Source organism: Protomyctophum parallelum (assembly GCF_964188405.1).
Source record: "Protomyctophum parallelum genome assembly, chromosome: 3".
NCBI lineage: Eukaryota > Metazoa > Chordata > Actinopteri > Myctophiformes > Myctophidae > Protomyctophum > Protomyctophum parallelum.
The window spans coordinates 15,906,555-16,050,733 of record NC_139698.1 but is presented as its reverse complement, the minus strand read 5'-3'; the positions used below and the strand labels follow the sequence as shown (position 1 = coordinate 16,050,733).

At 43.0% G+C, this 144,179-nt stretch overlaps 4 protein-coding genes and 1 long non-coding RNA gene across 5 annotated transcripts; 1 reads left to right on the top strand and 4 right to left on the bottom strand.

Annotated features, from left to right (window-relative positions):
* Positions 1–13,095: 13,095 nt before the first annotated feature.
* On the bottom strand, positions 13,096–13,826 carry LOC310855592. Its single transcript, XR_014569005.1, has 3 exons — positions 13,764–13,826; positions 13,543–13,636; positions 13,096–13,152 (listed from the first exon to the last, which is right to left on the bottom strand). It is a non-coding gene; the product is annotated as an uncharacterized lncRNA (long non-coding RNA).
* A 1,215-nt stretch (positions 13,827–15,041) lies between these two features.
* LOC310855456 (annexin A2-like) lies at positions 15,042–24,074 on the bottom strand. The gene is made up of 12 exons (XM_083760474.1): positions 24,023–24,074; positions 23,812–23,905; positions 23,546–23,640; positions 22,401–22,514; positions 21,456–21,546; positions 20,669–20,748; positions 20,514–20,573; positions 20,293–20,386; positions 16,248–16,343; positions 15,845–15,903; positions 15,482–15,604; positions 15,042–15,382 (listed from the first exon to the last, which is right to left on the bottom strand). Exons 1-12 carry the CDS (start codon positions 24,065–24,067, stop codon positions 15,323–15,325), a joined length of 1,011 nt encoding a protein of 336 aa, XP_083616600.1. The 5' UTR covers positions 24,068–24,074; the 3' UTR covers positions 15,042–15,322.
* A 3,321-nt stretch (positions 24,075–27,395) lies between these two features.
* Positions 27,396–47,758, bottom strand: gba1 (glucosylceramidase beta 1). The gene is made up of 12 exons (XM_083761583.1): positions 47,559–47,758; positions 46,447–46,509; positions 45,851–46,042; positions 44,015–44,161; positions 42,370–42,503; positions 38,524–38,696; positions 36,666–36,755; positions 36,074–36,221; positions 33,552–33,776; positions 30,473–30,636; positions 28,798–28,914; positions 27,396–28,377 (listed from the first exon to the last, which is right to left on the bottom strand). The coding sequence occupies exons 2-12, from the start codon at positions 46,499–46,501 to the stop codon at positions 28,272–28,274; spliced, it is 1,551 nt and encodes a 516-aa protein (XP_083617709.1). The 5' UTR covers positions 46,502–46,509; positions 47,559–47,758; the 3' UTR covers positions 27,396–28,271.
* Positions 47,759–77,356: 29,598 nt separating this feature from the next.
* Positions 77,357–99,710, bottom strand: rnf115a (ring finger protein 115a). The gene is made up of 9 exons (XM_083761584.1): positions 99,621–99,710; positions 94,854–94,912; positions 92,619–92,673; positions 90,713–91,068; positions 90,220–90,288; positions 87,880–87,952; positions 85,349–85,442; positions 84,160–84,275; positions 77,357–80,606 (listed from the first exon to the last, which is right to left on the bottom strand). Exons 1-9 carry the CDS (start codon positions 99,696–99,698, stop codon positions 80,490–80,492), a joined length of 1,017 nt encoding a protein of 338 aa, XP_083617710.1. The 5' UTR covers positions 99,699–99,710; the 3' UTR covers positions 77,357–80,489.
* Positions 99,711–102,913: 3,203 nt separating this feature from the next.
* On the top strand, positions 102,914–138,227 carry polr3c (polymerase (RNA) III (DNA directed) polypeptide C). The gene is made up of 13 exons (XM_083762304.1): positions 102,914–102,999; positions 105,982–106,136; positions 106,372–106,642; positions 109,965–110,299; positions 110,649–110,753; positions 111,473–111,646; positions 113,957–114,008; positions 119,492–119,552; positions 120,872–121,022; positions 124,818–124,919; positions 126,762–126,811; positions 136,648–136,797; positions 137,508–138,227. Exons 2-13 carry the CDS (start codon positions 105,990–105,992, stop codon positions 137,590–137,592), a joined length of 1,683 nt encoding a protein of 560 aa, XP_083618430.1. The 5' UTR covers positions 102,914–102,999; positions 105,982–105,989; the 3' UTR covers positions 137,593–138,227.
* Positions 138,228–144,179: the final 5,952 nt, after the last annotated feature.

Here is a 144,179-nt window from a genome sequence, read left to right as displayed (position 1 = left end):
AATGATGAAAAACGAGGTAATGTTTTTTTTTCAAAATTTAAAAAAACGATGGGCTATAACCCATGGTTTTTGAAATTTAGATTTTTTTTTAAATCCTCAAAAATGATAAAAAACGGCGTGCTATAGTATGCCATACGGTAGGGGCTATAGCCCATGTTCAAAAATGATGAAAAACGAGGTTAAAAAAAAAAATCAAAATTTCAAAAAACGATGGGCTATAACCCATGTTTTTTGAAATTTTGAATTTTTTTCAAATCCTCAAAAATGATGAAAAACGGCGTGCTATAGTATGCCGTACGGTATGGGCTATTAGACTAGCGTCTAAAAATGGGATAAAAAACGTCTAAAAATAGACGTCTAAAACACGTCTAAAAATAGACGTGTTTTAGACGTCTATTTGTAGACGTTTTTTATCCCATTTTTAGAAGCACGTCTAATAGCCGGCTATTTCTCAGTGGGATGGTCAAAAATGATGAAAAACGAGGATTAAAAAAAAATCTAAAAAAAATGGGCTATAACCCATGTTTTGTTTTGTTTTTTTCATTTTTTTCAAATCCTCAAAAATGATGAAAAACGGCGTGCTATAGTATGCCGTACGGTATGGGCTATAGCCCATGTTCAAAAATGATGAAAAACGAGGTTAAAAAAAAAATTCAAAAATTCAAAAAACGATGGGTTATAACCCATGTTTTTTTTTTTGTTTTTTTTTTTTTTTAAATCCTCAAAAATGATGAAAAACGGCGTGCTATAGTATGCCGTACGGTATGGGCTATAACCCATGTTCAAAAATGATGAAAAACTAGGTAATTTCTTTTTTTAATTCAAAAAACGATGGGCTATAACCCATGTTTTTTTTAATTTTGAAATGTTTTCAAATCCTCAAAAATGATGAAAAACGGCGTGCTATAGTATGCCGAACGGTAGGGGCTATAGCCCATGTTCAAAAATGATGAAAAACGAGGTAATGTTTTTTTTTCAAAATTTAAAAAAACGATGGGCTATAACCCATGGTTTTTGAAATTTCGATTTTTTTTTTAAATCCTCAAAAATGATAAAAAACGGCGTGCTATAGTATGCCATACGGTAGGGGCTATAGCCCATGTTCAAAAATGATGAAAAACGAGGTTAAAAAAAAAAATCAAAATTTCAAAAAACGATGGGCTATAACCCATGTTTTTTGAAATTTTGAATTTTTTTCAAATCCTCAAAAATGATGAAAAACGGCGTGCTATAGTATGCCGAACGGTAGGGGCTATAGCCCATGTTCAAAAATGATGAAAAATGAGGTTAAAAAAAATTCAAAACTTCAAAAAACGATGGGCTATAACCCATGTTTTTTGAAATTTTGAATTTTTTTCTAATCCTCAAAAATGATGAAAAACGGTGTGCTATAGTATGCCGAACGGTAGGGGCTATAGCCCATGTTCAAAAATGATGAAAAACGAGGTTAATTTTTTTTTCAAAATTTCAAAAAACGATGGGCTATAACCCATGTTTTTTGAAATTTTGAAATTTTTTCAAATCCTCAAAAATGATGAAAAACGGCGTGCTATAGTATGCCGAACGGTAGGGGCTATAGCCCATGTTCAAAAATGATGAAAAACGAGGTAAAAAAAAAATCAAAATTTCAAAAAACGATGGGCTATAACCCATGTTTTTTGAAATTTTGAATTTTTTTCAAATCCTCAAAAATGATGAAAAACGGCGTGCTATAGTATGCCGTAGGGTAGGGACTATAGCCCATGTTCAAAAATAATGAAAAACGAGGTTAAATTTTTTTTCCAAAATTTCAAAAAACGATGGGCTATAACCCATGTTTTTTGAAATTTTGATTTTTTTTCAAATCCTCAAAAATGATGAAAAACGGCGTGCTATAGTATGCCGTAGGGTAGGGACTATAGCCCATGTTCAAAAATGATGAAAAACGAGGTTAATTTTTTTTTCCAAAATTTCAAAAAACGATGGGCTATAACCCATGTTTTTTAAAATTTTGAATTTTTTTCAAATCCTCAAAAATGATGAAAAACGGCGTGCTATAGTATGCCGAACGGTAGGGGCTATAGCCCATGTTCAAAAATGATGAAAAACGAGGTTAAAAAAAAAATTCAAATTTTCAAAAAACGATGGGCTATAACCCATGTTTTTTGAAATTTTGATTTTTTTTTAAATCCTCAAAAATGATGAAAAACGGCGTGCTATAGTATGCCGAACGGTAGGGGCTATAGCCCATGTTCAAAAATGATGAAAAATTTGGTAAAAAAAAAATTCAAAATTTCAAAAAACGATGGGCTATAACCCATGTTTTTTGAAATTTTGAAATGTTTTCAAATCCTCAAAAATTATGAAAAACGGCGTGCTATAGTATGCCGAACGGTAGGGGCTATAGCCCATGTTCAAAAATGATGAAAAACGAGGATTTTTTTTTTTCAAAATAAAAAAAAACGATGGGCTATAACCCATGGTTTTTGAAATTTAGAATTTTTTTCAAATCGTCAAAAATGTTGAAAAATGGCATGCTATAGTATGCCGTACGGTAGGGGCTATAGCCCATGTTCAAAAATGATGAAAAACGAAGTTAATTTTTTTTTTCAAATTTTCAAAAAACGATGGGCTATAACCCATGTTTTTTGAAATTTTAAATGTTTTTCAAATCCTCAAAAATGATGAAAAACGGCGTGCTATAGTATGCTGAACGGTAGGGGCTATAGCCCATGTTCAAAAATGATGAAAAATGAGGTTAAAAAAAAATTCAAATTTTCAAAAAACGATGGGCTATAACCCATGTTTTTTGAAATTTTGAAATGTTTTCAAATCCTCAAAAATGATGAAAAACGGCATGCTATAGTATGCCGAACGGTAGGGGCTATAGCCCATGTTCAAAAATGATGAAAAACGAGGTAATTCTTTTTTTTCAAAATTTAAAAAAACGATGGGCTATAACCCATGGTTTTTGAATTTTTGAATCTTTTTTCAAATCGTCAAAAATGTTGAAAAATGGCGTGCTATAGTATGCCGTACGGTAGGGGCTATAGCCCATGTTCAAAAATGATGAAAAACGAGGTTACTTTTTTTTTTCAAAATTTCAAAAAACGATGGGCTATAACCCATGTTTTTTTAAATTTAGATTTTTTTTCAAATCCTCAAAAATGATGAAAAACGGCGTGCTATAGTATGCCGTACGGTAGGGGCTATAGCCCATGTTCAAAAATGATGAAAAACGAGGTTAAAAAAAAATCAAAATTTCAAAAAACGATGGGCTATAACCCATGTTTTTTGAAATTTTGAAATTTTTTCAAATCCTCAAAAATGATGAAAAACGGCGTGCTATAGTATGCCGAACGGTAGGGGCTATAGCCCATGTTCAAAAATGATGAAAAACGAGGTTAATTTTTTTTTTCAAAATTTCAAAAAACGATGGGCTATAACCCATGTTTTTTGAAATTTAGATTTTTTTTCAAATCCTCAAAAATGATGAAAAACGGCGTGCTATAGTATGCCGTACGGTAGGGGCTATAGCCCATGTTAAAAAATGATGAAAAACGAGGTTAAAAAAAAAATCAAAATTTCAAAAAACGATGGGCTATAACCCATGTTTTTTGAAATTTTGAAATTTTTTCAAATCCTCAAAAATGATGAAAAACGGCGTGCTATAGTATGCCGAACGGTAGGGGCTGTAGCCCATGTTCAAAAATGATGAAAAATGAGGTTAATTTTTTTTTCAAAATTTCAAAAAACGATGGGCTATAACCCATGTTTTTTGAAATTTTGAAATGTTTTCAAATCCTCAAAAATGATGAAAAACGGCGTGCTATAGTATGCCGAACGGTAGGGGCTATAGCCCATGTTCAAAAATGATGAAAAACGAGGTTAAAAAAAAATTTCTAATTTTCAAAAAACGATGGGCTATAACCCATGTTTTTTGAAATTTTAAATGTTTTTCAAATCCTCAAAAATGATGAAAAACGGCGTGCTATAGTATGCCGAACGGTAGGAGCTATAGCCCATGTTCAAAAATGATGAAAAATGAGGTTAAAAAAAAATCAAAATTTCAAAAAACGATGGGCTATAACCCATGTTTTTTGAAATTTTGAAATGTTTTCAAATCCTCAAAAATGATGAAAAACGGCATGCTATAGTATGCCGAACGGTAGGGGCTATAGCCCATGTTCAAAAATGATGAAAAACGAAGTAATTTTTTTTTTCAAAATTAAAAAAAACGATGGGCTATAACCCATGTTTTTTGAAATTTGGAATTTTTTTCAAATCGTCAAAAATGTTGAAAAATGGCGTGCTATAGTATGCCGTACGGTAGGGGCTATAGCCCATGTTCAAAAATGATGAAAAACGAGGTAAATTTCTTTTTCAAAATTTCAAAAAACGATGGGCTATAACCCATGTTTTTTTAAATTTTGAATTATTTTCAAATCCTCAAAAATGATGAAAAACGGCGTGCTATAGTATGCCGAACGGTAGGGGCTATAGCCCATGTTCAAAAATGATGAAAAATGAGGTTAAAAAAAATATCAAATTTTCAAAAAACGATGGGCTATAACCCATGTTTTTTGAAATTTTGAATTTTTTTCAAATCCTCAAAAATGATGAAAAACGGCGTGCTATAGTATGCCGAACGGTAGGGGCTATAGCCCATGTTCAAAAATGATGAAAAACGAGGTTAATTCTTTTTTCAAAATTTAAAAAAACGATGGGCTATAACCCATGGTTTTTGAAATTTAGATTTTTTTTCAAATCCTCAAAAATGATGAAAAACGGCGTGCTATAGTATGCCGTACGGTAGGGGCTATAGCCCATGTTCAAAAATGATGAAAAACAAGGTTCAATTTTTTTTTCAAAATTTAAAAAAATGATGGGCTATAACCGATGTTTTTTGAAATTTTGATTTTTTTTTTCAAATCCTCAAAAATGATGAAAAATGGCGTGCTATAGTATGCCGTACGGTAGGGGCTATAGCCCATGTTCAAAAATGATGAAAAACAAGGTTAAATCTTTTTTTCAAAATTTTAAAAAACGATGGGCTATAACCCATGTTTTTTGAAATTTAGATTTTTTTTCAAATCCTCAAAAATGATGAAAAACGGCGTGCTATAGTATGCCGTACGGTATGGGCTATTAGACTAGCGTCTAAAAATGGGATAAAAAACGTCTAAAAATAGACGTCTAAAACACGTCTAAAAATAGACGTGTTTTAGACGTCTATTTGTAGACGTTTTTTATCCCATTTTTAGAAGCACGTCTAATAGCCGGCTATTTCTCAGTGGGATGGTCAAAAATGATGAAAAACGAGGATTAAAAAAAAATCTAAAAATCTAAAAAAATGGGCTATAACCCATGTTTTGTTTTGTTTTTTTCATTTTTTTCAAATCCTCAAAAATGATGAAAAACGGCGTGCTATAGTATGCCGTACGGTATGGGCTATAGCCCATGTTCAAAAATGATGAAAAACGAGGTTAAAAAAAAAATTCAAAAATTCAAAAAACGATGGGTTATAACCCATGTTTTTTTTTTTTTTTTTCATTTTTTTTAAATCCTCAAAAATGATGAAAAACGGCGTGCTATAGTATGCCGTACGGTATGGGCTATAACCCATGTTCAAAAATGATGAAAAACTAGGTAATTTTTTTTTTTAATTCAAAAAACGATGGGCTATAACCCATGTTTTTTTAAATTTTGAAATGTTTTCAAATCCTCAAAAATGATGAAAAACGGCGTGCTATAGTATGCCGAACGGTAGGGGCTATAGCCCATGTTCAAAAATGATGAAAAACGAGGTAATGTTTTTTTTTCAAAATTTAAAAAAACGATGGGCTATAACCCATGGTTTTTGAAATTTTGATTTTTTTTCAATTCCTCAAAAATGATGAAAAACGGCGTGCTATAGTATGCCGTACGGTAGGGGCTATAGCCCATGTTCAAAAATGATGAAAAACGAGGTTAATTTTTTTTTTCAAAATTTAAAAAAATGATGGGCTATAACCGATGTTTTTTGAAATTTTGATTATTTTTTTCAAATCCTCAAAAATGATGAAAAATGGCGTGCTATAGTATGCCGTACGGTAGGGGCTATAGCCCATGTTCAAAAATGATGAAAAACAAGGTTAAATCTTTTTTTCAAAATTTCAAAAAACGATGGGCTATAACCCATGTTTTTTTGAATTTTGAATTTTTTTCAAATCCTCAAAAATGATGAAAAACGGCGTGCTATAGTATGCCGTACGGTAGGGGCTATAGCCCATGTTCCAAAATGATGAAAAACGAGGTTAAAAAAATTAAAAATTTCAAAAAACGATGGGCTATAACCCATGTTTTTTGAAATTTTGATTTTTTTTCAAATCCTCAAAAATGATGAAAAACGGCGTGCTATAGTATGCCGTACGGTATGGGCTATTAGACTAGCGTCTAAAAATGGGATAAAAAACGTCTAAAAATAGACGTCTAAAACACGTCTAAAAATAGAAGTGTTTTAGACGTCTATTTGTAGACGTTTTTTATCCCATTTTTAGAAGCACGTCTAATAGCCGGCTATTTCTCAGTGGGATGGTCAAAAATGATGAAAAACGAGGATAAAAAAAAAATCTAAAAATCTTTAAAAAAATGGGCTATAACCCATGTTTTGTTTTGTTTTTTTAATTTTTTTCAAATCCTCAAAAATGATGAAAAACGGCGTGCTATAGTATGCCGTACGGTATGGGCTATAGCCCATGTTCAAAAATGATGAAAAACGAGGTTAATTTTTTTTTTCAAAAATTAAAAAAACGATGGGTTATAACCCATGTTTTTTTTTTTTTTTTTTTTTTTTTATCCTCAAAAATGATGAAAAACGGCGTGCTATAGTATGCCGTACGGTATGGGCTATAGCCCATGTTCAAAAATGATGAAAAACTAGGTAATTTTTTTTTTTAATTCAAAAAACGATGGGCTATAACCCATGTTTTTTTTTTGTTTTTTTTGTGTCAAATTCTCAAAAATGATTAAAAACGGCGTGCTATAGTATGCCGTACGGTATGGGCTATTAGACGTCTAATAGCCGGCTATTTCTCAGTGGGATGGTCAAAAATGATGAAAAACGAGGATTAAAAAAAAATCTAAAAATCTAAAAAAGATGGGCTATAACCCATGTTTTGTTTTGTTTTTTTCATTTTTTTCAAATCCTCAAAAATGATGGAAAATGGCGTGCTATAGTATGCCGTACTGTATGGGCTATAGCCCATTATCCAAAATGATGAAAAACGAGGTAAATTTTTTTTCCAAAATTTCAAAAAACGATGGGTTATAACCCATGTTTTTTTTGTTTGTTTTTTTGTTTTTTTTAAATCCTCAAAAATGATGAAAAACGGCGTGCTATAGTATGCCGTACGGTATGGGCTAGAGCCCATGTTCAAAAATGATGAAAAACGAGGTTATTCTTTTTTCCAAAATAAAAAAAAACGATTGGTTATAACCCATGTTTTTTTTTTTTTTCAATCCTCAAAAATGATGAAAAACGGCGTGCTATAGTATGCCGTACGGTATGGGCTATTAGACGAGCGTCTAAAAATGGGATAAAAAAACGTCTAAAAATAGACGTCTAAAACACGTCTAAAAATAGACGTGTTTTAGACGTCTATTTTTAGACGTTTTTTATCCCATTTTTAGAAGCACGTCTAATAGCCGGCTATTTCTCAGTGGGATGGTCAAAAATGATGAAAAACGAGGATGATTTTTTTTTTTCAAAAATGCAAAAAACGATGGGCTATAACCCATGTTTTTTTTTTTTTTTTTTAATCCTCAAAAATGATGAAAAACGGCGTGCTATAGTATGCCTTACGGTATGGGCTATAGCCCATTATCCAAAATGATGAAAAACGAGGTTAATTTTTTTTCCAAAATTTCAAAAAACTATGGGTTATAACCCATGTTATTTTTTTGTTTTTGTTTTTTTTTTTCATTTTTGTCAAATCCTCAAAATGTTCATGTTCAAAAATGATGAAAAACGAGGTTAATTTTTGTTTTGAAAATTCAAAAAACGATGGGCTATAACCCATGTTTTTTTTTTTTTTTTCATTTTTTTCAAATCCTCAAAAATGATGAAAAACGGCGTGCTATAGTATGCCGTACGGTATGGGCTATTAGACGAGCGTCTAAAAATGGGATAAAAAACGTCTAAAAATAGACGTCTAAAACACGTCTAAAAGTAGACGTGTTTTAGACGTCTATTTTTAGACGTTTTTTATCCCATTTTTAGAAGCACGTCTAATAGCCGGCTATTTCTCAGTGGGATGGTCAAAAATGATGAAAAACGAGGATGATTTTTTTTTTTCAAAAATGCAAAAAACGATGGGCTATAACCCATGTTTTTTTTTTTTTTTTTTTATCCTCAAAAATGATGAAAAACGGCGTGCTATAGTATGCCTTACGGTATGGGCTATAGCCCATTATCCAAAATGATGAAAAACGAGGTTAATTTTTTTTCCAAAATTTCAAAAAACGATGTTATTTTTTTTTTTTTTTTTTTTTTTTTCATTTTTGTCAAATCCTCAAAATGTTCATGTTCAAAAATGATGAAAAACGAGGTTAATTTTTGTTTTGAAAATTCAAAAAACGATGGGCTATAACCCATGTTTTTTTTTTTTTTTTCATTTTTTTCAAATCCTCAAAAATGATGAAAAACGGCGTGCTATAGTATGCCGTACGGTATGGGCTATTAGACGAGCGTCTAAAAATGGGATAAAAAACGTCTAAAAATAGACGTCTAAAACACGTCTAAAAGTAGACGTGTTTTAGACATCTATTTTTAGACGTTTTTTATCCCATTTTTAGAAGCACGTCTAATAGCCGGCTATTTCTCAGTGCGATGGTCAAAAATGATGAAAAACGAGGATTAAAAAAATTTCTAAAATTCTAAAAACGATGGGCTATAACCCATGTTTTTTTTTTTTCAAAAATGATTAAAAACGGTGTGCTATAGTATGCCTTACGGTATTATCAAAAATGATGAAAAACGAGGTTAATTTATTTTCCAAATTTTCAAAAAACGATGGGCTATAACCCATGTTTTTTTTTTTTTTTCATTTTTGTCAAATCCTCAAAATGTTCATGTTCAAAAATGATGAAAAACGAGGTTAATTTTTTTTTTGAAAATTCAAAAAACGATGGGCTATAACCCATGTTTTTGTTTTTTTTTCATTTTTTTCAAATCCTCAAAAATGATGAAAAACGGCGTGCTATAGTATGCCGTACGGTATGGGCTATTAGACGAGCGTCTAAAAATGGGATAAAAAACGTCTAAAAATAGACGTCTAAAACACGTCTAAAAGTAGACGTGTTTTAGACGTCTATTTTTAGACGTTTTTTATCCCATTTTTAGAAGCACGTCTAATAGCCGGCTATTTCTCAGTGGGATGGTCAAAAATGATGAAAAACGAGGATTAAAAAAAATTCTAAAATTCTAAAAACGATGGGCTATAACCCATGTTTTTTTTTTTTCAAATCCTCAAAAATGATTAAAAACGGTGTGCTATAGTATGCCTTACGGTATTATCCAAAATGATGAAAAACGAGGTTAATTTATTTTCCAAATTTTCAAAAAACGATGGGCTATAACCCATGTTTTTTTTTTTTTTTCATTTTTTTCAAATCCTCAAAAATGATGAAAAACGGCGTGCTATAGTATGCCGTACGGTATGGGCTATAGCCCATGTTCAAAAATGATGAAAAACTAGGTTAATTTTTTTTTCAAAAATTCAAAAAACGATGGGTTATAACCCATGTTTTTTTTTGTTTTGTTTTTTTCAAATCCTCAAAAATGATGAAAAACGGCGTGCTATAGTATGCCGTACGGTATGGGCTATAGCCCATGTTCAAAAATGATGAAAAACGAGGTTAAAATAAAAAATAAAAAATTCAAAAAACGATGGGCTATAACCCATGTTTTTTTTCTTTTTTTCATTTTTGTCAAATCCTCAAAAATGATGAAAAACAGCGTGCTATAGTATGCCGTACGGTATGGGCCATAGCCCATGTTCAAAAATGATGAAAAACGAGGTTATTTTTCTTTTTTGAAAATTCAAAAAACGATGGGCTATAACCCATGTTTTTTTTTCTTAATTTTTTTCAAATCCTCAAAAATTATGAAAAACGGCGTGCTATAGTATGCCGTACGGTATGGGCTATTAGACGAGCGTCTAAAAATGGGATAAAAAACGTCTAAAAATAGACGTCTCAGTGGGATGGTCAAAAATGATGAAAAACGAGGATTAAAAAAAATTCTAAAATTCTAAAAACGATGGGATATAACCCATGTTTTTTCTTTTTTTTTTTTATCCTCAAAAATGATGAAAAACGGCGTGCTATAGTATGCCGTACGGTATGGGCCATAGCCCATGGTCAAAAATGATAAAAAAAACGAGGATAAAAAAAAATTCATTCAAAAATAATTCATTCAAAAACGAGGATGATTTTTTTTCTTCAAAAATTCAAAAAACGATGGGCTATAATCCATGTTTTCTTTTTCTTTTTTTTTTAATCCTCAAAAATGATGTGTCTAAAACACGTCTAAAAATAGACGTGTTTTAGACCTTTTTCGACGTCTATCCCATTTTTAGACGCACGTCTAATAGCCGGCTTTTGCTCAGTGGGATGGTCAAAAATGATGGTCAAAAATGATGAAAAACGAGGATTAAAAAATAAATAAAAAAACGATGGGCTATAACCCATCGTTTTTTTTTCTTTTCAAATCCTCAAAAAATATGAAAAACGGCGTGCTATAGTATGCCGTACGGTATGGGCTATAGCCCATGGTAAAAAATGATGAAAAACCAGGATAAAAAAAAAATCTAAATTTCAAAAAACGCCCTCATCAAGTCACCTTTCGCGCAATGTGGCCCTTGCCACAAAATGAGTTTGACACCCCTGCTATAGACCCTCTACAACAGTGGTTCCCAAACCTTTTCTTGTCAAGGACCCCCGAATTTACACTTCATTAGCCTGTGGAACCTAACCCTAAACCGGCTATAATCCATGGTCAAAAAACGATGAAAAACGAGGATTTGAAAAAAGAAAAAGAATCACTTCCAGACCATGGGCTACAGTCCATGGTGTCGGAGTGATTTTCGTCCTCAAAAATTATGAAAAACAGCATGCTACAGTGCCCTAACCCTAACCCTTGATCGTAGGAGATAGTAATGTAGGACTCTACAGATCGAGTGCTATCCAGTCATAAAGTTTGAACACTTGAAGAAACTACTACAAAAAACTGGAAACACACAACGCACTGCATCCTATCCGTAGGAATGAACAATCGACAGCAGGTGACAACAGAAACAGGACGGAAGACAATGAGGGCGGACACAAGTGTGGCCTACATGGCTCACATATAATTCGCCCAGCTGGTACCCACTTAAGGCCCAATCAGATCCCAGTTCAAACCCATATAGGCAAACACAGGTGGTGCACACACATGGTTCTGAAATAAAATGGCCCATTTGGATACCACCTAAGATCCAGTTAGAAACCCACGTAAGCCAATATGGGCTAACACGGGTGGGCCCTTTGTGAAAACTGGGTGCACGGCCCACTTGGAACCCATGCCCATAGCCCATGTCAAAACCCAATTGGGCCCAGATGGACATGTTAGCTGGGTAAATGGAGAATAATGTGGGGACAGTAGGCCTATGTGTCCTTGTTTCACCCCAAATTGTTGCGGGAACCATCCAGTTCTATATTTGTTAATCTGAACACAGGCAACTGGTGCTTGATAAAGGGACTTATAAAATGTCCCATTGACTCCAGATTTTAACAATCGATACTGTAGGTGTAGGAGGTCTCTGTTAATCCAATCAAATGCCTTCTTGAAGTCAATAAAACAGGCAAAGGTAGAGTTATTCTGCTTAATTCTTGAATGTATAATAGTAGAGACGACATAAATGTGGTCAATACATGCTCTCCCTTTTCTAAAACCGTTTTGCTCATCCACAAGCAGACCTGTTTAAAATGGAGGAATACAGTTTATATACACAACTAATAAGACTTATACCTCTATAGCTAAGTGGTAACTTTGGATCATTCTTTGAAGACTTTGGGATAGGTTTAATGATGCTCTTATTCCACTGTGTAGGAGTGATGCCACTGTCAAAACAAAACTGAGATAATTCAAACAAAACATTAAACAACCTCAGTGACTTCAGCACCTCATTAGAGATTTAATCGAGTCCAGTCGCTTTTTTCATTTTACATCTGTCTATAGCATTTTGTATTTCTTCTCTAGAAAAGTTTGCATTCAAAAACATGTTGCTACTGGTTGTATCGGAATTCATTTGGGTTTCCATTACATTTTTTAAACAAATAGTTTCTTTCAAAAACATTTCATCAAATAAATGATTACAACCAGAGAACAAATTAGAAAAGTCATTTCCCCATTTTTGCAAAACAACCCCTAATTCTGAACTACATTCACCATTCTCTAGTCTTACCTCCATATAGGTATTTCTCTAGATTTTCTTGGTCCCAACTTATTTATTTCACTCCAGAACTGTTGGGAATTATGAGTGTGTAAATAATCAATCTGTAGTGAAAGACCTCTATTAAAGTTGCATTTTGCAGTTTTGCAGTTTGCAGTTTTGCAGTTTTGCAGTTTTCCTCTTGTCAAATTCAGTTTGTCTTTTCTTAAATTCTATCTTTAGTCCTTCTCTCAGATTTAAAATTTTACACCTTATCTCTCAGCTGATCTTAAATTATCCCATAGAGTTTGAAGGTCTCGATTCCAGTAGGGTTTGTAGGATTTTCTGAACTCTTTATTTGATCATTATACAGGTTGTTAATAGTATGGTCAGTGGTCACATATTATGCTAATTACTCAAATTGATCAACTTTTAGCAACCAAGCTAAATTTCATCCATTAGGCCTATCGATAACTTACACACACACACACACACACACACACACACACACACACACAGACACACACACAACACACACACACACACACACACACACACACACACACACACACACACACACACACACACACACACACACACACACACACACACACACAGTACGTACCCAGTGTGAGGAATGACTTTTCTAGGTCTCCTTTAACTTCTTTGCGGATGCTCTCCTGCATGTCATAGGGGCTATAGTTCTTATATCTGCCAAATACTAGCAAGGGAGAGAGAACAATTAGTCGGTGGTTACAGTATTTACTCTGCATTAGAACGCAAAGCGCATACAAGTCTGCTTATCTTTATAGCACTTTTATTAGAATTCTGCACAGGACAGTGAAGAGAGACTTGGAAGTGAGGGTGAGGTGAGGAGGCTTACAAATGTGCACCAAAGGTCCCTAATTGATAATCAAATTGGGGACATTAAGGTTACGGGATCAGTGATTCTTACTGACCTAGTAACCAAGTCACATCAACCTGCAGCCGACCCCTGTTCAAATCTGACCAGAGACACTTTGTTTGAATGTCATCAGCCTTCACTCTTATGTGCACTTCATTAGACATTTGTTAAGAAGACTTAATGCTGTAACTTGACTGGATTTTGTACCTTTCTGGAGGTGGGGTACACTTCTCTCTGACATAATGGAGATCCATGTAGCCACATCTGTTCCTTTCGTCCCAACTCCAGCATTGTATAGAGCCTGGGTTACAATAATGAACCACCTGTCAAGAGGGGCGCCTTTGCAAGCTCATGGCACAGGTGTCATGCGTTTACATAGACATTCACATATAGTATGCTGACTGAAATTTGATGAATATGGTACTTACCCTGGCATCTTCATCAATCTTTTCATAGTCAATAACACAGGATGGGTCTGTCCTCTTAGTCTGCATAGAAATAATGGTATGACTCAGGGAACTGGTTGAGGGCATATCACCTTTTATAGTTGCATGCAGCCGTGCACGCATCCACCTGTGTGATGGCAGACGGCAGACTGCTGGGCGAGCGCTGAAAACATCCTATCTGAAAACCTATGAAGCCATCAAAAGAGGTATCCCGACCTCGTACAGTTTAATTAGCGTTAACGTAAACAAACCTAGCATCACAATCACATACCTTGTCTTGGGGAGATGGCCCAGCCAGGGAAGACGGTGTCCTCACCATCCTAGTTTCCTGCGATAGCGCTGTGGGACGTCCAGAGCCCGACAGCCCATGCACGTGAAGCATTAGTGGCGGTGGTCGTTCGGGGCGTTGGGCGTCTGTGTCCACCACCCCATCGCTACAGCATCTTGTCATGCAGGTCTTCCGTAGGACTCGGAGCTTGGAGACCTTCTAGTTAGCCATGCTAAATGCGACGTGGTCTCGGAGGCAGAACAAGGCCCTGCAAGGCCCAAATATATTTAGTCTTACTTTTAGTCATGATACTGTAGCTTAGTTTTAATTTAGTTTATATTTAGTTTATATATCAGTGAAAAACGAGCGTTTTTTTTTGTCATAGTAGGCTATTAGTCGACGAAATCAACACCCTCAAGATCTACTAATATCAGCTATGACATGTGTAGTATCTAGCTATGTCCGTCTTTGTGTAAACCCAAACGATAAAAAGCGGCACATTCGACTTATTATATTCTCCCCCGTTTGGGACTTAAAACTTAAATATTTAAAAAACTACAAATGGTTATTGACAGTAGGTCTATAAGACTGCACCACAGGCTGAGCAGATGGTCTGTTGTTGGCCTGTGGCTGGACAGTGCTCAAATAGGCCATGTATAGTTTCGTACTGCAGACAAAATAATGTACATCATTCTTCTTTCGATACAGTCATAGGCTGTGGTCCCCATAAACATTTAATCATAGCTTGTAATGTCTCTGACATGTGGGTATAATAAGCAAGACTGCAGTAAGTGTCAAAGTTTAATAAATGAAAGCAGATTCACATTTTATATTTTGACTCGTTAAGACGTGCCCAAATAGCTACAGTTACAGTGTTCTATAGTTAATTAATGCAATGCATAACAGTCGATGCCTTCTCTCCAAACAGTTATGTCATTTTCATGAAAATGTCACACTAGTGCCCTCTGCTGGAAAAGCACATGCATTGTTCACTGAAACAAACAAAATGTCAAAGCATTAATTTATCAAAGCATTTTTATTGTCTGTACATGTTAAAAACCGTAAACTGCGCTTTGGCACCTTAATACTTTGATAATGTAAAACTGTCTCTGGAAAATAATTTCCATGTAGCACTGTCCAATTTCGATATGAAAAGAAAAGTAAGCACTGCATTGCACTGTTGGTTTATATTTGTAATCCAGTATTTGTAATCCACCAGCCTATCCAAGAGTGGAAACCGGTCATTATGAGAAAGCTAGATGTAATTCGTGCTTCAGTCATCTCCACCACACAGGCTAAGCAGAGCCCTCCGGTAGTCGCCTTTGGTGTGTTCCTGAATGTGGAACAAATACACAGCATGAGATCAATTCCTTTTCTAAATTGTTTAAATAAATGTTCAATATTGTATAATCTGTATTATGTTGACACCTACAGTGATGGTCTTGTACAGGGACTGGCCATTGTGTGCCTTGAACTCTGTTCGGATCTTCATGAGATCCACTTCACAGCGTGACACCATTATTCTGGTCACCACTTTCTCCTTGAGTCCCTTGCCCTAAGCAGACAAGAGGCACTGAGATACATACAGTAGCAAACACTAAGCACTCTATAAGCTCAGAGTGATGCAATGCTGGTGTAAGCCACTGGCAGCTGCAGCATTCCTGTAGGAATATTATACTTTCACAAGAACATGTACAGTACATCTCACATGCATTGCATCTGTTCCCAAAAATATCCCCAAAACTGAAAATAACCAAATTTCAGCAAGAAAAATAAAGTGGGTGTTATAAATTACCTTCATGGCTTCACTGAGTCTGTTGGCAAAGTACAGCTGTTTGTTCTCAAAGCACTGAACTGGAACATAAATGCAAAATAAATATACATTTGATAAGACATGTTCCATCCTGATTCAGGAAGTTGAACTAATGTACAGTACATACATTTGTTATGACTGATTTTAGAACTTGATACACATTACATAAATATAGTCAAGTGCAGACCTGTCTCCCGAGGAGGCGAGACTGAAGCCTGAGTTTCCGGACATAAAAACAGACAGACAGACACACAGACACACAGACACACACACACACACACACACACAGACACACACACAACACACACACACACACACACACACACACACACACACACACACACACACACACACACACACACACACACACACACACAGTACGTACCCAGTGTGAGGAATGACTTTTCTAGGTCTCCTTTAACTTCTTTGCGGATGCTCTCCTGCATGTCATAGGGGCTATAGTTCTTATATCTGCCAAATACTAGCAAGGGAGAGAGAACAATTAGTCGGTGGTTACAGTATTTACTCTGCATTAGAACGCAAAGCGCATACAAGTCTGCTTATCTTTATAGCACTTTTATTAGAATTCTGCACAGGACAGTGAAGAGAGACTTGGAAGTGAGGGTGAGGTGAGGAGGCTTACAATGTGCACCAAAGGTCCCTAATTGATAATCAAATTGGGGACATTAAGGTTACGGGATCAGTGATTCTTACTGACCTAGTAACCAAGTCACATCAACCTGCAGCCGACCCCTGTTCAAATCTGACCAGAGACACTTTGTTTGAATGTCATCAGCCTTCACTCTTATGTGCACTTCATTAGACATTTGTTAAGAAGATGTCGTGTAATTCCTAACTATACACTCACTAAAACTGGACTAAAAATAGACAAATAAGGCTGAAGAGTTGGCGTCAAAGCCTCAGGCGATCAGATGAAGGAGCACGCAGAGAGATGTGAATTGAAGATGCATTCAGAGTTGTATTTATTGAGAGATTACACAGAACAGCAGAGCTTCCCCGTGGACCAGGCGAGCTGGCCCACGGGAGCAGGACACAGCCTAACCACCTCTCGATGGCTAGGCCCCTATAAGACTCCTTTAACATTGCAAACACAGACATTATATGTGGTCTACTTCAAAGAGAGGTGTTCCAGGGAGGGGTCTAAAACCTTTACATACAAAATGACATTGAGATGCATAGAAATGCTGTCTTGAGGCTTAATCAAGTGACCTGTTGGTTTAAACAATTGAATGCTGATTCCTATCATACCTATGGCCGAGCCAGCTACTTACTATGCAGGATGGCTAGACCCTGCTTTTGAATGACAAAGGCAGGCCTTGCATAGACCAGAGTGACTGCAGACTTAGCACAGAGTGTAGTAGAATAATTATGTGCCATTTGGTTATAGCATGACGAATTATTGAGGCCATATACGACATAATTCCCCCCTTGACCATCACTAGATGGTCACATAAGAATATGGAACAATAATTCCATTATACCCCCCTTGACCCAATCACATGTACTATACTAAACATTAGGAAAGAAACAACAGAACGTTACACTTTAAAGGTTCCCAAAATAATTCCAGGCATATTCATGCATATATGAAATTTGACATTTGCATTTACATTTTTTAGGATATACAGCTTGTCATAAATGATTTCTCTTTAGCCTTATTTATCCCTGATAGTTGAATATTACCGCTTTCTTGATATTTAGGACGTCATACATATACGTTTATATTGCTTTAAATTCTACTCTACTAAGGCATGGTTGCTTACCTTAACAGGCCAGAGTCTAAATTATAATAACGAAAACTCTCTTCACGTCTTGAGGAAAACCTCTTTGATTCATAATAGGCTATTTTTATGACTCAATTTATCGAATTATTTACTCCAATTTAAACCACTTTTCTGACAACTAGGTACTCTTTCAAACAATGCAAAAATGGAACATGATTTAGCACAATTAACTGACATTTAAACACACCACCCCTTTGTCTTACCCTGTGTTTCCATTTTTTAACTCTCATGAATTAGCACTTACTCTGTACGCCGCGAAACCAGACAAAATCCCACAGCACACAGTGCACACATGTGCCAAAAAACCCACATTATAACTTCACCACCCCAAACAGGACGGCCCGTCTAAAAGCTACAATTAACAGGCTCCTTGCAATTCACAGAAACACACAAGTTTTTTTACAGACGCGCTTACTAATCCCGTATATATTTTGAAACTATTCCTTCGAACGCTTGATCTTGATGACAGCACGCTGCAATTACATTACCCCGAATCGACCTACGCTGCTACCGTTTCCTCACTCACTCCCAAAGTTCCAAGTTATCTCGATATTAACAGCAAAACCTTGCACGTCGCGGCACCTAACTGCCTTTTCAGTTGACTTATTATTCGCACACTAAATTTCATACGAGAAAACAATAATTAGCTCTATTAATACCAAGACGAATTACGTACTGACGCGTATTGATAGGGGCGCTATCCTCCGACTGACTACAGCCACATACAATTGTTTCAATCGAGCTAAACATTATTTAATCATTTCCAAGACCCATAGGCTCTTTAATCAACTTTTTTAACTAATTTAAACTTCGACAAAACACATATCAACACATGCCTACATATATGTTGAATAAACTTACATTACACAAACGTTTTGAATACAGATAGATTGTTGAAACTCTTCCATCTGTTATAAATGAACTCTTTTAGTGTCGCAAAACATTGTCTCTTAACTTGTTTAATATCTATTATTCGTTTGAGAAAAAGTCAATCTACCGTAAAAACACAGTCACTGCTCCAAGATGAAGCGATAACCCAATATCATGCTACTTTTTCACCAGAGTTACTTTTAGCCCCATACTAGGCCTACAGACCGAGTAAGGTTAATAGATTTAACTATTCTGACCACCATTTTCGCTCTGGTTACTTTAGCCCACAATTCGACACAGTACTTATTCATACTGTATTTTAAATCTTTCTCAAATATAATTCCCCTTTCTAAACATGTGACTTGTGACGTACCTTTTGTGGTCAAACTGAGAACTGCATCATGAAGACAATTGCAATGTTTTGTCCGCGCACTGCCACTCACGTGTCCATTGTCCTTTCGTGTCCGTCCAACACACATATTCACTCCCCCCTTCCAGACACTATGAATATAAAATATCACATAATGACTGGAAAGAAAAATATGTACGCTCGTGCAGCTACGGATCGATCAAAACGCAACACGTGAGCTTGCTCTGCTCTTTGAAGAATGAAGAATAAATGAAAAACGTGGTCGCCGCTCTCGACCGCTGATGAGATGAATCGCGCCGTGCCGTCCTGTCGCCGCACGCCGTGATGAAAGCTCTCGGTCGCCGCTTGGTCGGAGACCCCCCTCGGTGGAAGACTCTCTCGGTGAAGGCCTGTAGAACGCCTCCCTCCTGGCCGCTGCATGCTTGCCGTGAAGAGACGCATCCTCTCGCCGCTTGTAGTGTCGCTTTCCCCGGTCGGATCGCCGCCGCTTCCCGCCGATATGTGTAGATCCGCAGGTCGCCATCCGATGCGCTGTAGAGGCGCTTCCTCCCGCTGCGTCGCCGTCCACGTCAGAGAGCACCGCACGTGCTGTTGGTCCAACTCCCTTTGTTCCGCCGACCGCCGTTCGCCGAAAAAATAAAATTCAACTCAACGCCAATTTGCCAAAAATCGTCCACCGAAGGTCCACTGGTTCTTTGTACCATGGCATGGAATTAACCACCCCAAAAGTAAATCTGTTCAGGCTCCATTATGTCGTGTAATTCCTAACTATACACTCACTAAAACTGGACTAAAAATAGACAAATAAGGCTGAAGAGTTGGCGTCAAAGCCTCAGGCGATCAGATGAAGGAGCACGCAGAGAGATGTGAATTGAAGATGCATTCAGAGTTGTATTTATTGAGAGATTACACAGAACAGCAGAGCTTCCCCGTGGACCAGGCGAGCTGGCCCACGGGAGCAGGACACAGCCTAACCACCTCTCGATGGCTAGGCCCCTATAAGACTCCTTTAACATTGCAAACACAGACATTATATGTGGTCTACTTCAAAGAGAGGTGTTCCAGGGAGGGGTCTAAAACCTTTACATACAAAATGACATTGAGATGCATAGAAATGCTGTCTTGAGGCTTAATCAAGTGACCTGTTGGTTTAAACAATTGAATGCTGATTCCTATCATACCTATGGCCGAGCCAGCTACTTACTATGCAGGATGGCTAGACCCTGCTTTTGAATGACAAAGGCAGGCCTTGCATAGACCAGAGTGACTGCAGACTTAGCACAGAGTGTAGTAGAATAATTATGTGCCATTTGGTTATAGCATGACGAATTATTGAGGCCATATACGACAAAGACTTAATGCTGTAACTTGACTGGATTTTGTACCTTTCTGGAGGTGGGGTACACTTCTCTCTGACATAATGGAGATCCATGTAGCCACATCTGTTCCTTTCGTCCCAACTCCAGCATTGTATAGAGCCTGGGTTACAATAATGAACCACCTGTCAAGAGGGGCGCCTTTGCAAGCTCATGGCACAGGTGTCATGCGTTTACATAGACATTCACATATAGTATGCTGACTGAAATTTGATGAATATGGTACTTACCCTGGCATCTTCATCAATCTTTTCATAGTCAATAACACAGGATGGGTCTGTCCTCTTAGTCTGCATAGAAATAATGGTATGACTCAGGGAACTGGTTGAGGGCATATGGTGTTAAAGACAAATTATGCATTAAGACAGGAACCACTAGAAGTCACCTGAACCAGGGCAAGGAGTAGCTTGGCAAAGTTCCCGGAGGTGTCCCCAGCCACATCCTTATCCAGGTCCTTTTTGAACACTGCAGTAAAAACATTTACAAATGAGATATTCAGCTGATTAAAAAAAAAAGTAAATCAAAGAACAAGATTCTTGGGCAAAATTTCCTCTTTTGTCAACAAAAGTGCTCTCAAAACTCTAGCAGGAGCTCTGATTCAGCCCTCCTTTGACTATGCTTCCACCTCTTGATTCTCCAGCATCACAATGTCACTTAAGAGTTAAGACTAAGCTTCAGACCTCCCAAACCAAACTAATTCGACTACTTCTCGGCCTGGGGCCCATGACCCACCTCTTTCCATCCCATTTTGCTAGTCTGGCTCCGGGTAGAAGACAGAGTTAAGCAATTGAAAATGGGTTTGACATTGTAAATGCAGCCTTGCCCTCAACAGTCACTCACTATTTTGAGGTAATTGGTCAGGTATGCAGGCATACATTTATATTTATTTATATTTATACATATTATTATTATTATTATTGATGATATAGAATTGTGTTGTTATTCTTCATGTCATGTGTATGAATGAATTGCATAGGGCCTAAATGGAAAGAAGACCGCAAGACCTTTTATTTGGTGCGATCCCTTTTGATATCACAGGTTCTGATGAAAGGTTTTGTACAAAAAGCTCTACAATTAAATGTATGGTGATTGCATATGGTGCTTTGGGATGCCAGCTTCCACATCTCATATTAATGGCTGAGAATCTTATTAAATGCACGTTTTAGACTTACATTCTTTGTAAACTTTCTTGATCTCTACCAGCTCACTGTTGCTGCGCGAGCACAGAAACTGAATTAGGACCTCCTCATCTGTTCCAAGACCCTGAGAATGAAAATAAAACATCTTTCCATTCATATTTCCATCTTTACGGAGACCTTGTGATAACATTCAGAACATACAAATGAAAAAGTTTGACACTATCATTTAACTACTATGATTATTGATTAGTATGATGCAGCCATGTTGATTTTCAATTTTTGTTGTTGAAAAAGGCGATACAGCAGGGGAGGACCAAATCCCAGGCCTGGATAGACCATCTACTAAAGCAGTGGTTCCCAAACTGATCTACAAGCTCACAACATTGTGAGCTTGTGAGTTGTTGGTGGTGCTATAACAGGCCAATGTGAAAAGGGTGGGATATATTCCTCAGTCTAGTAGGAAAGTCTGTGAAAGATTTAACGTAAATTGCATGTTGCGTTCATGATTTGAGGCTTTTTGTTCAAAATGGGCCAATCCTGCAATCTTTGAAGCCAATGTTAGCCAATTAGGATGGAATATGAAATATTGGACAGGTCCGTCTTGAACACATGACTATAGAGATAGTGTGTAACAATTTGCGGGATTTTTGGACAGAATCTGGAGGAGTAATATAATGTGTTTTTCAAAAGTCGGCCTCCTGGTGGTGCTATAACAGGCCGTTCTGGAAAATTCAGAGGTGGGGCAGAGGTTCATCGTTGGCATCCAGGGAGTGTGTGTGCAAAATTTGGCATCGACCGGGTTAACGGTGCCGGAGATTAGCTGTTAACAGACGGACGGACACACACACGAACTCATTTGGAGTGCAAGGTGGAGACAATTACTGTCATTTTACCAGGAGGGGGCAGTGCAGCCTTACAACCTGCTCCAGTGTTTTCTGGAAAGTGGTAACAGGTAATACAGTATAATGTGTCCTTTACCTTAATAGATCCTCTGATCTCTGAGGCGTCGTACTGGGCCGTGCTCTTCATCAGTCCCAGAATCACGGGTTCCAGTGAACCAGACAGCGCTCCCTTCAGGGCTGTGATCATGTCCTGTTAAGAAAAGCATCGAACCTCATCAGAGAGTGGCCTATATTATAATAATAATAATAATAATAATAATAATAATAATAATAATAATAATAATACATTTTATTTATAAGGCGCCTTTCAGGGCACTTAAGGTCGCCGTACAGATTAAAAGCAGTACAAGAACACAGTTTAAAAGCAGGAAAAAATAAAACTAGGGCACAGCTTGCAGCAGAAGACACAGAGGTCACACAGAGTCATAGCCCTGCCTAAACAGGTGGGTTTTGAGGTGAGTTTGAAATATGGTGATAGAGTCCATGTTTCTGATGTCAGGGGGGAGGGAGTTCCAGAGGTGAGGGGCAGAGCGGCTGAAGGCTCTTGACCCCATGGTGGAGAGACGGACTGGGAGGACTTTCAGGGTGAAGGAGGAGGCAGACCTGAGAGACCGGGTGGGGATGTTGACGTGGACAAGGTCAGACAGGTATGGGGGGGGGGGGGGGGGGGCGAGGTTATGGATGGCCTTGAATGTGTGGAGAAGGATTTTGAAGTCGATACGGTATTTGATGGGGAGCCAGTGGAGTTGGTGTAAAACAGGGGTGATGTGACTGATGACAGGGTTTCTGGTGACGATACGGGCAGCAGCATTCTGGACTAGTTGGAGTTTATGGAGGAGTTTGTGGGGGAGACCAAAGAGAAGGGAATTACAGTAGTCCTGGCGGGAAGTGACAAGAGAGTGAACCAGGATAGCGGCACTGTGGGGAGTTAGGGAGGGGCGGAGGAGGTTGATGTTTCTGAGGTGGAAGTAGGCGGATCGGATGGTGGTGTTGATGTGGGTGTGGAATGAAAGGGTACTGTCGAGGACGACACCCAGACTCTTAACCTGAGGGGAGGGGGAAACCGAGGAGTTTTCAATGGTGAGAGTGAAACTGGTTTGCTTGGTGAGTGATTATCAAGGACCCTGCATTGTAACGTCTAATGTGTGTGAATTGATGAAAATAAGCTTATCAGACTCAGACTTATCAGGCAAGACTGGCCAGATTTGTTATATGGCCTACCTTATTGGCTCTCCTTTCATATGCGAAGGCAATGTCTCGCCTCTGGGAGTAGGTCCGTTTGGTTAGGATGTCAATGATGGTATGCTCATCCACCCCTGGCATTGAAGTACAGAGTGGAGATATAGACAAAACATTACATTGGAGACGTTCCCAGGTTCCAAGCACAGTAAAACGTGTTTAAAGCCAGGAAGCTGACTCACAAATACCAGCTTCATTGCCCTGCCCACACTTCGCACTATTTTACAAAAAACATGTGAACCATTTACCCTTGGTTTTGATAGCCGTATATATTCTGGCTGCATCTATATCAGCATCAAAGTCCTTGGCAGGAACCACAGTGGGGTAGGTGGCCTCTTGGCACTGTGGATTCAAGACAATGTTATGAGTGTGGACTGTGGAGTGAATCCAAGTGAACGATTAAATGCAATGTACTTAGTGTTGGATTTATGTTACTGACTGAAACTTATAGTGTCTTACTGTATTAAGAGAGAGTTGACCCAGGAACTCGGATACCATAGCCATGTTGATTGTCCTGGAAAAAGATGACAAACGAATGGTTTTGTTATCAAATCACACAAGGTAAAGCTCAGTGCCCACCACATACTTATTGTTGACACATCAGTGTGCAAATCCGACACACACACACACACACACACACACACACACACACACACACACACATGCACACACACACACACACACACACACACACACACACACACACACACACACACACACACACACACACACACACACACACACACACTCTACTGGCAACAATTAGTCATAAGGCCCATTTCATCACAAGACCAGTTTCCTCTTGAAAGTTTACAGAACCCGTCTCAAAATATCCACACTAAGTTTAAGCCATTTAATCTCATCAAATAGTTTAATTGTTAATAATACTTACAGATAACAGTCCATTGTTCTTTCTTTTCAGAATCTTTTTATTTTCGTTTTATAACAGTATGGGTGTCTGTCAAGTCAGATTCATAGAAAAATAAAAATAAAATAAAATATCAGATTTTAGTATCATTTTCTCCCCAATTTAGTATAGCCAATTCCCAATTCCCCAGCCTATAACAGTCCATTGTTAACACAACTACAGATAACAGTGTTGCCAAAAGTAGTTTACACTTTTTGTTCAAACAAAATTAATGAATGAAAATGAATTAAACATACTTTTTTTTAAAGCACATTAGGAGTTTAGTTCTAACTTCTGACACACATTTGCCAGCCAGACACAGTGTCAGCCAAATTATGTTTCAGTAGACTTTGGTGGTCCGTTAAATACTTTGCTGTGGAATGTCTTAAAGGCACTGTAACATTTCTGTTAAGAAGGCCGCTTCTAGCATGAAGTATAAATCATTTAACACATTGCAAGCTGCTAAATCGAACATTAACATAGTACTGTACTTGAATGATCAGGAGCATACAGGTGATTATCATGCGTTATGTGGTTTACCGTAAATCACTAATCTTCCTAATGTATTAAGTGACAGAGAACTCTCTTCAAGCTACCGCAGAAGTAACCTCATTAACTTGGCAAACAGAAATCATAGTTAGAACACAATTGTAAAGCATGAATACTGTCAGCCTATACCTGATGAGTTGAGATGATGCACAGAAGAGTACTGTAGCCTACTGTGTGTGGGGTCAGTGAACTGTATGTGGTACTTAAATACCGCAGGGTTTTCCCATGGAAAGGCTTCCCCTTTCTCCTCCACTGACCAAAATACACTCCCCTTTCAGCTCCACGTGCGTATAGGTCTACACTGCACTCCACCCTGTCCAATGAAAGTCCCAATTTACAGACCTATACGTACAAGCTCACACACACACCGTGTTGCAGCGCGTTGAGTTAGGTTATTTTGGGTGTGCAACATCGGCACACAACTAAGTACAACAAATCAAATCACCCTTGAGTATCCCTGGCAGAACTCAACTCAAGATCAGTTAATTGGCTAATTCAGCTCATGAAAGTCAAGTTGTGGAGAAACTATGGTAAAGTCAACTTGTTGAGAATAACTCAGGAACCACTACTGTATGTTCTTTCATATCTGGCTTGAATGGAGAGCAAGATAAATGGCTAAAATAGATAAAATAGATCGAACATGCCATAGTTCGTCTATGTTGGCATGTAGTTGATTGGCTTAGAGCTAAGTACATTGTCATTACACAATATAAGCTATCAAAGCTATTCAACTATTAACCCAGGGGGGTATGCACTAAAGTATTTGCAGACTTTGGGTTGCCTGTGTACCCTAAACAAAGTAGCAGTAGTAGTAGCAACTACCGGTATTAGCACCATTCAGGTGAATGAATAATTTGTTTTTGAGGCAGGTCGACCCCCAGCTCTGCTCTGGGATGTGCGGGATGTGCGCATACATGCGACCGTAGAGTTATTGGGTGATTGAGTGCATACATACGTTCTTGATCATTGCCCGTGTGCAACTTCAGATCAATTGCTGAAAGCACTAAGGAGAAAAACCTGGTCACACAGAAAGACTTGGTTTGTAGAATTATAGGAGGATGTTACGTTTACACATTTGAATTCAGCATGCACAGTCAAGCACTACAACCTAGAGTAGACCATTTATATAACCTTTATTGCTTTTCTCTTCTCTCGTAACCCCCCCCCCCCCCCCCCCCACACACACACACACACATTTAAATTGTATAACAATAAAAAGGTTAACAAACTAAAGTTATTCTTTCAAAATGTCTCCCCAATTTAGTCATCAATTTCCTTAGAACAATTTAGCAGTGGCGTGCACAGATAGACACTATGGGTGCTAGGAGCACCACCTGCCCTTGCCTTCTGGACAGAAATGTGCCCTTTTGAAAGAAATGGCACATTTATTTTTGAAGCACTGAGAAAATTGTTGCGCCTTTTTTCGTCCTTTTTTTCTTCCAAACTTGACTACGGTGGCATAAGGGAAACTTTGACAGAAAAATACCCGCTCACCATATAGAAAATAGAAGTAAAACTCCTTGGACTGTGACTTAAGAAAATATTTTTTATTTTATTTTATCATGCTCATAAAGTGCTCTGTGCTCAAAGTGCAATTAAAAGGAAGGTCCTAAGACCTTCCTTCACCAGTGCTATGATAGCACTGGCGATGGTCTTAGGACCGAAACGTTTGCTTTTTAATCAGTGCTATCAGCACTGAGGAAGGTCTTAGGACCGAAACGTTTGCTTTTTAATCAGTGCTATCATAGCACTGACGAAGGTCTTAGGACCGAAACGTTTGCTTTTTAATCAGTGCTATCATAGCACTGACGAAGGTCTTAGGACCGAAACGTTTGCTTTTTAATTGCACTTTGAGCACAGAGCACTTTATGAGCATGATAAAAATAAAATAAAAAATATTTTCTCAAGTCTCAGTCCAAGGAGTTTTACTTCTATTTTCTATACGGTGAGCGAGTCTTTTTCTGTCAAAGTTTCCCTTACATTTATTTTTGTACAGTGTACAATTTGTGGACCATGATCAATTCTTGATAAAAAAAGCTTCTAATTTATTATTTATGCACCAAAATCTATAAATCTCACACTATTAAGGCAACCGGCCAGGTTCAACAAGGTGCCCTTTTTTCACTTGAGCACCTGCCCCTCTAAATGTCTGTGCACGCCACTGATGGCAATAGCACAAACTTTGGCATGCTACTAGTCCTACATACTTACACCTAGAAACCCCATTCAAACCCATTTACTGTAGGTTCATCTTACGATGGAGACACATGCTGGAACTTTTTACTTGGGTTCTATTGAACTGTACTGATCTGTGCTTTATTTCCATGCAAACTATTAATAAAGTATTCAATCAATCAAGGACTATAGCAATGAAGGAGCGGTCACAGTGCACCATTTGTTTATTTTATTCGACAAAAAAAAGCAAACCATTTAAAAATCATTCTGTACATTATAATTATTTTTATCATTAGTTTACAAGATTCACATGTCTTTAAATTAACGATGTGTTGATGAGGTCACTTTAACGAGCAGCACATTCTTGTTTTAACCCATTCAATCTGGGAAAGCATGTTGTAATTTTTGTTTGTTTTTTGCACAGCAGATCTACAAGCTCACAGCGTGGCACGATCGAATCTGTTGTTTTTGAACATGTTTTAAAAATCTTGTAAGTGAGAGCTAGGGATTTAGAAAGCATTTGTAGAGGCCTCAGGTCTGAAAGTAGCTAGAAGAAATAATATCACATTTTTAATATTTTTAGTAAAAAATATATATATATCTTTTTTGTATTCAGACAGCCAACAAAGGGTTAATCCATTCTGGGCAGTAACCCCTTTTGGTGCATGCTTTTAAGCATTGTTGTGCTTTAGCTGAAAAATTGCAGATCTACAAGATCGTAGCGCGCTACGAGTGCCGCGCTACGAGCTTGTAGGTCTGCTATTTTTGAAAAATCGCGAAAATGTGGTGGAAATCTTTGAATATATATTCTTTCAGAGCCAACGTATTTAACTCAAATCTTTGCTTCTAGGGGAGGTCCTTGGAACAACATATTTTCAGATGGGGGTCGGCGGCCAATTACATAATAATTTTTGGGATCCTTGACATGAAATATTGAGCACCACTGATACAGAATCATAGGTATTTCAGAAAACTGAAATGTGGATGTGGTCCCTTCAGATTGAAGTCCTGCTGAAATAGGTGTGTGTGTGTGTGTGTGTGTGTGTGTGCGCGCACGTGTGTGTGTGTGTGTGTGTGTCAGCGTGTGTTCCATGCCAGTGTGATCAGGGAGTGGGGGGGGGCTGTGGAGGGGATGTAGCCCACAGCGGGATCCCACACCTCAAACTGCACCTCTGATGATGACCTGATGATGACACACACACACACACACACACACACACACAAACACACACACACACACACACACACACACACACACACACTTTGATTGATTGAATACAGTAATATTACAGTATAATTTACTTATAAGGCTTGTCCTTCCGGCTCTCATTGACTTCAAATGCGTTCCATGCACGCACACATACGGACACACAAACACACATACGGACACACAAACACACATACGGACACACAAACGCACACACGGACACACGCACGCAAGGAAAACACGCACGCAGACACATGCACGGACACATGGACACACGGACAAAAGCACACACGAACGCACGGACACACGCATGCACGGACACACGCACACACGGCACACACACACACACACACACACACACACACACACACACACACACACACACACACACACTACCTGTTGAGTATGATCAGCACCACCGAGTCATCCGGTCTGACGAAGGCGGAGACTTCCAGAGATGTTTCCTGACTCATGGACACGCCCACTCTCCGGGACCCCTCCCACAGGAACTTACTGTTCAAAACAAAATGTATGTCTGTGTCACGCACCGTTCATCATGTTGTGCAACGTTGTTTTTTGGCAGCACATTTTTAGTTTAGTTTTAGTCAGTCTCTTGAATACCAGTTTTCACTTCGTTTTAGTCACATTTTAGTCACCCGGAATGTTTTAGTGTTAGTCTAGTTTTAGTCGACTAAATATCATAAGATTTTAGCCGACTAAATGTACAGTTGATTTATCGAACGAAATGTATTTTGGCGGGCCTTGATGCTGTCGTAAAGTGTAAAATGACCTACTGGATCTCTTGTCCACTAGTCCCTTCCTAGCATTTTAGTCTAGTTTTTGAAAACTATTCAAGAGACTATGACTAAAACTAAAATCTAAATTTGCTGCCAAAAACAACACTGGCTGCTTGTATACCTGAAGTGTGCCATGTGGTAGAAGGTGGGGCTTCTTGCAGTGTTGCTTTTGGAAGCAAATTTAGATTTTAGTTTTAGTCATAGTCTTTTCAATAGTTTTCATTTAGTTTTAGTCACATTTTAGTCACCTGGAATGTCTAGTTTTAGTCGACTAAACATCATAAGATTTTAGTCTCTACGGTTGATTTAGTCGACTAAAAATGTATTTTGGCGCGGCTTGATGCCGTCGTAATGTCATACAGTATTTCACACAGCAGCTTGTAGATCGGCTATTTTCAGCATGAAACCAAGTGCAAAATGACTTGTGTCTCAGGTGCTATTTACACGAGGATGGTGTTCATATAAAACGTCAAAATAAAGTATCGTCATTTAGACGAGAACCGTGTTCTCAGGAGGTGAAAACGCAACGAAGTGAAACCGCCTCCCAGAGTGGAAATCTTTGAGAACGCCGTTTCCTATGGTCTCCATATAAACAGGCAAAACGGTGAATCCGCAAAACGGCAGCCGCGGCAGCAGCGTTTATTTAATAAATATATATCATCCCGTGGCGCGCCCAGAGCAGTGTTGCGCCGCTTGCGTCTTCTTCTTGTACGTGGGTGACCTGTCTATTTGGCAGCCCGTTATCGCCACCTAGCGACAGTATAGCATAATAGCACATCATATCATAACGTGTGTTCTCGTGTAAAGGGTAAGAAAAAATGAGAACGCAACGGGACTTTGACGTGTTATATGGAGATGGTCGCCGTCTAAAAGAGGCCTCATACTCTTGTCCACTAGTCCCTTCCTAACATTTTAGTCTAGTTTGTATTTGTTCTCAGTATATTTAGTCTCAGTTTTAGTCACCATAGCTTAGTTTTCATTTCACAAGGTAGTCGACGAACATTTTTCGTCTTAGTTTTAAGGCTCATACATAGTCTGGATTTTCGGTGGTGGGTCACACCGAACTACAACATGACGTCACGAGCCGCGGTGAAGAGCAAACCACCGCCACCGCTCTAGCCCTTCTCTCTGTTTTTACTCACCACCGCTCAACGTTATTTCAGCTCCGGTGGTCAGCTCACCACCGGAGCGGTGGTCACCTCACCACCGAAAATCCAGACTATGAATAGGCCTTTAGTCGACGAAAAACAACACTTGCAGGCTGCTTTGTGTACCTGAAGTGTGCCATGCTGTAGAAGGTGGGCTGCTTGTAGAAGACGTCTCTGGTGGCGTCCACGATGACGGGACTGTCCACAAAGTTGTCCACCCAGTTGGGACCCCCTCCCCCGTCCAGGGCCAGGTTCCAGTCCGTCCAGCCCACCACGAAGTGGTTCAGGTCCTGGAAGGAAGGGACGACCCGAAAATCACATTTAACCCATAGAAGCTGAAGCCAGAATGCAGCTTTTAAAAGCTGCTTCAAAGTTAAGCTTTGAGGAGAAAAAAAGCATGCAAAAAAAAAAAAGCTGTTCATTCCAAGCTTCAAAACGCAAAAGCTGCTCTGCATAGAGATAACATGGGACAACGAAGCTAAAGCAGAAGCTAGCTTCCTAGGTGTGAATGGGGCTTTAGGCCTGACGTCGAAATTAATTATTATTATTTATTTTTTTATGTATTTTTTTCTGCAAAACCTCATGTTTCTATATCAGTGGTTCTCAATATTTCATGTCAAGGTACCCCAAAAAATATATGAAATTGGCCGCCGACCCCCATCTGTAAATGTGTTGTTTCAGGGACCACCTCCCAGAAGCAAAGATTTGAGTTAAAAACGTTCGCTCTGAAAGAGTATAAATATTCAAAGCTTTGCGCCACATTTTCACGAATTTTCAAAAATAGCAGACCTACAAGCTCATAGCGCGCCACTCGGTGGCGCGCTATGAGCTTGTAGATCTGCTATTTTTCAATAGCTAAATTATAACATAATGTTCTATATCAGTGGTTCTCAATATTTCATGTCAAGGTACCCCAAAAAATATATGAAATTGGCCGCCGACCCCCATCTGTAAATGTGTTGTTTCAGGGACCACCTCCCAGAAGCAAAGATTTGAGTTAAAAACGTTCGCTCTGAAAGAGTATAAATATTCAAAGCTTTGCGCCACATTTTCACGAATTTTCAAAAATAGCAGACCTACAAGCTCATAGCGCGCCACTCGGTGGCGCGCTATGAGCTTGTAGATCTGCTATTTTTCAATAGCTAAATTATAACATAATGTTTAAAACACCAAAATGGGCCCCTTCTGGTGTTTTTAAAAGCATTATGTTATGCTTCTTTAGCCGTTGAAAAATAGCTAAAGCACCGCGACTTCTCCGAGCAAAAACGCAGGTCTCATTGAAAATGAACTACAGACGCGTTTTATCGCTCCCCGTTTGCAAGGCCCTTAAGCCATCGGGGAAGCAGCTTTTTGCTTCTACGGGCCGTCAGCATGGAACAAGCTCCCACTGTACCTTCGTCAGGCAGCCTCTGTAGACATTTTTAAAGCACAGCTCAAGACCCACTTCTACAACATTGCTTTTAATTGATCTTTTATTTTTTTGGTATTCATGTCCTCACTGTATTGCATTACTGCTTGTTTTTTAATGTCGTTGCCTTGCTTTTCTTTTTTATTCTCCATTGTTCTGTAAAGCACTTTGAGCTGCATTTCATGTCATGAAAGGTGCTATACAAATAAAGTTTTATTATTATTATTATTATTTAGGCCTGACCTCAACATTTTAAAGTTATTCTAAATCCTCCAGTTTTCTGAAATAAATATTTTCACGATTTTTCAAAAATGACAGACCTACAAGCTCGTAGCGTGCCGCTCGTAGCGCGACACTCGGTGGCGCACTATGAGCTTGTAGATCTGCTATTTTCCATTAGCTAAATTATACCATAATGTTTAAAACACCAAAAGGGGTTCCCGCCTTAAAGCTGCTATAAGCTATAATATGTAAAAAAATAAAGTAGTCTCTGTGACACATCTGCATTCAAGGATTTTCCTAGAAGCTTTTTGTCATTGGTCGATTTGCCTGTCTGCTCCCTGATTGGTTAGTCGTTGCGACCGGGTTTTTTTTCTTCGACCAATGACAAAGCTTCTAGGAACATCGGGCATGGGACAATCTGGCGGGCCTCGATGCTGTCGTAATGACGGATTTTTACACTATATTTCCACTCTCACTCCAGAGGGCCATATATTACTGTCGTAGCAAAGAGATCTGCTATCTTTTCTACATTCAAATTGAAATCTTGAATTATTTTTTTGCTATTTTTGAATCGGAATCCTGAAAATTAACATTTTTATGTAATTTCAAATGCTTTTACTCATACTTGTGTTGATCTACAAGGTCATAGCGCGGCACCGAGTGCCGCGCTACGTGCTTGTAGATCTGCAATTTTCTTTTAATCGTGAAAATATGGTGCAAAGCTTTGAATATATATTCTTTCAGAGCCAATGTTTTTAACTCAAATATTTGCTTTTGGGGGGGGGGGGTCCCTGGAACAACATATTTTCAGATGGGGGTCTGCGGCCAAATTCAGATAATTCTGGGGGTCCTTGACATGAAAAAGGTTGAGTACCACTGACACAGAAACAGGTTTTTCTGAAAACCTTTAGGATTTAGAAGACATTTTTTAAGAATCGTCCTCAGGTCAAAATGGGTTAAATGCTCCTAGATAAGATAAACACCAGCAGCTGAGTGACCTTGTGGATAGAAGAAGAGAAAAACGAGCACTCTCTGTCTAAAATAATGCAGATTTACCGGGTGCACGCTTCAATCACTGTAATAGAGAGATAGCCAGCACTCCGAAGTCCATTTTAAGGTGTATCAGCGTATATATATATATATTACACGCTGAGGGAGGCTTGATGCCGAAACGCGTCCGTGTTTTGTCTGTCTGTCCGTGCTGCACAATGCAATAAATATACCTTAAAATGACCTTTTTTTGTGGTATCCAGACAGCCAGCAATGGGTAGAACGCTCCCCCAAAAACATGTAGTATCTTTTTTTTTTGTGACATCGATCGGGCATGGGACCCATTTTGGGCAGGAACCCCACTTGGTGTTTCAAGCATTATGTTATGAAAAATAGCAGAAAATGAAAAACATGAAAATGTTTGAGAACGACTGACATAGAAACAAAGGTTTTTTTTTTAGAAAACTGTCAAGATTTAGAGGACATTTTGTAGAATCGAGTTCAGGGCGAAATGGGTTAAGTGAAGGTGTGTGTGTGTGTGTGTGGGGGCGCCAGTTTCCCACCCCCTGGTTATACGGTATATACCGTTATGATGTCGTGGGCGTACTGCTCCGCTCTCTCCCAGCTGCCCAGCTTCACCCCTCGGTCTCCGGGCCGCCAGCCGGCGCACGCCTCCGTCCCAAACAGGTAGTACTCGGGGTAGAGGCGGTGGGTGGCGGCCAGGCTGAGCTCCGCGGGCACCGCGCCGTCCAGGTACCAGTGGACCGCCACGCCGTGGATGTAGCGGCCCGCCTCCACGTCGCTCAGGACCTGGCAGAGAGAGAGAGATTATTTCATACACTAGGGCAGGGGTGGGAAACTGGCGGCCCGGGTGGGCCCCCATCTTCACTTAACCCATTCTGACCTGAGATCAGATTAAAAAAATGTCTTCTACATCCTGACAGTTTTCAATCTGACCTGAGACTAGTCGACTATTCAACTAGTCGGCTAGTAAATCCACTAGTCGACCTTGGTTGTTGACTAGTTGATGAAAAAGAAAAAAGAAAAGAGACCTCGATCTGGTCTGCTTTGAAGCAGGATTCCAGAGTAGAAGGGAACATATCTCATTGGCTACGTTTACATGGACAGTTAAATCCCCTTTTCATTCAGAATAAAAGTTAAATCCTATTAAAAGTTGTCATATAAACACCTACAAAAACTTAAATCGGAATGAAAATGGCCAATCTGATTTAAACTTAGATCTGATGTAACTGACCGGATTATTCAATTTTTAAATCCTATTGAAACAATTGTGGACTCATGTAAACACTCATTCGGATTCATTCTGGTCTTTCTGTGCATGCTTGTTTCCATGTAATTGGTATGGCTATATTATGCTCTTGTTTTGCGATTAATTAAGAAACTAGACATTTCACATCTCTGAGAGCAACCTCTCATAGGCTACATGATACATCAAATATAAAGTACAAGTAAGACGCGCAAACGCGGGAAGCGAACGCAGCTCGTAAATTGCAATAACAACAATTAGAATAAATTACGTACTTTTTTTTCCTTTTTAGTTAGTAATCTTTTGTGTGTGTGTGTGTGTGTGTGTGTGTGTGTGTGTGTGTGTGTGTGTGTGACTGTGTGTGTGTGTGTGTGTGTGTGTGTGTGTGTGCTACAGCTGCGCCCTCTGGTGGCGGGCGGGTGGTGTCACAGCGGGACAGACAGACAGACACACACACAGACATGATCTGCAGGGTCTCATAGTTAGTGCTCACTGCATTCGCAAATATGGCATAAAAGTGTTTTTATATTATTATTATTATTATTATTATTTTGTTTTACCTGAAATGTAGTGGAGTAGAAGTAAAAGCATTGGAAATTTGAAATACTCAAGTAAAGTAGAAATACTACTAAAGTAAATTACTTATTTACTTTCCACCACTGGACGTAAACATATCCGCCCCGCCCCCTATCCAATCAGAAGCCTTCCCAGCCCCAAACCTGATGTGGAATGAAATAATGGGATTTAAAAGTATTGTCCATGTAAACACTCATTCGGAATGACCATTTCCCATGTAAACACGCAGCAAAAAACTTACTTCTGAATTAATTAATTCTGAAGTTTTCATTCTGAATGAAAAAGCCCTCATGTAACCGCAGCCAGTGTCAGCTCTGTAGCAGTGGCCGGCAAACTGTGTTCTCCTGGATTGGACTAGTGAAGAAACACGGGGAAGGGTGCCGTATATTAGATTTGTCGATGGGTGGCTCTTCCAAGAGAGATTTTGCGCTCTCATTAGAAGGTGGGTGTAATTGCCATCCAGCCGCTTACTCCAATTTCTTTGAAAGTGTCTCGGAGCCATAGAGTAGCCTAGAATCGTCTCAAAGGTCGTCCTAAATATTTTTTACTTTTAACATCTTACTAATCTGGGATGACCAGATCTTATGCATGTCATTGCAGGCTGACCAGGCCATACCCTTCCTAGTTTGAAAGGCGAGTGAGAATGTCCCACTACGCTACTGGATGGTAACTGTTATCTTTATTTTGAACGGTGCAAAAACATAAACAAAACAAATGTTTTTCTGTTAACACGACCCACTCTTTTCTTTTCACTTTTCTTCTTTAATTTTCTCTTTCTCTGTTCCTATTTTTAATGTTTTTAGTTATCCTTCTGACGCTGATTTAAATGTTGTCAATTTGTTTTGGCATACTTACGACCCAATGTTGTGATAGAAGACACTTGATTCATGTACGACGACGTACTGTATGCTGTCAAAATGTTTAAAAAAAGATCTATAAAAATGATTAGAAAAGAAGAAGAAGAAGAAGAAGAAGAAGAAGAAGAAGAAGAAGAAGAAGAAGAAGAAGAAGAAGAAGAAGAAGAAGAAGAAGAAGAAGAAGAAGAAGAAGAAGAAGAAGAAGAAGAAGAAGAAGAAGAAGAAGAAGAAGAAGAAGAAGAAGAAGAAGAAGAAGAAGAAGAAGAAGAAGAAGAAGAAGAAGAAGAAGAAGAAGAAGAAGAAGAAGAAGAAGAAGAAGAAATATATATGAACCCAAAAACTTGTAGTCATCAACCTGTTTAAGAGGAGCAGTGCGGGAGCATTGTGTTGTGTGGGTGTACTCTCACCACTTTGGCCCAGTGCGGGAGCAGCAGGCGGTTGTCGTCCAGGATCAGGACGTGCGTGCGGGGGTGAGAGGAGGCGTGGAGGGCCGGCCCCAAATCTAGAGACACCCAGTCCTTCTGCTCCTCTGGGGTGAAGCCCAGGGCCTGGAAACTACATGCAATGCAACGCAACGCACACATGCACGCACACGCGCAACGCACGCAAAGCAACGCAACGCAACCACACACACACACACACACACACACACACACACACACACACACACACACACACACACACACACACACACACACACACACACACACACACACACACTCCCAAAAAAACAACATTAATTAAATAAATAAAAATCAATGATTTATTTTCAGCAGTTTCTACAAGGTTGCAACCGCGCATCTGTGAGCTTGTAGATCGGCTAAAATAGGACCTTTTTACTCAATTACTCTACAAGAGGATAATAATCCTGCCAGATAATTTCTCTCCAACACCAGGCTAGAACGGGGGCTTCCCTGACCACCCAAAAGGTGGTCACACCTCGTCATCACCTATAAAGCTGGAGTATAAATAGGCCTTTTACTGTTCTGGAGTCCTGACCTGTAGTTCGTCATGCGTCCAGCAGAGGGCTCATTTCCTGTGGTCAGCGCCCAGAAGGTCAGGTTGTGTTTGGCGTATTCGTCTAAAAACCTGAAAAAAGATCACATGAAACACTGGAGTTGGCATGCGGAACCGGAACCACACGTGGAACCGTTTTTTCCCGGGTACCGGTTTTTATCACATTGCACTTTTGAACTTTGAGTGCATTTTGACACCAATACTTCTGTACTTTTACTCAAGTAAAAAGTATCGATACTTTTACTTAACTCATCCCTGGCTAAAGGACTCCGTTAACGTTTTTTTAATGAGATCCCGCACCGTTAATTAGCGCTCCAATTAATGATAAAACTATAAAGTTGTCTTACCGCTAATCAAAGCTCCCCTCGAGCGGCAGCGCCGTGAACCATTGCTTCCCCTTCAGCCTCAATGCATTGGAAAAAGAGCAAGGTGGTGGATGAGGCCTTTCTAGGCCTAACTCTTTCAGCACCACCTGGTGGTCACCAGTTTAGGCTCTGAGTGCCAATTCTCCCATTATAAAAAAAGAAAGAATTTGTAATTCTATTATGCATGTAATGTGCATGTCATCACCTGTACACCAGATTAGAGGAATTTTCAAAATATGGATGAAATTTTTTAAAAATATATTTTTTAAGAATAACATTTTTTGAATTCCCAAGGGAGAGACGTCTTGACGCCCGTGGCATCCATTACTTAATAGGCAATTAGACGTCTTGACGTTTTTGGCTACTAAACAGTTTTAAGAGTATTCCAGTTCAAATGGCGCTGTGACAATTACTGTGTTTAGTGGCTCAATAGGCTCATCCCCGCGCATCTAAAATATGAACGCTCCTAAAGACTGATTAAGTGATTAATGTGATCGACGCAACCACCTTCGCCATTGTTGTTGTCGGTAGAGGAGGAGGAGGAGGAGGCCGTCTTCTTCTACAGCCAAATACAATGGCGGTGAACGGTGGCGGTTGTTGAACTATCGGCGCCCCCTGCTGGCCGGGAAATTAGTTAAGTAAAGAAAGTGAGTACCTTTTCCACTACTGTGTGTTAGCATAAAATGTATATTTCTTTGAGTGTGTACTGATTAAAGGGTGAACTGATGTAGTAATGGACAAAGGTTAACCCATTTAGAACCGAGGACGATTCTACAAAATGTCTTCTAAATCATGACAGTTTTCTGAAAGACATTTCAAACATTTTCATGTCAAGGAACCCCAAAAATATATGACCACCAACTGAGAATATGTCGTTCCAGGGACCACCCCAGAAGCAAAGATTTGAGCTAAAAACGTTCACTGTGAAAGAAAAGATTTGCGCCACATTTTCACGATTTTTCAAAGAATAGCAGACCTACAAGCTCGTAGGTTGTAGATCTGCTATTTTTCAATGGCTAAAGCATAGCTCTGGTCCATAGCTCTAATGCGTCGCGTTTAGAGCTATGTTACTGTTAACTTCCGGGGCTCACATGAATGCAGACCAACCTCTCGTCTTTAGCGTAAATAAAAAGAACGTTCGCAAAGCATGCGAGCCGCGGAAGTTGACAGTAACATAGCTCTAAATGCAACGCATCAGAGCTATGGACCAGAGCTAGCTAAAGCATAACACAATGCTTTAAAACACCAGAGGGGGGTTCCCGTTCAGAATGGGGTTCAACCCATTCTGACCTGAGATCAGATTCATACGAGGTTTCCACTGGTCTGATGAACCCATTCTGACCTGAGATCAGATTCTAAAAATGTCAGTCGTTCTTCGATTTTTCAAAAAGATCTGCTATTTTTCAATAGCTAAAGCATAACATGATGCTAACACCAAAATGGGTTCCCGTTCAGAATGGGGTTTAAAGGGTGACCTGACGTAGTAGTGGGCCCAGGCCTTGTGTTCCTTGCCCCCCGGTCGCCCCTTCAGGGAGCCCTTCCCGATCAGCGCACCGTTGGTCTTCAGCCAGGCGGGGGCACTCCACGCACTGGCCAGCAGGGACACGCGGCCAGGAGACAGAGCCTGGATACGCTGCAGGAGAGGAATCTGTAGAGAGAGAGAGAGAGAGAGAGAGAGAGCAGAGAATCAACCATTTAGAGTTTCTCTACTAATTGTACTTCTAATCTTGACCTTCGGGGTCATGACTCGTGTCAGATCCTGTGTGTGCATATATCTTTTCTATGTCCGAGCATAGACATGGTAACGCACCCGCCTGCCTCTGATTGGCCTATACCGACACTGCCGGCCTTACCAGAGTTTCCTCTGAGGTGGAAGATACATGCTGGATAGTCTGCCGCGAGGTTACTCCGTGGTGGGAAATAAATGTACGATATATAAAAGCACGATATATAATACAAGAGAATGACAGCTAACTAATATTGTTTATGCCGTTGGTCTGTTTATGTGTAAACTTGAAACTACTGTGAAAAGGTCTCTTTTCCCTTGATCTTTATCTTTTTCAGTATAACAGTATTAGTTTACTATAATTAGATTAATACCTTGATCTTTTTTAGTATAATAAAATCTAATCACAGGACATACGTGTTCAATCAATTATTCAATCAAAGCAAACGGCACAAACAATATTAGTTTGCCTCTTCTACAAAAAAAGTCGCATTTTTACTATTATTTCCCACCACGGAGTAGCCTTGCATCTCAGAGGACAGGCAAGACAGGCAGTGTCGGTAGGCCAATCAGAGGCAGGGGCGGGGCGTTACCATGTCTATGCTCGGACGTAGAATAGACATACGCCCTGTGTGTAGGTGAGAGAGACATGACCTTTGACATGAATCTAAATGTCTCAATAGAAGAACTTGAAAAGAAAGAGTTGTGCGACCTGTCCCCCTCTTTTCTGCTCAAGTGTGTCCCCCCACTATCGGTGTGTTGTTTTTGGCAGCAAATATCTATTTTAGGTTTAGTCACTGGGCTGTACTTTGATTGACTTGAGTAGTTTTCACTTAGTTTTAGTCACATTTTAGTCACCTGGAATGTTTTAGTGTTAGTCTAGTTTTAGTCGACTAAATATCATAAGATTTTAGTCGACTAAATCGACAGTTGATTTAGTCAACTAAAATGTGTTTTGGCGGGCCTTGATGCCGTCGTAATGGCTCACAACGCGTCACAGCGCGACGCATTGTGAGCTTGTAGAGCTGCTATTTTCAGCATGCAACCAAGGTGTAAAATGACTTATACTGGATCTCTTGTCCACTAGTCCCAGTTTTAGTCTAGTATTTGTTGACGAAATTGTCAATATATTTAGTCTTATAGTTTTAGTCATCATAGCTTATAGTTTCCATTTAGTTTTAATCAGTGAAAAAAGGTAGTCGACGAACATTTTTCGTCTTAGTATTAGTGGATTAGTCGGCACCTCCCCACTACCGGTGTGCGCTCCAACCTCTTTGTTCATTGTATTCATGTTTATGTTTATGTTTATTTATTTGATATGGACATAACAATCACATTGCTCATTGCACAATTGTACAACTTGTAGATGCATCGTTTACAGTGTGTTAGCACGAGTGCTAGTTTTCACCACTTGTCCATAGGAGACTTTTCTGAAAATACAAAGTTAAAAGAACACCCAATCTAAAAATAAGAAGTACATTCAATAAAAAGTACATTCAAGTGAAATTTACAGCAAGGTTACAGTACATTACATAACCTCCAGTACAAAAGTAAACATAATCATTCTCGTAACCAGTCAGGAGCTATATATGTGAGCACAGTTGATCTGATTTCAACCATAGTTTGAGACCTCTATAGAACACATTACCATCCGTCTCTAGTTTTAAGACCGTAGGCAAGGAGTTCCACAAGTTAGCTCCCTTTACTGAAAAGGCAGACTGTCCGAATGTGTTGTTACACCTGGGAACAACACAGTTACCACTTGTTGAGGCGCGAGTGGTTGCTCTACCAGAGCTCGGAAGTCTAACTATCAGTCCAGAGAACAAAGGTGAGACATGACCCTGTAAACACTTAAAAACCAATTTGATAGTAGAAAAAAATACAACATTTTCAATTATAAAAAGGTTGTGTCTTTTTAGAACACCACAAATGTGCCATCTCATTGGTTTTTGATCCATGATTTTTATAGCCTGTTTGTATATTTATGTTATTGGTTTTAAGACAGTTTGAGAGGATTGTGACCATGTTGTGATGCTGTATGATAGGTGTGCATATATGCTTTACCTGTTTTTCAAATTTTAAGTTTTTATCCAAGATTATTCCTAAATATTTTACTTCACCCATTTCCATAAGAGTTTCATTTTTGATGCGTACCTCAAAGGTATCAGCAGCAGGCCTGCTGCGGATGGAGATACACATTGAAACTGTTTTTTGAACATTTAAAGTTAATTGTGATGACTCTAGCCAGTTGGAGATGTTCTCTAGTTCCTGTGTCAGCTGCGCAGCTGCCATGCTGGCTGTTTTAGCAGATGTATAGATGACAGTGTCATCAGCATACATTTGGCAGCTAACGCCTGGGCAGGTATTCATTCACCACATGAACCTTCTACTGTAGCTCTATGCTGTCTGGGGTGAATAATAATTGGGCTGTGAAACTTCCCACAATTCGATTCCGATTCTTGGGGTCACGATTCGATTCAAAATCCAAAAACGTTTTTTCTTTTAATTCAAAGGCATTTTTTCCAGATTCAAAACGATTTTCTATTCAAAATGATTCTCGATTCAATACATAGGATTTCATCACAATCTACTCCAGTCTTGAACTGAAGTGACTACAGTAGGTAACTTGAAAATGACTGAAGACATGATGTTTACTGTGATTAGGGTGAGCTTACATTTCATATCACAGACACCATGTAGTGAAAACTCCTGTAACTGTAACCAGAAAAAAGAAAAAAAAAAGAATTGGAAATTATGAATCGATTTTGAATCGTTCATAACGGAATCGCGATTCTAATTCGAATATATATATTTTTGACACACCTAAATAATATGGTGAAACATGGCTCGGACGGCACGTTTGTGAGCTTGTAAATGGTGCATTTATATAGCGCCTTTATCCAAGGCGCTTTACAGAGATTGTGCATTACATTCACCCATTCACACACACATTCATACACAGATGGCAGCGGAAACCATGCAAGGCACCAACTAGCACATCAGGAGCAATTAGGGGTTCAGTGTCTTGCTCAAGGACACTTCAACAGTAACTCTGGGGGAGCCCGGGTTCGAACTGGCAACCTTACGGTTACCATCCAGGCACTCTACCCCTGAGCTACCGCCGCCACAGCTTGTAATGTAGATCGTCTATTCTTTTGGTGAAGATATTACGACACAATAAATTAAATGAACAGTGTGTGCAGGCCATGTTATTGCAGTAGTTTGGAGAAAAAAACACTCCATACCAGCAGTCAGTTAACAGTCTAATAATTGATGAACAGCACAGTGTCCAATTAATTTCCCTGAGTTCAGGGCCTTTAAATGGTAAATGCTGAATGGTGCATTGTGCACCGTGGCATTGTGCATTACATTCTCCCATTCACACACACACACACACACACACACACACACACACATCCATACACCGACGGCAGAGGAAACCATGCAAGGCACCAACCTGCACATCGGGAGAAATTAGGGGGTTCAGCGTCTTGCTCGAGGACACTTCGACACCAACTCTTGGGGGAGCCCACAGGGTTCGAACTGGGAACCGTGTGTGTGTGTGTGTGTGTATGTGTGTGTGTGTGCGTGCAACCTTCATGTGTGTGTCCTCGGGGGCCAGTGTGAAGTTGTGGAGGTCGTAGTCCCCTGGTGTGTCTGCGTAGGTGTAGAGACGGGTGGAGAAGTCACAGCTCGCCATTGGCACGCGAACCACACTGTAGCCTATACCTGGAAACGCGCGCGCGCGCGCACACACACACACACACACACAGACACACACACACACACACACATGTTAGTCATGAGGAGACACATTATGCGTAATGAAGTTCGGGCCAAACAGGTCAGGTTTGCCTGTTCAAAATGTGCGTTCTAATTTGCTATAGCAGCCCTCTTTGGCTACTAAAGGCCAGTCCGCTGCAACCGGTCGCAAATTGCAACTAGTTGCAGACTAGTGCCGCACAATTAATAAAATGTAAGAAAATATCGAGATCTAGATTCAGACACCTAGTATGCAATCTAATATTGTGAGGAACCGTGCAGCACTTAAGTTGGCTGTCCAATTAATTTTAGTTACTCTAATGTTTTTGTTTATGTTTTTTTAATAAACTAGACCTGTACGTGCCCGTCGCAGTCGGCCACCGGCCTACTTGGAAACGATGCAACTTGGGAACCTAATGATATACGTTGTCATATAGCACCCGTTTTAACTGTCAGCCGGTGTCCCACGTGGAGATCTGTGTATGTGCCTGTGTGTGTGAAGACTGCAAACTGAAAAGTGTACTGGGCAATCAATTCGGCTCACTGGCAGAGCCTAATTGGTTGAGCCTCAATTGGCTGAGGCTGGAAATTGCACAGGTGAAAGGAGTTGGCCTCATTAGGCCCACTGGCAGAGCCTGGCCCAGGTGAAAGGAGTTGGCCTCATTAGGCCCACTGGCAGAGCCTGGCCCAGGTGAAAGGAGTTGGCCTCATTAGGCCCACTGGCAGAGCCTGGCCCAGGTGAAAGGAGTTGGCCTCATTAGGCCCACTGGCAGAGCCTGGCCCAGGTGAAAGGAGTTGGCCTCATTAGGCCCACTGGCAGAGCCTGGCCTAGGTGAAAGGAGTTGGTCTCATTAGGCACACTGGCAGAGCCTGGCCCAGGTGAAAGGAGTTGGCCTCATTAGGCCCACTGGCAGAGCCTGGCCTAGGTGAAAGGAGTTGGTCTCATTAGGCCCACTGGCAGAGCCTGGCCCAGGTGAAAGGAGTTGGCCTCATTAGGCCCACTGGCAGAGCCTGGCAGAGCCTGGCCTAGGTGAAAGGAGTTGGTCTCATTAGGCACACTGGCAGAGCCAAACTTCGCGTGAGAATCGTGATTTCAATGATTCTTGTGGAGGCAAATCGAGATCCACATCTGAGCAAGACTAATCGTGCAGTAATATTGCAGACCGGGTGCAATACAGTATGTGGGGATAATGGTCACAAGGAGTTGCAGTTGGAACTGGTTTGCATTGCGACTCATTGGTGTGGACTGGCCTTAGGATACATTTCCTGTTTGGCATGAAACCTCTACTATTCGCAAAGTTTCCTAAAAAAGAGATGGGTCAATTACGGCAGAAGTGCAAAATATCCTACGATATGGGGGCGATGTACTCCGGGGCTTGGCCCCCTGACAAGATGCAGCTTGGGGTCAGGGTTAGAATCACGCATACCGCGCGCACGAACGCCCGCACGCCCGCACGCACGCCCACACACACACACACCTTCAGAGGAGAAGTACTGTTTGAGCAGCTGGGTCTGCGTAGCGGGGGACAGAGACAGGATGTTGATGGCTGCCGCGTCCGTCATGGCCCCTCCGAACCCCATGACCCTCTGGTACTTCTGGTAGCCCACTATCGTCAACCTCAGCGCTGGAACACACACACACACACACACACACACACACACGGTAATGTACCTCTTTATGTTAACCCCTAATGTAGTCGCTTTTGCCAATTGATTCCTCCCCGAGCCGGATTCGGTGGAGTCGGATTTAGAAGACATTTTTAGAATTGGCCTCAGGTCTTAACGGGTTAACCAAACATAAAATAATAATAATAATAAAATAATAATAATAATAATGTTGTTTCGGACTCCTTTAAGCCATTTAGACCTGAGGACGATTTTACAAATACCTTCTTGACAGTTTTCTGAAAAACCTCAAGGACCCCCAAAAATATATATATTGCCTGCCTACCCCCATCTGATAATATGTAGTTCCAAGGACCCCCTCAGAAGCAAAGATTTGAGTTAAAAACATTTGCTCTGAAAGAATATATATTGAAAGATGTGCGCCACATTTTCACGTTTTTCAAAAGATAGCAGATCTACAAGCTCGTAGCGCGGCAGTCGGGCATGAGCTTGTAGGTCTGCTATTTTTCAACAGCTAAAGTATAACATAAATGCTTCAAACACCAAACGGGGGTCCTCCTGTCCTGAATGGGTTAAACCTCGGACAAAGCCAACAGCCGAGTTGACAAATATAAACACGTTTTTCTTCTTTCTAATTATTTGTCTAAAGAAAATGTGTTTATTGTCATATGACTTGTCAACTCGGCTGTTGTCTTTGTCCGAGGCTTACAGGTCTTTAAATAAATACTTTTTTGAAACGTCTATCTATGGGAAAAATGTATGGGGAATTATTTCCTGGTGCCCTCGTCGTTATGAAAGGGGGCGGGACTGTGACGCTCTGTAACATTGTTGTTGTTGTTTAGGACTCACTGTCTCTCCTTTAAGCATCATGTTATACTTCGCTGTTGAAAAATAGCCCGATCTACAAGCTCGTATAGCGCGGCACTCGAAAAATCGTGAAAATGTGTCGCAAATCTTTCAATAGAGCGCCAAAGTCCTGACGTCACTCGCTCATCCCCTGGTTCTGCCTGCATGGTTCACGGAAGTCATTTCTCTATGGAGAATAACATGGGCTCATCGTAAAATCGTTTCATAATAAGCGTTGTGGTCCAAAAATAAACAAGCTGTCTCTGCGTTATTCTCAGGGAGATGTCTCTGTGTCGTTATATTGTCAGGGAGGTGTCTCTGTGTCGTTATATTTTCAGGGAGGTGTCTCTGTATCGTTATAGGGAGGTGTCTCTGTATCGTTTGCGACAGTCAGTCACTCATATATGATACAGTCTGTTTCTAGTGAAAATGTAGCGTTTTTTCTCAGTCAGTTGATTCATCATATCCATATGAGTGAAAGGGCCGGGATGACATGTTTATTTTTCAAACACAGTTCTTATATGAGGTGATCTAAAATCCCCCTATGGGGATTACAATGCAAATAAAAAGTACATGAACCCGTGAATTTGCGCCCTCTACCGGTGCTCTATATATTCTTTCAGAGTGAACGTTTTTAACTCAAATCTTTGCTTCTGGGAGGGTCCCTGGAACTACATATCAGATGGGGGTCGGCGCGGCGGCCAATTACATATATTTTTGGGGGTCCTTGACATGAAAAGGGTTGAGCACCACTGACATAGAAACGGTCAGAAAACGGATCAGGACATGTGTAGGATCGGGCCTCAGGTCTAACTTTGTCGTCGTTGTTGTTCAGGACTCACTGTCTCCCGTGGTGTCGTTGCGGACGGGCCGTTGTTCCGCCTCCAAGCGGCGGCCCGCCTTACTGGTCAGGAAGGAGAGGAAGTGGCCGGCGGGCGGCAGGCGCACCGAGCCCACGCCGTCACAGTACGTCCCGTTGCACGCACACACCACGGAGCCGTGGCCGAAGTCCACGGGCACGCACCGCTGGGCATCTGAGGGACACGCACGCACGCACACACACACACAAACGCACACACACACACACACACATGCACACACACACACACACACACACACACAGACACAGACACGCACGCACACATGCACAGAGCTTGATTTTATCTTGAAATTACTTTTCTATTCTAGATGCAATAATTTAACTAAGGCTTCCAGAAAGAGAAAGGCTGTAGTTTCTATCTGCTTTGAATCCATATCGATGATGTCACTGGTAGGCAGGTTTCTGAACTGTCCACAGCCTAAATGTGCAGACAGAAATTCCATTGTATAATGCGTGTGTGTGTGTGTGTGTGTGTGTGTGTGTGTGTGTGTGTGTGTGTGTGTGTGTGTGTGTGTGTGTGTGTGTGTGTGTGTGTGTGTGTGTGTGTGTGTGTGTTACCTGTGGTCAGTACAGTTGTGAAAGCGACCAAAAGAAGTGCTGCTTGTAATGACATGGTTTCGTCTGCAGGGGGCAGTAAGAACTCATCAGTACAGTGCAGTATAAAGTACCTCTGAAGTCTAACAGTAATGTGTAACATTATAGTCATCTTTTTCATTCATTACAATATAGCAATATAGCACCCCAGCTGCTATATTCAATATTTGATCTTAATTTGATTACCCCCCCCCCCCCCCCCCCCCACACACACACACACACACACACACACACACACACACACACACACACACACACACACACACACACACACACACACACACACACACACACACACACACACGATTGATAGATAGAATGAATAAATGAATACTTTGCCATAAACAGTTTGCAAAAAATAAACAACAAATAAAATAAAATAAAAGCACATGGTACACAATTTAAAATCACACACGTGTGAACTGAGTGGTGCAATTCCCCCCCCCCCCCCTCTCTCTCTCTCTCTCTATCTCTCTCTCATTAGAGTCACTACCTCTCTCACTCTCTCTCATTAGAGTCACTACCCCTCTCACTGTTTCTGGCGCCCCCTACTGCTATTTTTAAGTCACATACTCATGCTCACACAGACACACAAACAAGTACGAGACAGACACACACACAGACACACAGACACACAAACACGTACGAGGACATTGCAAGCTGGTTGTAGGAGTGGTTGCACCACTCAAAAACGTAATAATAATTCATATTTATGCTGTAGGCTACCTCCCTCCAACTGTAGCCTAGTATATCCCATTTAACTTTTTTTTGTTTTTTTTATATATATATTGACACTTTGTAACTAGAAGTGTAAAGCGCGTATGCTTTCTAATGCCAACAATTAAAGCTCATTTGAATTGAATTGATATCATTCACATGCAAATTAATAATACATTATGCACATTGATATAGCCTATAATGACACACACACACACACACACACACACACACACACACACACACACACACACACACACACACACACACGCACACACGCACACACACAGGTCCCTGTTGCGCTGACCGAGACAAAGCATTCACAAAAAATACAATACAAAAGGTGAGAAGAACATTACCTTTTTAGAGTTTGTTGTGTCATGTGAGGTTGATTCAATCAAATCTTTACATTGTCAACAGTCCGTGTGTTTGTCCATGACTGTGTCCAGGTTGTACAGCAACAGCAGAGTTTAATGTTATATGATCATATTTTAGGAGGTGTAAAGTTCTCTCAGAGTTTTAGAGGAAGAGATACAGGCTGTGTTGTTGTGGTAGTCACGTGACCTGGATGGACACGACGATCACGTGGGGGGAGGGGGGGGGTGGAGGTCACGTGAACACGCAGTGTCTCATTAGCCACCAGATGGCGCCAGAGGGGAAGGAAGGGAACAGCAGCTCTGTGGGCATAATGCAGTGGTTCCTTTAGAGCAGCGGTTCCCACACTTTTTCATGTCAAGGACCCTCAAATCGGTAACAATAATAATAATAATAATAATAATAAGAAGAAGAATTAATTATTAATAATACTTATTATAATAATAATAATAACCCCCCATTTGAACAGATCTATGCCAAGGACCCCGATAAGAGACGATTTGTACGGCCCTAACAGTGATTTTCAGCCATTGTCTTTCCGAGGACCCCCAGTTTGACCTGAATTACCCATTTCTATCTCTGGGACCCCAATGTATAGCCTATTGTAAAAATCACACCCGTGTGAAGTAAGTGGTGCAACTCCGTGTGGGGGTCCCCGGGGGGGGGGGGGGGTTCCAGACCCACAGGAACGCACTCAGGGTGCCGGCCCGATTCCGGCGAGCTGCCCCGCGTCCGTAACGGTTGAGAAATGACAGAGTTACTGTGTGGGGGTCCCTCTACTGTACCCTCTACTGTAGGCAACTGTACTGTCACTGTACTGTACTGGCACACCTGAAATCTCCATATATAGGTAATATGTGCGTGTGTGTTTGTGTGTGTGTGTTAGGTTGCGCACAGGTGGTGAAAAACAACCATGCTGTTTTCGTGCTCATACCTACCGGTATCTACCTACCCAGCCAGCCAGGCAGGCAGGCACCCACACACACACTCACTTAAGGAAGTGGTTTGCACCACTTAAAAATCTAAGTTAATTTAACTCTGAGAGTGTACAAATGGAACTAAATGTAATTTGGTTCCATTTGTACACTCTCAGAGTTACAGACTCATAAGGGTCCATTTGGTTCCAAAGTCCAAACTATCATTTAGCTGGGGACCCCCTGGAACTCCCTCAAGTACCCCTGGGGGTGTAGGAAGGACCCCCAATAAACTGACAAATATATCAGCTGGCGGACCCCCCTTAGGAAAGATATTCCAGAGACCTCCACCATAAGATAACATTTCTATCTCTGCCTGGGTTGGGACCCCATATTGTAAAATCAATGTAAATTTTGTGTACAAATGGACCCAATTAAATGTGTACACTCTCGGAGTTACACATGTCACACCCATAAGGGTCCATTTGGTTCCAAACTATCATTTAGCTGGGGTCCCCCTGGAACTCCCGCCTTACTGGCATAATGGGCATAATGCAACCTTTTTGTATAGGCCTATGCTTTATTGAAGATGTTCAAATAATACATTAGTGATTTGCAAAGTTCCTTTGAGGGGTTCCAAAATGGACGGAGCATAAATTACGCATTTCGTTGTTGTGGAAAATAAGAGAACACAAAAATGAACCTAAACGAAACACAATTCCAGAGTCCAGACATAGATCACTTTGTTATGTCAGTACATGGCAGCCTGTGCCAATAGGTGTACTGCAAGGTTCCCCAAAGTGGGGTGCATATATACTTAGTTTAGACTAGTCATTGGTTAGACATGCGTTAAGGTTAGGTTTAGGTGTGCTGCCCCGTGGGAGATTAGGTTTAGGGTGAGGGTTTGAGATAGGTTGTAGGACTAATGACTGGTCTAACCAATGTCTAGTGCCACGTACACAGCTTGCCATGCATACAGTCTATCAATTAATTATATATAACATTAATATAGTCAAGCAGTGTTGTTTTTGGCAGCAAGTTGGCAGCAAGTCACATTTTAGTCACCCGTAATGTCTTAGTCTATAGTTTTAGTCGACTAAATGTCATAAGATTTTATTGGACTAAATCTACAGTTGATTTGGTTGACTAAAATGTATTTTGGCAGGGCCTTGATGCCGTCGTAATGACTGTTTTTACACTTGCTGAAAATAGCCGATCTACAAGCCGATTTTCGTCTTAGTGTTAGTCTACGAAATCAACACTGCCTAATAGTGCAACACAGCTTGTTGTTGCCATACGTCTATCAATGAATTATACATCGGCTACAATGAATATAAGTACAGTCAACACTAGAATAATAACGTTAGAGGCCTCTGTTGAACGCCAAGGATACAGCTAGGTCACTTTACAGTTTTTACAAAATAGTTTACCAAACAGGACTTCCAACAAGGGCCCCGGGCCCCTAGGGGGTCCTCAGATACTATAAGGCCAGAAAATCTTTATATCATCGTAGGTCCATAGGACCTATACGGTATTTGTTATTTCCCCCACATTAAACTTGAACCCTATTCCCATTGCAGCGCAACAATACGTTGTGAGCTTGTAGGGTGACGAAGTGCTCGGCGAAGAGCTTTGGTGTGTAGACTGTAGTGAGCCTCTAGAGGGGGGGAAAAACAGCAGACAAGTACAGAGCCCAATGTCATACAATATGATGTAGCGGTCGATTTCTGCTGTAATGTACCATGATACATGTACCTGTCTAAATACTTCACTAAGATACCTATGTACCTGTCTTCATACTTTCTTAATGTTAATGAAGTCCACACCCACAACACCAGAAGGAGTTCAACAAACCATGTGCACAGAGAATCAGTTTTTCCCATTGCTATTGTTCCTGTTTTTGTTTTTTTCTGTTCCTTTTTTTCCCTTTCTTCTATTATTTGAATCATTAAAAAGGTGGGCATAATAAGCTTCGGCTTCAGCCCAAACCTTTTCAGTCAAACTGTAATTCTGAAACCCCCATTCTGAAATGTACTGTACTGTAAATGACTGAGATAAATAAACTAACTAACTAACAACCCAGATTCGGCACAAACAAGGGACTAAATTGATTTCGCTCCTAAAATGTGGAACGCCCAGTCATTATGCCATGTAAATCCCTTGACTCCTTCAAAAGCGCTCTCAAAGGCTGCAATTCTAAACTGGCCCCCGTAAAACCTGAATCCCCCACCCACCCCTCTATAATTGTTATGAATTGAACATGGTGGACCCTGTTGTAAACAAGTGTAATATGCTTTATGGTGTCGTCCACAGGTAACAGTTTTGTATTGCGTTTGCATTGCTTGAAATGTACTGCAATTCTCCAATCTGTTAATACATTAATCAATCAATGAATCCTTGAAGGATACAGGATAAACAAGTGTTTCTAAGTAAACATTGAGAAGATCAAATTGGAGCTGGAACATTAAAAAAACAGAAGTTGGTGAATGTTCTCTGCGGGGGTTCTCTCTCCTGATTGATTGGTTTCAAATGGGTATCCTGACCTGAGCTTTTTAATATTTATTGTTTTACTACAGAGACCATTTAATGAACAAACACTACAGCAATGACTGGAACTAGAAAGAGGCAATTCTGGGAAATTGCAAAGTGTGGTTGCCCACATCGCACCCGTCGAAAATGGAATCGCTTTCGTCTCTGCGTTGATTAAGCCACCCTCGACATCTGATTCAGATTTGGGATGGATCGGACATTCCGTGCGTGAATTGTGGCGTTTTTTGTAAAATAGGCCCCTCCCACTAACTTTGGAAGACGATTACGGCCGAACGATACAGAATATCTAAATTCTGTTTTTTTTTTAATGGGATAGGTCCCGAGATCATGTGTACTGATTTTTGTGAGATTTGGTCAAAATCTGTAGGAGGAGGAGCAAAAAGTGTGTTTTGAACAAAATTCAAAATGGCGGGAAATCTATCTAGACGCAAATGGGCGTGGCCTATATGGGGAGATGTGTCATGACCCAAGGAATCCAGGGAAAAAATATTTTTTATTTTACGACCTACGGTTCAAGAGTTATACCCCAAAAGGTAAAGTTGGCTGTTATAGCGCCACCATGAGGCCGACCGATATAGTTCTAAGGTAATTAATTTTAGTAATTATTATGAATCTCTCCTCCAAGTCTTGTAAGTATAGCCCTTATGGTCTCAGAGGAAAAAATACTTGAAAGTGAGTTTTTGCATTTTCCCATTCATGTCTATGGGGAAATTTAATGCACTAATTAATTCATATAAATTAAACTATTCAACAAATGTCTTAGCAAAATACGAGCACACGATTCCCGATGTAGCCCGTCGTTTTGACATATGGCTCGAGTGTGTGAAAAACTGTGGGAGGTATAACGCGACAAAATAAAGTTTATCTATAATAATAAGAAGAATAAAAGGTCACAAAAACAATAGTATGGTTGCCTTCAGGCAACCACACTAATAACTAGAAAGCAGTTCCTGTAGAAACTGCGTGGGCTCGCGTAAAATGCTTTGTATAAAGTTATTGCCGTGTCAAGTTTGAAACTCGGGGACCGGAGTAATGGTGTTACCATTGGTGTTCTAAATCTATAATCAAAATTTCGGAACTGTAGCATATTGTAAAGAAAAGTAGAAAATGCATTAAAGCTGAAGTAAAAGTTAAAAAAAGTATGAAAATGTGTAAAAACTATAGTTTAAGCAGAATAAAGTATGTGGAAGTTGTAGAAGTGTTTTTAAAGTTTTTCTTTAAATGTAAAAAAATATATATATATTTTTAAGTTTTCATTTTTTTTCATTTTTTTCATTTTTTTTCATTTTTTTCCATTTTTTTAATTTTTTTTTTTTTTCAATTTCTTTCATTTTTTTTTTTTATTTTTTTTTTTTTAATTTTTTTTAATGTTTTTAATTTTTTTTAAGTTTTTTTTTTTTTTTTTTTTTAATTTTTTTTTTTATAAACGTGTGTGTGTGTGTGTGTGTGTGTGCGTGCGTGCGTGCGTGCACTTGCGAGAGCTGTGTAAAGGCCAGCCAATAGGAAGACAGGGTGTGTGTGTGCGTGCGTGCATGCGTGCGTGCGTGCTCTTGCGAGAGCTGTGCCATCCAATTGCACAAATAGCAGACCTACAAGCCCACAAGGTATCGCAGAGCAACTCATTGAGATCTTGTAACTTTAATTTCAGCCCTGTAATTAAGCTCTTATATGTCTCAGCTGTGGAAGTGTAAAAGACAAACAAGTGGCGCGCAACTTGAAGGTCTTGATCTTGAATGGTCTTGAATGGTCTTGAATGGGGGGAAACTATGCCCGAACAAATTGCTCTATCGCAAAAAGTAAAAGTCGAATGCAAATAATTCTTTCGCTGTGAGTGGCCTGAGATATTGAGGTACACCATGTGCGATTGTGGTGTTGGTACGATCGAAAATGTGGTTATAAGAGCGAGTTAAGAATTGTCATCGCGATAATTTCCTCATAAGATTTCTACAATGGATGTCAATGAGCAGCTTGACTGTATTTGTGTCACTTAAAAGGCCGTAGTTCACATTCTGTATGTCTCTGTGTTTTGGTGGTCACATTGTGTGAAAGAGGACATGTGTGGCTACAAAATGACCAAAGAACATGCGTGTAAAGTGAATATTTTGGCCGGGACGGCAATTTGTTTGGTAAAATTTCAAGGAAAGATTTTCTGTTCTACGCACTCTAGTGAAAGAAGCCCCACACTCTAAGTTGGCACTAATTAGGCGAAACGGCCTGCGATTGAACTGCGATTTCGGAAAAACCGTTTAACGTATTCGAATACGGTTTGAACCACGAAAAAGTCCAGAGTCGTGTGAGCTTTCTAAAGTTTAAATCACGTTTCTACGACAAAGTATGCCAGAGTAATGAGGCTGCAAAAGTGAGGTTGATTTAGAGATAAATCCCATACATTGTCAATGGGAGGAAAAAACTATAAATAAAGTTAAATATTTTAAAAAGTATAAACTTTTTCAAAACAACTTTTTCACCAATTAAAGTTCAAAGATAGATGAACATTATAAAGTTTGAATGAAGTTTCAAAGTGAAAGTATGACGGAGTAATAAGAGCTCAAAAAAGTTAACTGTGAAAAATGGGACCTTTCTTCCATCGACTCTCACTATAAAGAATGTAAAAAAAAAGTTAAAAAGTTAAAAAGTATAAAAAGTATAAAACTTTGTAAAAAAAAAAAAACAAGCACACATCACTGCAAAGAGCTGAACAGTTTGAAGTTTGAACTCAATTTCTAGTATAAAGTATGTGGAAGTAGTTAGCTGCCAAAAAAAAGGGTGGAATAAAGAAACGGAATAAATAAATATAGACTGGCAATAACTATTGTGTGCTCGCTGTGGCGAGCCCACAATAAAGTGTTACAATTACTAGAGTCTGGTTGCCCATTCGGGCAACCACACTAATAACAGCAGGAAGGCATGGGCCACAATCCACCGTCTTGGCAAAGACCACACCACCCATAATTCACAACGGTCACAGCAAACTCTATTGCATCACAACTGGTGTAGTTATTGGATGGAGCCCGCACACCACCAAAAAAAGAAAAACAACATACTATAGTATGCCCTCCGTGACCATGGACTTTAGCCTTTCGCTTTTCTGCGATTTAACCTTTTTTCAAATCCTCAACAATGATGAAGAATCGTGCACTATAGCGTGCCACTTAATGACCTTGACCAATATCAATGACCTTGAGCAGTATAAATTACCTTCAATAAGACTAGTAAATGACCTTGACCAGTATAAATGACCTTGACAAGTACAAATGACCTTGACCAGTATAAATGACCTTCACCAGTAGAAATGACCGTGACCAGTATATGACTGTGACCAGTATACATGACCTTCATGAGACTAGTAAATGACCTTGACCAGTATAAATGACCTTTATAAGACTAGTAAATGATCTTCACCAGTATAAATGACCTTGACCAGTATGCGGTCCGTGACCATGGGCCTTTTGCTTTTCCTTGATTTTCACCTTTAAAAAATCCTCAACAATGATGAAGAATCGCGCACTATAGCGCGCCGCTCAATGACCTGAGACCATGGACCAATGAATGAAATACAACACATTGAGCAGGGCACTGCAGGGAGTTGAACCCCGTTCCGGTAAACCAGAAGTCCGACACCAGTGCCTTAGTTTTTGTGTTGTTGTTCATTTAAAGGTCCAGGTGTGCATACGCATGTGCGCCTGTGCGTGTGTAGGTGCATGTGTGCATGTGTGTGTGCACGCTTCAATGACCACTGTTGGACCCAATGGCGATCAAGGACCTCAGGGAGCCACCCATAATTCACAACGGTCACAGCAAACTCTGTTGCATCACAACTGGTGGCCAACAGTCGTAACCAACACCGCCGCCGACCCACAGGAGAATACCATCGCACAGTGGTATCAGACCAACCACAATCAGCCAGCCCTCAAACCAAACCATTCGACCTAGAAGAACTCGAAACCCGGAAAAGCAGCAGGGATTGATGACATACTGGCAAAAATTATACAGCACCTGGAACCTAACGCAAAGACCTGGCTCGTGGGGATGCTGAACACATGCATGGCACAGAAAACCATCCCTTCTGTCTGGAGAAAGGTCAAAGTGGTTGCAATCCCCAAACCTGGCAAAGACCCATCATCCTCAAAGAGCTACCGACCCATTTCCCTCCTCTGCATCACCTACAAGAGAGGCTGCTACTCCAACGCCTCATACCACTCATAGACACCAAGCTGACTAAAGACCAAGGTGGTTTCCGTCCCGTCCTGTGCTGGACAGAGCTCAACCTCACCCAACACATTGAGGATGGGTTTGAGGGAAAACAAATAACTGGAGCAGCAACTGGAGGGCGAAGCAAGCACGCAGGCAGCTTGTGCCTGCCTGCGTGCCTGCCTGCCTTCCTGCCTGCCTTCCTCATGTGGAAGCTGCATAGTTGACTTTGTGTGTGTCTTTCTTTTTCTGTCTGTCTTTCTTAGGATGAAGATCAAGGTAGACGCCGTTGGAAGGCTCAACACAAGCCGATGCCCCTAGAGATCCATCCCAAAGCTTCCCTCAGGGAGTCCAGCAAGCCAGCTAGCCAGCAAGCCCGCCCAGTCAGCCAACGCAGCCAGCCAGCTCCGCCAGTCAGCCAGTGTAGAAAGTCAGGCTGACAAGCCAGAGCATATCAGCCCTTGCAGTCCGCCATTGCAGCCATACCAGCCTTGCTCAGTCAGCTCAGCCAGGCCTCTCTCGAGGCCTGGCTCTCTGTCTGCCTGGCCCGGTCTGCCCTGCCCTGCCTTGCAGCAACAGAACCAGCCTTGCTAGCAAGCCAGCCAGCTCAGAATACGAGCTCAGCAAGCCAGCGCAGCTGGCAAGCACGCAGTTAGTCTTAACCAGTTTCAGACAGGCAGGCCAAGGCAGACAGACAGGAAGACCGAGGCGCCTAGGCAGGCAGACAGGCCAGGAAGGCAACAAAGTGCAGGCAGGGGGACTATCCGGCCTAAGGCTGCGCTGCAAGGGTTGGAGCCTGGCCAGCTCCTGCTGATCTCCGCTGAGTGGCTGTGGCTGCACAGTAAGGCTGCAGTAACCTAGTCTGGGCTTGTTGCTGCACTGGCTTGCTCAGCTCGCATTCTGAGCTGGCTGGCTTGCCAGAAAGGCTGGTTCTGTTGCTGCAAGGCAGGGCGGGGCAGACCGGGCCAGGCAGACAGAGAGCCAGGCCTCGAGAGAGGCCTGGCTGAGCTGACTGAGCAAGGCTGGCATGGCTGCAGTGGCTGACTGCAAGGGCTGATATGCTCTGGCTTGGCAGCCTGACTATCTACACTGGCTGACTGGCGGAGCTGACTGGCTGCGTTCGCTGACTGGGCAGGCTTGCTGGCTAGCTGGCATGCTGGGCTCCCTGAGGGAAGCTTTGGGATGGATCTCTAGGGGCACCGGCTTGTGTTGAGCCTTCCAACGGCGTCTACCTTGATCTCCGTCCTAAGAAAGAAAGACAGAAAAAGAAAGACACACAAACCCAACTATGCAGCTTCCACCTGAGGAACCGAGACGCGAAAAAAGAACTGAGCGTCACTTGGGATGGTCACAAACTCTCCAACCATACCCACCCCATGTATCTTGGAGTTACACTGGACAGGACACTCTTCTTCAAAAAACACCTGGAGAACACAAAAGCCACGGTCAACACCCACAATAACATCCTGTGAAAACTAGTGAAATCCAAGAGGGGCGCAGACCCACAAACAATCTGTGCAACTGCCATGGCCCTGTCTTTCTCTACAGCAGAGTATGCCTGCTCAAGCTGGAGCCGATCACGTCACACCAAATTGGTCGACACAGCCCTAAATGACACCTGTCGCATCAACACGGGATGCGTCAAGACAACACCTGTCCCGTGCCTTTATGCGCTAGCCGGCACCTCCCCCCGCACATCAGACGACTGTGTATCGCTCAAGATGAATGGAGAACACAGGAGATAGACAGTGAAGTTGGGAATGAACGAAGGAAAGTCTGGAATTAAATGATAGAGAACACCTCACACACACATAGTTTCCTTTTGTGGCTGTTTACATTCGAGGGTCGCCGGTCCTCTCGAACGGAACAGTTTAACGTCATGCCCAGGACGAAAAGATATAGAGAACACCAACATGACAAATAACAGCAGGAAGGCATGGGCCACAATCCACCGTCTTGGCAAAGACCACACCACCCATAATTCACAACGGTCACAGCAAATTCTATTGCGTCACAACTGGTGTAGTTATTGGATGGAGATGAAGAATCGCGCACTATAGCGCGCCGCTCAATGACCTGAGACCATGGACCAATGAATGAAATACAACACATTGAGCAGGGCACTGCAGGGAGTTGAACCCCGTTCCGGTAAACCAGAAGTCCGACACCAGCGCCTTAGTTTTTGTGTTGTTGTTCATTTAAAGGTCCATGTGTGCATGTGTGTGTGCACGCTTCAATGGCCACTGTTGGACCCCATGGGGATCAAGGACCTCAGGGAGCCACGGTAGCCACCCATAATTCACAACGGTCACAGCGAACTCTGTTGCATCACAACTGGTGGCCAACAGTCGTAACCAACACCGCCGCCGACACACAGGAGATTACCATTGCACAGTGGCATCAGACCAACCACAATCAGCCAGCCCTCAAACCAAACCCTTCGACCTAGAAGAACTCGAAACCGCAATGGGAAAGTTGAAACCCGGAAAAGCAGCAGGGATTGATGACATACTGGCAGAAATTATACAGCACCTGGAACCTAACGCAAACACCTGGCTCGTAGGGATGCTGAATACATGCATGGCACAGAAAACCATCCCTTCTGTCTGGAGAAAGGCCAAAGTGGTTGCAATCCCCAAACCTGGCAAAGACCCATCATCCCCAAAGAGCTACCGACCCATTTCCCTCCTCTGCATCACCTACAAGAGAGGCTGCTACTCCTGTTTACATTTGAGGGTCGCCGGTCCTCTCGAACGGAACAGTTTAACGTCATGCCCAGGACGAAAAGATATAGAGAACACCAACATGACAAATAACAGCAGGAAGGCATGAGCCACAATCCACCGTCTTGGCAAAGACCACACCACCCATAATTCACAACAGTCACAGCAAACTATGTTGCAACACAACTGGTGTAGGTATTGGATGGAGCCCGCACATCACAGGTATAAAAAAAACGTTCTGTATTGAAATACTGACAACGTTTCGATCTATTTGATCTTCATCAGGTCATGTGTACACAAAACATACACTTTTATACTAAGGGAGTGCCCCCATCAACCAATCAAAACACCACATTTTGGTGCCCCTCCCATCACTGCAGGTGTGACACGTCAACCCTGAGTGAGTAGGTGGGGACCCAGACATATTGATGTAAATATAGTCTGTTCAGAAATGTTAGTGCCTCTCATAGAGCTTGTAGGTGATGCAGAGGAAGGAAATGGGTCGGTAGCTCTTCGGGGATAATGGGTCTTTGCCAGGTTTATGGATTGCAACCACTTTGGCCTTTCTCCAGACAGAAGGGATGGTTTTCTGTGCCATGCACGTGTTCAGCATCCCCACAAGCCAGGTCTTTGCGCTAGGTCCCAGGTGCTGTATCATTTCTTCCAGCATGTCATCAATCCCTGCTGCTTTTCCGGGTTTCAACTTTCCCATTGCAGTTTCAAGTTCTTCTAGGTCGAAGGGTTTGGTTTGAGGACTGGCTGATTGTGGTTGGTCTGATACCACTGTGCGATGGTATTCTATGTGGGTCGGTGGCGGTGTTGGTTACGACTGTTGGCCACCAGTTGTGACCAAGACCGCCAACGATCAACAGGAGAATACCATCACACAGTGGTATCAGACCAACCTCAATCAGCCAGCCCTCAAACCAAACCCTTCGACCTAGAAGAACTCGAAACTGCAATGGGAAAGTTGAAACCCGGAAAAGCAGCAGGGATTGATGACATACTGGCAGAAATGATACAGCACCTGGGACCTAGCACAAAGACCTGGCTCGTGGGGATACTGAATAAATGCATGGCACAGAAAACCATCCCTTCTGTCTGGAGAAAGGCCAAAGTGGTTGCAATCCCCAAACCTGGCAAAGACCCATCATCCTCAAAGAGCTACCGACACATTTCCCTCCTCTGCATCACCTACAAGAGAGGCTGCTACTCCAACGCCTCATACCACTCATAGACACCAAGCTGACTAAAGACCAAGCTGGTTTCCGTCCAGGCCGCTCCTGTGCTGGACAGAGCTCAACCTCACCCAACACATTGAGGATGGGTTTGAGGGAAAACAAATAACTGGAGCAGCATTCAGAGATCTCTCTGCTGCCTACGACACTGTCCAACACCGCACAATGGTCAGGAAAAGCCTCCTCAACAACAGGCGCTTCTATGTCCAGTTAAATGACCAGAGGAGTAAATGGAAAGCCCAAAAGAACGGCCTACCACAAGGTAGCCTGCTCGCCCCCTCCTTTTCAATATCTACACAAATGTCCAGCCACTACCCAAAGTAGTAGTACTGGAATGAAATGATAGAGAACACCTCATACACACACATAGTTTCCTTTCGTGGCTGTTTACATTCGAGGGTCGCCGGTCCTCTCGAACGGAACAGTTTAACGTCATGCCCAGGACGAAAAGATATAGAGAACACCAACATGACAAATAACAGCAGGAAGGCATGAGCCACAATCCACCGTCTTGGCAAAGACCACACCACCCATAATTCACAACAGTCACAGCAAACTCTGTTGCATCACAACTGGTGTAGGTATTGGATGGAGCCCGCACATCACAGGTATAAAAAAAAAAAAACGTTCTGTATTGAAATACTGACAACGTTTCGATCTATTTGATCTTCATCATGTCATGTGTACACAAAACATACACTTTTATACTAAGGGAGTGCCCCCATCAACCAATCAAAACACCACATTTTGGTGCCCCTCCCATCACTGCAGGTGTGACACGTCAACCCTGAGTGAGTAGGTGGGGACCCAGACATATTGATGTAAATATAGTCTGTTCAGAAATGTTAGTGCCTCTCATAGAGCTTGTAGGTGATGCAGGAGGGAAATGGGTCGGTAGCTCTTCGGGGATAATGGGTCTTTGCCAGGTTTAGGGATTGCAACCACTTCGGCCTTTTTCCAAACAGAAGGGATGGTTTTCTGTGCTATGCATGTGTTCAGCATCCCCACAAGCCAGGTCCTTGCGTTAGGTCCCAGGTGCTGTATCATTTCTGCCAGTATGCCATCAATCCCTGCTGCTTTTCCGGGTTTCAACTTTCCCATTGCAGTTTCACGTTCTTCTAAGTCGAAGTGTTTGGTTTGAGGGCTGGCTGATTGTGGTTGGTCTGATACCACTGTGCGATGGTATTCTATGTGAGTCGGTGGCGGTGTTGGTTACAACTGTTGGCCACCAGTTGTGACCAAGACCGCCACCGACCCACAGGAGAATACCATCGCACAGTGGTATCAGACCAACCACAATCAGCCAGCCCTCAAACCAAACCCTTCGACCTAGAAGAACTTGAAACTGCAATGGGAAAGTTGAAACCCGGAAAAGCAGCAGGGATTGATGACCTACTGGCAGAAATGTTACAGCACCTGGGACCCAACGCAAAGACCTGGCTTGTGGGGATGCTGAACACATGCATAGCACAGAAAACCATCCCTTCTGTCTGGGAAAAGGCCAAAGTGGTTGCAATCCATAAACCTGGCAAAGACCCATTATCCACAAAGAGCTACCAACCCATTTCCCTCTGCATCACCTACAAGGCTATATGAGAAGCTGCTACTCCAACGCCTCGTTGCCACTCATAGACACCAAGCTGACTAAAGACCAAGCTGGTTTCCGTCCTGGCCGCTCCTGTGCTGGACAGAGCTCAACCTCACCCAACACATTGAGGATGGGTTTGAGGGAAAACAAATAACTGGAGCAGCATTCAGAGATCTCTCTGCTGCCTACGACACTGTCCAACACCGCACAATGGTCAGGAAAAGCCTCCTCAACAACAGGCGCTTCTATGTCCAGTTAAATGACCAGAGGAGTAAATGGAAAGCCCAAAAGAACGGCCTACCACAAGGTAGCCTGCTCGCTCCCTCCTTTTCAATATCTACACAAACGTCCAGCCACTACCCAAAGTAGTAGTACTGGAATGAAATGATAGAGAACACCTCACACACACATAGTTTCCTTTCGTGGCTGTTTACATTCGAGGGTCGCCGGTCCTCTCGAACGGAACAGTTTAACGTCATGCCCAGGACGAAAAGATATAGAGAACACCAACATGACAAATGACAGCAGGAAGGCATTATAAATTACCTTCATGAGACTAGTAAATGACCTTGACCAGTATAAATGACCTTCATAAGACTAGTAAATGATCTTCACCAGTATAAATGACCTTGACCAGTATGTGGTCCGTGACCATGGACTATAGCCTTTTGCTTTTCCTTGATTTTCACCTTTTTTTTAAATCCTCAACAATGATGAAGAATCGCGCACTATAGCGCGCCGCTCAATGACCTCTGAGACCATGGACCAATGAATGAAATACAACACATTGAGCAGGGCACTGCAGGGAGTTGAACCCCGTTCCGGTAAACCAGAAGTCCGACACCAGTGCCTTAGTTTTTGTGTTGTTGTTCATTTAAAGGTCCAGGTGTGCATACGCATGTGCGCCTGTGCGTGTGTAGGTGCATGTGTGCGCACGCTTCAATGACCACTGTTGGACCCAATGGCGATCAAGGACCTCAGGGAGCCACCCATAATTCACAACGGTCACAGCGAACTCTGTTGCATCACAACTGGTGGCCAACAGTCGTAACCAACACCGCCGCCGACCCACAGGAGAATACCATTGCACAGTGGTATCAGACCAACCACAATCAGCCAGCCCTCAAACCAAACCCTTCGACCTAGAAGAACTCGAAACTGCAATGGGAAAGTTGAAACCCGGAAAAGCAGCAGAGATTGATGACATACTGGCAGAAATTATACAGCACCTGGAACCTAACGCAAAGACCTGGCTCGTGAGGATGCTGAATACATGCATGGCACAGAAAACCATCCCTTCTGTCTGGAGAAAGGCCAAAGTGGTTGCAATCCCCAAACCTGGCAAAGACCCATCATCCTCAAAGAGCTACCGACCCATTTCCCTCCTCTGCATCACCTACAAGAGAGGCTGCTACTCCTGTTTACATTCGAGGGTCGCCGGTCCTCTCGAACGGAACAGTTTAACGTCATGTCCAGGACGAAAAGATATAGAGAACACCAACATGACAAATAACAGCAGGAAGGCATGAGCCACAATCCACCGTCTTGGCAAAGACCACACCACCCATAATTCACAACGGTCACAGCAAACTCTGTTGCATCACAACTGGTGTAGGTATTGGATGGAGCCCGCACATCACAGGTATAAAAAAAACGTTCTGTATTGAAATACTGACAACGTTTCGATCTATTTGATCTTCATCAGGTCATGTGTACACAAAACATACACTTTTATACTAAGGGAGTGCCCCCATCAACCAATCAAAACACCACATTTTGGTGCCCCTCCCATCACTGCAGGTGTGACACGTCAACCCTGAGTGAGTAGGTGGGGACCCAGACATATTGATGTAAATATAGTCTGTTCAGAAATGTTAGTGCCTCTCATAGAGCTTGTAGGTGATGCAGGAGGGAAATGGGTCGGTAGCTCTTCGGGGATAATGGGTCTTTGCCAGGTTTAGGGATTGCAACCACTTCGGCCTTTTTCCAAACAGAAGGGATGGTTTTCTGTGCTATGCATGTGTTCAGCATCCCCACAAGCCAGGTCCTTGCGTTAGGTCCCAGGTGCTGTATCATTTCTGCCAGTATGCCATCAATCCCTGCTGCTTTTCCGGGTTTCAACTTTCCCATTGCAGTTTCACGTTCTTCTAAGTCGAAGGGTTTGGTTTGAGGGCTGGCTGATTGTGGTTGGTCTGATACCACTGTGCGATGGTATTCTATGTGAGTCGGTGGCAGTGTTGGTTACAACTGTTGTTGTGACCAAGACCGCCACCGACCCACAGGAGAATACCATTGCACAGTGGTATCAGACCAAGCACAATCAGCCAGCCCTCAAACCAAACCCTTCGACCTAGAAGAACTTGAAACTGCAATGGGAAAGTTGAAACCCGGAAAAGCAGCAGAGATTGATGACCTACTGGCAGAAATGTTACAGCACCTGGGACCCAACACAAAGACCTGGCTTGTGGGGATGCTGAACACATGCATAGCACAGAAAACCATCCCTTCTGTCTGGGAAAAGGCCAAAGTGGTTGCAATCCTTAAACCTGGCAAAGACCCATTATCCACAAAGAGCTACCGACCCATTTCCCTCTGCATCACCTACAAGGCTATATGAGAAGCTGCTACTCCAACGCCTCGTTGCCACTCATAGATACCAAGCTGACTAAAGACCAAGCTGGTTTCCGTCCCAGCCGCTCCTGTGCTGGACAGAGCTCAACCTCACCCAACACATTGAGGATGGGTTTGAGGGGAAACAAATAACTGGAGCAGCATTCAGAGATCTCTCTGCTGCCTACGACACTGTCCAACACCGCACAATGGTCAGGAAAAGCCTCCTCAACAACAGGCGCTTCTATGTCCAGTTAAATGACCAGAGGAGTAAATGGAAAGCCCAAAAGAACGGCCTCCCACAAGGTAGCGTGCTCGCCCCCCTCCTTTTCAATATCTACACAAACGACCAGCCACTACCCAATGCCTAATGCCAGCATTTCATCTACGCCGACAACCTCTGCATTACGACCCAACAAGCAGACTTCCAGAAGATTGAGTCTGTCCTTGAAAGTGCCCTCCAAGAAATGTCAAGCTACTACAATACAACCACCTGAAACCCAACCCATAGAGAACACCTCACACACACATAATTTCCTTTCGTGGCTGTTTACATTCGAGGGTCGCTGGTACTCTCGAACGGAACAGTTTAACGTCATGCCCAGGACGAAAAGATATAGAGAACACCAACATGACAAATAACAGCAGGAAGGCATGAGCCCCAATCCACCGTCTTGGCAAAAACCACACCACCCATAATTCACAACGGTCACAGCAAACTCTGTTGCATCACAACTGGTGTAGGTATTGGATGGAGCCCGCACTTCACAGGTATAAAAAAAACGTTCTGTATTGAAATACTGACAACGTTTCGATCTATTTGATCTTCATCAGGTCATGTGTACACAAAACATACACTTTTATACTAAGGGAGTGCCCCCATCAACCAATCAAAACACCACATTTTGGTGCCCCTCCCATCACTGCAGGTGTGACACGTCAACCCTGAGTGAGTAGGTGGGGACCCAGACATATTGATGTAAATATAGTCTGTTCAGAAATGTTAGTGCCTCTCATAGAGCTTGTAGGTGATGCAGGAGGGAAATGGGTCGGTAGCTCTTCGGGGATAATGGGTCTTTGCCAGGTTTAGGGATTGCAACCACTTCGGCCTTTTTCCAAACAGAAGGGATGGTTTTCTGTGCTATGCATGTGTTCAGCATCCCCACAAGCCAGGTCCTTGCGTTAGGTCCCAGGTGCTGTATCATTTCTGCCAGTATGCCATCAATCCCTGCTGCTTTTCCGGGTTTCAACTTTCCCATTGCAGTTTCACGTTCTTCTAAGTCGAAGGGTTTGGTTTGAGGGCTGGCTGATTGTGGTTGGTCTGATACCACTGTGCGATGGTATTCTATGTGAGTCGGTGGCGGTGTTGGTTACAACTGTTGGCCACCAGTTGTGACCAAGACCGCCACCGACCCACAGGAGAATACCATTGCACAGTGGTATCAGACCAAGCACAATCAGCCAGCCCTCAAACCAAACCCTTCGACCTAGAAGAACTTGAAACTGCAATGGGAAAGTTGAAACCCGGAAAAGCAGCAGAGATTGATGACCTACTGGCAGAAATGTTACAGCACCTGGGACCCAACACAAAGACCTGGCTTGTGGGGATGCTGAACACATGCATAGCACAGAAAACCATCCCTTCTGTCTGGGAAAAGGCCAAAGTGGTTGCAATCCTTAAACCTGGCAAAGACCCATTATCCACAAAGAGCTACCGACCCATTTCCCTCTGCATCACCTACAAGGCTATATGAGAAGCTGCTACTCCAACGCCTCGTTGCCACTCATAGATACCAAGCTGACTAAAGACCAAGCTGGTTTCCGTCCCAGCCGCTCCTGTGCTGGACAGAGCTCAACCTCACCCAACACATTGAGGATGGGTTTGAGGGGAAACAAATAACTGGAGCAGCATTCAGAGATCTCTCTGCTGCCTACGACACTGTCCAACACCGCACAATGGTCAGGAAAAGCCTCCTCAACAACAGGCGCTTCTATGTCCAGTTAAATGACCAGAGGAGTAAATGGAAAGCCCAAAAGAACGGCCTCCCACAAGGTAGCGTGCTCGCCCCCCTCCTTTTCAATATCTACACAAACGACCAGCCACTACCCAATGCCTAATGCCAGCATTTCATCTACGCCGACAACCTCTGCATTACGACCCAACAAGCAGACTTCCAGAAGATTGAGTCTGTCCTTGAAAGTGCCCTCCAAGAAATGTCAAGCTACTACAATACAACCACCTGAAACCCAACCCATAGAGAACACCTCACACACACATAATTTCCTTTCGTGGCTGTTTACATTCGAGGGTCGCTGGTACTCTCGAACGGAACAGTTTAACGTCATGCCCAGGACGAAAAGATATAGAGAACACCAACATGACAAATAACAGCAGGAAGGCATGAGCCCCAATCCACCGTCTTGGCAAAAACCACACCACCCATAATTCACAACGGTCACAGCAAACTCTGTTGCATCACAACTGGTGTAGGTATTGGATGGAGCCCGCACTTCACAGGTATAAAAAAAACGTTCTGTATTGAAATACTGACAACGTTTCGATCTATTTGATCTTCATCAGGTCATGTGTACACAAAACATACACTTTTATACTAAGGGAGTGCCCCCATCAACCAATCAAAACACCACATTTTGGTGCCCCTCCCATCACTGCAGGTGTGACACGTCAACCCTGAGTGAGTAGGTGGGGACCCAGACATATTGATGTAAATATAGTCTGTTCAGAAATGTTAGTGCCTCTCATAGAGCTTGTAGGTGATGCAGGAGGGAAATGGGTCGGTAGCTCTTCGGGGATAATGGGTCTTTGCCAGGTTTAGGGATTGCAACCACTTCGGCCTTTTTCCAAACAGAAGGGATGGTTTTCTGTGCTATGCATGTGTTCAGCATCCCCACAAGCCAGGTCCTTGCGTTAGGTCCCAGGTGCTGTATCATTTCTGCCAGTATGCCATCAATCCCTGCTGCTTTTCCGGGTTTCAACTTTCCCATTGCAGTTTCACGTTCTTCTAAGTCGAAGGGTTTGGTTTGAGGGCTGGCTGATTGTGGTTGGTCTGATACCACTGTGCGATGGTATTCTATGTGAGTCGGTGGCGGTGTTGGTTACAACTGTTGGCCACCAGTTGTGACCAAGACCGCCACCGACCCACAGGAGAATACCATTGCACAGTGGTATCAGACCAAGCACAATCAGCCAGCCCTCAAACCAAACCCTTCGACCTAGAAGAACTTGAAACTGCAATGGGAAAGTTGAAACCCGGAAAAGCAGCAGAGATTGATGACCTACTGGCAGAAATGTTACAGCAACTGGGACCCAACACAAAGACCTGGCTTGTGGGGATGCTGAACACATGCATAGCACAGAAAACCATCCCTTCTGTCTGGGAAAAGGCCAAAGTGGTTGCAATCCTTAAACCTGGCAAAGACCCATTATCCACAAAGAGCTACCGACCCATTTCCCTCTGCATCACCTACAAGGCTATATGAGAAGCTGCTACTCCAACGCCTCGTTGCCACTCATAGATACCAAGCTGACTAAAGACCAAGCTGGTTTCCGTCCCAGCCGCTCCTGTGCTGGACAGAGCTCAACCTCACCCAACACATTGAGGATGGGTTTGAGGGGAAACAAATAACTGGAGCAGCATTCAGAGATCTCTCTGCTGCCTACGACACTGTCCAACACCGCACAATGGTCAGGAAAAGCCTCCTCAACAACAGGCGCTTCTATGTCCAGTTAAATGACCAGAGGAGTAAATGGAAAGCCCAAAAGAACGGCCTCCCACAAGGTAGCGTGCTCGCCCCCCTCCTTTTCAATATCTACACAAACGACCAGCCACTACCCAATGCCTAATGCCAGCATTTCATCTACGCCGACAACCTCTGCATTACGACCCAACAAGCAGACTTCCAGAAGATTGAGTCTGTCCTTGAAAGTGCCCTCCAAGAAATGTCAAGCTACTACAATACAACCACCTGAAACCCAACCCATAGAGAACACCTCACACACACATAATTTCCTTTCGTGGCTGTTTACATTCGAGGGTCGCTGGTACTCTCGAACGGAACAGTTTAACGTCATGCCCAGGACGAAAAGATATAGAGAACACCAACATGACAAATAACAGCAGGAAGGCATGAGCCCCAATCCACCGTCTTGGCAAAAACCACACCACCCATAATTCACAACGGTCACAGCAAACTCTGTTGCATCACAACTGGTGTAGGTATTGGATGGAGCCCGCACTTCACAGGTATAAAAAAAACGTTCTGTATTGAAATACTGACAACGTTTCGATCTATTTGATCTTCATCAGGTCATGTGTACACAAAACATACACTTTTATACTAAGGGAGTGCCCCCATCAACCAATCAAAACACCACATTTTGGTGCCCCTCCCATCACTGCAGGTGTGACACGTCAACCCTGAGTGAGTAGGTGGGGACCCAGACATATTGATGTAAATATAGTCTGTTCAGAAATGTTAGTGCCTCTCATAGAGCTTGTAGGTGATGCAGGAGGGAAATGGGTCGGTAGCTCTTCGGGGATAATGGGTCTTTGCCAGGTTTAGGGATTGCAACCACTTCGGCCTTTTTCCAAACAGAAGGGATGGTTTTCTGTGCTATGCATGTGTTCAGCATCCCCACAAGCCAGGTCCTTGCGTTAGGTCCCAGGTGCTGTATCATTTCTGCCAGTATGCCATCAATCCCTGCTGCTTTTCCGGGTTTCAACTTTCCCATTGCAGTTTCACGTTCTTCTAAGTCGAAGGGTTTGGTTTGAGGGCTGGCTGATTGTGGTTGGTCTGATACCACTGTGCGATGGTATTCTATGTGAGTCGGTGGCGGTGTTGGTTACAACTGTTGGCCACCAGTTGTGACCAAGACCGCCACCGACCCACAGGAGAATACCATTGCACAGTGGTATCAGACCAAGCACAATCAGCCAGCCCTCAAACCAAACCCTTCGACCTAGAAGAACTTGAAACTGCAATGGGAAAGTTGAAACCCGGAAAAGCAGCAGAGATTGATGACCTACTGTCAGAAATGTTACAGCACCTGGGACCCAACACAAAGACCTGGCTTGTGGGGATGCTGAACACATGCATAGCACAGAAAACCATCCCTTCTGTCTGGGAAAAGGCCAAAGTGGTTGCAATCCTTAAACCTGGCAAAGACCCATTATCCACAAAGAGCTACCGACCCATTTCCCTCTGCATCACCTACAAGGCTATATGAGAAGCTGCTACTCCAACGCCTCGTTGCCACTCATAGATACCAAGCTGACTAAAGACCAAGCTGGTTTCCGTCCCAGCCGCTCCTGTGCTGGACAGAGCTCAACCTCACCCAACACATTGAGGATGGGTTTGAGGGGAAACAAATAACTGGAGCAGCATTCAGAGATCTCTCTGCTGCCTACAACACTGTCCAACACCGCACAATGGTCAGGAAAAGCCTCCTCAACAACAGGCGCTTCTATGTCCAGTTAAATGACCAGAGGAGTAAATGGAAAGCCCAAAAGAACGGCCTCCCACAAGGTAGTGTGCTCGCCCCCCTCCTTTTCAATATCTACACAAACGACCAGCCACTACCCAATGCCTAATGCCAGCATTTCATCTACGCCGACAACCTCTGCATTACGACCCAACAAGCAGACTTCCAGAAGATTGAGTCTGTCCTTGAAAGTGCCCTCCAAGAAATGTCAAGCTACTACAATACAACCACCTGAAACCCAACCCATAGAGAACACCTCACACACACATAATTTCCTTTCGTGGCTGTTTACATTCGAGGGTCGCTGGTACCCTCGAACGGAACAGTTTAACGTCATGCCCAGGACGAAAAGATATAGAGAACACCAACATGACAAATAACAGCAGGAAGGCATGAGCCACAATCCACCGTCTTGGCAAAAACCACACCACCCATAATTCACAACGGTCACAGCAAACTCTGTTGCATCACAACTGGTGTAGGTATTGGATGGAGCCCGCACTTCACAGGTATAAAAAAAACGTTCTGTATTGAAATACTGACAACGTTTCGATCTATTTGATCTTCATCAGGTCATGTGTACACAAAACATACACTTTTATACTAAGGGAGTGCCCCCATCAACCAATCAAAACACCACATTTTGGTACCCCTCCCATCACTGCAGGTGTGACACGTCAACCCTGAGTGAGTAGGTGGGGACCCAGACATATTGATGTAAATATAGTCTGTTCAGAAATGTTAGTGCCTCTCATAGAGCTTGTAGGTGATGCAGGAGGGAAATGGGTCGGTAGCTCTTCGGGGATAATGGGTCTTTGCCAGGTTTAGGGATTGCAACCACTTCGGCCTTTTTCCAAACAGAAGGGATGGTTTTCTGTGCTATGCATGTGTTCAGCATCCCCACAAGCCAGGTCCTTGCGTTAGGTCCCAGGTGCTGTATCATTTCTGCCAGTATGCCATCAATCCCTGCTGCTTTTCCGGGTTTCAACTTTCCCATTGCAGTTTCACGTTCTTCTAAGTCGAAGGGTTTGGTTTGAGGGCTGGCTGATTGTGGTTGGTCTGATACCACTGTGCGATGGTATTCTATGTGAGTCGGTGGCGGTGTTGGTTACAACTGTTGGCCACCAGTTGTGACCAAGACCGCCACCGACCCACAGGAGAATACCATTGCGCAGTGGTATCAGACCAAGCACAATCAGCCAGCCCTCAAACCAAACCCTTCGACCTAGAAGAACTTGAAACTGCAATGGGAAAGTTGAAACCCGGAAAAGCAGCAGGGATTGATGACCTACTGGCAGAAATGTTACAGCACCTGGGACCCAACGCAAAGACCTGGCTTGTGGGGATGCTGAACACATGCATAGCACAGAAAACCATCCCTTCTGTCTGGGAAAAGGCCAAAGTGGTTGCAATCCTTAAACCTGGCAAAGACCCATTATCCACAAAGAGCTACCGACCCATTTCCCTCCTCTGCATCACCTAGAAGAGAGGCTGCTACTCCAACGCCTCTTGCCACTCATAGACACCAAGCTGACTAAAGACCAAGGTGGTTTCCGTCCTGGCCGCTCCTGTGCTGGACAGAGCTCAACCTCAACCAACACATTGAGGATGGGTTTGAGGGAAAACAAATAACTGGAGCAGCATTCAGAGATCTCTCTGCTGCCTACGACACTGTCCAACACCGCACAATGGTCAGGAAAAGCCTCCTCAACAACAGGCGCTTCTATGTCCAGTTAAATGACCAGAGGAGTAAATGGAAAGCCCAAAAGAACGGCCTACCACAAGGTAGCCTGCTCGCCTCCTCCTTTTCAATATCTACACAAACGTCCAGCCACTACCCAAAGTAGTAGTACTGGAATGAAATGATAGAGAACACCTCACACACACATAGTTTCCTTTCGTGGCTGTTTACATTCGAGGGTCGCCGGTCCTCTCGAACGGAACAGTTTAACGTCATGCCCAGGACGAAAAGATATAGAGAACACCAACATGACAAATAACAGCAGGAAGGCATGAGCCACAATCCACCGTCTTGGGGAAAAAATAGCTGATCTATAAGCCCCAAACGCGTTGCACTGCGACGCGTTTTGAGCTTGTACATCGGCTATTTTTGCTACAACAGTAATATGCAACGTGGCCCTCTGGAGTGAGAGTGGAAATATAGTGGACTGTGGAAATATAGTCTCTATCGTCAAAGTTGCCCACCCCCATTCTAAACACTACAACATGCAGAGGAGAAGTCATAACAGAACCATCTAAACACTACAGCATGCAGAGGAGAAGTCATAACAGAACCATCTAAACACTACAACATGCAGAGGAGAAGTCATAACAGAACCATCTAAACACTACAACATGCAGAGGAGAAGTCATAACAGAACCATCTAAACACTACAGCATGCAGAGGAGAAGTCATAACAGAACCATCTAAACACTACAGCATGCAGAGGAGAAGTCATAACAGAACCATCTAAACACTACAACATGCAGAGGAGAAGTCATAGCAGAACCATCTAAACACTACAGCATGCAGAGGAGAAGTCATAACAGAACCATCTAAACACTACAGCATGCAGAGGAGAAGTCATAACAGAACCATCTAAATACTACAACATGCAGAGAAGTCATAACAGAACCATCTAAATACTACAGCATGCAGAGGAGAAGTCATAACAGAACCATCTAAACACTACAGCATGCAGAGGGGAAGTCATAACAGAACCATCTAAATACTACAGCATGCAGAGGAGAAGTCATAACAGAACCATCTAAATACTACAGCATGCAGAGGAGAAGTCATAACAGAACCATCTAAACACTACAACATGCAGAGGGGAAGTCATAACAGAACCATCTAAATACTACGACATGCAGTCATAACAGAACCATCTAAATACTACAGCATGCAGTCATAACAGAACCATCTAAATACTACAGCATGCAGAGGAGAAGTCATAACAGAACCATCTAAATACTACAGCATGCAGAGGAGAAGTCATAACAGAACCATCTAAATACTACAACATGCAGAGGGGAAGTCATAACAGAACCATCTAAATAGTAATACTACGACATGCAGTCATAACAGAACCATCTAAACACTACAGCATGCAGAGGAGAAGTCATAACAGAACCATCTAAACACTACAACATGCAGAGGGGAAGTCATAACAGAACCATCTAAATACTACAACATTCAGTCATAACAGAACCATCTAAACACTACAGCATGCAGTCATAACAGAACCATCTAAACACTACTCTGTTCACCTCTAGTCGATTATTTATTCAGCCACGGACCACCATTGTGAGCATAGAGTATATTATGAATAGAGAAGGCACCCAGAGGAAACCCTGAGGCGAAATGGACATAGTGGCCGAATGAAGGTATTGCAGCCTGGCCCCAAACACATGAACGCGCTGGTCCGTTGACTATCATTGTGCACGTTCACGACGGCAGCACGCTAGCTAGCTAACGAACTAGCGTGCATCCCAGAATGCTTTGTTCCTACTGTGTTGTGTTCATATATGTTACTACTACTACTTTATAAAACCATGATCCAGTAGCCGAATGGTTAAGCCGATGGTATGTGAATATCCGGGCCCGGGTTCACTTCCCAGTCGATGACCGAGTTTATTTTCTTCTTAACAAACACAACACTGTTTGTTTGCATCAAGTCGAGGTCCTTTATTCATTCCGTATCTGAGCCACGGGACCACCATTGTTAGGCTCAAATACTGAATGAATAATGGACCTCGACGAGAAAAGCTAAAACAATTGTGCTAGTTTGGTAAGAATGAAGCTAACTCTCAGTCCTCGATGGGGACTCGAACCCGGGCCCTGTTGTCTACTAGGCGCCGAGAGTAACCGTTCGGCTACTGGAACACGGTTTTACAGAGTGGCACGAACATAATATATAAACATCACAACAAGTTAACATATAAAGTGATCACAGATGTTTGAACAACAACAACGTTAAGTATTAAATAACATTGAACGTACCTGCTTGCTGCGGACACGACGACGACCGACATGGTGACGTGGCAAAACAACACTGAGCAAAACCCCCTACACGCGTCTCTTCCGTATTTGAGGGGGGGCGGCACTTCCTTCCGGGTATGACGTGAGGCCACGCCCGCGAGGACGTGAAGCTTTCTTGATTTGAGGGGGGGCGGCACTTCCTTCCGGGTATGACGTGAGGCCACGCCCGCGAGGACGTGGAGCTTTCTTGATTTGAGGGGGGGCGGCACTTCCTTCCGGGTATGACGTGAGGCCACGCCCGCGAGGACGTGGAGCTTTCTTGATTTGAGGGGGGGCGGCACTTCCTTCCGGGTATGACGTGAGGCCACGCCCGCGAGGACGTGGAGCTTTCTTGAGTAAGACCCGGAAGCGGGTTACGTCACGGCTTATAAATAGTCAATACAGACATGAGTCCCCTTCATGGCAGCGTCCTCAGTGGTCTAGCGGTTTAGACACCCGACTTTGAATTAAACTTTATATAACTTCACGGGTTCAAACCCCTCTGATGTTTTTCTCAATCATTGATTCACAATACCAGAATGCACGTTTAATCATAGTACATAAAGCAGACAGCCCTGTGATTAAACCTTCAGCATTACATTACACTGCAACCCCACTGTGGCTATACCTTTTTATTCACAATGCAAAGTTATTGTACTCCTAATAATATATCATGGTGTAGTCTAGCTCTGGTTTGATTGATTGATTTAAATATTTTATTAATAGTTTGTAGAATTACAGTACATTTCAAGCACAAACTCAATACAAAGACTGTTAACTGTGAGTGGACGACCCAATTAAGCATTACACTTGTTTTAGAGGGTCCACATTGTTCAATTCATCAAAAGTCCACATTGTTCAATTCATCAAAAAACAACATTATTACAAACCTACATTATGTGGGATCCTTTAGCTTACAAACGGAGTGACATTTCTGGCCACAACGTGGGTGTCGCTGGGCTGTGGCGCTGCCAACTGACTTTTGTGTTTCCCTCTGCTTCATGATCACCTTTTAGTTCCTTTATTACAGCGAATCAAAGGTGTGTGAAATACTTCTGTAATTAATGACTTGCTGACTATCTCGCGATTTTAGCCTGGATTTAGTGTTCACGCCACATAGGCTATACATTGAAGACCACATAGGCTATAGCCTACATGAAGACCCGACTCCAGCAGCAGAACTGACAGGTAGGCTACAGTACCAAAAAAAAGCCCTATCTTGACCACAGAAACGCCCCTAAAAGACACGGTATCCTACCGTCGGTATACGTGTAACATAGTGTGTATAAATTGGCAGATTTTATTTTTTATTTTGCACGTCACTTTCTGACTTTCCAAAGGAAACGTTTTAATGCCTTATTGCTGTGTTGTTGGTGATTTGTGGATTCGTTTTAGATCAATCAGGGATCTGTTAATAACGTAATACTGTACTGCAGTCTGCAGTTGTTCCCAAATCCACATTTGTTGAGCCCCCATTAGACCCCCATTAGACACTACTTGATATGTATCAAACAAATTTGGCTAATAATAAATTAATTAACATAATTTCAAACATTAAACCATTTAAACTTCTTCACCTGAACTGACCAGCTCGGTGAAATAACTCAGTACTCAAAACATGTTAATTTATATCAATTTTATTTATAACTGCCAATGTCATGTAAATGTACAACGCACAAAATGTATGTCACCATAACCAAACATGTATTTCTACTTGATAAACCTTATTTATTGGAAGACGGAGCACTTGCAGCATGTATAGATTTTGAGTCTATAATTTTGTTCTAAATACCTGCAAATTGACAAATTGTACATAACTCCTGTACTGGACGCTTTATCGTATAAAGTAAAGAAAATAAAGAACCAGACCACGTGATTAGACAAAAAGTCTCTGCAACAAAAAAAAACAGTTTCTTACCCAAACTTACAAGTGAAACTTCAGTAGTATTTAACCCATTCTGACCTGAGATCAGATTCATACGAGGTTTCCACATGGACACACACTGGTCTGATTAACCCATTCTGACCTGAGATCAGATTCATACGAGGTTTCCACATGGACACACACTGGTCTGATTAACACGGTTCTGAATGTGAAAATCTGACATAACATTTCTATGTTCCGCATCTAGAGCCATACTGTAAAATAGATTCCAGCCTCACAAGAACTATGCATACATTTCACCTGGGCTGGTGGTGATTCACATTAAATGCCAGCAAAGCCATCCATCCTTTAATCACTTGAAACATGTGAAATTATCCTTTACAAATGTTAAAAAACAGCCTCACAATGCTGTGTTGTGAGTTTGTAGATCAGCCATTTTTACAATTGAACATTGTTGTGCGACTAAGTGTATATATTATGTAGGACTTAAGAGGTTAATTACAAAATGATGTAACAATAACTGAACGACTTCTACAAACATCTGTCAAAGGCATCACAAATTTAAAAAAATTGCAGAGTGTGGTTGCCGCAGTGGCTTACATATGCCCCTCCCACTAGTATTGCCAGCCAATTACAATTTCAAGTCACGCCTTAGATCATGCGTAAGTAATTCGGAGGGGATTTAACCCCCGAAATTCATGTTTTTGCGACAAACGGTTACATTTCTCGCATTTGCGGCGCCCCCTATGGATGAAAATGGAATTGCTTTGACATGTGATTGAAATGTGGGATGGATTGGACATTCCGTTCGTGATTTATGGCATTTTTTGTGATATAGGCCCCTCCTACTAACTTCGGAAGACGATTACGGCCGAACGATACGCACTTTCAAAATTCTGCAGTTCAGTTTTAATTGGATGGGTCCAGAGATCACGTGTGCCGATTTCTGTGAGATTTGGACAAAATCTGTAGGAGGAAAAGCAAAAAGTGTGTTTTGGACAAAATTCAAAATGGCGGAAAATCTATCATGGCGGAAATGGGCGTGGCCTATATGGGGAGATGCGTCATGACCCAAGGAATCCAGGGAAAAAATATTTTTTATTTTACGACCTATGGTTCAAGAGTTATAAGCCAAAAGGTAAAGTGGGCTGTTATAGCGCCACCATGAGGCCGACCGATAAAATTTTAAGGTTAAATAATTTTAGGGATAATGTGGAATTATCCCTAAAAGTTTTGTAACTATAGTGATTACAGTCTCCGAGGAACAAATACTTGAATGTGAATTTTTGCCTTTTCCCATTCATGTCAATGGGGAAATTTAATTCACTAATAAATTCATATCAATTAAACTATACAACATTTCTCTTAACAAAATACAAGCACACGATTCCCGATTTTTCCGGTCAATTTGACATATGGCTCAAGTGCGTACAGCGTACAGTGTGGGAGGTATAAAGCGTCAAAATAAAGACTACTCCAGTGAAATAATAAAGTGTCACAGTTACAAGAGTCTGGTTGCCCATTCGGGCAACCACACTAATAAAGCTTTCAATGTATAACAAAAACGTGGTTATTTTACCCCAATGAAGTGGGGGTCCCAGGCTAAATGATAATTAGGAACCAAATGGACCCTTATGGGTCTGTAACTCTGACAAGTGTACAACTGGAACCAAATGGACCCGTTAGGGTACACTCTCAAGAGTTAAAGGACATTAACATTTAACACTCATCTTTTACTTTCTCTAATAACAACCTAAAACGTTTAGGTTGTTATTAGAGAAAGTAAAAGTGTTAAATGTTTTTCATTTGCTGCTTTCTTTCATTTTAGGGATTTTTGCTCTTTTTGACAGGAGGGGGGGGGGGCATTCGAGCATGGGGCTAAATATGTATTTATTTTACAAAATGTTATGGTGATTTATTTTTGTATTATTTACTCTAGTCCTAATAAACCCAAGGAAATTACATCTGGCCACAGAAGATCACAGCTAGGATCTACTGAATGTGAAGGTAGCCTACTGGGGGAAGGCTTATACTGTGTGTATAGGCTCAATATGTCAGTTTGTCACATTCAATAGATCCTGTGATCTTTTGTGGTCAGATGTAATTCTTTGGGGTTTATTAGGACTATAGTAAATAATAAAAAAAGAAATCGCCATAATATTAAATACATATTTAGCCCCATGCTCGAACGCCCCTGTCAAAAACTGCTAAAATCCCAAAAAACGAAAGAAAGCAGCAAATAAAAGACATTTAACACTCACCTTTTAGTTTCTCTAATAACAACCTAAAACATGAACCTTGGTTGAAAAAACTAAAGTTGTCCTTTAAATGGTGGGGGCCGTAGCCTAATTCAGGTAAAACCTGGGGGTCCTTGAAATTAAAGTGGTTGAGAATCACTGTTAGAGCCGTAAAATACTTCTTATCCTTGGCATATATTTTCTAATGGGGGTCCGTGGGCTATCAAGTGTCAAATTGAGGGTGCCTTGACATGAAAAAAGTTTGAGAACCACTCTTCTGCACCACCTTTAAAATGAGTTGGAGCAAGCGACACCACAAGGCTTTCCTTTTTTCCCCAATTTATTAATACATCATACAGATTTGCTTATATATATATAATATACAGTTTGATAACAAGGGATTTCACATTTCTCCATTCTCAATTCGTTCCATGTTTTTTTTTAATTCTCAAACCCGAAGTTTGTTGAACGTAACGTATTTACATAAAAAAGTGATTAAAAATGCAAAAAAAAAAAAAAAAGACAGTCCTTATCAGAGAAATAGAATGACAGAGGGATGCCTTCTGTTCAGAACAATATATACATCAGAGAGACAGAAAGCGATAAGACAACAAACAAAAAAGAATTGGCTGGGTTCCATTTTGAGGCCTCGCTCCCTTCATTACATCCTCTGCATTATCCTCCTTTTAAATCAGAAAAAACAAATCCTTATTAAAACGTGATTTGAGGGCTCAGTTCACATGTTCCTTACGTCATTTTTACATTACAAGAATGTCCTACGTCCTACACTTTTATGTTTGCATCCTCCTTTGGTAAATCCTTGGCTTTCATCTGCATCCCGACATCCGTGCGTTTTATAGGGATGCAAAACAACGGAAAGAAAAGCGTGTGCCAGTGTGTGTGTGTTTGTGTGTGTGTGTGCGCGGGGGGGGGTACAGGCATAAGTTCCGACGGGTTCATGTGTTTGGTCCAACGGAGCATTGGTCCGAACGACAACCTACCTCAAACCCTAACCCTCACCCTAACCTCCCAAGGGGCAACACACCTAAACCTAACCCCAACCGTCTCCCGACCCCCAGCACACCTCGGACCAATGCTCCTTCGAACCAATGCTCCATCGGATCATAGTATGCCTCCCAGTTCCGACATACTAACAGTGGGACAGTTATTAGACCGACACCCTAACCCCAAGGGGGGGGAAGTTATGGGATTTTGACCAACGCATGTCGGACCAACGCATGTCGGACCAACGCATGTCGGACATGAGACCAACGCATGTCGGACCGACGCATGTCGGACCAACGCATGTCAGACCATTTTGATCGATGCAAAACCAGCGTTGATTTGGCAGCAGATTTAGATTTTAGTTTCAGTCATAGTCTCTTAAATAGTTTTAATTTAGTTTCAGTCACATTTAGTCACCTGGAATGTCTTAGTGTTAGTCGACTACATGTCATAAGATTTTAGTCGACTGTAGTTGACTAAAATGTATTTTGGCGTGCCTTGACGTGGTCGTAATGACTGATTTTACACTTGCTGAAAATAGCCGAGCTACAAGCTCACAACGCGTCGCGACACGCTGTGAGCTGGTAGATCGGCTATTTTCAGCATGCAAGTGCAAAATGACATATACTTGTCCACTAGGCCCCTTCCTAGCATTTTAGTCTAGTTTTTAGGTGTTGACGAAATTGTCAATACATTTAGTTTTAGTCATCATAGCTTAGTTTCCATATGTTTTCGTCAGTGAAAAAAGGTAGTCGACCAGGCTACCACCCGCCCCTCTAGACCAGAAAGCACGATGGCTGTTCCAGGCTACACCAAAGTAAGGCATGAATTTACACACCCAAAAGAATTATAAGTTTGAGAGACTGCGGGCTAATTAGTGTCAATTTGGGGGTCCTTGAAGTATAGAGCTTTGCAGTCCTGCCCCCGACAAGCGGCCCGGAAGAGAATTTCATTTTTTTCCCCCATAGACGTATTTATTTAAAGACCTTGTAAGCCTCGGAACAAAGCCAACTGGCATGGTGACAACTCATGACAACAATAAACAAATGTTTTCAGGTCCGTTTCACTAAAGGACAGAGTGTTTCAGTGGTTCATGTGCGCTGCTACTCTTAGGATCCTGATTTACGGGCTTGACACGATGGCTGGTGGGACTGCGAGCGAGCGTGTGTGTGCGTGCGCGTTAACAAACAGTGTTGCTACAGCAGTGCATTTCAACATGAGGAGGAGGAGGAAGAGGGTGTGTGGTAATGAAGGACGAGATCTCACCTCAAGAGACACTATCTGGTCTAAATGGGTTTGTAAAAAAAAAAGTTAAAACATGAGGCTGCATGAACGTGTGATGTGTGTGTGTGGGGGACGGTTGAGGGGTGTGTGTGTGTTTGTGTGTGTGTGTGTGTGTGGGGGGGGGGGGGGGGGGGGGGGGGTCAGGGGTGGAGCCATAGAGTATATACAGAGTTGCGACATCGAGGGGGCGTGGTTCATGAACTCGCACGAGCCCCATATACTCCAATGCATTCAGTAAACTTCCCGTTGTCCCCATTCTCAACAGAAGTCTATGTGTAGAAGAGCCGCCATTGGACTGAAGCCCCGTGAAGTGAACGGAGTCGTCGTAACTCTGTCTACACTCTATGGCTCTGGCTCTGACGCGGGTGTGTGTGTGTGTGTGGTGGGGGTCTCAGAAGGACCATCTCTCCTGTGTTCAGGGGTCCGTGGAGGGTGTGTGTGTGTGGGGGGTGGTGGGGGTCTCAGAACCATCTCTCCTGTGTTCAGGGGTCCGTGGAGGGTGTGTGTGTGTGGGGGGTGGTGGGGGTCTCAGAACCATCTCTCCTGTGTTCAGGGGTCCGTGGAGGGTGTGTGTGTGTGGGGTGTGGTGGGGGTCTCAGAACCATCTCTCCTGTGTTCAGGGGTCCGTGGAGGGTGTGTGTGTGTGTGGGGGGTGGTGGGGGTCTCAGAACCATCTCTCCTGTGTTCAGGGGTCCGTGGAGGGTGTGTGTGTGTGGGGTGTGGTGGGGGTCTCAGAACCATCTCTCCTGTGTTCAGGGGTCCGTGGAGGGTGTGTGTGTGTGGGGGGTGGTGGGGGTCTCAGAACCATCTCTCCTGTGTTCAGGGGTCCGTGGAGGGTGTGTGTGTGTGGGGTGTGGTGGGGGTCTCAGAACCATCTCTCCTGTGTTCAGGGGTCCGTGGAGGGTGTGTGTGTGTGGGGGGTGGTGGGGGTCTCAGAACCATCTCTCCTGTGTTCAGGGGTCCGTGGAGGGTGTGTGTGTGTGGGGGGTGGTGGGGGTCTCAGAACCATCTCTCCTGTGTTCAGGGGTCCGTGGAGGGTGTGTGTGTGTGGGGGGTGGTGGGGGTCTCAGAACCATCTCTCCTGTGTTCAGGGGTCCGTGCAGGGGGTGTGTGTGTATTTGTGTGTGTGTGTGTGTGTGTGTGTGTGTGTGTGTGGGGTGGGGGTCTCAGAAGGACCATCTCTCCTGTGTCCGGGGGTCCGTGGAGGGGGACGGCTCTGACGGAAGCTGACTGCTGCTGTCCTCCCCGTTTAACCCCTTCCTGCACACCGGACACGTGTCGTGCTGAGAGAGAGAGAGAGAGAGAGAGAGAGGGGGAGAGGGAGAGGGAGAGAGGGGGGAGGGAGAGAGATAGAATTTAAATTAATTCTCCATAATCCTGGGTTCAACAATGGCAGCTACAAAGCTACCATTCATGTTCAATGGAAGTCACCTTACATGAAGCTATATAGACGCCTTGACGACGTCGCACTGATAAGCACCAGCGTGCGCATACCGGCAGCACAAGAACCCTGCCTCTCATAAGATGCAATGGAAAAGTTCTAGCTGCACTCACGTGTAAAAAAATGCACCGTCAAACTTTCAGATGCTGTTTTTCTCCCAGTGTGTAGGAAGAATGATTAGGATTGTTATTGTGATCCCTCGCCCTTGATATATACAATCCATTGGTTTCTGTTGTGTGTAGGGATGGGTATCGTTAGGATTTTTTCGAGACCGGTACCGATTCTGCTTATCGATTCCGGTTCTTAACGGTTCCCTATTTCGGTTCCAAAATGGTATAAAATAACTTAAATAAGAGGTCAAATGTTTATTTAACAAAAAAGCTCAATGTCAATTTGAGTATATATATAATGTACAATGAATAGTGTAACATCCTCTCCTTTATTGAGCCATTTGTGGATAATATAGTGATTATTTTAAATATAATATATCTATTCTGTATTTACCCAGGGCAATAGTGTTGTAGGCTACTTCTCTTACTACTAACTACTGACAATGACAAATAAAAGCATGTCTGAGATCTGAGAGCAACACACACACACACACACACACACACACACACACACACACACACACACACACACACACACACACACACACACACACACACACACACACACACACACACACACACACACACACACACACACACACACACACACACACACACACACACACAAAAATTAGCATCGCTAATGGGGGGGGGGGGCATCTCCAGCCGATAGGTGAGAACGGCTTTGCCGACGTGCGAATGGTGGGATCATTGAAAACAAAGGCGGCTTGCAGAAAATGTGCATGCTGCCAGAGTAGGCTATCATTTGTTGTTTTTCTTGTTTTTTCGACACCTCTCTTCGACAGTTCGACTGCAAGCTCTAAAGTTAATTAGAGTTTAGTTTAATTAATTTAGAGTCTAAACTAATTGAGCCTCTGGAGTCTGGACCCTACGCCGTGATCACACACACACACACACACACACAGGCACGCATCCGAGGTGGGTTGATGTTGATTCAATGCTCTGCAGCGCACATGCATGATCATGCAGTGAGGCAACTCGGGCAGCAGAGCACAAGACTCCTGTCCCCTCTCTTAAAAGTTTCCTCCCATAAACTTAACTTGAAAATTACGTTTAAGAAACTTTAATAATGATGTTGCTTCCATGCTTTTCTGCACCGCGCGTCTCTCTGTCTCTACACTCCTCGACAACTCCATGCAGAGAAATAGCCCCGCCTCTGCAAGCCACAAGCCCACAACGCGTCGCTGATGCAACGCGGTGTAGGCTTGTAGATCAGCTCTGTTCCCTGCGCTTCTATTAAAAGGGTAGAAAATAAATAAATAGCGTGTGACCGCGTGTCTGTGAGAACCGATAGAGAGAACCGAAATTGAATTATTGTAATGGGTACCCGGTACCCAGGCACGTTCGGTTCGGTACATACTTGGTCCCGAGTTTCGGGACCCACCCCTAGTTGTGTGTACAACAATAATAGCAATTCAAAGCAGTTGTCCTCAAAACCACACCTCCAATCACTGTCATATAAGAACGGGAGGTGCGCTCATGGTCACGGCAGCAGAGCAAAGAGCAGATCCTGCTGTCCATGGGCTGCAGCCCATCAAGTATAATCTATGCTTCGTCCCGCGATGGTGTCGCGTACGCAGACCTCTACGCTCACAACAGTCACATCCGCAATGTGATGTGATTGTATATCAGCTGTACTGTACAATACTGTTGCGCTTTGATGTATAAATGTCTCCTAGCACATTTTGGGCGGGAACCCCTTTTGGTGTTAGCATTATGCTATGCTTTAGCTGTTGAATAGAATAGCTTTTTCAGAAAACTGTCGTTTTCAAACAGACATTCTTTCTGAGGGCTGGTCAAAATGGGCTAGGGTGCACCTCAACTAGCCAACACACAAGAGGAGGTTGAATGAACTGAAACCAGCACTCCCCTGAAGATCTGTTGGGAATTATTTATTTGCGCCCAGTCCCAATGTTCGTAAACAAATAATTGGTCTATAAAGTGACACACTGTTCATCGCAAATTATTTGTATAAATAATAAATTATTTGGCGAGTAAAATCTCTCTTTCTGCGACGCAGGCCAGATAAACATAATGTATGCGCAACATGCCGCATGTTGACCAATGGACAGACCGCCTACAAATAATACTTATCACCAGGTGTTGGAAAGTACTGTACTCAAGTACAGTGTTCTTTTTAGTTTGTTTTTTTTGTTTTTTTTTGTTGTACTTTGTACTTTAATAATTCTATACGCCACTGCATTTTAGAGGCAAATATTGTAATTTTCCTTCACTACCAATTATTTAAGTTACTAATTACTTTGTATATTTAGATTATTATTACAAAACATAAATCGGCCACTTTTTGGCCCTATACAGTATACAGTTTGGCCATTTGAAAATAGCCGTAGATTTTCGGCTATTTTGCATGAAGGACCATCTCTCCTGTGAGCGTTGCATCGCTACTGTACTGGCACACCCAAAATCATCATATATACAGTTAATATGTGCACGTGTGTTTGTTGCGAACAGGTGGTGAAAAACAACCATGCTATTTCCGTGCTCATACCCAGGCACCCACACACAGAGCTCTGTAAGGGTTGCAGATATTTAGAGAGAGAAAGTTGTCCTCACCATTTCCAGCCATAGGGCACTATTATATACAGTTATATATGATATATTAAATACAGTCTGAATCATACATGGGCAACTGGTGGCCCGGGGGCAACATGCGGCCCCCACCTTCACTCAATGCGGCCCAGCATGTTAATATCAGAATACTGATACATTATTGATTTCAGCTGTTACAATTCCAAACCCACTTTAATTACTTCATGACTAGTATTAAATGACTAGTACTTAATGACTAGTATTCAAATGTTATTGTCTTTTTGTGTCCAATGTAGTTATGTTTACAGTTCATAAAGTTAACATAACTTTAACTAAATGCATTTGAAATTCGACAAAAAAGGTAACTTTTTCAGGATTCCAATTAAAAAATAGCAAAAGTAATTTGAATTAGATAAAAAGGGTTACTTTTTCAGGATTCCAATTCAAAAATAGCAAAAAATTATTCAGGTTTTCAATCCAAATATAGCAAAAATAGCCGATCTACAAGCTCAAAACCTGTCGCACAGCGACGCGCTTTGAGCTTGTAGATCGACTGTTTTTGCTACAGTGACGTAATATGCAATGTGGCCCTCTGGAGTGAGTGTGTAAATATATTGGCCCTTGCCATCGTCAAAGTTGCCCACCCCTGGTCCGAGTGGAAGAAGTGATTATAAAAAACATGCAGATATTTAGAGAGAGAAAGTTTGTCCTCACCATTTCCAGCCAGGGCACTATACAGTCTGAGTGGAAGAAGTGATTACAAGGCAACTGTCTGACTGCCTCTCCCAGCATGAAGTCCTCCTTACACACAGGACACTCCATACAGCAGTCTGCATGGGAGCGCACGCACGCACACACACACACAGTCACAGTCGCAGTCGCACACGCACACACACACACACACACACACGTTTGTATTATACTTCCGAGGACATCAGAACTTTAGCATTGAAAATGACGGCGGGCCGGGAAAAAATAAAAAACAGTGCAAGAAATTGCAGAGCTTGTAAATTGGCAAATTGTTTCACTAACTTGCACACAATTATGTATAAATAATAGACCAACCCCTAAACCTAACCTCCAAATGCCTGATTGTAACCCTAACCCCAATCGAACTCTTAAAACCTTTTACAACATTTTCAAACAATGACTATTTCTCAAATTCTACCATACTTTTGACACACACACACACACACACACACACACACACAGCAAAAAACAAAAACGACATTTCTCAACTGAAAGGTTGAGTCTAGTCTTTCAGACTGCTGACTCGACACGTCATTCAATCTGTACGACGTAACAACGACGTTCGGCACATTTTCTTTTCTTTTTATAATTTTTATCCCACGATTTTGTAACCAATCTTTCACCCCTGTGTCAATTATCTAATGTGATCCTGGGCTCTGCACACCCTCCGCCAACCTAGTCCCCATATATGGGGGACAAGGGGAGAGCAACGGACTTGAACTCATGCTTCCTTCATGCTCGAGTGTCCAAGTTGCTCCTTTACACCCGACAGGGGGGAGTTTCCCTGGTTGGACGTAGCGCGTGGAAGGAACACGTTATTCCAACCAGTTCCTTTCCCCTCCATCAGGCGCCCCAGCTGACCAGGGGGAGGCAGTTTAGTGACCAGGATCACTGCATGTTTTTTGTGAGGGTACCTACCCTAGGGGACACGGGAGAACATGCAAACTCCACACAGAAAGACCCTTTCGCCAACCCCACCTTCAGCACCCACAGCGTCCCGGGCGCGAATCGAACCCAGGACCTTCTAGCTGTGAGGCGACAGCACTACCAACTGTGCCACCGTGCACAGTTGCAATGATGACTTTTAAGTTTGATTTAATGAAGGTTTAAAACGTCGTCGTCAGGTGATGGCGGTGAAGACGACGAGACACACCTGCTTGTTCCTGAGAGATGTTGACTGTTGGGAGCGACGAGATCTTGTCCTTCTCTGCTGGAGGAGGACCGGTGTTCTCAAACTGTCCTAGCAACTGCGCACACACACACACATTAATATGCTGTAGTGTCACTGTCATGCATGTACACGCACGCCCATACAAATTATTATCCAGGCAGTGGCTCAGGAGGTATATCACGGACGCAAGGCAACCGGTAGGTTCCCGGATGGATCCCTGTGGACCACCCCAGACTTAAGCCCAAACCACACCAAAGGGTCAGGTCGGGACAAAACGTTTTTTTTTTTTAAAGGTTTTGTTTGGGCTTAACCGATTTAGACCCGAGGACGATACAGTCGTTCTCAAACTATTTCATGTCAAGGACCCCCAGAATTATTATGTAATTGGCCGCCGACCCCCATTTGAAAATAATGTTGTTCCTGGGAGCCCCCAGAAGCAAAGATTTGAGTTGAAAACGTTCGCTCTGAAAGAATATATTCAAAGATTTGCACCACATTTTCACGACTTTTCAAAAATAGCAGACCTACAAGCTTGTAGCTTGTAGACTCTGCACCTTGCATGGTTTCGTCCGGTCAGAACATTGGCGTTCTGATCAAAGCCACGGACAGCTCCCTAGATTCACAGTAAATAAGGAAGATTGACGGCCCGTAAACCAAGGAAGCTTTGAGAAGGAAGAGAAGTGGTCACGTGACTGGGCTGCGCCATGACACTTTCATGGACACTTTCATGGGAGCCAAACTACCAGGAAGTTTGGCAGAATACACTGGAGCCAATGAGAGTGACCAGCTCATGAACAAACATTATTTATCAATGACTGAGACCTTTTGTAAAGTATTCACTTCTGGAATATAACAGAAGACATGTAACACATTGTCTTCTGTGTTGCTTTTCGATGTGTACACTGTGCATTTTTCTATATAGGTATGGTATCTAAAGAGCACAAAGTACCTTTCTGAACGTAGTATCGTGAGACTTCCCACTGTTTCCTGTCTGGCAGCCAAATCTCGCGATACTCGCTAGCCAGAAATGATACCTGCTGCTGTTTAGATCCTCAGATCAAATTATATTCTGTGCACATCGAAAAGTAAGTGATTAGAAAACAACGTGTGATATGTCTTCTTTTATATTCCTGAACCGATTATATGACAAAGGTCTCAATTGTTCAAAAATAATGTTTTTATGAGCTGGTCCAGCAGGCTCCATTCACTGCCATGTATTCATTGCACTTCCGGTGTGAGTTTGGCTCCCATGAAAGTGTCTCTTCCTTCTCAAAGCTTCCTTGCCGTAAACCTAGAAACAGAGGAATGTGCACGGAGGTGCGGCCAGGGCTCCTGCGGGAGGTTTGCACATGTGCAGTGTAAACAGGAACTGCGATGGAGTGTTCCAGCAGAGGTGCATGAGAGTTGCTGACCCTGAACTGAAATAATAAGTTGATTTTGTTTTTATTTTAAAAAGTACCGGTATATCAATTTCATAACTGTGGAAAAATAAATGTGTATAACAGACTGAAAGATAATGTTAATGTTTTTGTATATTTTCTTTTGTGGATGTTCCATGTTCTTTAGTACATGTGTCAAACTTTTATTTTTGTGAAATGACAAAGGAACATGGATACTGTTCATTCAAGTGCTGTGGATGATATAAAACATTTTAAAAGGGAAGGGTGACTGCTGTTTAATTCTCAACTGTTCTGGATCTCATTATTTACATCACAAGTTATGAGCTTTCTATCTACAGTAGCACCTCTGCTGGAACACTCCATCATCGCAGTTCCTGTTTACACTGAGCATGTGCAAACCTCCCGCAGGAGGAGGAATGTGCACCTCCGTGCATTCCTCTTCATTTGTCCTAGCCGTAAACCAAGGACTGTCTAAAGAGGACGAGACGCGAAGACAACATGGCGTCGTACGGGCGACGCCATGTTGCTCCATGGTGCTCCATGGAAGGAAAGAAACATGCAAAATGGGATATATGCAGCCAACACTTCCGCGTTCAGCTTCCTTGGTCTCAACTGCACATGTTGAGACCAAGTTGAGGCCACCAAGTGGCGCACTACGAGCTTGTAGGTCTGTTATTTTTGAAAAATCGTGAAAATGTGTCGCAAATTTGGAATATATATTTGGAATATAACGTTTTTAACTCAAATCTTTGCTTCTGGGGAGGGGTCCCTGGAACAACATATTTTCAGATGGGGGTCCGCGGCCAAATACAGATAATTCTGGGGGTCCTTGACATGAAAAAGGTTGAGTACCACTGACATAGAAACATAGGTTTTTTTATTTTTTACTTTAGAAGGATTTAGAAGAATTATTTTAAAGAATCGTCCTCAGGTACAAATGGGTTAAAGCCGGAATAATTTAAATGAGCATCACAATCATAATTTGTCCGCAATCTCATTTTGGTGAACATAATTTGTGAGAATGGCATCATGAATCCAGAAATGAGTATATCGTTGCATGCCTATGACACACACACGTACGTACGTGCGTGCACACACACTTTTTTTGGGTACCTGTGTTATGACAGCATCTAAACCTCCCTGTCCCCACGCATAGTCCCCTGGATTGGAGTGCAACATCCCCGTCCTGAAAGCGCACACACACACACACACACACACACACACACACACACACACACACACACACACACACACACACACACACACACACACACACACACACACACACACACACACACACACACACACACACACACACACACACACACACACACACACACACACACACACACACACACACACACACACACACACACACACACACTTTACGTTCAGGACTAGGCCAGATCACAGTCCATATGGGGATGATCTTTTTACGTTCAGGACTAGGCCAGATCACAGCCCATATGGGGATGATCGCCAGATCACAGCCCATATGGGGATGATCGCCAGATCACAGCCCATATGGGGATGATCGCCAGATCACAGCCCATATGGGGATGATCAGGTGATGTTCTGGGCCAGATGTGACCAGTCTTGGTTTCACTTGACCTGGCCACAATCGAGGCATCACTAATTCGTCAAGGTCCTGACCGTACTTGCTGGGGCTGGTCGACTGAGTACAGTACAGTATATAGTACAGTACATAGTACATATAGTACAGTATACTGTATAGTACAATATATACAGACAATAGTGCAGTGATGCAAATTCAACTAGGATATTACCAGGTAACTTAGATAGCATTTTATGTAGACATAGCACTCTATAGTGTATGGGTATAGTTGCATGATGTAGATATTCCACTGTTTACTTAGCATGATTTGTTCGTGCTTACTGTAAGTTTCTCTGTATTAAAAGGAACCCTGGCAAATAAGACAACTATGCCATAAAACATTATACATACAAAAATAAAAACACCTTACATATTTGATTTCTTTCATAAAAAGAGAATCTTTCACTCAATAGGAACTGCTCCTGTCGCAAGTTGATGTCCATGTGTGTCCAGCCCTATGGAATGTATGGAATTATCTAATGTGATCCTGGGCTCTGCACACCCTCTGCCATCCTAGTCCACATATATGGGGGACATGGGGAGAGCAACGGACTTGAACTCATGCTTCCTTCATGCCTGAGTGTCCCAAGTTGTGTCCAGTTCCTTTCCCCTCCATCAGGCGCCCCGGCTGGCCAGGAGGAGGAAGTTTAGAGACCAGGATTACTGCATATTCTTTTTTAGGGTACCTACCCTAGGGGACACAGGGAGAACATGCAAACTACACACATAAAGGCCCCATACCCGGCGGGGTTGGCAAAAGGGCCTTTCTGTGTGGAGTTTGCATGTTCTCCCCGTGTCCCCCAGGGTAGGTACCCTCACATGTTCTCCCCGTGTCCCCTAGGGTAGGTACCCTCACATGTTCTCCCCGTGTCCCCTAGGGTAGGTATACCCTCACATGTTCTCCCCGTGTCCCCTAGGGTAGGTACCCTCACATGTTCTCCCCGTGTCCCCTAGGGTAGGTACCCTCACATGTTCTCCCCGTGTCCCTAGGGTAGGTACCCTCACTAAAAATATGCAGTAATCCTGGTCTCTAAAACAACCTCCCCCTGGCCAGCCGGGGCGCCTGATGGAGGGGAAAGTCCCAGGATGCAGGGATGGTCTTTTAGATGAGTCCCAAGGACATTTTATGAGTCCCACTTCAACGACAAAGTCATATTTTGCCATTCTTACAAATTGCAGCATTTAACTCTCATTTCATTGTATATGCTTATAATGGGGTTATATTCATGTAGAAAACAGAAGAAGAAATGATTATAACCAAAACCATAGCAAAATATGCTATGGCCTCTGCTATGACTTCTGCATCCATCCCGTGGATGCAGAGGTCATTGTTTTATTGCATCCCTTAACTATAAACTGTGTTTTGGGATGCAAAATGACCTATTTTGCCACGGTTTTTTTCAACCCTAAAACATGATCATCAGGTATTATTATAATATAAGGAGGAAGAACTTGTTCCAAAAAGTGTACAGTATTTGTTAAAATCATGCTTTTATGTGGACACGCCCACCAGTTCATTAAGTATGCCTGCTTTGTCTGGTGGGTGGTGATGGGTGGTGATCCACCTGAACTGAAGCCGCACCCACAGCTGTAGTTGTATGTTAAAAGGGGAGGGGTTAGGGGAGGGGCTGATAGTCTGATGTCAGTATATTACTGTTTATTTCATTGGCCCGTTTGACTGGGAAGAAACCGTAAATACAAAGTGAATACACCATCGCACATAAAAAACGACTCCAGGGTGTCTAATGAGGTACTGTCACCTATAGAACCATGAAAAACTGGAAAAATACAACAATTGTGGCACTCCCTCTTTAACAGATTAACAATAACCATCTCACCATGAGAGGGGGGGCGAACCAGGAACTCCAGAGTTGGCAAACAGACCAGCGAGAAACTGTTGTACAATCCTGAGAGAGAGAGACAGACGAAACACGCTGTATAAATATCAATGAAAACTAGATAAAAGTGCACAGGGCACAGGTCTCCACCAGGGCAGGTCAGGTTGAGGCCTCCTGGTGGCGCTATAATAGGCTAATGTGAAAAGGGTGCCATTTCTTCTCACGCCTTGGATGGCAATTGGATGATTTGAGGCATTTTGTTTTGCAAAATATCCACCTGTTGGTGGCACTATAACAGGCCAATGTGAAAAGGGTGGGAATAATAAGGTTTTAGCAACAAATTGATTCAAAATTGATACTTCCTATACCGGGTGAAGTTGTATTCAGTCTTATTGTGGTGTGCTATGCTTGTAGATCTGCTATTTTTCAATAGCTAAAGTACAGAACATAATGCTTCCAGAATGGGTTAAGGGGTCATTTTGGTCTCACTCACCCCTCCACGGCCGGCGAGCGGTCCGGTCTGCTGCTGCCGCGGGACCGATACCTCCTCTGGGTGTGGAGGCGAGGCGGGCGGCCGGGCCCCCAGTGCTCCCCTCCTCCTCCTCCTCCGACGCCCCCTCCCAGCTGCAGGCCCCCGAGCGGCGAGCCCAGGCCAGCTGGGACCGACCCCCCGAAGGGCCCTGCTCCACCTCCACCTCCTCCCCCTAGACCCAGACCCCCCACTGACCCCAGGCCGCTCAGACCCCCCAGACCCCCGCCTCCTCCCCCCACGCCAGGGACCCGCGGCTCCGAGTCGGGACTGTCTGCGTCCACCGTGAACGGTCGCTCCACGAACAGGAGGTGCCAGAGCTAGAGGAGAGGAGGAGACGTGGATTAAAACTAATTTACTGTCACATGGATTCAAGCTAAATAAAATCTCACGACTCGTCCATGTCAATGTTTCATAAATAAAGTACAAATCATGAAAAAATAAAATCTCACGACTCAAAGGGAATGTTGCTGTATATGTAATGTGTGAAAACAGCGTGAAAGCTGGAAGCCACCAAACATTAGCGCCGTGTGTCCTCCTAGTACACACTAAGGCTTTAAGCAACTAGTCGGCTATTCAACTACCGGTAGTCGACTAGTAAATCCAATAGTTGACCTTGTTGGTACTAGTTGACTAGTTGATAATAAAAAGGCCGCAAGATCAGCTAGATTATGGTTAAATAAAACAAACAAAACATTATTTTTTTACATAATGGGTAGTTAAACAAATAGTCGACTAGTAAACTAGGCAACTAGTCAACTAGTAAAAATCACTAGAAGTGAAAAGTCCTACTACACATTTATCTATATACATACTGTACTGTGTGTAAAACGATTATGCTTTGGTAGCGATACAGCTAACCAGTTGAAGAAATTGCAGATTGAGGCTTCAGTGTTTGCGCTTATGAAATAGCTTGAGATCATTACGGGTTTTCTTGGAAGACTGAAATAACTGAAATAACTAAGAACCGAAAATACCTGTGGCGTGTTGTGAGCTTGTAGATTGGCCCATTTGTGGTGCAGGACACACTTCTATGCAATGCATGCTATAAACGGCCATAGCCGGCTTCACAAATGTGATGAGGTCATCGCATTTGTGAAGACGGCAATGGCCGTGTTTTTCGTGCGAAACTAATGCTTGGAATGGGTTCAGAATCATGAATAAGCCCTAGTTTGACACGTCACATGCTACTGAAAGCATAATTCAAAATGTGAAATGTTTGCCTTATACAGGTTTACAATGGTACCCCAGCGTTCAACCCCTGAAATTTCCATGATCCAAAATGTATAAAAGAAACTATTTTTAATAATGTTATTTGGATGGCCCTACGGATTATTAAAAGAAAAACGAAAAACGATTGCTAATGCAATTCCCTTTGGGTCGTGCCACCTTTTTTAGCTTAGATTGACTTGCCTAATTGGTAGAGATGTCCCGATACTGTATCGGTATCGGAAAAGTATCGGATCGGCACTTATTTGGTCATATCGGTTCACATCGGTATCGGCAAATATGCCAGTCTAACCACCGATCCGTCACATGGGGAAAGGGGTCGACACTATGGCAGGTAAATAAAATGTTGGGACATGTGGAGATTGCTTTGGAGTTCACATTTGAATGAGGAGTCTGCTATAAACACAACACGAGGAATATAGCTAGATATATAAACACTATTCCCGGTCGGTTCAAAATAAAATATTTTTTCTTTTTGTATTATTATAAATATTATTCTCTGGTATCGGCTAACACAGAACTTGTGGTATCGGGATTGGATCGGAAACAAAAAAGGGTATTGGGACATCCCTACTAATTGTGGTGAAGAGGGGAAAGAGAAGAGATATAAAATACCCCCTGCCAACCATGTGACTCGTACCTCTGCAAACTGTGTAGCCGTGTCATCTAATCCGTTGGCGCCGCCCTCCAGGAGACTGAGGGCAACAACAAGCACACAGGGTGACAAAACAGCCTCAACCCAGACAAGTGTAGTTAAGACCCAACACCAGATTCTAAATAATTTCTTGTAATATTTTGGAAAAACCTATGTTTCTATGTCAGTAGTTCTCATACTTTTTCATGTCAAGGACCCCCAAAAATATTTGAATTTGGTAGCAGTTCCCCCATCTCAAAATATTTAGTTCCAGGGACCTGTTCGCTCTGAAAGAACATATATTGAAAGATTTGCACCACATTTTCACAATTTTTTCAAAAAATAGCAGATCTACAAGCTAAATATATTAACAGTTTAATCAACAAATAAAAACTAGACTAAAATGTTAGGGACTAGTGGACACAAGATCTAGCATTTTATGCTGAGAAATTCTGAAAATTGCATGCTGAAAATAGCAGAACTACAAGCTCACGAGTCACGGCGCGTTGTGAGCTTGTAGATCGGCTATTTTCAGCAAGTGTAAAATCAGTCATTACGACGGCATCAAGGCCCGCCCGAAATCCATTTTAATCGACTAAATCAACTGTCAAACAATCAACACTAAAACATTCCCGGTGACTAAAATGGGACTAAAACTAAATGAAAACTATTCAAGGGGAGACTATGACTAAAATTAAAAATTTAAATTTGCTGTCAAAATCAACATTGAGGCGAACGCGAGCCAAGAGAGACGCCACCTAGTGAGCTAAAGCAAGCATGTCGTCGTGCCCAACGTTGCGAACTCCGCTCGAGCCGACTGACTCAGCGCCGTCCGAGGTGCGACCCGATACGCACATAATCGTTAAAGGGATAGTTCAGATTTTTTTTAACTTAAGCTGTATGAAATACTTGCCATTCATATAGTGGTTGCAACTGTATTAATAGATTGCCAGAGTCCCGTGGTGGGAGTTCTGCTCTGGTTTTGGTGAAATATCAAGTAGTTCAGGTCATTTTGTGGGGGGCACTGGGGGCCACGCAGTAAAGGTAAATTAATCCACAAAACTAACGTTATTTGTATTGTTGACCTATTTCTAAAATATTAGTGCAACTTTCGTAATTTTTTTACCCCGCTATCACACGGAACTATGTTTTTGTGTCCATATCACTACGCCCAAAAAATTGTTCCATGTGATAGAGGGGTCAAAGTTGAACGAAAGTTGTGCTAATATTTTAGAAATAGGTCAACATTACAAATTACGTTAGTTTTGTGGATAAATTTACTTTTACTGCGTGGCCCTAGTGCCCCCCACAAAATGACCGGAACTACTTCATATTGACCAACACCAGAGCAGAACTCCCACCACGGGACTCGGGCAATCAATTAATACAGTTGCAACCACTATATTAATGGCAAAAAATCAGAACTATCCCTTTAAGTCACGTTGTGGGGAGTGCGTTCCCCAGAGATGCTCGGCCAACCGAACGGGCGATATTCACTCCAAATTAATGGATCCGTAATTTACCCTCCCCATCTGTGATCGGCAATTCACCCTTATCTGGAGAAACCGATCTTTTATACCAGGGGTGCATACTTAGTTTAGACTAGTCATTGGTTAGACATGGGTTAAGGTTAGGTTTAGGTGTGCTGCCACGTGGGAGGTTAGGTTTAGGGTGAGGGTTTGAGATTGTAGTTGTAGGACTAATGACTGGTCTAACCAATGACTAGTCTAAACCAAAAACTGTCTTGCCCACTCCCTTACATTTTATATGCAGTGGGCAAGACAATTTAATCAGAATTGTTATTAGAAGGCTGTCATTCCATGTATATCTGAATAACAATAAAACGTGCGTGTGGCTTCAGTGTTTGTGTGCGGTTTAATGTTTTCCATTGTCAGCCTGTGATTCTAAGCTTTACTTACACCATAGTTGTGTTCGATAAATAAGAGAGCATTTTTTTAACCCATTCTGGGCGGGAACCCCTTTTGTTGTTTTAAGCATTATTTGATACATTAGCTATTGAAAGATAGCAGATCTACAAGCTCCTAGCGCGGCACTCAGTGCCGTGCTATGAGCTTGTAGGTCTGCTAAAAATCGTGAAAATGTGGCGCAAAGTTTGCAAAGTCCACTGTCTATTGTACTAAGAGATTCAGTCCTAGCGGTTGGTCGCGTTTCATGGAAAGTGTTGCCTTCGTTTTCTGCTCCGTTGTCTGTCAGAAGGATCAGAGGTCAGTCAGTTCTCACCTGGAGTCTTCTGTTACTTCCTCTATGAAGCCCGAGTCACATCTGGGACAAATGTATTCCTGGGAAGAGAGGAAGAGGTTGCTGACATTAGGCAGGCTCGGCAGGCAGATCTGAACAGGGAACACATAATGAGAAGGTGTCCGACGGTCATAATAGAGGGTGCACATGCATAAAGTGCGCATACCCAGGCAGATCTAGTGGCAAATCGAGTGGCGAAGTGAATTTATTGTTGAAGTCATGTAATGCAATCAAATAGGACTTTTCTGTTTGGATGTATGGGCTGCCAGAAATTCGTTTTTTGCAACTCAGTAGGCATTCCCGCATAACTTCCGGGTATGATGATGATGTCACGCGCATACCGCACAAGTGACCCACCGTGAATGGGAGCCTGTCATTGGATTTTTTTTTTTTTTTCATGTCATATGGAAGCAGGGAATCATAGCTTTAAATTGACATATTGGTTGTTCAGTGTGACCCACCAGTTGGAGATATGGCTTATAGAGTAATGTCATGCATTAGTTGAGAAAACAGGCTTGAAACTTAAGGTTCACTTCTATGGACTCTAACATTACACCTAGCTACATGTTTGTGAAGGTCTGCCTGTGCTATGAATTCATTTTGGATAACAAATAAGTTCAATTTTTCTCCTCTGGTGAAAAGGTGGAGGTTGCACGATTACAGGCTCTCAGTCAAATCTGATCACATGTGCGTCTCCGGTTATGCAGCCGACTCAGAGTCTCAGAGTTATGGTGGTCCTTGAAATAAAGAAGAAACACCGGCGGTATTGTCATTGTAAAGCAGACAGTGTGGTAAAACCGGTTCCGGAAACGGTTTCAAATGTGATGGATCCCCATTCCCCACCCCTATCTAGCGTGTAAAAACTAAATATGAAGAGACATCTTTCTGCGTTTTTTTTATTTTTTCATAAAAGCCATAGCTTCTGTTGTCCGTTTGTGGTAGCGTTATTGAGCGGTATTGCAGCTCTTCATAGCCCAAACAGACATACATGCATAGACACATAGGGACACACGGAGCCAGTCATTGTGCTTGTCATTTAGGATTGATTTTAAAATAATTTTACTTGTCTATAAAGCTCTCAATGGTCTCGCACCTTCCTACCTACATGACCTAAATATGTCCCAAACCGCCCCCTAAGGTCTTCCACTGCTGGCCTGCTCGCTTTGCCTAAAGAAATGGCAACTAAAAAATACGGGGAAGCAGCTTTTTGCTTCTACGGGCCGTCGGCATGGAACAAGCTCCCACTGTACCTTCGTCAGGCAGCCTCTGTAGACATTTTTAAAGCTCAGCTCAAGACCCACTTCTACAACATTGCTTTTAATTGATCTTTTATTTTATTTATTTTTTTGTTATTCATGTCCTCACTGTATTGCATTACTGCTTGTTTTTTGTCGTTGCCTTGCTTTTCTTTTATTCTCCATTGTTCTGTAAAGCACTTTGAGCTGCATTCCATGTCATGAAAGGTGCTATACAAATAAAGTTTTATTATTATTATTATTATTGGCACGTGGTACACCGCTCAAAACTGTGTTGAGGTGCATGTCAGTCTGACTGTACATTGAATAGCGTTTGTTGACCACGTCCACCAAGTGTCACTGTGGTCACTGCAGCCTAACACACACAGGCCAGGTAGCTTGTACAGTACAGTACAGTACAGTACAGTACAGTACAGTACAGAATTTGCATTTCCACTTTGTTTACAATGTCCGCCATTGTTGATTTTCCAAGCTGGCATGGAATGGAAACAACCCTGGTTTTATCTAGCGTCAGTATTAAATAATCTGCATATCAGCACCCCCACCACCTCAGGACATTGTGGTATTGCAGCTAAAACTGCTTTCAAAGTCCAGAAAGAAATGACAAGGACTGGTTATATCAGAGTGGTGATTGAGGCTCAAACCATTAGAAATAACTTTGACGGACATAGACAATATGATATTAAATATTAAAAACGGTTTTAAAATGCATGTTATTTCTGCTTTAAGTAGCTTTGTGTGTGGCTGCCTGGCTGGGTCTGAGCACGAAAATAGCATTTGGTTGGTTTTCAAAACCAAGTGTCACTGTTTTGCAGCCTAACACACACATACATATTAACTGTATATATGATGAATTCAGGTGTATCAGATTCAGTACAGTAGAGGGACCCTGGGGACCCCCACACGGTAACCGTCATTAACCTCAACCGTTTCGGACGCGGGGCGGCTCGCCGGAAACGGCCCGGTCCCCTGGTCGCATTCCTTGGGGTCTGGATGTTCCGGGACCCCCATACGGACTTCACTTACTTCACACGGGTGTGATTATTTTTACCTTCCTACATACCAACCGCTATTTTTACTATTTTAAAAGGTTTTTCAAAATAGTTAAAAAAAAGGGCAAAATAAGTTTAGGGATAAGAGGTATGGGGTGGCACAAGATATAAGCCTACGTTTGTTTCCTGTGAATGAAAGATATGGAAGTTGGAAGGTATGCCACCTTCTGGAAACCTGGGGTTACAGTCAGTGATGTGATTAGCTCAAGCATTTGCGATCAGGTTTTCGCGTAATAATTATGACCGGCCTAGAGACAAAAAAAAGTAGTGACAGATTTAGACAGAAGTGTTGCATTCACGGGACGTGAGAGGGAGGCATGCCTCAGCAGCACTGATACCTGGAGAGCAGGCAGGCAGGTTTAACTACAATATCTGACACAGTAGGTTAGCCTGGCTGGCCTACTGACACACACCTACTGTGTGTGTGTGTGTGTGGCTCTCTCACACTCAGACGTACGCAGACTATGCACGTAAACGAAAACTTGAATGACAGTAAAGTGAAACTGGAAGAGGAAAACTTTAAAACAGAATGTACCATTATCATCATCTCACTTTCAATTTAAGAACGAAACTAAAATCATACTACAGTTAAAGGTATACTAGTTATGTGACAAAAGTGTCATGTATGTGAAACAGACTACAGATGGATGAATATTATTATGGCATGATGATAGTGTATGTTATATTTACTGTACTGATTACTGAATAAAAAATAAAAAAAATTATATATATGCTAACCCCGTTTCCCCACTTGTCCCACACATTCAATACTTCTGTCCCTCAGGGTCTGATCACTCGTCTCTCTCACACACACACACACACACACACTTTGCAACTAGATGTTTTTATAATGGGATGAATCTAGAGTAGAGTTGCAATACCCTCCATTGACTCCCCATTCATCCAATTTGCTTTTGCGATCTGCTTGTATTAAACAACGTGGGGTGCATACTTAGTTTAGACTAGTCATTGGTTAGACATGGGTTAAGGTTAGGTTTAGGTGTGCTGCCCCATGGGAGGTTAGGTTTAGGGTGAGGGTTTGAGATAGGTTATAGTTGTAGGACTAATGACTGGTCTAACCAATGACAAGTCTAAACCAAAAACTGTCTAAACTAAGTAGTGCACCAAACAACATTAAACTCACCAACATTGCAGCTCTAGGCCAAGCTTGAATTATCCTCTTTCAATCTGCCGAGCTTTTGTTTCATAAAAATCCACGTAGACATGTTATGAGCTACTTTCTGTCAAGACATTCTGTGCAGGTGATTATTTTTGTTGGAGTGTTGGAGTTTGGAAGCACTCGTTTTTATTAACGGGTCGCACTTCTGCCTCCTGCATTATGTGCAAATTTGAAACAGGTGGTACGCAGGGCCGTTCAGTGACTTGCGACGAGTGCTTCCAAACTCCAATACTTAGAAAAAGAATCACCTGCAGAGGATGTCTTGACAGATAGCTCATAACATGTCTACGGTGGATCTTTATGAAACAAACGCTTGGCAGATTGAAAGAGGATAATTCAAGCTTGGCCTAGAGCTGCTATGTTGGTGAGTTTAACGTCGTTTAATACAAGCGTTTTTTCGGATTGTTTGTCCATTGGTTTTCAAAAAAATGCATCCAGTGTGCAACAACCTTTACAGTGTGGGGGTCCCTTTACTGTACTGTACTGTACTGTACTGTACTGATACACCTGAAATCATCATCATCGTCATCATATATACAATTAATATGTATGTGTCTTAGTGTGACACTTGGTTTTTAAAACCAACCAAATGCTATTTTCGTGCTCAGACAGACCCAGCCAGACAGACACACACACAAAGCTAGTAAAGCCAGTAAAGTGGTTGCACCACTTAAAAAATCTATAGTTGCAAATTCACACACACACACACACACACACACACACACACACACACACACACACAGTGACACACACACACACAAACAGATGAGTAAAGAGGACATGCGCGTCTCGTGTTAGCAGCTGCAACGCTACTACTAGTACAGTTACCACCATGTACGTGTGTTGTGTTTACATACAGTACGATACAGCTGGCTGTCAAATGCCAACTTTCTAAAACAGACCCCAGCCAGCGAGAGAGAGACCGCTGCACGGACAACAACAAGCCACACTCCTCACACTGCGGGTTCTATCTGGACATGTAGACTGGAATGTAGCGTGTTTAAAAAGCAACAACATAACAACAACAACAACAACAACATCTAAATAGACAAGAACAAAACAGCAGACAGAGCAAGACAGACAGGCCCCTGTATATGTATATGTAGCTATAGCTGCTACACAGCTAAGGCTAGCGAGCTAGCGTCTCTAGCTAAGCGACAGAAACCCGGTGTTATCCTACCCCCCGGCCGGGCCGGACGGAGCTGACAGCCAGCCCCGACTAAACGGTGAAGGAAACCCCTTGAAAGCAGAGCATACTGACCGGCAGCTTGGGGCTGACTTCTCCCTTACAGCAGTGGCAGAAGAAGCGATGCGGGGAAACCGCTGCAGCCTCCGCCATCTTGGATTCTCTCCTCCTCCTCAACCCCCTCCCCCCCCGAGCTGACGGAGGTCACGTGACCCTCCCTCCCTTCCTTCCTTCCTTCCTTCCTTGCTCGTCCACTTTGCCAAGTGTTGCCAGGTTGTGAGACTGAAACAAGCAACCTACCAAAACAAGACCAAAAGAAGCAACTTGATTGATTGATTGATTGATTGATTGATTGATTGAAGTATTTATTAACAGTTTGCAGAATTACAGTACATTTCAAGCACAACTCAATACAAAACTGTTAACTGTGGACGACACCATAAAGCATTAGCCTACACTTTGTTTACAACAGGGTCCACCCTTTTCAATTCATCAGAACATTTAGAGACGTAAAAATAGACACTTCTATATAATCAAAAACAGGAAATCATGGTAAAAGGAGGTAAAATGGGAAGAAAAAAAACATATGGGAAGAGGGGTCGGGGGGGTTCAGATTTGAATTGCAGCCGTCTGTATAGGTGCCCTTTGAGAGCCGTTTTGAAGGAGTCAAGGGATTCACATGTCTAAGGGCCTACAATGTGACGTCATTTGAGGTTCGGGGGGGGGGCGGGTACCGTCCTAAAGTCGGCTCTTTGGTGCTACTGAAAATTTCTGACGAGCCGAAATCATGTTGGCGCTACAGCGCCGAAACAGCGGTAAAATAGGAGTCGGCCTATGAATCTGCCCTTATAATGACTCTCAACTATTCATGATTGATTTATTGACATTTTTATTTCACAGTGTGTAGAGTGGGTAGGCATAATACATTTCAAACGAAAGCACAAGTCAATACCAAAACTTTGTTGTGGACGACACCATAGGATAAAGCACTCACACTTGTTTACAACATAGGGTCCACCATGCCATTTTCAATTCATCAGAACATTTATGGAGACGTACACATATAATGTAGGCATACTTCTATAATAAAACATTAAATCGTCATATAAAGAAAGTATTAAAAAAAGGGTAAAACATGTAGCTACACTATGGGGGAAACGGGGTTGTGGGGGCGGGGACTCCGACTTTAATTATTTACGGGGCCAGTTTCGTTTGCAGCCGTCAAGGAGTCAAGGCAAGGGATCATTTTGACCGTTTTCTTTTTTAATTATCTCCAGAAGGTTCCCCTTCCATGACCATCATCATGACCATTCCATCATCTCAGAAATTTTTGACATCTGATACATTTTCTAAATATGAATTTACCCCATTCTGTACGGGAACCCCTTTTGGTGTTTGAAGCATTATGTTATACTTTAGCTATTGAAAAATAGCAGACCTACAAGCTCATAGCTCACGCGCTACGAGCTTGTAGGTCTGCTATTTTTTAAGAATCGTAAAAATGTAGGGCAGATGTTTGAATATATATTCTTTCAGAGCGAACTTTTTTTTTTTTTTTTTTTAAGATATTTTTTTGCGGCTTACGCCTTTATTGATTTTTTAAGGGATAGACAGTAGGCTGACAGGAAACGGGAGAGAGATGGGGGGATGACATGCGGTAAAGGCTGTGTCGGGTCCGGGAGTCGAACCCGCGGCACACCGCGACTGGATCACCAGTCCGGTGCCCAGACCGTTACGCTACGGCCTGGGCCAGAGCGAACATTTTTAACTCAAATCTTTGCTTCTGGGGGGGTCCCTGGAAACTACATATTTTCAGATGGGGGTCGGCGGCCAATTACATATAATCTTGGGGGTCCCTGACATGAACGAATGACTGACATAGCAACATGAGGTTTTTCAGAAAACTGTTATGATTTAGAAGACATTGTAGAATCGTTTCCAGGTCAAAATGGGTTAAGCACATGCTATATTCTGTTACTTTTTTCTTCAGTCATGCTAGTGAAAAGTAAAGGGGTATATAGTTCGCCCAAAAAACGATTTCTGGTTGTTCTCGCATTCCTGTTCCAATCATTTGATCCAATCATCGGGCAGTATAGGAGACGTTGGTCTTCAAAATATTTGTCGTAGGAATACGACAAAAAATAAACCAACTGAACTCCTGTGCAAAGTAAAATGTGAAATATTTTGGAAACATAGTCTGGATTTTCGGTGGTGAGGTGACCACCGAACTACAACATGTCACGAGCCGTGGCGGCGGTGGTTTGCAAACCACCATCACCGCCCCAGCCCTTCTCTCTGTTTTTACTCACCACCGCTCAACGTTATTTCAGCTCCGATGCAGATCACCTCACCACCGGAGCGGTGGTCACCCCACCACCAAAATTCCAGACTATATGAATGAGCCTATAGAAACACAAATCTGGTGCGGCCCACAAATTATAATTTTAGATAGGGGTCCGTCCGTGCCCGGGGTTCGATTCCCGCCGGGGACGCTGTCGCTGTGGTGTGGGTGCTGGGGGCATGTTCTCTCCTCCGTGTGATCAGTGCCCATACCATATGGGTGGGTTTTGTGAAAGCCCCTTTCTGTGTGGAGTTTGCATGTTCTCCCCATGTCCCCTATAGGCCTAGGGTAATTGACCTAAAGCTAAGCCCCTCCCCAAACTGCTATGGTCCAATCACAGCTAAGCATAACATGGGTTAGACAAACCTCTCCACCAATAGTTTTCCTATACGATAAAACATTGTTTTATAAAATAAATGTCACGCACATATTTTTCCAGTGCATATACAGCAGGCCTTGTTGATGGATTTGGAAGAGATTTTGAATGTCTGAAAAAAACACAATACGCAAACTACCAATATATGCAAGTGACCTTACAGAAAAACAAACCACTTCACCACTTTTCAACCTATGTTCATATAATTGGTCCTCACTAATGATCATGATAAAATAGCAAAAATAAATCTACTCGTCTGTGTCTCATAATAGGAGGGCTGCCTGTGGGCAGTTCAAAAAACCCGTCCACCAGTGACATCATCGATGGGGAATCCAAGCTAATAGAAACAGCAGGCTTTCTATTCCTGAAAAATGGAAGCCATCGTTCTCACGATAATACACATCTAATATTTATTTAATTTTTTGTATCTTGTTTAAAAAAAAAATCAACGATGATGCTGCCACTGGTTTCTGAACTGCCCACAGCCAGCTTCCTATGAAATTCATGTACTGTACATCAAAGTGCAATTCAATCAATCAGTCGCTTATAGTAAGCAGACATGGCAACCCTACCTCCTTGCCCGCAGCTGGAGCGTCATATGTCCCGGCATGCAGCGCGCGGTGTGTTGTGTGTTCCTTCGTCGCTTGTGTGTGATAATGATGATGGTGATGATGATGAGCGGATGAGTTGCACGTGCACGTTAAACGCTCATTAATTACATATACTACGTAAAAAAGGTAGGTTATTGTTGTATTACCTAACAGTCTGGTTACTGACTGGTTAGTTATTGGTTAACAGTCAGTTATCTAACTGTCTGACTCTGACATGTGCATGTTACTATAGTGCACAAGTCTGTCAACTGTCTTAACAGTTATATTATAGTTTATAACATAAACATCTGCTTACTTATCTGTCTGGTTATGTCTATTGAACTGTCTGTTTAATTAGCTAGTTAGTTAATGAACACTCAACCAGTCTGTCTGGTCAGTGCAGTACTATAGTTACATGTCTTATTAGTATTTGGATTACTGATCTGACCTGTTCAGGCACTGTCTGTTGAGTTATTCACAGTTAGGGTGACCAGATGACCAAAACTGCTCATTTAAGGGACAGAAGTATCGCTTGTGTGGGACAAGTGGGATGGGGTGACGGGGTTGAGTTGCTATTAAATGCCTTGATGTCATATTCGACCATAGGCCTATTGGCTATCATTTATAAACTCCTTTGGTGTCTCACATTTTGTTTTAAAATCATGCTTTATTTTTATTTGTATGCTATTTTAACAGGCTTAAAAACACATCTTGCAGGAAGAGACAATGAGAGAGCTTTACAACAGAAGGCCAACTATTAGGCCATTTGAACACTGATGCAATATTGCCTGCCAGTCACAATGTGGGACTAACTATTAGGGCATTTGAACACTGATGCAATATTGCCTGTCAGTCACAATGTGGGACTAACTATAGGGCATTTGAACACTGATGCAATATTGCCTGTCAGTCACAATGTGGGACAAGGTCTCAATTTGTGGGACGCCTGAAAAGTCTTGGAAATGAGGGACTGTCCCACGCAAAGGGGGACATCTGGTCACCCTATTCACAGTGCAACTGTCACTTGGACTGACACCACATTCTACAAAATGTCTAACTAAATCATTAAAGTTTTCTGAAAAAATAAATACCTGTGTTTCTATGTCAGTGGTTCTCAAAGTCAAGGACCCCAAAAATGTATTTGTCCGCCGACCCCCATCTGAAAATATGTTGTTCCGGGGACCCCCCCCCCCCAGAGGCAAAGATTTGAGTTAAAAACGTTCGCTCTGAAAGAATATATTATATTCAAAGATTTGCGCAACATTTTCATGATTAAAAAAAAGCACTATATGAGCTTGTAGATCTGCTATTTTTCACAATAGCTAAAGTATAACATATAATGCTTAAAACACCAAAAGGGGTTAATTCCCGTCCTGAATGGGTTTACTGTCTGGCCAGCTAACTGTCTGGTGACTCACCAAACTAAGCCTGCTAACTAGACCTCACCAGTGGTGAGGTCTAGTTAGCAGGCTTAGTTTACTGTGAGTTATTAACAGTCGACTCTTGATTGAACGGTCCATGTGGGGTCATCAGTGTTTAGTTACTGTGTGTTTAGTAACGTTCATCAGGCCAATGAAGGAGCCTTTATCAGAGGGGAAGCACTATAATGTTAGCCTCAGATCTAGCAGATCCATAGCTCTAATGCGTTGCATTTACAGCTACCGTATGTTACTCTCGACTTCCGCCGCTCGCATGAATGCAGACCAGCCTCTCGTCTTTATAGCGTAAATAAAAAGAAAGTTTTTGCTAGTCACCAAAACAAAGGTGGGTTCTGTCATTACTTTCCTTAGTGGGAGCACTCTGAGCCCCCCACCACACGGTACCTTTTGGCCAAAAGGACGAATCCTGCTGCGTATATTGTCAGAAAATGCACTTCGTTTGGCAGGTGTGAAGGCTCATTCGAATCCTAATGCGCATCAAAAAACCGCAAAACGTTCTTTTTATTTACGCTAAAGACGAGAGGCTGGTCTGCATTCATATGAGGTGGAAGTCGACAGTAACATAGCTCTAAAGTCTAAAGTAACATAGCTCTAAATGCAACGCATTAGAGCTATATGGACCAGAGCTACCTCAGATCAAGACTCTTGTAGATGTATTTTTATCAACGTTGACATTTCATAAATGTATCGTATTGTATATCATAGATATTCAAATGTAACAATTACATCTTGCGAGACTAATACTACAGTACAATGCATACATATAATTGTGTTGCAGATTAAACTTTGTCATCGATGTCATAGATGGCTCCGTTGAATATCATTAGTGTTGTGTAAATCATTGTTGGAACCACAGGGGGTCCTAGACAGGGGTTCCAGGGGGTCCCTGGCTAAATTATTGATGGTTTATGTTCACCATGTACTATAGGGCTGTCACGATTTGTCATACAATAATTGCAATTCAATTAACGATTGAATTGTGTTTGACGTCGCAGTGTGACATGTAAGCTTGTAGATGGCCTATTTTTGGTTATCAAGTCTTCCAGAAAACCCTAATGATCTGCAAAACTGGTTAGATCATGTATGGCTAGTGGCTACTAGGGGTGTAACGATACATTTTAACAGCGATACGATACATATCACGATACATGGTTGACGATACGATACATTGACGATATTGCTTCATTATGGCGATACGATACGATATTCAATGATTTGAAATCGATACAGTAACTATTTAAAATGCATTGACAATATTTTAAACTAAGTAATTAAACCCCTCTTTTTTTTTCTTCTAAAATGCACCACGCACAAAAATGTAGTATTGATACAATTGATTATTTGCATAGCAAAACGATTCGATACCGATTATTTGTATTGCAAAACGATACGATACATACTATAGTCAATGTTGCTGTTTTCATTTTGATATACTTCGATTATTGAAATTAAAATCGATTTTTCGATGCAGTTACTACATCGTTACACCCATAATGGCTACTAACCAAAACATCATAGTTTTACATATTGTGTGAAGTGCGTAGGACACAACAAAGCATTATGTTATACTTTAGCTATTGAAAAATAGTAGATCTACAAGCTCCGAGTGACATTCTTTGTAGAATCGTCCTCGGGTCTAAATGTGTTAATCCATATCCGTTTGCACCTCCTCCTGTCCTGTGTGTGCCAGGAGAGCCGATGACGCTGCAGGAGGTGCGGCTGTGTGGCCTGCTCCTGCAGGAGCACTTTGGGGAGGTGGTGGAGAAGGTGGGAACTCACCTCCTGAGGAGCGGAGCGCAGAACCTCCGCACCATCGTGCACGAGACCGGGACACCCCTGGACCTGGTACACAGTACACACGCACAGTACACATGTGTGTGTGTACACACACACACACACACACACACACACACACACACACACACACACACACACACACCTGGTACTACTGTCTTTACAATACTTTCATACCCACTTTGAGAAGCCCTGCTCTATAACAACACACAGCATAGGTTTCCAGGTCTAAATATCGTCTGCTTGTGTGTCTGTGTCTTGTCTACGTGCGCGTGCGTGCGTGCAGGTGAAGAAGTCCCTGTGCGTGCTGATGCAGCACGGCGCGTGCGGGTTCAGCGCGGGGCGCCGCGCGGGCCCCGGGGGGCCCGTGCAGGAGTACCAGGCGTCGGGGGAGCGCGTGCTGCGCGTCCTGCGCTACCCGCGCTACATCTACACGGCCAAGACGCTCTACGGAGACACCGGGGAGCTGGTGGTGGAGGAGCTGCTGCAGCGGGGACACATGACCATGAGCGCCACCGTCAAGGCCGTGGCCGACCGGCTGACGCTCAACATGGAGGGTGAGAGAGAGGGGGGAGGGGAGAGACCATAGACTGTAAAAAAATATGGACAAAGCGTTCGCCGGGTCTGATACGGACGTAAAATGAAGCCAGTCAGTCCTTGTATTGTAAATCGCCATCTTTCTAGATCCGTTTTGGCCCAGCTGGCCATTGGCTGGCCCAGACAACGAGGCGGGACTTCCCCCCTTCTTCTTAGTTGGTTTTTATTTTGACTCGAACGGGGGGTGGCTCCCGTTCATAGACTGTAACGGTAGCCACGCCCCTCAGAACATACGCGACTTTATGGTAATTTATTTTATAAATGGGACCATAATTTTCCAAAAAGAATATTATGACATGAGAAATGAGACTTTAAACTAGTGACTGGAAGCAGAAAGTATTCATGACCATGTCTATTAAGGTAATACAGTCTAGTTGAAGTTGGGCCCAAATACATGGACCTCTATGGGGATATGGGTTTCTTTGGGCCCAATGACAGCGCCACAACAGGCCATTATATGAACTTTCAGGATGTCCCGATTTCCTTAGTGGCTTCACAAAATATCTGTCTCACTGCCCCCCTGGGAGAGACTGAGAGAGAGGGGGGAGAGGGGGGGGGGGAGACTGAGAGAGAGATTAAGGTCACATTCTCACCTAATACTTCGGTATGGGCACAAATTTTGGGATTCTTGCATATTTAATTTGCTGCAGTTTGCCTTCACACTGTCATCCGTAGCAATTGGAAACGCAGCAGGGGGGACCTTTATCAATGTGTTCCATTCATAAACCTAGCCTACAACACAGCCTACAACACAGTGAAATCTATGGTGATAAAATTATACTCATAACGTGTCGTGCCGTCTGGGACTGGACCCCGCCCCCCAGCTCTCTCGCTCTCTCACTATACACATGCAGCCACACCACGCACTTTTGGGCATGGAGGCACAGTGCTGAGCACACCGATATAACAGACAGCAGCGCAAAATGTTTACAAGTTTACAAGTCGAGATGAAAGTCCCTGCTCCCCAGTCCCCACACAGTGACAGCTCTTGAATAACATCCCATCCTTTTTCAACCAGCGCTGTCCTCTCCTCCGTGCCTGTATAACTCCATTCCAAAGTAACGTAACATGCTAATGCTGCTGCTCCGTAGAAAGGTCTTGCACAACGAAAATAGCAGATCTACAAGCTCACAAGGCGTCCATCCGTGAGGCAGTGTAGACTTGTAACTTTGACAACAGCTGTTGTGAATTTTGGCCAATCAGATTGCCAGCTGCAAAGCCAGCCTGCATGCATTTCGCTGGCTGTGCTCGGCTGTGTTTTTTTTAATTTATATTTTGTTTTTATTTAAAAAAAATCACAAAATACACAACACCCGTCCACAGCCCTCCCCACATACATAGAAGACAACACAGTTAAAGCATAATAACAATAATAATATTATACAAAAAACGTGGAAAACAAACAAAAAACTAAACTAAACAAAACAAGAAGAGACAATTCTACTATACAGAGAAAATTGTTTCCGGAAGCAGACTGAGATAGTTATAACAATACTGATACAGGTAAGGACAAGGTCTCCATGTAATTCAAATAGGGCTGCCAAATCTTCAAAAATGTCTCTAAACCCCTTGAACTTCTCAAAATATATGTAATCTTCTCAAGAGGGACACAACTGTTCAATTCTGAGAACCATCTTGCGATAGGTGGGGGGGAGTCAGACTTCCACGTTATTGTAATACATTTTCTTGCTCGGCTGTGTTAACCCTTCACTCCATGTTGGTTTCAGAACACGGTGTTAAAACTTTTAATGCTTGATTGTATGGAAAAAAAATAATGATATTTTACCGCCGACTAATCGACTATTAATCGATTTGTATGGTATTCATGTCGACTATCAAAAATCAAGTTTGGTTAATGCCCTAGCGGCTTATAGTCCGGTGCGGCTTGTATACGTACATATTTGGGATTTCCCCTAAATTTGGCTGGTGCGGCTTATATTCAGGTGCGCCTTATAGTCCGGAAATTATGGTAATTGAAAGTGTTTAGATCTATCCTTGTAAATATTGAACCAATGCAAGGTATTGTAACAAGAGCTTGTAACTAAATAATAATTACATTGGATCCATTGGAACTAGGGATGTGCCGATGAGACATTTTGGGCGATATCGATACCCGATATAATTGATGTTATGGCCGATAACCGATATTACCGATGTCGATATGATCTCATTCTGTAAATTTATAATAATTATCTCCATTCTGAAAAATACACGTAACAGCGTATCTGCACTGCAGGCTTAGCCAAGTCCGATTTAATTTAAATGCCTTTTATATTTAATATTGTGAGCTTGTAGATCTGTTCAAGTTTCTGTTACTTGTCTGATTGATTAATCGGGACGGACTAAAGTCGTCCGATACCGATGTGTTTGCCGATTAACCCATTCTGGTGTTTTAAGCATTACGTTACACTTTAGCTATTGGAAAATAGCAGACCTACAAGCTCGTAGCGCGGCACTTAACTTGCAGGTCTGCGGCCAATTTCATATAATTTCTGGGATCCTTGACAGAACGACTGACATGGAAACTGTCAGCATTTAGAAGGCATTTGTGGTGGAATAACGTGTTCCTTCCACGCGCTATACGTCCAACCAGGGAAACTCCCCCCTGTCAGGTGTAAAGGAGCAACTTGGGACACTCGGGCATGAAGGAAGCATGAGTTCAAGTCCGTTGCTCTCCCCAGGTTGGCGGAGGGTGTGTAGAGCCCAGGATCACATTAGATTAATTGACACAGGGGTGAAAAATGGGTTACAAAATCGTGGGATAAAATTTATAATAAAACAAAAGAAGGCATGTCAATCTGCCATCATAATTTGGAACCCCAAAATCTTATTGGCCACAGGGATCCTTTTAAAGGACCACTTCACCACTTTTCAACCTATCTTCATTATAATAGGTCCTCACTAATGATCATGATAAAATGGCACAATTTCTTTCTACTCGGTCTGTGTCTCATAGGAGGGCTGTGGGCAGTTTAGAAGCCGTCCTCCAGTGACATCATCATTAGTCAGATTCTTGCTTTTAAACAAGATCTTTTTACATAAATGTTCATATTTTCATTATCGTGAGAACAATGGCTACCATTTTCGCATTGCAACTATTCAGGACTAGAAAGCCTGCAGTTTCTATTAGCTTGTATTCCCCATCGATGATGTCAGACTAGAAGGGTAGAAAATAATTGCGCCATTTGTTCATGATTATTAGCGAGGAGCCATTATATGAAGATAGGTTGAAAAGTGGTGAAGTGGTCCTTTTTTAACGTCGTCCTATATTTTCTCTTCCAGAGGGGAAGAGCATGGAGTACGGCGAGGTGACCGAGGCCTTCTCCAAGCTCGTGGAGACTCACTTCCTGCAGCGCTGTCCTCCCGTGTCGGAGAAGACGCCAGCGACCCCGTCATCATCATCCAACCAGTCCTCGGGCGCAGCCCCGGCCGGGCCCGGGGGTCCCGCAGCGGCTCCGGCCAGCACCGCCCCGCCCACCCCCGAGAGCTTCCCCGACTGCTACAAGGTGCCCCCCGTCAGGCTGGTCGGCCGCGGGAAGAGGAGACGCTCCAGCGACGACGGAGGAGGAGGAGACGGAGAGCAGAGGAACGGGAAGAAGGCCAGGGTGGAGACAGAGGTATAGGATGGAGAGGTGTTTCCAGGGTGGAGACGGAGGTATAGGGTGGAGAGGTGTTTCCTGACCCGGAGGGGTCCAGGGTGGAGAAGGAGGTATAGGGTGGAGAGGTGTTTCCAGGGTGGAGACAGAGGTATAGGGTGAGAGGTGCCCAAAATCATAATAATCATGCTTTCATCCACAACAAAAAACATATAAAAGTCATATAACACAGATTATATATGTTTTGAACAATAATCTTGTCAAGGGGAACATAGATTTTATTAAACCTTCTGTGTGAGAACTAGAAATTGAAAAAAAGTTGTAATCGATTGAACAATAGCTAAGGTGTGTGTGCGTGTGCGTGTCTCAGGCCCATGGAGATGAGGGAATCTACTGGCAGGTGAACTTCGAGCGATTCCACCTGCACTTCAGAGATCAGGCTATCATCAACGCTGTGGCCAGCAAGCTTGACCAGGTGACACAAACACACACAGACACACACGCACGCACATAGACTATTTTCGATGCACGACACCAGCAAGTTACTACGTGTAAATCAGGTATAATCCCTAAATCTAACTTTTTAAATGTCTAGTCCTAACACCACCCTGAAACCTTTTCTAATAATGGAAACATCTAAAAAAATATTTTGTGATGTTAAAACAACAATGTTCTTGAGAGAACCAGGATTATTGTCCTCACAATGTCTTCTTTAAAGAACACACAATTGTGTCATGCGTTACGTTCAGACCAGCAGTGACATCATTGTGTTTTGTGTCATGCGTTACGTTCAGACCAGCAGTGACATCATTGTGTTTTGTGTCATGCGTTACGTTCAGACCAGCAGTGACATCATTGTGTTTTGTGTCATGCGTTACGTTCAGACCAGCAGTGACATCATTGTGCCGTGCGTTAACGTTCAGACCAGCAGTGACATCATTGTGCCGTGCGTTAACGTTCAGACCAGCAGTGACATCATTGTGCCATGCGTTAACGTTCAGACCAGCAGTGACATCATTGTGCCGTGCGTTAACGTTCAGACCAGCAGTGACATCATTGTGCCGTGCCTTAACGTTCAGACCAGCAGTGACATCATTGTGCCGTGCGTTAACGTTCAGACCAGCAGTGACATCATTCTGCCGTGCGTTATGTTCAGACCAGCAGTGACATCATTCTGCCGTGCGTTATGTTCAGACCAGCAGTGAGATCGTCAGGACCATGCTGAGAATGAGCGAGGTCACCACGCCGCCCGCCGCCGTCTGCACGCAGGCCCTCTCGGCCAACGAGATCTTCCGCTCGCTGCCGCCAAACTACAGCATCAGCAGAGCCATCCTGGACCAGTACCTCACCCTGCTGGTGGACGACCCGGTACGTAAAACTACAATAATACTACAGTACCTCACCCTGCTGGTGGACGACCCGGTACGTAAAACTACAATAATACTACAGTACCTCACCCTGCTGGTGGACGACCCGGTACGTAAAACTACAATAATACTACAGTACCTCACCCTGCTGGTGGACGACCCGGTACGTAAAACTACAATAATACTACAGTACCTCACCCTGCTGGTGGACGACCCGGTACGTAAAACTACAATAATACTACAGTACCTCACCCTGCTGGTGGACGACCCGGTACGTAAAACTACAATAATACTACAGTACCTCACCCTGCTGGTGGACGACCCGGTACGTAAAACTACAGTAAAACTACAGTAAAACTACAGTACCTCACCCTGCTGGTGGACGACCCGGTACGTAAAACTACAGTACCTCACCCTGCTGGTGGACGACCCGGTACGTAAAACTACAGTAAAACTACAGTACCTCACCCTGCTGGTGGACGACCCGGTACGTAAAACTACAGTAAAACTACAGTACCTCACCCTGCTGGTGGACGACCCGGTACGTAAAACTACAATAAAACTACAGTACCTCACCCTGCTGGTGGACGACCCGGTACGTAAAACTACAGTAAAACTACAGTACCTCACCCTCCTGGTGGACGACCCGGTACGTAAAACTACAATAATACTACAGTACCTCACCCTGCTGGTGGACGACCCGGTACGTAAAACTACAGTACCTCACCCTGCTGGTGGACGACCCGGTACGTAAAACTACAGTAAAACTACAGTACCTCACCCTGCTGGTGGACTACCCGGTATGTAAAACTACAGTACATCACCCGGCTGGTGGACGACCCGGTACGTAAAACTACAGTAAAACTGCAATAAAACTACAGTACCTCACCCTGCTGGTGGACGACCCTGTACGTAAAAAATAGGGGTGCACGATTATGAAATGATATGACCGATATCCTTATCTACGATTATTTGCAGGGTCATATCTGCCGATACCGATTTCTGACCGATTCCGATATTATACACCGATTTCTGACCGATTCCGATATTATACAGAGGACTACAATGGGAACAAGCCTAGGCCCTATTGCCCATTTGCAGACCGTGGCCATGTTTCCATCAGAGTTTGGAAGCACTCGTTTTCAGTAAAGCAACGTCCTGCTGCCTCTTGCATTATGTGCTAATTCAAAACCGGTGGTACGTGGTACGCAGGGCAGCTGAGTGATATCTAATGAGGACACAAAGTAGCTCATAACATGTACAGTATGCAGTGGATTTTTATGAAACAAACACTTTGAGGATAGAAAGAGAATAATTCAAGCTTTCTGTACAGCTGCAATGTTGGTGAGTTTGACGTTGTGTAATACAATCAGATAGGACTTTTCTGTTTGGATGAATGGGCTGCCAATGGAAGTTGCACCTAGGTAGCACCTTGCCATTAACTTATATGGTAAGATGGCCGCGGTCTGCATATGGAGAATATGGGCTATTGGCCCAAAGCATGTTAATAAAATAATAAATCAATCAATAAATAGCCTACAGTATATACTCTTTTCCAAGTGTCTGTTTTCACAACTGAATGGTGTGGCTTTTGTTCTACACAAGAGGTACTAGACACTTTTGAACTCATTAATGATTTTTCATTTAAAAACATTGTTCTGGTGAAAACAATAATATATATTATAATAAATAATCTGTATTATTTTGAGGCTTTTTATGGTCGATATGGCCTATTCCGATTATGCTACCGACTAATCATGCATCCCTTAGTAAAACTACATCAGTACCATAGTAATACTACATCAGTATGAGTATTACAATGCATCAGTACCATAGTAATACTACAACAGTATGAGTATTTACAATGCATCAGTACCAGTGCCATAGTAATACTAAATCAGTATTATACAATGCATCAGTACCAGTACCATAGTAATACTACATCAGTATGATTATTTAGAATACATCAGTACCAGTACCATAGTAATACTACATCATGAGTATTATACAATACATCAGTACCAGTACCATAGTAATACTACATCAGTATGAGTATTACAATGCATTAGTACCAGTACCATAGTAATACTACATCAGTATTATGCAATACATCAGTACCAGTACCATAGTAATACTACATCATGAGTATTATACAATACATCAGTACCAGTACCATAGTAATACTACATCAGTATGAGTATTGCAATGCATCAGTACCATAGTAATACTACATCAGTATGAGTATTACAATGCATCAGTACCAGTACCATAGTAATACTACTACATTCAGTATTGTGTTGTGTTTGAACAGATGGAGTTCGTGGGGAAGTCAGGAGACAGTGGAGGAGGAATGTACGTCGTCAGTATCCTTCATGTCTGTCTGACACACACACACACACACACACACACACACACACACACACACACACACACTCAGTCAGTCATGCTACATGGTAAAGTTTGTAAACCATAGACTAAGCACAGACATTGAGTCAACATACTTTCACACTACCCAAACTAGTCAATGTGATATATGTTTTTATATGTTTATATGTACTGTATGTCATTATATGTTCAACAACTCAGACCCCATATACAGTATAGTATGACTTTGTTGCAGAGTCTATTCGCAGAAAATAGATTATATACAAGCTCTTTATTTATTTGTTTTTGGCTTTTTTTGCCTTTTTTGATAGTATCAAAATGGTAAATGGTTCATTTTACATAGCACCTTTATCCAAGGCGCTTTACAGAGATTGTGCATTATACATTCACCCATTCACACACACATTCACACACACATTCACACGCCGATGGCGGCGGAAACCATGCAAGGCACCAACCTGCACATCAGGAGCAATTTAGGAGTTCAGTGTACCGCTGGCGCGCCCAGACCATCTACAGGCTCGCAACACTTTGCAACTCGACTCGTTGCGAGCTTGTAGATTGGCTTATCTTAGCTGGATCTTCACCTAGTGTTGCGGCGGTTTAAAGGCCGCCGCGAGGAGCTAAACATGAGAGTAAATAGACGCTTGTATGACGCGCACGCAATGAATCCAGGTCCATTCCAGCTGTTAGTTTGACCTTTTATTCAGTCACCACACGTATTGAGTCACAACAGTTCCCAGGCTTTTAGCTATAACTGAACGTGGTTGTTACGGTGATAAAAGGTGCGTTTGATACGGTCAACAGAAATGTCTTCTCCCACGCTCACCTCCTCTCTCTATCCAACTTCCCTCACCCAAGTGACAGGTAACGCCATCAAAATAGAGTGACAGCGCCCCAGCCCCGGTGACACGCCCACTACCTGTGCAGTGCCCATTAAAGTGACATACCTTACGTCAATCATAATAGCACATTAGAATGCAAACACATTACGGCTCCTACATTCCGGCCCCTAATTATGGGAACACAATAATTACAATCATGCATTAGGCTATGTAGGAGACAGTAAGAAAAACGTTAAAGACGAGGTCTTCGTCTTCATGTCAAAAAACGACAAAAATCCGCCTAATAAAGTGATATAGTCCATCACTCACTGAGTCCAGTTTGGGGAAAACCAAAGTCATAGTTTGTGTGTGCAAAAATGTCAATCATGTGTGGCAGTGTGTGCAAAGGTCTATGAAGGTCAAGGTCAGCTGTAGTCCTCAGGGATCTTCTGCTTCCAGTAGCAGGCAAACCTTGGTGATAGGCCTGTCCAGACAGCTTGTCTTTGTTTTGACCTGCACACGACGCACAAGTCCTCTTCTATCTGGTGTAGTTTGCACAACCCTTCCAGTGAGCCATGAGTTGCGTGGTGCTGAGTCATCAACTATGTGAACTGTGTGAAGGCCTTCTTCATCCAGGTTTTGTACTTTCAGGATGGAATTCAGTACCTTTCTCACAGATCTTATCAGCCTTTCCCAGACTCCTCCATGATGTGATCCAGTAGGTGGATTGAACGTCCACTTGATTCCTTTCTGAAGTAGGGTGTCATTGATTTGAGCCAGATTCCAACCTTCCATTGCCTCTCTCAATTCTCGCTCAGATCCAACAAAGTTGGTTCCATTATCTGAGCGCAGTTCCAACACTTGTCCTCTTCTTGAAATGAAGCGTCGAAGGGCATTGATGAATGAATCCGTGTCCAGTGACGGTGCTACCTCGATGTGGATGGCTCTTATCGCCAAGCATGTGAAGAGAACTCCATATTTCTTCACCATACTCCTTCCTCGCTTAACCTCGAAAGGTCCGAAGTAATCAACTCCGACATGAGAGAATGGAGGTTCATCTGGTGAGACTCTATCCTGAGGCAAATCTGCCATCTGCTGGTGCACAGGGGTTGCATGCAGACGCCTACAGACAATGCACTTGGACAGAACTCTCCTTATAGCCACACTAGCACCAGGGATCCAATATCTTTGGCGTAGACACGATAGCATGTGGTTACGACCTCCATGTCCTACATCTTGATGTACTTGCTGCAGAATGATGTCAGAAATGTGAAGATCTTTCGCCAATATGGCTGGATGTTTACTTTCTTCAGGCATCGCCGATCTACTTAGTCGTCCTCCAACTCTCAGAATACCATCTTCGAGTATTGGGTTGAGCTTGTAGATGTGACTAGACGCTTTCACATTTTCTCCTTTTTCCAGACAGCTGATCTCATCAGGAAACCTCTTTCTCTGACAGAAGCGGACAATTTCCATCTCTGCCTCTTTGACTTCCTCCACTGAAAGAGAACTGCCAGCCTCTTCCTTGACCATCTGCAACTCCTTTTTCAATTCTCTTTCCTGTTGTTCTTTATTCAAGCCCGATTGTGCAAGAGTCACACTCAATTGCTTCCTCTTCCGACTGAGACACAGTAGCAGGTTCTTAACCTTGAAGATCCACCCAACAGTCTTCTTCAGTCTGTTCCAAGAAGAAAAGTGATTGATCAAGCGGGCTACTGCATCAACTTCCTCTTCAGCCTGTATTGCGTTCACCGAGAGACTCGTCTTGACCTCAGGGTCGTCCGGTGAGATCTTTAAGGAGTCATCAGGGTTTACAGGCCATTCCTCTTCAGACCTAGTCAGAAACATAGGTCCAGAGCCCCACATGTCATCCTTCAGGAGTGTCTCCACCTTGACTCCCCTGGAGGCCATGTCAGCAGGATTGCTTGCAGTGTGTTTGCTTTCTCTTTTTGTTTCATCCATTTTTGAACCATTGACGTTTGACATTCTCCACAGCAGCAGCAGTGCTCGGCGGCACACAAAGATCGATCACTTTCACTTTCACTTCCACAGCAATACAATTCCAGTCTGTTTGTCAACAACCAAATTCACCAAATCCACTTCCTCATAGAAAACACCCAACAAAGCAACACAACACACAAGCAACAACAACACGTCCCCAATGGACAAGCGGCACTGCAGTAGTAACAACAACTACACAGTCAACGAGTCAAGTCAACTTCATGTTAATTTACCGCAGTCAATAGCCTACCGCTTCTGTTGCGCTCTGCTCAGTCTGCTGTCGCTTTGCCGACGGGCTGTTTTCATGAATGAATGAGGCGGGCAGCTCCGGTGTCCAATACAACGGTGAAGTCCACTTGTGAATGAAAGCGTTGTCTTCCGTGTCACAAACAGTGAAGAACAAGTCTCGCTGTCACGATCCAAAGCGTCCCAATGCGATCCAAGGAATCCACGATGTAAAGTCCATTTCCCACGGATCTACACTTCGATGGAACGACGTTCTGTTGACAATGTTGCGGCGGTTTAAAGGCCGCCGCGAGGAGCTAAACATGAGAGTAAATAGACGCTTGTATGACGCGCACGCAATGAATCCAGGTCCATTCCAGCTGTTAGTTTGACCTTTTATTCAGTCACCACACGTATTGAGTCACAACAGTTCCCAGGCTTTTAGCTATAACTGAACGTGGTTGTTACGGTGATAAAAGGTGCGTTTGATACGGTCAACAGAAATGTCTTCTCCCACGCTCACCTCCTCTCTCTATCCAACTTCCCTCACCCAAGTGACAGGTAACACCATCAAAATAGAGTGACAGCGCCCCAGCCCCGGTGACACGCCCACTACCTGTGCAGTGCCCATTAAAGTGACATACCTTACGTCAATCATAATAGCACATTAGAATGCAAACACATTACGGCTCCTACACCTAGTATTATGACATAGCCAGAATATTCATGAGTTCATATTTCATGTGGTTAATTTATTGTCCGAGGATCATTTAGGGACTCAATTTCAATGTCGAGGACCATGCAGTGTTTTGTGGGCCTAGCATTTGTGCAGTGTCATCAACATAAGGGTAGCCTGGGGTCCACCTATGCTTTCTATGGCATAGGCAGCTCTCGGCCGGATCCGCCGGGAGAATCTAGACACAGCTGCGCGACATGAGACTGATTAATTAGAGCGACAGAGAGAGAGAGGAGTGTGTGTGTGTACATGTGTGCATGTGTGCGTCAATTTAACAAAGATGCAGACAATCCGAATTCAGCAGAGAGTGATCGACGTTTGCGCTACTCTGCCGAATTGAAGAGGACTCGGACCCAGACTTTTTTTTTCCTCCCTGGAAATAAAAACTTCTGGGTTTCCGAGGCTACCATAAGGGTGCAACGGGCTGCATTTGTGCAGTGTCCTCACCATTGGGGTGCAATGGGCTGCATTTGTGCAGTGTCCTCACCATTGCGGTGCAATGGGCTGCATTTGTGCAGTGTCCTCACCATTGGGGTGCAATGGGCTGCATTTGTGCAGTGTCCTCACCATTGGGGTGCAATGGGCTGCATTTGTGCAGTGGCCTCACCATTGGGGTGCAATGGGCTGCATTTGTGCAGTGGCCTCACCATTGGGGTGCAATGGGCTGCATTTGTGCAGTGTCCTCACCATTGGGGTGCAATGGGCTGCATTTGTGCAGTGGCCTCACCATTGGGGTGCAATGGGCTGCATTTGTGCAGTGTCCTCACCATTGGGGTGCAATGGGCTGCATTTGTGCAGTGTCCTCACCATAGGGGTGCAATGGGCTGCATTTGTGCAGTGGCCTCACCATAGGGGTGCAATGGGCTGTAAGGATGGAGCTCGTACATTTTTCTTAATTGATAACGAGCACCTTGTCGATCCGGCTTATCGAGCCGGGTTCATATCGAGCCCACTATCGAGCATTTTCTATTATTTATAATAATATTTAAAATTTAAAATAATATTAAAGAAACTGTTAACTGGTTAATATGTGTACCGTCACTTTAAAAGCACTGGTTAGCAGGTATCGATACACTTCTAGACAGACATGTTTTTGTCAGCATGGATGATGATTACATGTATTTCTTCTTTGTCTTGATTGTTTAAACATGCCATCATGGGCCGCTATGCTCGATAGCAGGCTTGATAAGCCTAAAGCGTATTGATAACGGGTGCTCAATCAGTGATGTAAAAAGGTTTTCAAGGTAATCAGTCCCGGGATGCAGGGATGGTCTTTTAGATGAGTCCCAGGGACATTTTATGAGTCCCAATTCAACGACGTTAAGAGTCATATTTTTTTTACAAATTGCAGCTTTTTACTCCCATTTAATTTGATATGGTTATAATGTGGTTATATTCATGTAGAAAACAGAAGAAGAAATTCTGATTATAACAAGCAAAATAAAAAAAAACAGTAGTGCATCCCGTGGATGCAGAGGTCGTTGTTTTATTGCGTTTATTGCGTTATATACTGCGTTTTGGGATGCGAAATGCACCCTATTTTAATCTCTGCTCAATGAGCTTGTTATCGGATTTGTTCGGGTATCTGTTATCAAGCTCCATCCCTAATAATTTGTTAAATTATGATGCTATTGTAAAACACTGTATGCGTGTTCCTTCACGGCCCGTCGATCAGACCTGCACAGAGCACTGTCCAACCTGGCCAGAGCAACACTGGAGTCAGTCGTACAGGAGAGGTGAGTGAGTGAGTGAGTTTAGGCCTGACGTCGAAAAAAAAAAAAAAAAGGTCTTCTAAATCATGACAGTTTTCTAAAATACCTATGTTTCTATATCAGTGAGTGGTGCTCAATATTTCATGTCAAAGGACCCCAAAAAGTATTATGTATTTGGCCAAACCAACCCCCATCTAAAAATATGTTGTTCCAGGGACCCAACCACAGAAGCAAAGATTTGACTTGAAAAGCATTGACTCTGTAACAATATTCAAAGATTTGAGGCACATTTTCACGATAAAAAAAAAAAATAGCAGACCTACAAGCTCGCCACGCGTAGGTCTGCTATTTTTGAAAAATCAAAGAGCGACTGACATAGACATTTTTAGAATCTGATCTCCGGTCAGAATGAAAATTGTCAGGATGTAGAAGACATTTTTAGAATCTGATCTCAGGTCAGAATGAAAATTGTCAGGATGTAGAAGACATTTTTAGAATCTGATCTCAGGTCAGAATGGGTTAAATCAGGGGTCAGCAACGTTTTTCACATGAAGTGCCATGCTTTTATTTTCTTGATAGTCGGTGTGCCATATCAACATTACATTTTATTATGACACCACATCGATACACAAATATTTCCAACAGATTTTGATTCCCATATTCACGACAACCTTTGTTTTTCTTTTTGAAATATTGTCTTAACATTAGGCCACTTTAGGCCTATACTGATGAGTAGACTTAATAGAGTAATAAGTAGCCACTTATCTCCCTCCCAAGTCAGAGTTTGAATGAATGTAGAATTATGTGCAGGATGTAATTTGCACACTGATGTGAGGAGACTTTAATATTATAAAATAAATGTCCTCTCTCACACTTATGTCAGTGTGCCAGTGATCACCCTCCCCAGTGCCAATGTTGGCACCCCTGCTACCCCTGCTTTAACCCATTTTGGGCGGGAACCCTTTTTGGTGTTTTAAGCATTAGGCCTATGTTATACTTTAGCTATTGAAAAATAGCAGATCTACAAGCTCATAGCGCGCCACCGAGTGCCGCACTACGAGCTTGTAGGTCTGCTAGTTTAGAAAAATCGTGAAAAAAAAGATGTGCCTCAAATATTCTTTCAGAGTTTCAGTTTTTAACTCAAACCTTTGCTTCTGGAGAGGTCCCCTGGAACAACTATATTCTCAGATGGGGGTCGGCGGCAAATTACATAACATTTTTGCGGTCCTTGACATGAAATATTGAGAACCACTGATATAGAAACATGAGGTTTTTCAGAAAGAAAAAGACATTAAAAAAATGCCTAAATCAGGTTAAATCATCAACTTCAATCGCCCCTCAAGGTTTGGCTCCAGGTCGGGGCGGATCTTCCGCCTGCTGCTCAGGAAGCGTCACCTGGAGCAGAAGCAGGTGGAGGACTTTGCCATGATTCCTGCCAAGGAGGCCAAAGACATGCTGTACACCCTGCTGTCTGAGAACCTGGTGCAACTGCAGGTAGGGAGCAAGCTTATAATAGTTTTGGTTTTTTCATTATAGTTTAGTTTTAGTTAGATTTGACATTTTTTTCTAATTCAGTTAGTTTTAGTTAGTTTTTAGAGCGGGTTAGCTAGTTATTATTTTGGTGAAAATGCTTAGTTTTAATTTTGTTTAGTTATAGTTTAGTTTTTGTTTTTTTCATACTTTTATTTGTTTATTTGTGGGTTAGGGTTAGCGTGGCTACATGCTGCCGTACGGTGCTGAAAACTGCCGGAAAAAAATAATCGAATTAATTTAAAAGGATTACGGTATATTATAAATATCCGAAAGGCATATAAATATTGATAAAAACTAAAACTAAGGTTATTTTGTCTATAATTTCAAACTAAGGGTATTTTGTCTATAATTTCTGTTAGTTTTAGTTGGTTTTGAGGACACACAATACAGTTTCAGTTTAGTTATCGTTTTTAAATTTATTTTGAGTTTTTATTAGTTTCAGTTAACTAAAATGTTTTTTTTATTCTAGTTTTTTTAGTTAGTTTTAGTTGACTATTATAACCTTGGTAGGGAGGCCCCTCTGCTGTCTGAGAACCTGGTGCAACTGCAGGTAAAGGGAGGCCGCAAAAGCCTGGAAACCAGCAGTGGTGGGGGGAAAAGTACTCAATTGTTTTTCCTAAGTAAAAGTACCAATGCTGCAATTTAGAACTACTTCGTTACAAGTGAAAGTACGGAATTGAAAATGTACTTGAGTATGTACTTGATAATGTACAAAAGTATCGGCATCAACATGTATTCATATTGCAGAATGTCCCATTTCACAAGTTCAAAATGTGTAGAAAATCTATTGAAAATAGCCAATCGAGTAGATCGCTTGTAGATTGCATGTAGATCGCTTGTAGATCGCTTGTTGATCTATTTTCAAATGGCCGAAATGTATAGGGTTGTGGTTAATTAAGCAATATTACACGAGAGGGTGTGGGTTAACGTGATTATTGCCATGACAGGGATGCGGTCAGGAACGAGACGGAGTCGAGTTCCGCAAGCATCACTGAAGTGCATTGCAGTGCATTGCAGTGCATTGCATCAGTCAGGTTGTTCGCTTGTACATCTGTTCTGCACGTGAATCGTATCGTGACAGCCACGTTCTCGCAAAGAAAAAAAAATCCTTCAAAGACGGGGAATTAGTAAAAGAGGCGTTTACTGCTGCTGCTGATTCACTGTTTGATGACTTAAAAAACAAGCAGGATATTATGAATGCCGTCAAAGCTGCTGTCACGTAATACTGTGACCCGGCGCTGTGAGGAAATGTCAGATGTCCAGGAGCACCTAAAAACGGACATTGACAATTGTGAGTGTTGAATAAGTTTGATGAATCCACTGACATGGTAGATGTGGCACAGCTATGTATCTTCATTAGAATGGCCTTTGAAAACATGAGCGCAAAAGAAGAGCTTCTCACCATATTGCCACTTAAGGGCCACACTAGAGGTGAAGATATCTTTCAGGCGTTCATGGAATTCGTTCAGCAGAGCAAACTGCCCCTGCATAAACTCATCTCCATTACAACCGATGGGGCACCTCCTATGGTTGGCGGGAGAAATGGTTTCATTGGACTGTGCAAAAAAAGCGACGATTTTCCGGACTTCCTTAATTACCATTGCATCATTAACCAACAAGAGCTGTGTGGGAAAGTTTTAAATATGAAGGAAGTGATGGATATCGCTATGAAGATTGTGTGCTCTGTTAGGGCAAGGAGCCTACAGAGGAGGTTGTTTCGTGCACACCTGGAGGAGACCGGAGGAGAGCACACACACCTGCTGCTGCACACAGATGTAAGGTGGCTGAGCAGAGGTACATTTCTGGAGAGATTCAGCGAATTGCTGCCTGAAATAAAATAGTTTCTCAAGCTTGGTAAACATGTCGAATACACACAGCTAGAGAACAACAAATGGCTTTTGGATTTGGCATTCCTAACCGACCTCACTGGCCTGCTGAATGAGCTGAATTCAGAGTTGCAAGGATACATGCATAATTAACATGATCAGCTCCAGTGAACGTGTTTAAAACCAAGCTCAAGCTGTGGACAAGAAGACTGCAAAGCAGTGACCTGCGCAACTTTCCACACCCTCAAAGCAGCAGTTCAACGTCGAGGAAAGGAGAAAGAGGAGTAAGAAGAGGAGGAGCAGAAGAGGAGGAGGAGCAGGAGAGAGGAGGACAGAGGAGGAGGACAGGAGGAGGAGAGAAGAGGAGGACAGGAGGAGGGGAGAAGAGGAGGACACTGCACTGCTCGATTATACATGTTATGTGGAGCAACTTCAAAAGATTGTGACAGAGTTTGAGACTTTTCAACAATTGAACCTGTTGCCAGCTGTGTGTTTTCCTTTTGGAACTGTGGATATCGATGCCATCACATCCAAAGTAGCCTCAGTGTTTCACCTGGACAGCCCTTCTGTGGAGAATGAGATCGTCACATTTCAAAATGACATTGAGATTAAATCCAGGGCAACACAAGGGATGCAGGGAGAGTTCTGGGAGCTACTGCTGCCTGAAAAGTATCCTAACCTCAGGATATGTGCCATGAACATAACGGCTTTTTTTGGATCAACCTACCTGTGTGAGTCTGCTCTCTCTAACATCAAAGTACAGAACCACAATGACAGATGGCCACCTTGTGGCCTGCCTGAGGCTTGCAACCAGCGCCTACAACCCAGACTTTGAGAAACTAGCCTCCTCTCCCCAGTGCCAGCGTTCCCACTAAGGTAGACTGACAGTATTAAAATAACGGGGGGGGAAAAGAGACTTTGAACATCAGTGACTGTTGACTTTTAACTGATGGAAAAATGTAATATTACAATTTGCAGAATGGGTTCAATTCAAGAAAAGTACAGGTCAATGCAAAGTGCTGAGAGCACAAAAAAAACACTTGTCATTGACAGACACACACAAGTTGTCGGATGAATATGTTGTCAGTGTGTATGGCAGAGTTCAATAAATGTGGAGTCCCGAATGAGAAGTTGCAATGTTTTCATTCTTGTAATTCCGACCTTACAATGACTATTAATATTTTCTGTTGGTCATGTGCATGTTGAATGGGTTATTAGTTACGGTAAATGTTGGGCTGGTAGCCCTCGGCTAGGTGGCAAATTTGAAAGTAGATCTTGGGTCAAAAAAGGTTGGGCACCCCTGTTGTACACACTGCAGGTAGGAGGCCACCCTGCTGGCTGGCTGGCTGTCTGTCTGTCTGAGAACCTGGTGCAACTGCAGGTGTCTGTCTGTCTGAGAACCTGGTGCAACTGCAGGTGTCTGTCTGTCTGTCTGTCTGTCGGGTGCAGTACTTAGTTTAGACAGTTTTTGGTTTAGACTAGTCATTGGTTAGACCAGTCATTAGTCCTACAACTACAACCTATCTCAAACCCTCACCCTAAACCTAACCTCCCACGGGGCAGCACACCTAAACTTAACCTTAACCCATGTCTAACCATTGACTAGTCTAAACGAAGTATGCACCCCCTAGCGTCTGCTCCCGTGCTTGCGGTTATGGTTAGGTTAGGAGATGAGGTGGGTTGTCATTTGTTGGACCAACGACTTGTCTGAACTACGTACTGCACCCGGGCAATACACCTAAACCTAACCTTAACCCATGTCTAACCAATGACTAGTCTAAACTAAGTATGCACCCCGCCTATTTTCGGTTATTATTAGTTATTTCAGTCATTTGGACAAACAGCAACAGTGAGATTTTGTTTAGCTTTAATCCGTCTGTCTCTGTCTGTCCCTCTGTCTGAACGCACCACTTTCACTTGCCGCCGCCAGGAGATTCCCAAGACTCCGGACCACGCCCCCTCTCGAACCTTCTACCTCTACACTGTCAACCAGCTGTCCACTGCCAGGATGCTGCTGCAGCAGTGCTACAAGGTACACACTGGTACACACACACTGCTACACACACTGCTACAAGGTACACACACTGCTACACACACTGCTACAAGGTACACACACACTGCTAGACACACTGCTACAAGGTACACACTGCTACACACACTGCTACAAGGTACACACACTGCTACAAGACACACACACACACACACTGCTACGAGGTACCCACACTGCTACAAGGCACACACACTTTCTTCTACAAGGTACACACAGTCACACACATACTGCTGCAACACTGCTACGTCAAGGTACAATGGAGGGATGGGTGGAGAGATGGATGTATTGTCAACGTTTAAAGGACAACTTTAGTTTTTTTCAACCAAGGTTCATGTTTTAGGTTATTAGAGAAAGTAAAAGATTAGTGTTAATTTTTTTTCATTTGCTGCTTTCTTTCGTTTTAGGGATTTTAGCTGTTTTTGACAGGGGGCGGGGGCATTCGAGCATGGGGCTAAATATGTATTATTTTACATAATTTTATAGTGATTTATTTTTTTATCATTTACTGTACTATAGTCCTACTAGACCCCAAGAAATTACATCTGACCACAAAAGTTCACAGGATCTACTGAATATGAAGGTCAAGCTCAATTTGACACATTCAGTAGATCCCGTGATCTTTTGTGGCCAGATGTAATTTCTTGGGGTCTAGTAGGATAGTAAATAATAAAATAAATATAAAATATAAAATAAAATAACTGTATTGTCCACAAGGGAAATTTGTCTTGGGCTTTCACCCCAGCTACAGCCACACATAAAACATCAATGACAAACAAAAATACATTACAGAGGGAGACACAACATTACATCATTGCACACATGATGTAGATAATCTAGCCTCACACAGTTACTGCTGTTTCAGTGCCTCGTTCAGCATCTTAGTTGATGCTCGTACAAACGATTTTTTTTAAATCTGATGTATTTCCACTTTGGTTCTTTGTATCTTCTCCCAGAGGGCAGAAGTACAAACTCGCCATTTAAAACATGGGTAACATCACTGATGATTTGTTTAGCCTGTTTTAATGTAGCCTGCTCATAAATGGACTGCAGAGAGGGGAGTTGTCTTACCCCTATGATCTTCCCCTGCAGTCTGCACCAATCTGAACAATTTGGACCTCAGTTGCACTGAGCGATTACCGAACCAAACTGTGAAACTCGGTAGACCAGGCAAGCGACAAGAGAGCCAGCTCCCTTGGAGGAGCAAGTTACGGCCCGGGTCTTTTTGCAGGGTCGTTACACTAGTATATGTGTAGGTGTGGGGAGGAGGAGGAGGTAGAAATTGTGACCAGATTTGACTGATAGCCTGCCATCGCGCAACCTCCAGCTTTTCACCAGAGGAGAAAAACTTTTTTTTTCTCCAAAAATGAGTTAATAGCACAGGCAGACTCTTCACATACTAGACTAGAGCATGACTGAAATAAAGGCTTAAACATGTAGCTAGGTGTAATGTTAGAGACCACAGAAGTGAACCTTTCAAGCCTGTTTTCTCAACTCGCTGTTTCTCTACAAGACATTACTCTATAAGCCAAATATTGTCAATTTGAAGCTATGATTCCCTGCTTTCATACGACATGGGAAAAAAAAAAAAAAAAAAAAATCCAATGGCAGTCCCTCAGTCAAATAAGGACACACCTGAGTGGACGGAGGGAGGGAGGGATCGAAGATTGTTTTTTTCCCCCCAATAGTTTAATTATTATAATAGACTCCCAACAGCTCTACTGTATAAGTATATGAGTGTCCTCAGTGAGTAACGTTTATAATGTAACATTCAACCGTTCTACTGTAAGTAACGTGTGAGTAATATAACGTTTTCCTCCCGTACAGACGGTGGCCAACCTCATAGATCGACGCCTGTTTGAAACCAAAGAGAACAAGTGAGTGAAATCAGTTATTTATTTATTTGAATTTAATTAACACTCCGAATGTCCAGGGTTATTTCATCCATTAAAGCGCAAATAACATGAATTTTAAAACTGCTTTTAATATATAATAATCATATGGTCTATATCCCTCAAAGTTATTTCTAATGGTTTGAGCCTCAATCACCACTCTGATATAACCAGGCCTTGGCATTTCTTTCTGGACTTTGAAAGCAGTTTTAGCTGCAGTACCACAATGTCCTGAGGTGGTGGGGGTGCTGATATGCAGATTATTTAATATTTGAGTCATTATAATACTGATGCTAGATAAAACGATAGTTACGTATGTAACTACGGTTCTATGAGTCCTGAATGACCGCCAGAGGCGGTGCTTTAAGCACTGAAAGACATCCTTCGCGCATGCGTCGTCGAGTATTGTATACAAACAATGTCAAATTTGACCCCGTGATGACCCGAAGTAGTCTATATCTTCCGGTAGTCTGCAGGGGATCAGTCTCTACAGAATTTTCTCGCGCGAACACGAGGATTCTGAGTGACAAGAGTGCCTCTGGCGGTCATTCAGGACTCATAGAACCGTAGTTACATACGTAACTATCGTTCTATTTCGTCCCTGCTGACCGCCAGAGGCGGTGCTTTAAGCACTGAATGACTTATACCAGCCAAGTCACGAGGAATCCCGATCCCAAACCATAAGGAGTAGGCTCGGAGGACTCTCGTAAGAGGACCGCGTCTAGCGGATGGGGAGTGGCAGCACTCACCCAGAGGAACATAGACAACCCGCTGTGATGCCCATGAGGCAGCGGCACAGATATATTCCAGGGGTACTTCCCTCGGGGCAGCCCATGACGTGGGGACGCTCCCGTAAGAGTGGCACCTCACACCAAATGGTAAGGTACGATCACTCGCCACATAAACGTGGTTGATGGCATCCACAATAGTGTGGGGCGGGCGCTGTCTGGAGAGAGCGCCACCTCTGAAAGGGCCATCGTCACAATGGAACAGTCATTCTGACCGCCGAATGCATTTGGCAGGTCTAACGAGCGGCTCTCCGGGCCCACACTGGGCGCCATAGTTCCCGCTCGTCAATCCACTCTCCTGGTGGAGGGTAAGACTGTGCTAGCCGTATAGGCTGGTTGAGGTGTGTATGTGACCGCACCCTCAGGAGGAACACTGTTCGGCCACAGAGACACTCAGGTCGTCTGAGCTTTGCTTCAGACGCAAGTCACTGACAGACAGGACGTGCCGCTCACGGACACGCTTCGTTACAGCGATATTGATTCTAGCATATCGGCATGATATTGCCCCTACTTATGCTTTTAGAGTAGGAGATCGGCCCTTGTCTAGGAGGGACTGCGGAACTCCAGAAAGGTAGGCAGAGCAGCGCACTAGGTCTTTGCTCTGACCTCAGTTGGAAATAGGTTCCATCGGTTATCATACAGTAGCCTGATGGATGTCATGGATGTCACCCTTGAATTCAGGGTGGCATGCCTGGCTGGTTCCACACAGCTGCTCGGCAGCGGTTCAGGGCCGCCAGTGGCCAAACGCACAGTTGGGGGCGTTGAGCATTTGAATGCCATATCCGACCGCCTCCCAGTTGGGGAGACCTCTGTCGGGGAGACGCCATGGCGTCCTCCGACTAGGTCTGTTCAGCAGAGGAGACCAAGTACTTCTTGGCTGGAGGGGGGCAACCAGCAGTATGGTGTGACCCTCTTAAGTAACTCTGAGGCGCTGGTCGTATCAGAGGCAGTGACAAGGCATATGCAGTGCCTCTAGCAGTGCGCATTTAAGAGGATAGTGCCCTGTGGGCGGTGGTCTACTTAGGGCCCTGTGTGTCAGGAATGATGCAGGTCGTTCCGTTCATACTGGCTATGTGGCAGGAAGCCTACGAAGTCCTGCAGGCTGACAGCCATTTGTGGCGTTCAGGTTCTATGAAACCATCGGACCATTGCGTCCTGACCTGGTGGGCTGGGTGTCTCCGTTAGGGAGAGCCAGAGAGGTTAGCGAGGTCCAGGGTGAGGAGGTCCACCTCCGCTCTGCCGAAGTAGCCTCTGATTAGTGTTCACCACCATTGGATGGGGTACCGCTCCCCTCATGGAAGCTTTCGATGGGAGAGAGAGCCTACCATGTAGTCTCGCTCTCCACTCAGACAACTTGCCTATAGGCTGGTCGGGCGGGGGGGCTGCCCAAGTCAGGGGGTCCATAGACCCCTACAGCAGCCAAGCAAGCGTGGCCCTGCCCGATGCCTCACATGATACACAGTCGAGGTGTTGCCCGAAAGTATGAGAATGTGTGCTGTAGAGCGGAGCGCACCACTTGCCGCTCCAGCACATTGCCGTGTTCGGCCCAGTAGACTGGCATGAACTTCATAACCCTGTTGGGTCCCATCAGATTCAAGACATGTTGACACCCGTCTGTCTTGCGTCACGAGGAAGTATGTAGATCGGACTTCCCTTAGTGTGACTGAGGATATACAGCCTCTGTTGCGCCCTTGGGCAGGAGGACACATCACTCCTGGTCTGATAGTAGGGCTCTCGTCATGTTGCTGATAATGGCCATTTTGACCCGCCGGATATGGGGGGCTGGCGTCAGAAGGCACTGCACAGCCCGGAAAGTCACAGTCACAGTCAGGTCCCTGCGTGGGACGCCAGGGAACACGCTGGCCTCTAGTGTGGGCCGGCGGTGATACGCGAGCTCCGAGGGCAGTAAAGATGATTTCATCAATGTTGGAGCTCGGCCCTTTGGGAGGCGGGATGTGTCGTAGGCCTGCAAGCTGCAGCCTGGTCTTCCCCCCCTGGATGGTTCGCTCCGGTGATTCTCGCCCGGCTGAACCACCTAGTGCTCCTGGCTCCTCAGGGAGACTACGGAGAGTTGGCCTAGGCTTATCAGTCAAGCTTGACTGTGAAAACCCGACTTGGCGACGGGCTAGAGATACGATGGACATCAGCCGCCCACGCTCTGAGGACATGACGCCAATGCCTCCAGTGACACACCAAAGGTGACTGAGCCAGTATTAACGTTGCCACTATTAGGTGTGAAAAGGAGGCCCCAGTGAGCAGGTTGTCTGTGCTCCTGCACTGGGGTCGAGGTCACCTAGCGTTCTGCCGCCGGGCCTCGTTGGGGAACACAATGAGGGATGCAATGACAGGCTTGGTGGCTGGCATGTAACCCAGGCCAGCCCTTATCGCCTTGTGCGTTCAAATCTATTAAAGTGTCACGTCGCAACGGGTTGTCTCAGGACACTTTTTCCAATCAGGGCAGGGCTGCCAGGATTTCACCATCGGTATAGAGATGGGAGAAGGCCCTGATCGTTCGCCCGGCAGGCCTGTAGCTGTCTCAGGTACAGGCGTGGGGGACGGCGAAGACAGCAAAGAAGAAGGCGCTTGGAGGAGCCGACTGCCTGCTTTAGTATGCGTTCCACGGCTATGCGCATGAGCTGAAAAGTGGGAGGCTGGCTCTGATGCCTGGGAGGCACCGCCTTCTGCATCTTCCTCATAGTCATGGAAGTGCGTAGCTTAAGCTGTCGGGGAGAGCACATCAACCTCGAGTCAGTTGTGGCATCGGAGAGGTAGGCGATTCGGCACCCTCCGAGGTGCCTAGGTGTTATCTGAAGTGAGCATGGCCCTCATGCGGGCCAACTCCGCAGATAGCTGAGCCCTCTCGGATCTGCTGTAGTCAGCGGTCAGACCTTTTCCTCCTGGCACACGGGGCAGGACCAAGGTCGGCTCACGGCTGAAGGAGAGCTTCACACGAGGTACAAAAGTGGGAGCTCTCCATTGTGGTGGCACCGGTTACTCTGGACCGGCCGGTGCACACAAGTCCCAACTAGCCCAGGGCGCGGACGCTACTGGTTGCTAGGTGTTGGCCATATGCTTGAGGGAGCGCATACGCTGTCTGTACCAGCAGAGGCTTTCGAGGTACGAAAGTGGGTGCTCTCCGTTGTGGTGGCACCGGTTCCTTTGGACCGGCCGGTGCACACCAGTCCCAACTAGCCCAGGGCGCGGACGCTACTGGTTTGCTAGGTGTTGGCCATATGCTGCAGGGAGGGGGCGCGTACGCTGCCTGTGCCAGCAGAGGCTTTAACTTAGATCGGCATATAATGACTTAATCGAAAAACTGAATGCTGCTATACCTGCCGCAGCATGTGAATATGCATTTACGTTTATGCAAATGCTCATTGTAGCACTTTGAGATTCAACCAGATGTAAAGTGCATCATAGAAACAGCACACAACGTTGCTGATAGACTGTGCGACCTGCATGGTCGCGGTGGGGGAGGGGAGCTTTACGCTACCTGTACCCCCGGCGGAGGCTTACTTATAATTTATGATAATAAAGTAGCCTTCAGTCAAGGTTTGGACGCTGCTATGTAGCAGCTGTAGTGTTTCCTATGTGAACGTTTATCACGGCACTATGACGTTTATCCAAACTCCAGTGCATTATTATTTATGTTTGCTAGTCCAGAGCGAAACAAAAGACACTTCCAATACACTAGTCACGTGTGCACTACTACGCATTCATGCTGGGAGGAGGGAGCGCTACCGCTGCCTACCCCAGCCAGGTTTGGTTAAATAAACCGACACAAGCTAGTTTTGGAGAAAAGGCTACAACCGATAGCTCCACCGATAGGGGCCACCTGCTGAAGGAAGGGAGCGCGTACGCTGCCTGTATCAGCTGCAGCTAATGAACATAACAAGCTATACACCAATAGCTGTTAATAAATGCTTGAGCTAACAAACGATTAGTAGTAAGTAACATCAAGCTGGCCGTATGCTGGAGGAGCGGAGCGCATACGCTGCCTGCCCTGTACCAGCTGGGCCAACAAACAGTAAGGCAAGCTATACACAGATAGCTTTTTATCTTCAATAGTATAATAAGCGCTTGGGCTACAACTACAGGTAGCAGCGCCAGTTAGAGAGCTATGCTGGAGACCAGCTAGGCTACTAAAAAACAAGACAAGCTATAGCCTGTTCATAAACAGCTTTAACTTTAAGCTACTGGTAGCAGCTGTGAGCTACGCTGTCAGCAGCGCCAGATACTTTGTGCTGGGGACCAGCTGGCTAATAGGACCTACAGGTACCCAGGGGCACTAATCCGACCTGTGGGAACAAACCAAGTTGCACCCACTGTATATGCAAAAAACTGTTAATGGAGCTTTGAGCTCCAGACATACTGGTAGCAGCTTCAGCTAGGCCCACTACTGGGGGCCAGCTGGGTTAACAACCAGACAGGCTATGTACACCAGTAGCTGTTAATACTATTTTGCTACAAACTATACTGGTAGCAACATCAATACCCTGGGAGGACGCAGGTAGCTGCTCCTGTACCGGGCTGATAATAACAACAACAATACAGCTATTCGCAAAAGCAGTTAAGCTTGAATGCTGCCAATATCGGTATATGGCTTTGGCCAGCAAGGCTCTTGCCATCAACAGCAGGGGCTAAACAAAGCTTAAAAAGTAGCGTGTTTAACAAACGAAGGTAATATGACAGTGTTCTTATCCTTCGGCAAGTCTTATAGTCGCTTATAATAAGCGCTAGCGTTCACAGTCGAACAAACCTCGTATGCAGAGCAGGGAGGCGGCGCGAACGCAGCCTTTACCCACAGGAGGTTATGCCGTGATAAATATATCATATTATTTGAACGTCTGTTAGCGTTCACAGTCGAACAGACCTCGTATGCAGAGCAGGGAGGCGGCGCGAACGCAGCCTTTACCCACAGGAGGTTATGCCATGATAAGTATATGATATCATGTGAACGTCTGTTTAGCGGGGATAGCGCCGCTTTAAACGATAACGTACCTTCTGTCCGGGGAGGGTTTTGTTAGCCTTCATTACCGGCGAGAGAGATTGGACGCTCCTGCGTCCACGTGAATCCGCGAAATAAACTCCACTCATCGAGGAGATAAAAAATCCATAGTCGCAGTTCCTGGAGGGCGAACAAACGCTACTCCGACCGGCGGTCACGCCGTCACGGAACTACTGGCGACCAGGTACAGGCACCGTAGCCTGCATATTGTATTGCATAGCAATACCTCGCAGCCCAGTGCAAATTACTCACTACGACGCGCGAGAAAAATTAGAGACTGATCCCCTGCAGACTACCGGAAGATATAGACTACTTCGGGTCATCACGGGGTCAAATTTGACATTGTTTGTATACAATACTCGACGACGCATGCGCGAAGGATGTCTTTCAGTGCTTAAAGCACCGCCTCTGGCGGTCAGCAGGGACGAAATAGAACCAGGCTTGTTTCCATTCCATGCCAGCTTGGAAAATCAACAATGGTGGACATTGTAAACAAAGTGGAAATGCAAATTTGGAACTGAAGACTGAAGAAGAGGGGGAATTATACAAAGTAGGGTGACATTGATGACATTGATCACGATGAGGCCAAAATCAGTCGAGCTGTTCCTGAGAGCAATTTCTATTAAAACACCCATATGACATGAAGGCCTGATTGTTCAAAATTGGTTATTTGTGGGGATAGAAAACACACATGGGAGCCGCAAAAACACAAAAGAAATTGAAAAAGTTGAATTTTATGTTATAGGTCCTTTAAATCATAGCGCCCAGCAATTTATAGCAGCGGAGCACTTTTACCGACAGCCCGGATGTTATCCCGGATGTGGCTGGAGCAGCTAAATGTAGCCAAAAACACTCTAGAGGCGATCGACAACAACGGGAGGTATGATTAAATCTAACGACCGGACCGCGGTGGGCCGTCTAACACATGATCTTTGCTTAGAATTGGACGGGATGATTTTAGATCAAGAGTTATTAACGTTTTAAGATTTTCGGTCTCGTCGGCTAAACGGGGGGGGGGGGCATTTTCGATGACGTCCCACTGTTACGCAACATTGAGAATTGTGCTCCTAGGCTGTGGAGCGATGCGATCGGCTTTGATATCAATAATCTTTATCTTTTTGGATAAAACTTCGTCCTGGGCGATTGGGGTGTTTCCTCCGGCAGCACAGCCTCCGGTTGAATCCAGACTTTGTGAGCTTGGTGTCAAGTCTGGACCATCAACTTACGGTGTTGGAACGCTGAGCTGTAATCTACAAACAACATTTATCACGTAGGAATTCTTCACAGGAGGGCCCAAAGTGGTGGTTATGGCGTGCACCACGTAGGCGTCGACGCCTGACAAGCGTGTACCCGGGTTCGATTCCCGAGCCCGGGCAGATTTGGTGCATGTCAGTCACTCCCCGATTCTCTCAGACCCCCTTTTCCTACCGGTTGGTTGCCAATGGGAACCGGTTCAGTTACCGTAATTTCCGGACTATAAGCCGCGGCTTTTTACCCATGATTTGAACCCTGCGGCTTATACAACGGTGCGGCTAATCTATGGATTTTTACAGCTAACGCAGAGCCATCTCAGGCTCTGAGCTAACGTAGCTGCGGCTTATAGTCCGGTGCGGCTTGTATATGGGATTTTCCCTAAATTTGGCTGGTGCGGCTTATATTCAGGTGCGGCTTATAGTCCGGAAATTACGGTACTTTTTGGTCCTTAGTCCATGAGCCAGAGCTCCAAAATTGGAACGATGATTATGAATTGAAAAAAACCATACCGACGTCAAAAAAAAAAAAAAAAAAAGTCTTCTGAAAGAATATATATTCAAAAGATTTAAAAAAAATAGCAGACCTACAAGCTTGTAGCGCGCCACTCGGTGGCGCGCTATGAGCTTGTAGATCTGCTATTTTTCAATAGCTAAAGTATATGCTTAGTTAAAACACCAAAAGGGGTTCCGGCCCAGAATGGGTTAAATTGCTATCACCATGAAACTTCCCCAGTTGATTACTTACACAAGGATTTATAGTATTAAAAAAAATTACATTAAATATGCAAATGAAGCATTATATAGGAAAATATGCAAAAAATATGAAAAAGCTACTACTGTGGAAGGGTTACCTTATATTAATTTACTTCCTATAAACAATTTAATATAGGTGTAGTTTTGCCCACTCAATTCTTAACACAATTTGTATTACTGCATCTAGTGCCCGTCTGTGGAAAATCTTTTTTTTTCTTCAAAATGTCAAAAAGTGGGTCTAAAAGTGGGCACCCTGGGTCGCCATTTTGATAGAATGAAAGGGCACATAATGTGATAATTAACGTTCCAATTTTGGAGCTCTGCCTCATGGACTAAGAACCAAAAAGAACTGAACCGGTTCCCATTGAGAACCAATAACCGGTGGAAAAGGGGTCTTTCCTGTCTGTACTATCAGTAAAGGCGGAAAAATACTCCCCTTCCCCAAAAAACGGAAACAAAATGGGAATCATAAGAATCCCACTTTTTCTCCAGGTAGGAGAGGGCACTTTTGTGTGCACTCTGGAGTCCTCTCCAGATACTGATGTAGATCAGTTTTGTTGCTAGGCAAATTGGTGTGGGTGGCAACCTGCTGTCCATCAGCTCTTATTCTACAAATGTCTTCTAAATTCTGACAGTTTTCTGAAAACCCCATGTTTCTATATCGGTGGTTCTCAAACTATTTCATGTCAAGGACCCCCAAAACTATATGTAATTGGCCACCGACTCCCATCTGAGAACATGTTGTTCCAGGGACCCACCAGAAGCAAAGATTTGAGCTAAAAAAAACGTTCGCTCTGAATTTTTACGATTAAAAAAAAATAGCAGACCTACGAGCTTGTAGATCTGCTATTTTAATATAGCTAAAGCATAACATAATGCTTAAAACACCAAGGAGTTAAATGAAAAACATTGCTTCAATCTCCAATCATTTTCTCACTATAGTATTAATCGAAAAATCACACCCGTGTGAAGTGAGCGGCGCTCTGATCATCGTACATCATCCGATAAAAAATATAGACACGTTTCCAGTGTTTGTAGTGAGTGAGTGTTTCCAAATTCAAATCTAGCTCCACCCCCTCTCCCCCCGTCATTCTAAGCCAAGCTGCTGGCTAAATATGAATTTCTATCGATCTTCATTACAACAATGACATTGAGTTGGCATGTACGGGTAACTGTAGCATAATCGCAATATCACACGACGAGTCCCTCAAATGAGGAAGTAGTGGAGGCTACTCTCAATTCAATTATCTTTTATTTGTAATCGTGCATATAAAACATATATTGCCCCTCAAATGCATTGTAATAAATACATTGTTCATGTGAAATAGTATGTTTATGATTTAATATGTAAGCCTATTGAAATTATGATAATCATACATCATCACAAATACAGCTGAATATAGGAGGGGCTAGCTCCCTATAAATCCACACTAATAGCTGAATATAGGAGGGGCTAGCGCCCTATAAATCTACACTAATAGCTGAATATAGGAGGGGCTAGAACCCTATAAATCTACACTAATAGCTGAATATAGGAGGGGCTAGAACCCTATAAATCTACACTAATAGCTGAATATAGGAGGGGCTAGCGCCCTATAAATCTACACTAATAGCTGAATATAGGAGGGGCTAGCGCCCTATAAATCTACACTAATAGCTAGATATAGGAGGGGCTAGCTCCCTATAAATCCACACTTAATAGCTGGATATAGGAGGGGCTAGTGCCCTATAAATCTACACTAATAGCTGAATATAGGAGGGGCTAGCGCCCTATACATCTACACTAATAGCTGAATATAGGAGGGGCTAGCGCCCTATAAATCCACACTAATAGCTGAATATAGGAGGGGCTAGCGCCGTATAAATCCACACTAAATAGTTGAATATAGGAGGGGCTAGCGCCCTATAAATCTACACTAATGGCTGAATATAGAAGGGGCAGGCGCCGACCCCCTGCCCGAAAAGGTTGGCCTACCCCACCCTTGCTGTACTCTGATTGGCTTGTGTCTGATTTGACAGGCGTCTGCTGGAGAAGTCTCAGCGAATCGAGGCCATCCTGGCGTCGCTGCAGGCCAGCGGCGCAGACGACGAACAGCTGCAGGAGGTCAAGGAGATGATCACCGCACCTGAGGAGCAGCAGCTGGAGGCTCTGAGACACCACATTAACAAGTACTACATGCATACTACTGTGTACTACCACAATACACTGGTATAATACTACATACATCCTGTGTACTACCACAATACACTGGTATAATACTACATACATTATACTGTGTACTACCACAATACACTGGTATAATACTACATACATCCTGTGTACTACCACAATGCACTGGTATAATACTACATACATACTACTGTGTACTACCACAATACACTGGTATAATACTACATACTAATGACCACCACACCTGAGGAGCAGCAGCTTGGAGGCTCTGAGACACCACATTAACAAGTACTACATGCCATACTACCAGTGGTGGAAAAAGTACTCAATTGTTTTAAGTGAAAGTACCAATACTGCAATTTTAGAACTACTTTGTTACAAGTAAAACTGCGGCATTGAAAATGTACTTAAAAGTAAAAAGTATTATAGTACTAAAAGTATTCATTGTGCAGAATGTCCCATTTCACAAGTTCAAAATGTGTACAAAGTCTATTGAGCGACGCATTGTGAGCTTGTAGATCGGGGAAGTCAGACGAGACCGGAAATCTTAAAACGTTAACTCTAGATGTAAATCATAACGTCTAATTCTAAGCAAAGACGGCCTCACTGACTCACTGACTATCACTGACGTGTGACCAGAATGGAACAGAGCCTTCATTAGTCATTAACACTGTCTGTCTTGTCTTGTCTTGTCTTGTCTCTCTCTCAGGTTGGATTCAACAGAAAACCAGGTGGATGAAACGATTTTCCTACTGGAGTCCTACGTCAACTCTACTGCTACAGCCTTGCGCTGAGAGACCACACAACTACACAACATCAACACAACAACACAATCACACAACACATATAGGGCTCCATTTGCGTCCATGCTAAACCCCTTATTAGTCCACTTGCCAGAATGTGAACCCAGGGCATGTTGAGTACACCAAGGTTTTATGTTAGAAATGTTGAGTATGGGGGTTTAGCATGGACGAAAACAGAGCTCTTAGGGCTCCATTTCCGTCACCGCTAAAACCCATATCCCTAAACTTCTTTGCCTTTTTTACTATTTTGCAAAACATTTTTGAATAGTTCAAATGGCCAGTCTACAAGCTCACAACGTGTCAATGTAGATTGGCTAGTTGAACTATTCAAAAATGTTTTTTCAAAATAGTAATAAGGGTATAAAGGGGTTTAGCGGTGACGAAAATGAAGCCCTTAGTCTTCAACTCCCAGCCTGCTGAAGACATGCAACAGAACTACAGCCACACACACACACACTGATATTATGATTATTCCTGTACTTAAATATGACACCGTTAATACCTGTTAAAGTGCATTGAAGCTTTGGGAAAAGGCTTGTTTTTAGTTTGTTTTGATTGAGTCATTATTTTGTGTGTACATGAGAATCAGCAAATCAATAAATCTAAAACTGATTAAAACTTGTGTTCAATAGTGAGAAATAACAGTGGCCAAGCAATATGCAAGGCAGAAGCAAAATGCACTGGATTTCAGAGAAAAGAAGCCTGTACAATAACCAAGGAGCATTGGAAACATCATAATGTATCTAGCAGATTCATCACAACGTTTTCAAGACAAAATAAATTAACTATCATTCGTTTTAATGGCTCAGTAATGGAGGCCTGCAGCATACATCGTGTGATATGTAAAAACATGTGTGAGTATTTTTTATGAAGCTTAGCACTTAGCTTCTCATACCTGTTCAATTGAGTGCTGTAAACTAAAGCGCCGCCCTTTTTGGCCAATGTTTGAGCGGTTTGTGTCTTGGCCGTTTTGTATGACGCTCTGCTATTGTGTTTTGTAAAAAAGTAACTGCATGGTTATGCCAGGAGAGGCGTAGTAGTAGTAATAATAATAATAATAAACCAACCATTTCAATAGTCAGTGCCTAGCCTACAGCCTGTGTGCTTGGCAATCATTTCAATCAGTGGTTCTCAACCAGTGGTTCCAGGTGCGGTCCCCAGCTAAATGGAGAGTCTGTAACCAAATGGACCCTTTTATAGGTCTTTAATGTAGAGTAATTGCTATTTTGATCGTTTATCTCTCCTATAATGGTACCACATAAATGCAGCATGGAGATGTGTGCATATTTTGTAGTTTTGGGATCTGAGGGGCTAAAATGTCATCAAATGGTGGTCAACTTTTTATATTTCTTCTCATTTAATTATTTAGGCCTATTTATTTTTATGGCCTAAATGTATGCCCTATAGAGCACCTAAGTCTGACTTTCAGTAGAGGGCGCCAGTACACAGGTTCATGTATTTTTGAGTGGTGCAACCACTCCTACAACCAGCAATGTCCGTGTACCTGTACACACCTATGTATCAGTGGTCTAGGCGGGGGGGCACCAGAAACAGAGAGAGGGGTAGTGCAGTGCCTGCTAATGAGAGAGAGAGGAGAGGGGAGTTGCACCACTCGGTTCACACAGGTGTGATTTTTTAGTTGCATTATAATCCCCATAGGGGGATTTTAGATCGCTTCATATAAGAACTATGTTTGAAAAATAAACCGACCACCCCAGCCTTTCTGTCAGGGGGGTGGCTGTGTGTCGTTAATGATGTTCATTAATATTATTTTGATACAGCCAGTTTCTGGAGAAAATGGAATTAATGTGGCCGCAAAAGCCTTGAAACTACATATGAAGGCAATGTCGCTGCTAATATACGTCACGCCCAGCTATCAACACATTGCGTTCCTGAGATTCCTCGTTGACATAAGCTCAGCTGGTGGTGACTCAACTTGTACTAACCACGAAATTAAATATCAATAAAATTAAAATAAACGTAATTAACATTCAGTTTATGTTGTGCGACAGGCAGATGCAGCCACCCGCCTACCCGGAAATGTAGTCTCTGGGTTATTTGACTCGTTTCTAACGCTTATTTTGTTACTCTTTGGGTATTTGTACATTTCCACCTTCAGTCGATGCTTCATATCCATATGAGTGAAAAGGCTGGGGTGATCGGTTTATTTTTCAAACGCAGTTCTTATATGAAGAGATCTAAAATCCCCCTATGGGGATTATAATGCAAATAAAAAATACATTAACCTGGGGACTGACGCCCTCTACCGACAGTGACATCAGGACTTCGGTGCTAGTCTATAGGCTACTACTTCATACTACAGTGTGACACAAAAGTAACAAAAACAAGTTGATCAACAAGCTCAATGCGTGGCTTGTAGATTAATTTAAAAAAAAAAGAAAAAAGGTATCTTTGAAAATAAAATAAAAAAGGTACAGTGTACTCTTTTTAATGTACGCACCTGTCACTAGCCTTCTGAGGTGTGCATCGGCCTTTTGCTAAAAAGGTTTACTAAAATAAAAAATAGCAAGGCTTTACAAAAACCCACAACTAACTAAAGCTGTTTTGTGTTTACAAAACTAACTAAAACCAAAGTATGTTCACTTACAAGGAATTTGACTGAGCGTATTTCCCTCTGACACATGGAGAACTATACTGGAACTAGATAAAGTGCCAATCGGCACAGGTCTCCACCAGGGCAGGTCAGGTTGTGGCCTCATGGTGGCGCTATAACAGGCTGTTGAGGAAGATTTGGGCCAGAGGTTGGTGTTGGAGGGATGCAGGTACAATGTTTTTCCATGTGTGCATACATAAGTTGTATACAGATCGCTGCAGTTATAGCTAAAAACAGGAATTGGCCTGTTATAGCGCCACCGTGAGGCTGATTTTGAGGAAAAAATTGTGGCATGTCGTCCTCGGCCTAGTGAAAATGTGCGTGTATAATTTAACGGAAATTGCACACTGTTTGTGATTTGTGGCCTTTTTTCGAAATGGACGAATCGTGTGAGGTTTGGAAGCCAATCTTAGCCAATCAGGATGGAAGATGGGAAATGGTGGCGCTCCGTGTTGATCACATGACTATGGAGATAGTGTATACCGATTTGCGTGAAATTTGGATAAAATCTGAAGGAGTAATAATAGAAAATGTGTTTTACATATGTCGGCCTCCTGGTGGCGCTATAAAGAGCAGATGTGAAAAATTCCAGGCAAAGGTTTTTCCTTGGCCTCTAGGGAGTTGGCATACAAAGTTATCCACAGATCCGTGCAGTTAGAGGTAAAAACACTTTTCGGCCAGTTATAGCGCCACCTTGAGGCTGAGTTGAAATTGTTCATGTGGCATTTCGTCCTTGGCCTAGTGGGAATGTGGGTGCACAATTTCACGGAAATCACACGATGTGTTCATGATTTGCAGCATTTTGTTTGAAACTGAGCACTCCTGTGAACTTTGGAAGCCAATCTTAACCAATCAGGATGGAGTCTGATAAATCTGAAAGACCCGTTTCGTTGAATGGCTCTAGAGAGACTGTGTACCAATTTGCGTGATGTTTGGACAAAATCTGTAGGTGTACTGTGCAAAAACTTGTTTTGCACAAAGCGGCCTCCTGGTGGCGCTATAACAGGCCGTTCTGGAAAGTTTGGGGCAGAGGTTCATCGTTGCATCCAGGGAGTGTGTGTGCAAAATGTGGCATCGACCGGGTTAACGGTGGCCGAGATTAGCTGCTCACGGACACACGGACGGACGGACACACGGACAGACACACGGACGGACGGAGTGCAAAACATACTCTCCCCACATGCCTTCGGCCTGGTGGAGACAATAATTAACTGATATAGCCTGAAAATGGTATTTATAAATGAATGAAATACATGACATTACGATGCTTACTTGTTTTATTAGTCATTACAGAGAAGGGAATGACATTGAGTTAATTAGTGGCACTCATGCTACGATCACATTTTACAACTAGAAAAAGTGCCCTTCTGAGCACAGGTCTCCACCAGGATAGGAATGTAGGACATTGCAGCTTGCCTTCATCTGGTGGTTGGATAAAAGTAACCTGACTCTGCCAGATGAGGGCGGTATTGGGTAACCATGTTCCCCAACACAGCATTCATCTGGGATCTCTCAGACAGTTGAGCTGACAAAAATCCGTTCCGTACCGGACCAATCAGCGTGAGCTAAGGGCGGGACATGGGCGAAACCGGATGTGAAGCTATATAGACACGTCAATATGATTGGTAGTGTTTGCACGCCCACACGGTGATAGACAGACGGTCCCATCCAATCATCTACCAAGTATCTTGAAAAAAAGGAACAGCCCCGTCATCGAATTTGCTTCCGCGATCCCAGATCCCAATAAGCTGTGAAACAAATTTGTGTAGCAAGCTTCTTGGATCTGGCAGCGTCAGGTTAGGATAAAAGGGCAACAAAAGTAAACTAGGGAGTTGGCATACAAAGTTATCCACAGATCCGTGCAGTTAGAGGTAAAAACACTTTTCGGCCAGTTATAGCGCCACCTTGAGGCTGAGTTGAAATTGTTCATGTGGCATTTCTTCCTCGGCCTAGTGGGAATGTGCGTGCAGAATTTCACGGAAATCACGCGATGTGTTCATGATTTGCAGCATTTTGTTTGAAACTGAGCACTCCTGTGAACTTTGGAAGCCAATCTTAACCAATCAGGATGGAGTCTGAGAAATCTGAAAGACCGGTTTCGTTGAATGGCTCTAGAGAGACTGTGTACCAATTTGCGCGATGTTTGGACAAAATCTGTAGGTGTACTGTGCAAAAATTTGTTTTGCACAAAGCGGCCTCCTGGTGGCGCTATAACAGGCCGTTCTGGAAAGTTTGGGGCAGAGGTTCATCGTTGGCATCCAGGGAGTGTGTGTGCAAAATTTGGCATCGACTGGGTTAACGGTGGCCGAGATTAGCTGCTCACGGACACACGGACGGACACACACACACACACACACACACACACACACACACGGACGGACACACACAAGGACGGACGGACGGATGGAGTGCAAAACATACTCTCCCCCCATGCCTTCGGCCTGGTGGAGACAATTAATAACAGTCTATAATAATTCTGTTTTATAAATATGAAATAAAAACCCAAGAACGTAATCCAGTATGCAGGCAAGAGTCGTAACCAGAGGAGGTGAAACTAACTTCAGATCAGACAGATATTCAGAAACAGGTATTATCAGACAGGATCAGGTCCAGGACTCTTGGTATACTTGCTACAAGTCTTAGCTTGTAATAGAGTCCGCAACACCGGTATGAAAACTCAGCTCCACTGAGTTTTCATACCGGTGTTGCGACCTGAGTTCATACCGGTGTTGCAAGCTGAGTTTTCATACCGGTGTTGCGGACTCTATTTTTTCCCAATGTTGTAATTGGGGCTTTAAAAGAAAATGCATGTTTACCAAATGCAATAAAGGAACAGTAAAGTAAACCTGAGTTGAGTGTCTGGTGTGTTGTGTTGAAGGAATACCGTTTGAGTATAGGATAATTTAAATAAATACATTTAAATACCAGTTGAAGCCAGTACATGTGTCTTCTTACATGTAAAGGTGTCCATTGAAGTCTGTCATACATTATGCAATGATGTCTAAGAAAATGACATATCGGCAGAGTCTATTGTATGCAGTGTTAAGTGGAACAAGATCTGATGTTGAGGCATTTTGATAAACCACATCACAATAGTTAATTAGAGATTTATTTATGTTTTAGTTTTTTTTAAGTTTATTCAACTTTCAGCATGATCACAGATTCACAGGTTTTAAAAGACAGGTGCTATTAAAAACACTGAATTATTCTGCCGATCACAAATATAAAACTTCAAATCTAAAATGCAATAGCCTATTTAAAAATCCAAATGGTGTAAAACTCTAATCTAAAATCCACTATGATTTAAAAGTCTGCACATACTGTATATGGGATTGGTGATTTTCTGTATCTCTCAGTTCTGCATGATGGGGTGTCCAGGTCGTCTCCATTTCTAGTTTGACGTCCAGAGATCTCTTTCCTGAGAGGAGGTAGCCATGCAGTTCCTGAAGTTATATTTGATTTGAATGTGCATTCTGGGTCCATCCATACGCCGAGATATTTAACATTGTCTGCTTTTTGCAAAGCTGTGCCATCATTACTGGTTATTGTAAAGGAATCTGTTATGGATTTGAGTTCAGGGCTAGTACCAAAAATCATAATGAAAGATTTTTACTTATTGTATTTTGTAAAATGTTAGTTGTATTGAAGAGAAGTTTGGATTTGAGCTAAATCTCAGTTAGATCATCATCATCATCATTGACGTCGTAATGTACTTGTTTTGATGTGTTGATTTTAATTACTGTTGGCCCAACAGTGGATCTTCTGTTTAAAATAATTGTAATAAACATAACCAACCAACCATCTATCTATCTAGTATCCATCTATCTAGTATCCATCTATCTATCTATCTAGTATCTAGTATCTAGTATCTAGATCTATCTAGTATCTATATCTATCTAGTATCTATCTATCTATCTAGTATCTATCTATCTAGTATCTATCTATCTATCTATCTATCTATCTA

Coding starts and splice junctions, on each gene's coding strand:
- rnf115a (XM_083761584.1), bottom strand. CDS start 99,698: ATGGCGGAGGCTGCAGCGGTTTCCCCGCATCGCTTCTTCTGCCACTGC. Junction 92,674..94,853: donor GAAGTAACAGAAGACTCCAG/GTGAGAACTGAC, acceptor TGTTGCCCTCAG/TCTCCTGGAGGGCGGCGCCA. Junction 85,443..87,879: donor TAGATGCTGTCATAACACAG/GTACCCAAAAAA, acceptor GTGTGTGCGCAG/TTGCTAGGACAGTTTGAGAA.
- LOC310855456 (XM_083760474.1), bottom strand. CDS start 24,067: ATGGCTATGGTATCCGAGTTCCTGGGTCAACTCTCTCTTAATACA. Junction 21,547..22,400: donor AGATCAGAGGATCTATTAAG/GTAAAGGACACA, acceptor TTTCATTCTCAG/GGTCTTGGAACAGATGAGGA. Junction 20,749..21,455: donor CAAGAAAGTTTACAAAGAAT/GTAAGTCTAAAA, acceptor TTTTTACTGCAG/TGTTCAAAAAGGACCTGGAT.
- polr3c (XM_083762304.1), top strand. CDS start 105,990: ATGACGCTGCAGGAGGTGCGGCTGTGTGGCCTGCTCCTGCAGGAGCAC. Junction 106,137..106,371: donor CCGGGACACCCCTGGACCTG/GTACACAGTACA, acceptor GCGTGCGTGCAG/GTGAAGAAGTCCCTGTGCGT. Junction 110,754..111,472: donor TGGCCAGCAAGCTTGACCAG/GTGACACAAACA, acceptor CGTTATGTTCAG/ACCAGCAGTGAGATCGTCAG.
- gba1 (XM_083761583.1), bottom strand. CDS start 46,501: ATGTCATTACAAGCAGCACTTCTTTTGGTCGCTTTCACAACTGTACTG. Junction 33,777..36,073: donor TCCCGCACTGGGCCAAAGTG/GTGAGAGTACAC, acceptor TCTCTCTGCCAG/GTCCTGAGCGACGTGGAGGC. Junction 30,637..33,551: donor ACGCCCACGACATCATAACG/GTATATACCGTA, acceptor CCTTCCTTCCAG/GACCTGAACCACTTCGTGGT.